The following is a 144,179-nucleotide window of genomic DNA, read 5'->3' as shown; positions in this document are numbered from 1 at the left end:
TACCCGCTGTGCAAATTACTCCTGCCCTGTTGGGCTTCACCTTAATTTACCTAAATCAAAGTTTATCTCTGGTGTCTTTGTATGTTTGTTTATAACTTAAATTTACCCCAAAACAGAGATTATCTTACTTATAAACCTGGGTGGATTTATTGCCCCACCCAGGGGTGGTCCCTGTACTCAAAAATGGTAGTTCTGGCAGGCAGCAGGGGCTCCATACTAGGTAGAAGACTGCCAGACTACACGGGTTTCACCCCAGCTTGATTCAGATTCCTCGTTCATCTGGAGCTGGAGGTACAGCATGTGGGGTGATTTTACACTGCCCCCTCCATTTGAAATTTTCTTTTTTTTTTTTTTTTTTTTGGTTTTTGGGTCACACCCAGCAGTGCTCAGGGATTACTCCTGGCTCTACACTCAGAAATCGCTCCTGGCAGGCTCAGGGGACCATATGGGACACCGGGATTCGAACCCGCCGACCTTCTGCCTGCAAGGCAAACACCTTACCTCCATACTATCTCTCCGGCCTCCCATTTAAAATTTTCTAAAAGAGTACATTTTTATTTTTGTGTGTATATGTTTTTTGTTTGTTTGGGGGCCACACCCAGTGATACTCAGGGGTTACTCCTGGCTATGCACTCTGAAAGTGCTCCTGGCTTGGGGGACCACATGGGACACCAGGGGATGGAACCGTGGTCCATCCTAGGCTAGCGCTGGCAAGGCAGATGCCTTACTGCCTTATGTACCACCACTCCGGCCCCAAGAAAGAGTACATTTTTAAAAATAAAAATTCTCATTTCAGAAAAAACATTTTATAACTATGATAGGGAGATATATTAATTGAATGAATATGAATATTAATGGAATATGCACACTAGCAGAATCTTTATGTGGGACACTAGAAGTGAATATGATGTTAATGGAGAATTAATCGCAACACCCCAACCATAGTCATTAGGTGAAGCTAATGACTCCCTTTCTTTCCTCATGACACTGGGCCTCGAGTGGCCACCAGGACAGACTATAGGAATGAGCAGGAAGACGGGAGAGCTGAGTACCTGGAACTGATCTTGTGTTTTCTGCAGGTGATGGACTTTTACTGCCAGTCTTGCGAGACTGCCATGTGTCGGGAGTGCACCGAGGGGGAGCATGCAGAGCACCCCACAGTGCCTCTCAAGGACGTGGTGGAGCAGCACAAAGCCTCCCTCCAGGTGCAGCTGGACTCTGTCAACAAAAGGTACGCACACCTGCCACAGGCTGCCCCATCACCTGTGGGTGCAATTTTATCCACCTCTTCTCCCCCATGCTCCCCTAGAGGGTGAATAGCCCAAAGCTCAGTCAGGAGTGACCCCAGTAAGCCCATCCTCTGCCCTTGGCTGGAATTCCAAAGTGCTTGGGTACCATCTTGTTTTCAGCATTCTTAGATGATTAGAATAAAAAAATACCCCCTAGAAAAGTACTTGCTGGGGCTGGAAAGATAGCATGAAGGTAGGGCATTTGCCTTGTATGCAAGGACAGTGGTTCGAATCCTGGCATCCTATATGGTCCCCCGAGCTTGCCAGGAGTGATTTCTGAGCGTCGAGCCAGAACCCTGAGCACTGTGTGTGCTCAAAAACCAAAAAAAAAAAAAAGTCTGTTGATGCCACCCCCAGAAACAGTTTGCGAGTCTTTCAAAGCTGTTCTTGACATCAGGCCCTTGTGCCAGTGGGGAGCCCAGAGAAGTGGGGCAGAGCCCTGCTTGCTCAAAGTCATCCCTCAGCCCTTATTCCTGGTTCTTTCTTTGGTCTGGAATTGAAGGACCAGTGCAACTGTGCAATGCATGAGAAAGACCAAAGAGGCGGAAGAAATAGCCAATAAATCTTCCCACCAATAGTCACATTGAAGAGAAGGGTGATTAGTTTAGCCAAAGTAAAAACTTGAGGACTTACAGCTAGTGCCCAGGAAATGAAGTTGGGGCAATTTTTCATGTGAGGGGCTGGGGAGTTGGCTCAACAGTGGAACACTTAGTATTTCACATGTGGAAGACAATGCCCACAAATAAATTTTTCTTATGATTGGGGAGGAGAGATAAAGCTATAAAGCTGCATATGTAGAATATTGATTCTCAGCTGTGGTACAGCCTTTTTTTTTTTTTTTTTTTGGTTGCATCTCTCAGGGTCTGGGCTGCTGCTGTTAGCTGGTGGTAAAGGTCAGGATGCTATTAAAGATCCTATAATGCTCAGGACAGTTCCATGTAACCAGAAATTATGCAGCCCCAGATACTATGGTGTCAAGTTCGAAAATGCCCAATTTAGAATTTGCGTGAGGTGAAGGCACTTCCGGCTTAGGGAGCATCATTTTTTTTTTTTTTTTTTTTTTTTTTAGTTTTTGGGTCACACCCGGCGGTGCTCAGGGGTTACTCCTGGCTGTCTGCTCAGAAATAGCTCCTGGCAGGCACGGGGGACCATATGGGACACCGGGATTCGAACTGCTTGCAGTTCCTGGATCGGCTGCTTGCAAGGCAAACGCCGCTGTGCTATCTCTCCGGGCCCAGGGAGCATCATTTATTCCATTTATTCCATTGAGCTTATTGAGGTAGTATGAACCCAAAATGGACTTTCAGAGTCTAATCTCAAAGGCAATAATTATGTTCTGTCTTATTCACCTGGTTCTTTGGTTCCTTTAAGGATGATGAAAGATGCAGTGGGTTTTTGAGAAACTTGTATTGGGTCACTTTTGCATTCTTTCTAGGCTATACTAAACAATTGTCCTTCCCCTCCCACTCCACATACCCAGGCTCCCTGAAATAGATTCTGCTCTGCAGTTCATCTCAGAGATCATTCATCAGTTAACCAACCAGAAGGCCAGCATAGTGGATGACATCCATTCCACCTTCGATGAGCTACAGAAGACGTTGAATGTGCGCAAGAGTGTACTGCTAATGGAGCTAGAGGTCAACTATGGCCTCAAACACAAAGTAAGGCTCAGCCCTCTGCATAGGCTCTCTGGGCTCTCCAGGCACAGTCAAAGAGCAGCAGAGGACTCAAGTGGGCCCTGGCCTGTCACTGTTAGCCAGTAAACAGTCAAGATCTCTCAGCATAATTAAGTTTCATTTCCCTCCTTCCTGTTTCCAGCAATACTATGATTCTATGGCTCAAGTACCCATAGATAATTGGACACAAGGCAAGGCCATAAATCTAAAGTAATGCTTTCAAGATGTCAGGTTAAACTGGATTGTTTTCCTTCCTTAATTATAATGTCTAATAGTCTCTTAATTATGTTCTCACCCACACCAACCTGTTAGTCAACTTCCCAGCCAACCCTGACTGCAGGCTTTGTTCCATTCAGCGTGTCTCAGCCTCCAGGCCCAGCCTGCAAAACTCTTCTGCTGTGAAGGCGTGGAGCATTCTTTGCTCTGGTTTCTGTTTCTGAGGGTGGTGACAGAGGAGCTTTGGTTCAGATGCCAGGCCTAGCCATCGGCTGGCTCCTGATGCCTTAACTTAGCTTGCATCTGAAACACATGACCCTAGAAATATGTATGTAGGAGAGCATGGGTGGGACGGAAGGGAAAGAGAAGACGAGGGGCGTGCAGTATCGGATTAGGCTGCACAACTGGGTTCATTACGTTAGCTAACCTCGCAGGGAGGGACCCCAACGTTCTCGTGGGTGGGCAGGTGCAAAGCGGCCCCTCGGGGGTGGCGAGGGGGGGGAGAGTGCAGTGCCCAGGAAGGACTCACCCGCCCTCCTGGATCTCCGGTCCCCACTTCAGGTCCTGCAGTCGCAGCTGGACACGCTGCTTGAGGGCCAGGAGAGCATTAAGAGCTGCAGCAACTTCACCGCACAGGCGCTCAACCATGGCACGGAGACGGAGGTGCTGCTAGTGAAGAAGCAGATGAGCGAGAAGCTCAACGAACTGGCTGACCAGGACTTCCCTCTGCACCCACGGGAGAACGACCAGCTGGACTTCATCGTGGAGACGGAAGGGCTCAAGAAGTCCATCCACAACCTGGGCACCATTCTCACCACCAACGCCGTGGCCTCCGAGACGGTGGCCACGGGCGAGGGGCTGCGGCAGACCATCATCGGGCAGCCCATGTCAGTGACCATCACCACCAAGGACAAGGACGGTGAGCTCTGCAAGAGTGGCAACGCCTACATCACGGCCGAGCTGAGCACGCCTGACGGCAGTGTGGCCGACGGTGAGATCCTGGACAACAAGAACGGCACCTACGAGTTTCTCTACACTGTGCAGAAGGAAGGTGACTTCACGCTGTCGCTGAGACTCTATGACCAGCACATCCGCGGCAGCCCCTTCAAGCTGAAGGTCATCCGCTCCGCCGACGTGTCCCCCACCACTGAGGGTGTCAAGAGGCGCGTTAAGTCCCCCGGGAGCGGCCACGTGAAGCAGAAAGCCGTCAAAAGACCCGCCAGCATGTACAGCACCGGCAAGCGAAAAGAGAATCCCATCGAGGACGACCTCATCTTCCGAGTAGGTAAGGAAAGAAAGGATGCGGATGGCAAGAAGTGGCACTCACTCAGGATGCCCGGGGAGAGAATCACTAGCAGGAGACTCTGCAGATGCCAGCCAGTTGCCTACCCCAAGGCAAGGGGAACCGCTTACTGGTCCTTGGCCAAGGTGACCTTTCTCCAGGCTTCTCTAGGGTTTATAGGATTTGTTTCAACTCCCTTTCTCTCCCCTTCCTCCTTCTCCTTATTCCCTCCTTTGTAATACAAGTGCTACATCTGCGGGGTAGAAACAGAAAAGGAAAATGAGGCAAAAGAATGAGAAAAATTCCAGCACCCACGATCTGCACATTTTCTAGGGGCTGTTAGCCATGCCCCTCTGGGAGTTCCCCCACCCCCGTGGGAATGATTTTGGAACCCAGAGGCGAAGATGCGCTCAGATGGGTTCTTGGAGTCCCGCCTGCTCTGCCTGCGAGGACCTGCCTGTCACTGCTTCTCCCCTGGAACAGCTGGGGAACTGGGACTTGGTGTTTGCAAGTTGAGGCACCCCAAGTGTGTGTTGCTGTGGAACAGGCCTCAGGGAGAGAAAGGAGGGTGGAACTTGAGATAATGGAATGGCTGGCATGGGGCAGAGGTTCAGGGTAAGAGATCTGATATTTGGATTCTGATAGGCCTTCCATTGCTTGAATTATTGCGACTGCTTGTGGGCTTTTGAGGTTTTTTTGTTTTTGTTTTTTTGCTGAAGGGTGGAGGGCACACCCAGTAGTGCTCAGGATTTATTGGGTAAGGCTGGTTCTGTGCTCAGAGATCACTTGGGGCAATGCTCGGTAGATCATTAAATGTGCCCAGGATATTGTCTAGGGCTGGCCACTCAATAGGCAAGCACTTCAACCCTCCTCTGTTTTTATTTTCTCAGTAGAGTCCAGATTAAAACAGCAAGTGATTGGATAATTTCTTTGTATAAAGTAACTTGTATACATTGATTTTTTTTTTTTTTTTGGTGAGGTGTCTTTTGGGCCATACCCGGTGGTGCTGAGGGGTTACTCCTGGCTCTTTGCTCAGGAATTACTCCTGACAGTCTCAGAAAACAGTATAGGATGCTGGAGATTGAACCCAAGTCAGTAGCATGCAAGGCATACACCCTACACGCTGTGCTATCACTCTGGGTCCCACATGGATATTTGTGAGTTGTTCTGTCCAGATGACATATTTTTTCTTTTTTTTGGTTTTTGGATCACACCTGGCAGTGCTCAGGGGTTACTCCAGGCTCTATGCTCAGAAATTGCCCCTGGCAGGCACAGGGGACCATATGGGATGCTGGGATTTGAACCACCATCCTTCTGCATGAAAGGCAAACGCCTTACCTCCGTGCTATCTCTCTGGCCCCAGATGAAATAATTTTAAAAAACATGATTTACCCTTGTTTTTCAGATTTATTAAGATTGATGTTTTTTTCCTTTCTTTTCTTTTTCTTTTTCTTTTGGTTTTTGGAGTCAGACTCAGTGATGCTCAGTGGTTACTCCTGGCTTTGCGCTCAGAAATCGCTGCTGGCAGGATTAGGGGATCATATGGGATGCTGGGAATCGAACCGGGGTCTGTCCTGGGTTGATTGCGTGCAAGTGCTATCACTCTGGCCCAAGATTTTTCTTTTCTCTTTTTTTTTTTTTCATGTGTTTGTTTGATTTTGGGCCACACTCAGTGACACTCAGGGGTTACTCTTGAATCTGTGCTCAGAAATCATTCCTGACAGATTTGGGGAACCATATTGATTGCCACAGATTAAACCCTGGGTCAGCCATATGCAAGGCAAACTCCCAACTTGCTGTGCTATTGCTCTGGCCCCTATTAAGATTATTCATAATTGGGGAGGCAATTCATAATTGTCTCCTTTTTTTTGTTCCTGTAGCCAAAATATGTCCCAGCTGCTTCACCAACCATCTCTTGAATCCTACATCCCACTGTCTGCCTAAAAGTCTGCCAGAATACATTTTATTCCTGTACTGGGTTATTAAGTATAGAATAAAAGTTCTTGTAGCTCAAATAGATGGTAGAAATCTTGGTTTCAATGAAACAATTTCCTTTTAATTTCTTTGCAGAGCCTTTAGACTCTGTCCCTTTATGTCTCTGCATAGGGGAGGGATAAATGTCACAATAGAACCATTTGTGACCATAGATAGAATGTTTACAGGGAGAATCTTAGGAAAATTCAGCTCTTAGCAAAAGCTTCTCTTCATTCCTCTTTGTGGCTAGATCTGGGCAGAGCGTGGAATGTGATATGCCTGTCCTGGGTGGCGCCCTTCGTGCGGTGTGAGATGATGTGGCTCCCCGGAGCAGTGTAGGTCAGTGGGGCTGGCCCAGACTAAGGGACATCCAGGAAGCCACTTATCTCAACCTTGGATGGCCTCTGCTTCCTCTTTGTCACCGAAGTACCTACTTCTCAGACTCATGGTATGCAGGAAGAGCAAAATAAATGGCAGCTGTTGAAAGCAGTTATATTTTCCTGACATCTATCTTCTCTAGTCACTAAGAGCAAACTTGGTCTTAAATGTAATTCACATTGCCTCCCCACCCTACCAGCCAGTTAGCAGAGAGGAGTTAAAGGGGAGATCTGATAGTTCTGAAGGCTTTCCTTTTTTTTGTTTGTTTGTTTTGGGGCCATACCGGGTGACGCTCAGAGGTAACTTCTGGCTATGTGCTCAGAAATTGCTCCTGGCTTGGGGGACCATATGGGATACTGGGGAATCAAACTGTGGTCCATCCTAGGTTAGCATGTGCAAGGCAAACACCCTACTGCTGTGCCACTGCTCTGGCCCCATCTAAAGGCTTTCCTATCCATAGATAGAACTAAGCAACTAGCTTCCCCTTTTCCCTCTTCTATTAAATCAAGGGAATGGGGGTCCAGAGTGATGGTAGGGGGAAGGTAAAGGAAGGGGTATGTTGGCCTTGCACACATCTGGGTTTGATTCCCAGCATCCCATATGGTGTCCTGATCCCTCCAGGAGTGATTTCTGAATGTAGAACCAGTGTGTCTCCAAAGTAAAGCAAGCAAACAAAAGTCAAGGGAATGAAATGTGCTAAGTGGGTCAAATGTGCTAAATGAGAGACCCTCATGTGCCACCTTTGACTCATATCTCTAGACACGAAGAACTGAGGACAAAGCAGCATATATGATACTGTGGATCATGCTTTTAGTCATTATATCTCCACCATGAGTCTAGGAAAGATATCTTTTTCCCAGGATGCTCCAGCCTCATACTTGAGCTACGGCCCTAGTGCTCAAGCGGAATGGGGAGTCCTGGGTTAGTGTGAGAGAACAGAGTGATAGTAATTTCTCTAGATTTTCAGAGAACACAGACATACTACAGGGCCTGGATTGCTGTCTTGCTTCAAATGTCTTCCTAAGGGGCCGGGGCGGTGGCGAAAGTGTTAGGATATTTGCCTTGCACACGCTAACCTAGGACGGATTGCAGTTCGATTCCCTGGCGTCCCATTTGGTCCCCCAAGCCAGGAGCGATTTCTGGGCACAGAGCCAGGAGTTACCCCTGAGCATCACCAGGTGTGACTCAAGAAGCAACACCCCAAAAAAAAGCAGTGAATGTTCATCCTTTTGAGAGGATTGATGATTGAAGGTAACTGGCTTTGGAGAACTACCTGGACTGTGTTTTGGGGTTTGATTGGGAGTTTTTGTTCATTTATTTAAAATTTGTATTATAATATGTGATTTACCAACTTGTTCCAAATATAGTTGTTTAAGACAGTAAATATGTTATCACCAATCATACCACCAGTGTGACCTTCCCTCCACCAGTGTCCCCAGTTTCCCAGGTACCACCCTAACCTGCCCATTGTTGACACTAACAAATTCACTTTTATATTGTTTGTTACAACACAAAGGCAAATGTAATAATCAAAACTTAGATCAAGGGGCTAGAGCAATAATCCAGCAGATAAAATGCTTGCCTTACATGCAGCCAACCTGGGTTCAAGACCCAGAGTCCCGGGGCCGGGAAGGTGGCGCTAGAGGTAAGGTGTCTGCCTTACAAGCGCTAGCCAAGGAACGGACCGTGGTTCGATCCCCGGCGTCCCATATGGTCGCCCCAACCCAGGGGCGATTTCTGAGCACATAGCCAGGAGTAACCCCTGAGCGTCAAACAGGTGTGGCCCAAAAACCAAAAAAAAAAAAAAAAAAAGACCCAGAGTCCCATATGGTCAGGAGTAATCCCAGAGCATGGATGGATGTGGCCCCAAAACTAAGAAACAACAACAACAACAAAGAAAACAAAGAAACAAACAAAAAACTCAGATCAGGGCCAGGCGGTGGCGCTAGAGGTAAGGTGCCTGCCTTGCCTGTGCTAGCCTAGGACGGACCGCGGTTCGATCCCCCGGTGTCCCATATGGTCCCCCAAGCCAGGAGCGACTTCTGAGCGCATAGCCAGGAGTAACCCCTGAGTGTTACCGGGTGTGGCCCAAAAAACACAAAAAAAAAAAAAAAAAAAAAAAACTCAGATCAATAAGGATCAATTTGAAATCATTGTTAATATATCTTGTGTCTGATAATTTCCTGGGCGGTGGTTTGTGCTCGTGGAGCCTTCTGTGTTACTATTTTGGCTCACTGAGCATGGTGGTCTTCTCTGAAACTTTCCCATCAAATTTCCTGAAATCCTACTGAGCTTTTTATTTTGGGGGGGGTGGTCTTTGTTTTTTGTTTTTTTGCTTTTTGGGCCACACCCGGTGACACTTGGGTTACTCCTGGCTGTGCAATCAGAAATAGCTCCTGGCTTGAAGGACATATGGGATGCTGGGGGATCGAACTGCAGTTCGTCCTAGGTTAGCACTGCAGGGCAAATGCCCTACCACTTGCGCCACCACTCTGGCTCCCCTACTGAGCTTTGAAATTTTGAGATTTAGGATTTCTAGGTCTGGAACAAATGTGGCTTGGCTTGGCATTTTGATAAGGTGGAGCCGGTCATTTCTGTTAGGTGGCTGCTGTGGCTGAGGCAGAAAGGGGAACATGCCCACCTCCATTCTGAGAAGGGTCTGTTTTTGGACACCCTTCTTCTCCCATGCCTGCTCTAAGCAGCCACCCTGCCCTTATGGCAAGGATAACTATCCTTGTTCGATGGCAGCTCCCAGCCGGGGTGGCCCTGCTGTCTGTGCCCCATAGAGCAACCCTTGCTCTACTTCTTAAATGTCCTTCCCTTCCCTGGTTTTCCAGACTTGAGACACTTGATAGTCCCACCTTGAAAACTTAACTCCATGGCCCCTATTGTCACCCTAATACTGTGCTGGGAAACAGACCTGAATGGCTCTAGGGAAGGCACATCCAGCATCAATGGATGCTGTTTCCTTGAGACTCTTCAATGCTTTTTTCTCACAGCCCAGCTAGAGGCAGCTGCTTAGAAGCTGAGTTGGTTTTGTCAAAGACCCAAAAGAAAGCCACAGAATAAAGGAGAGCCAGAAGATGTGGGAGAGAGTGAAAGAATGAAGAGTTGATTGGTGTCCAAGTCTGTCATTCATACCACATACCTGACTGCGCCCTTGAGAAGAATGGGATGAGGTTCCTCTTTGTTCTTGTGGAACAGCCTGTGTGGTTGTCCTTGAAAGGGCATGTCAAGTGCCTCCCTGTGAGTGTGGGGACTTCACAGAAAGAAGGCATGGGGATCGATGCCTCCTCTTCCCTGGCACACCTTCGACATTTTCTTCCCTCAAATCTTGGAAGAGGGAGAGTTAGCAGGCACTGGGGCTTATTATGGGAACATGCTTCTCACTCCTGCAAAACCTCTACCATAGGAAATCCTGCATTTCAAGAGTAGTGAAGCACTTTTTTTTTTATTTTTATTTTTATTTTTTTTTGGTTTTTGGTTTTTGGGCTACACCCGGCGGTGCTCAGGGGTTACTCCTGGCTGTCTGCTCAGAAATAGCTCCTGGCAGGCACGGTGGACCATATGGGACACCGGGATCGAACCAACCATCTTTGGTCCTGGATCGGCTGCTTGCAAGGCAAACACCGCTGTGCTATCTCTCCAGGCCCGTGAAGCACTCTTAATATTTGCATCGTGTTGGGCCCGGAGAGATAGCACAGTGGTGTTTGCCTTGCAAGCAGCCAATCCAGGACCAAAAGGTGGTTGGTTCGAATCCTGGTGTCCCATATGGTCCCCCGTGCCTGCCAGGAGCTATTTCTGAGCAGACAACCACGAGTAACCCCTGAGTACCGCCAGGTGTGACCCAAAAACAAACAAACAAACAAAAATACAAAAAAACATTTGCATCGTGTTAAGAACTGTGCCAGGGTTCAGAATGTAAGAGCAGGCAGGACCAAAGGAACGCACACAAAAGTGAGTGAAACAATTTTTATGCTATGTGAACTTGAGCTGGAGTTTCCTAAAAGAGTTTATGATGAAAACATGATGCATCTTAGTCCAGAGGGCAATCATCCTTAACTCCCAAAACATTCTCTGTGGTCTGATTTGAAAAGGGCCTTATGAGCACAACATGCATTGCATACAGGAGACCCAAGTTCCATTTGTGGCACTGTTTGGTCCCTACTTATTAGCAGTTGTAGCCCAAAAGACAAAACAGAAGAGATTAAAAAAAAAAGAAAAAACAAGAATGTATATATTAGTAAAAATTATATGAGCCTGAGAGATGGCATAGCAGGTAGGGCACTTTCTATGCACATGGCCGACCAGGTCTATTACCCCATATGGTGTCCTGAGCCTGCCAGGAGTCATTTTTGTTGTTTGTTTTTTTGGTTTTTGGGCCACACCTGGTGATGCTCAGGGGTTACTCCTGGCTGTCTGCTCAGAAATAGCTCCTGGCAGGCACGGAGGACCATATGGGACACCGGGATTTGAACCAACCACCTTAGGTCCTGGATCGGCTGTTTGCAAGGCAAACACCGCTGTGCTATCTCCCCACAGGAGTCATTTCTAAGCACAGAATCAGGAGTAACCCTCTGAGTACTCCTGGGTGTGGCACTCCCACACCTAATAAAAGATCATGTAAATAGGAGCCAGAATTTATTCTTGACTCTCTTATTTTTTACATTTTTAAAATGTTTTTAAAGGGGCTGGAGAAATAGCACAGCAGGGAGGGCATTTGCTGATTCTCAGCATCTCATATGGTCCCCCAAACCTGCCAGGAGTGAATTTAGAGCCAGATCCAGGAGTATCCCCTGAGCACCATTGGATGTGGCCCCAAAACTAACAATAACAACAAAAATGTATTTTAAAAAAATGTATCACATAGATGATTATAATTTGTTTCCAAATAAATGAAAGCAAAGATTTTTGAAAAAAGAAAAAATAAGAAATAAAAAGGAAGCAAAAAGAGAAAAAGGAAATAAAAAGGAAGAGAAGAAAGTTTAAAGAAAAGAAAAAGGAAAAAGTACAGTAGCAAGCACATTATTTTTATTTGTTTTGTTTTGGGGCCACACCCAATGGCTTTCAGGAGTTACTTCTGGCTCTGTGCTCAAAAATTACTCTTGACAGACTTAGGGGACCATATGGGATACCAGGGATTGAACCCAGGTTGGCCACGTGCAAGGCAAACACCCTACCATTGTGCTCTGGCCCCAGTAGCGTGCACATTTGTGAAAATTATCGTATCTCCAATGAAGTAATTAATACAATGGCAGAAGGTTTAGTAAGCTCTTGTTAGCTGAATATTCTGTTAAATTAGTGTGTTCTATAGGAATGACAGCATTAAAAAAATGAAGTTATCCAGAGGTTCACTGCACTACTAGTGATACTATGAATTTTAGGGGCATGCCAGGGCTTCTGAAAGAAGGAAGATAAGGAGTGAGGAGGATCTCTCAAATGCCTTGGTGATATATATCATCCCCAGAACTGGCATATCTGAAATTTGGTCAGATTAGTGTACCATAAGCGAATCGTATTGACTCTCTCTTTTTACTGCCTTTATAAGTGCTTAGCTTCAAATTTTTATCTGTAAAGAGGAATGTTAAAGTTTATCCTAAGAACTTAAGATGTGGCTAGAAGGAGTGTGTAAGAGAGTTTATGCATAAGAGAGAGATGATTTCAGGTGCTGGATCAATAGCTCAGTGGGTAAGGTGCTTACCTTGCATGTAGCTGGCATCCCATACAGTCCCCTGAGCACTGCCAGGAGTAATTTGTGAGTACAGAGCCAAGAGTAACTCCTGAGTACTGCTGGATGTGGCCCCAAACAAAACAAGATCAAAAGAGAGTGATGATTTCATTACCCACTTCAATTTCTCATGAGTCAAACAGACTCTCACTTCCTCAGTCATTATTGCTTTCTTCAGCTTCCCATCCATTAAGCAAACACTTTTTGTTTGTTTTTTGGGGTGCGGGGACATTGCACCTAGCAGTGTTCAGAGCTTACTTTTTCTCAATGCTCAGAGATCATTCCTGGTAGTGCTCAGGGAACATGAGTGGTGCCACTGATTCCATTTGGAGTATTTCCCATGCACAGCAAGTGCCTTACTGCCTGTACTATATTCTTGACCCCTTAGCAAATATTTCTTCCATACCTGCTTTGTTAGACCTTCATATGAATCAGCTTCGGCTTCCTGCATAGCACAGATTTACATAATATTCACTTTTACATTTCACCGTAGTGTAGTGAAAAGGGTTGGAGGAAATTTGCAGTCTTTGGCACTGTGTACACTGTTTCACACTAGGGGCTTTTCCCTGATTCCTGTTCTCCTCTGGAATTTGGGTTAAAATGACTAAGGGGAGATACTGGTGCAATAGCACAGTAGGTAGGGCAAATGTATATGGCTGATCCAGGTTTGATATTCAGCATCCCATATAGTCCTCTGAACCTGCCAGGAGTAACCTCTGAGTGCTGATGGGTGTGGCCCAAAAACCAAAATAAATAAATAAATAAATAAATAAATAAATAAATAAATAAATAAATAAATAAAGACTAAGAGGAGCAAAGATGAAAAGATGAGTTGCTACTAGCTTCAAAATCAATTTTCGGCTTCATAGGTTACTTTAACATCTAGGGAATACAAGTTAATTGTTGCCAAATTGTTTTATCATTTCTTTTGAAAGTGGTGTTACTAATTTTACTAGTCACAATGTAATCATCAAATGAATTCTCTTAATCAAAGTAGATAAGAAAGGTTATATAACTTTCAAATGTTTTATGATATATTTTTGTTTGTTTGTTTTGTTTTGTTTTTGTGGCCACACCGGTGATGTTCAGGGATTACTCCTGGCTATGCACTCAGAAACCGCTTCTGGCTTGGGGGACCATATGGGACACCAGGGGATAGAACCTCGGTCCATCCTAGATTAGGGCATGGCAAGGCAGACGCCCTACCACTGCACCACAACTCCAGCCCCTATGATATGTTGGGGTTTTTTTTGTTGTTGTTGTTTTTTGTTTTGGTTTTTTTGGGCCACACCCGTTTGACGCTCAGGGGTTACTCCTGGCTAAGCGCTCAGAAATTGCCCCTGACTTGGGGGGACCATATGGGATGCTGGGGGATCGAACTGCGGTCCTTCCTTGGCTAGCGCTTGCAAGGCAGACACCTTACCTCTAGTGCCACCTCACCGGCCCCCCTATGATGTTTTTATTTGCTATATAAAATTGGTTGGTGCTCTGTATTTACAATACTTGAATGCTTTTCTATATATTGAATAGGATTTTCTAATACTCTTGCAGAGTAAAACCTGATCCAAAATTATTTTTAGATATTACTTGGGGGAGGGGATGGTCTGGAGAGCACAGATATTATATGCTGTTTGGACTATGGGCATTTCAGCATAATCTATCTAGATATTAAGAAATAATTCAAGTGGTAGAATGCATGTCCAGCATATGCAAGGCCCTGAGTTTGATCACCTTCTATGCAACTGATGCAGGTTTGATTGCCAGCACCATATAAGATTCCTCAAGCTCTGTCAGGAGTGAGCACGCTAATGTGACCTCTAACTAAACTAAACCAAGGAAGGAAAAAGAAACATTAGTTGTCTCCCAAGAAACAAGGTGTAAGTTTTCTTTCTTCTTTCAAAGCAAAACAGCAAATCCTGATATGCTTAAAAGGAATTTTTAGGGGGGGGGGTTGGGGTTTGTTTTATTTTGTTTTTAAAAAAGGTAAAAAGATAAGAAAGTTCTTGAAGAACTACTGGTATATCAGAGATACACTATTTGGAAACTGGGCCAATGTGACTTATAGAGAAATTATTGTTTTCATTGTTAGTTTTGGGGCCACACCTGGTGGTATCCAGGGGTTACTCCTAGGCTCAGGAGTATCTCTATTAAGGATACTCCTGAACCAGGAATCACTCCTGGTGGGATATTGGGGATTGAACCTGTGTCAGCTGCATACAAGACAAGCACCCAAACCAGCTGCACCATCCCTGTTGCTCCAAGAGAAAGATTTTTATAATCAAACAGTATAAAGTTCAAATAACAAGGCTTAATTCTTAAAAGTATGTGTTTCCATTGTTTCGCTGTTGGTTTTGGCTTTAGGGCCACACCGGCACAATTCAGTGCTTCTGACTCTATGCTCAGAGATGACTCCTGGCAGTGCTCAGGAGAACTGACCACATGGGGTGCTGAGGATCAAATCTGGGTCAGTCGTATGCAAGGCAATTGTCCTGTACATCTGTACAGACAGATGTACCTCCTCCTTGGAATTTTTGTTTTTAGCATGATTCATGCTCTAGTTGACTCGAGCCAAGAATAAGAATTTTGATCCAGCTCTGTGGTCTTTTGACTAGAGTTCCCACAACTAGGAAAGAGTGACTCCCACTCATTGAAAACTGGATATATAGGGCTGGAGTGGTGACGCAAGCGGTAGGGCATTTATCTTGCATGCGCTGACCTAGGACGGGACACAGTTTGATCCCCCAGCGTCCGTAGGCCCCCCAAGCCAGGAGCAATTTCTCAATGAAGGCCCAGGAGTAACCCCTGAGTGTCACCAGGTATGCCCCAAAAACCAAAAAGAAATAAAGAAGGAAGGGAGGGAGAGAGGGAGGGTGAGAGAGAAGGAGGGAGGGAGGGAAGAGAAAGAGGGAGGGAGGGAGAGAGAAAGAAGAGAGAGAAAGAAAGAAAGAAAGAAAGAAAGAAAGAAAGAAAGAAAGAAAGAAAGAAAGAAAGAAAGAAAGAAAGAGAGAGAGAGAGAAAGAGAGAAAGAGAGAAAGAGAAAGAAAGAGAGAAAGAAGGAAGAAAGAAAGAAAGAAAGAAAGAGAGAGAGAGAGAAAGAGAGAAAGAGAGAGAAAGAAGAAAGAAAGAAGAAAGAAAGAAAGAAAGAAAGAGAGAGAAAGAAAGAAGAAGGAAAGAGAAAAAAAGAAAAAAAAAAAAAAAAAGAAAGAAAGAAAGAAGAGAGAGAGAGAGAGAAAGAGAGAGAGAAAGAGAGAAAGAAAGAAGAAGAAGAAGAGAGAAAGAAAGAAAGAAAGAAAGAAAGAAGAAAGAGAAAGAAAGAAGAAAAGAAAGAAAGAAAGAAAAGAAAGAAAGAAAAAGAGAAAGAAAGAAAGAAAGAGAAAGAGAGAGAGGAAGGAAGGAAGGAAGGAAGGAAGGAAGGAAGGAAGGAAGGAAGGAAGGAAGGAAGGAAGGAAGGAAGGAAGGAAGAAGAAAACTGAACATATAGCCTTCCTCCCTGTCCAAAGGATATCTATATGGAATCCACCTAAGTGACTTGCTTTTGTCACTTGGGGGTGGGGGGCTTACACCCGGCAGAGCTCAGGGGGGTTACTCCTGGCTCTGTACTCAGAAGTTACTCCTGGCAGGCTCAGGGAACCACATGGGATGTCAGAGATTGAATCCGGGTTGACTGCATGCAAGGTCAGTGCCCTATCCACTATGTTATCGCTCTGATCCCTAAATGACTTTCTGCACCTTAAGTTTATACCCTGAACATGATCCCTTTGCCAGTATTATTGACCACCTGCATTCTTGGGTTGTTAATGGAAGCCTGATTTCTTTTCTTTTTTTTTTTTTTTTGCCTCTAAATGGTGCTCAAAAGTTCTGGGACTCCACAAGTGTTTCTTTCTATGACTTTTTTCAAGGGCCAGAGACTGATCTTCTCTAGCCCTGCAGTCCTGGAGATACTAGGCCATGAGGCCTAGTACAAACACAGCAGTGCTTGAGACAACTTGTGGTACCAGAAATTGAATTTGGGTAGGTCATGTACCAGGCATTTGCCTTAACTACTGTACCATCTCCCAGCTCCTGAGGCATTCTTGTTTTGTTTTGGGGCCATATTTGGCTGTGCTCAGGGCTTACTCCTGTCTGTACACTCAGGAATTACTCTTGGCAGTGCCTGGGGAGACCACAGAGGGTGCCAAAGATTAAACTCAGGTCAGCCACATCAAGGCAAGTGTCCTACACTCTGGCCTACTCTCTGGCCCCCTATGATTCTATGTGTTACTTAGCTTCTGAGATCTTATCTTTTGTTTTGTTTTGTTTTGTTTTTAGGTACCAAAGGCAGAAATAAAGGAGAATTTACAAATCTTCAAGGAGTAGCTGCCTCTACTAGTGGGAAGATATTAATTGCAGACAGTAACAATCAGTGTGTGCAGGTATGGGCCTGTTGGAACATCTTTAACTCCTTAGACTGGGTAGTGATCTAGCTGAACTTCTCCTTGTCAGACTTAAGAGGTGCAGAAAGAGCTCATATAGGACCCACATCTTTTTCCTGATAGAATCTATATGTTCTGGCCTATCTGCCACATAGGCTGGTGTCCTTGATTGTTTCTTCCATCCTGATTTCTTTTCACATTCCAATTCCAATGGATATCATTTGTTTCCCAGATCTTTTCCAACGATGGACAGTTCAAAAGCCGTTTTGGCATTCGAGGACGGTCCCCTGGGCAGCTGCAGCGGCCCACTGGTGTGGCTGTTCACCCCAGCGGAGACATCATCATTGCAGATTATGATAATAAGTGGGTTAGCATCTTCTCTTCAGATGGCAAGTTTAAGGTAAGATGAGCTGCCAGTCCCCACTAAGCAGCAGGGAGAAAATACAAGGTCTTCATCTTTTTCTCTTCTGAGCATCAAGAATAAACACCTGACCAAACTCTGCAAAGACATCTTGACTTTTTTTTCCAGGTTTTATTAAGCGAAAGCAACCATGATATCGTCATAAGTTTCCTTTATATTGTAAAATGATTACTTTGTGTGGGTATTTTTTTCTACTTAAATCAAAGTTTGCTGCTGTTCATAGTCCAATAAAATATCAGCAGGTTTCTGGGGCTGCAGCAGTAGCACAGCAAGTAGGGCGTTTGCAGGTAGGTTCAATCCTCAGCATCCCATATGGTTCCAAACATGCCAGGAGCAATTTCTGAGTGCAGAGCCAGGAGTAACCCCTGATCACTTCTGGATATGGCTCAAAACAAACAAAAAATCTCAGCAGGTTTCTTTTCACCTTGGTGTGTGTGTGTGTGTGTGTGTGTGTGTGTGTGTGTGTGTGTGTGTGAGTATGTGATCACGTGTGTGAGACAACATTCCCTGCCAAAGCTCTGACATTAGAACTGACTAGAACCTAGAGTTCTCAGTTTACCCAAATGTATCCTTCTATCTTTTCCTTCCACCCCTTCCCACTTTCTTCGAAATAGAGTCAGATTTATCTGGAGCCTTTTAGGCTTTAAGTCAATTAAAAATAGCTGCCTTGAGAACGGGATTATTAAGAGGCATTATTTCTATTTCCCAAATAAACTACAAGTTATCAGGAAGTAGTTTTTGCTTATAGAAATGTAAGACCTGGTTTCTAATGTGTGAGAAGATGCAAACTTGGGGCTAAGAGATGGTACAGAGGTTAGGGCACATGCCTAGATTGCACCCATCTGGGATCTATTCCTGGCACTGCACAGTCCCCTGTCCCTGCTGGAGGAAGCAAAGGAGAATCAGGCTGGTTCCAGAGATGGGCAAGTTGGATTCCATTTGTTTTGTTTGGGGGCCACATTTGGAAGTGCTCAGGAGTTATTCCTGTCTCTGTACTCAGGAATCACTTCTGGCAGGCTAAGGGACCATATGGGATGCCAGGGGTCAGCCACGGGTTAGCCATCTGCAAGGAAAAGGACTCTCACACTATACTGTTGCTCTGGCTTCGAGTTGGGCTTACTTTAAAGGAGCCTGTTATCAGATACATTTGCTGCCAGCCCAAAATCATCTTGTAAGTCTCCCACCTACCCGCACTGCTTAGCACCAGTGAACAAATTGGTGCAGGAGAGCTGGCACCAGTACTTGGTTTTACAGGTAGGCACAGCCTAGTATGGGTTGGTGCTGACTGGCATGAGTTGGCACTGGTTGGTGTGGGTTGGCAAGAACTGATACTGTTTGGGACTGATTGGCACAGGTGGGCACCAACTGACAAGTGTTTGGCACTGGTTGGTATTGACTGGTGCAGGTTGGCACCTGTGGCCTCATGTTGGCACAAATTAGCACTGATAGATACCTGTTGACACATCCTTGTACTGGCAAGCACTGGTTGATAGATTGGCACAGATAAGCAGAACTTGGTACTGACTGGTGTGACTTGACATATGGGGGCACTGATTGGCATCAGCTGTCTCATGTTGGCACTTGCTGGTATTGACTAGCACCAGTGGACTTGACCTGACTGGCATTGGTTGAAATAAATTGGCATGGAACGGCACTGACTGGCACATTTTTGGTATAAATTGGTGCTGATGGGCGTGGTCAGATGCTACCATACTGCCTTTTTCTCTCCCTGTTCACACCTGATCTCTAGCTTTCTTGTTTGTTTTTGGTTCGGGTTTGTTTGTTTTTGGTCTCTTGGGTCACACTAGCAGCATTCAGGGGTTACTCCTGGCTCTATGCTCAGAAATCACTCCTGGCAGGCTCAAAGGACCATATGGGATGCCCGGATTTGAACCACCGTCCTTCTTCATGCAAGGCAAATGCCTTATCTCCATGCTATCTCTCCAGTCCCCGATCTCTAGCTTCTTACCTTGAAAATCACTTCTGATGGAATCCTCTCCAGATACTTTCCTTAGCTTACCTTATCTTAAATACATGTTGATGGCCCTGTGCTCACACAATACTGTGGACATCACTTTTAATAGTAAAGGCTCTTTAAAGGGAGTGTGCTGCATCTGGTTACCATCATATCCTCAGAACCTGACAGTCCATAGCATATTGCTGGGAGGGGGGGGCTGGGGTGTGACTTAGCAGCAGAGCATGAGCTTTCCACCTGTGAGGCCCTGGGTTTGGTCCCTAGTTTGGCAGAAATCCAGACCCAAAACACTTGGAGTTAACACTTGGAGTGGACTTCAACGAAGACCAACTTACTAGAATTCCAGCTCATCTCTGACAACTGTTTGGCCTGTCTAACTTCCTTGAACCTCATTTACATGTGTTTGCATTTTAAAACATCCATATGACTGGTTTGGGGTTGGGGTAAGGATTGAATGCAATTTTCTGGATTTTACATGAGCCTTGTTAAAAACAGACAATATCTTTGTTTTCACAAAGAATTCGCTATGTGACATGGCTGAACAGTTATGTTGACAGGTTGAACCTCTCTACTTTGAGTGGAACAGTATTTTAACAGTTCAAGAAAATGCAAAAAACTTTCATCGTTCTTTCACTGTGTTGCAGATGAATTTTCAACTGCCCCTAATATTTTACTCCACTAGAAATTTAATGATTTTATCTCAACGATGTGTACACAGTAAAGAGTCACTTGCTTTACAATGTCTTTCTCTTCCTCTTTTATTATTTTTAAATTTTATTTGCTTTAACACCTCCCCACCTTTAACAAAAAGAGAATAAAAACCTTGAAAATATTCCTCTGGTTTGGAGACAGTTATGTTTTATATTCCATCAAGATGATGACTTGCCTGTTTAATTTCAGGAGCTCTTCCTTAAACAGGTATTGAAACAGAGGACTTATCAAACACAGTGAAACACATGACATCTAATATAAAAAAGATAGAATACCTGGGGCCGGAGAGATAGCATGGAGGTAAGGCATTTGCCTTTCATGCAGGAGGTCATTGGTTCGAATCCCGGCACCCCATATGGTCCCCTGTTCCTGCCAGGAGCAATTTCTGAGCCTGGAGCCAGAAATAACCCCTGAGCACTGCCGGGTGTGACCCAAAAAACACACACACACACAAAAAAAGATAGAATACCTAATGAAACAGGACTTTAAATCAAAGAGAGAAAGGATTCATAAGTTTGGCCTTTTTCATTCTGTTACTCTGTGTTTTTTTTTTTTTATTTTTTTTTTTGGGGGGGGTGGTCACACCCAGCAGTTCTCAGGAATTACTTCTGGCTCTGCGCTCAGAAATGGCTCTTGGCAGGTTAGGGAATCATATGGAATGCTGGGAATCAAACCATCACTGTCTGTCCTGGATCGGCCTTGTGCAAGGCAAACACCGTACCATGGTGCTATCTCTTCAGCCCCTGTTACTGGGTTGTTTTATTTTTTCCTGTTTTCTTAGGAGTAAGGAGGAGGACATGAGGGAGAAGGTGAAGAGGGGGAAGGAGGAAAAAAAGGAGGAAAAAAAGCCTGTTACTGTTTTTTTTTTATATTATTTTTGTTATATTATTAGATACCCTTCATAGGAGAACTGAGTTCTGTTTGGTTTTTTTGTTTCGTTTTGTTTTGGTTTTTGGGTCACACCCGGCAGCGCTCAAGGGTTACTCCTAGCTCTATGCTCAGAAATTGCCCCTAGCAGGCACAGAGGACCATATGTGATGCCAGGATTCGAACCACCGTCCTTCTGCAAGAAAGGCAAATGCCTTACCTCCATGTTATCTCTCCGGGCCCCCTGAGTTCTGTTTTGTTTTGGGGCCACACTCAGGGGTACTCCTGGCTCTTTGCTCAGAAATCACTCCTGTTAGGCTCAGGGGACCATATGGAATGCTGAGAATTGAACCTGGGTCAGCTGCATGCAAGGTAAACTTCCTACTGCACTTGTCCCAAGGAGAACTGAGTTTTTTTGTTTTTGTTTTTGTTTTGTGGTTTTTGGGTCACACCTGGCAGTGCTCAGGGGTTCTTCCTGGCTCCAGGCTCAGAAATTGCTCCTGGCAGGCACGGGGCACCATATGGGACGCAGGGATTCGAACCAATGACCTCCTGCATGAAAGGCAAACGCCTTACCTCCATTCTATCTCTCCACCCCGGAGAACTGAGCTCTAATAATTCTAATTATAATAAAAAATAATTAGAATAAACACTAACGAACACTATGCCCCCTAGTGATTTGGGAGAATGAATATAATATTTCAGTATGCTCCCTGCTCCACTTTGGTTTTTGTTTATTATTTGCTATAGGTGTTTATCAAAACTCAAATCGTAGAAGAACAGCAAATAAAAACACCTTGGTGTATAATGGGAGCTCCTCCAATGTAAGCTCTACCATCAGCAGGGACATTTTTTTCTCTGATGCAATTCAGTAAAACAAATCAGGTTAGCACAAAAATAAACCTGTAATATAAGTTCACCTTGCATTATCCATAATATTTCTATGGATATGTCATATTATCTCTTCATTTTTATTTTTATCACCCAACTTCTTAGCCCTGATTTTTATATTCTCCTGCTTCCTTTAATTCTCCCATCTTCCTTCTGATTTTATATCTTTCCTTGAGGTACTTTATGACCCCAGAACAGAGTTCTCTGACCATCATATTCTAAAACAGCTCATCTCTTCCCTCTTTTAGGCCCGATTTGTTTTTTTGCTTTTTGTTTTTGTTTTTGTTTTTGGGTTACACCTGGCAGCACTCAGGGGTTACTTCTGGCTCCATGCTCAGAAATCGCTCCTGGCAGGCTTGGGGGACCATATGGAATGCCGGGATTCCAACCAATGACCTTCTGCATGAAAGGCAAATGCCTTACCTCCATGCTATTTCTCCGGCTCCAGGCCCTATTTGTTAAGTGCTTTTGTTTAAGTGTTCCAAAGCCAGTGTTAAGGGGCTGGAGAGATAGCATGGAGGTAGGGTGTTTGCCTTGCATGCAGAAGAATGATGGCTCAAATCCTGACATTCCATATGGTCCTCAGAGCCTGCCAGGAGTGATTTCTGAGCATAGAGCTAGGAGGAACCCCTGAGTGCTGCCAGGTCTGACCCAAGAGGGGAAAAAAAGCCAGTGTTTAAATATTTTTGCTTTCTGGGCCAAAGTGATGGTACAGTGGTTAGGGTGTTTGCCTTGCACACAGCTGACCCAGGTTTCATCCCCAGCATCTCATACGGTACTCCAAACACCACCAGGAGTAAGTCCTGAATGCAGAGCTAGGAGTAACACCTAAGCACTGCAGATATAACCCCCCCAAACACACACACACACACACACACACACACACACACACACACACATTTGTTTTCTGTTCTGTTCAAGAAGAGATCAGGCATAATATGACCATTCTGGGGCCAGAGAGATAGCATGGAGGTAAGGCGTTTGCCTTTCATGCAGAAGGACGGTGGTTCGAATCTCAGCATCCTATATGGTCCCTCGAGCCTGCCAGGAGCGATTTCTGAGCATAGAGCCAGGAGTAACCCCTGAGCACTGCTGGGTGTGGCCAAAAAACAAAAACAAAAAAAAAATAGTAATAATAATAATATGACCATTCTTATTTCCCTGGGGAAATTTAGTGGTGCTAAGCCAGAAGTGATGAAAGGAAGTGGATGTAAAGAGATTCTGGGTCAACATTTACGTTTTTTCTTTTAGAACTGCACTACTTCTCACCCTGTGATTTATTTTGTTTATTCTACCTAATTATCATCTACTTGGTATTATCAAACTGAGTCATAAGCAGTGTTTTAATGATAGGTAGTAAATCCTCTTTTAATAGTGAGTGCCCCCTTCCTTCTGATCTCTGCTGATATATTCCCATTCAGACTGCAGAAAGAGTTTCTTTACAAGCTATTGTGTTAGGGTTTCTTTGATCTCTGGGCTACATTGCAGAACTGGACTCAGAACTATACAGCAGAATCCCTTGAATGTGTCCCATTATGTTTGTCCTAATTAAGTCTGTGACTTTGTTCTAAAGAGATCATGCATGACTTTCAGTCATTTATAAACATCTAGGAGTAAGTGGTCATTTCCCATCATGGTAAGGTCCCTGTCTCTTTCTCTGCACATTTCTCATATCCTCTGTAGAAGGAAGTTAATCCTGCATGTCGTGGCTGTCAGGTATATCTGGTGGAAAGAGGACAAGTATCTGTGCCCCTGGGACTGTGCATGGCCTTTGCTTTTATCCATTAGATTCTTCACAACCAAAGAGCTGCTCCAGTTGCCATCATTTTGTAGATGAGAAAACTGAAGTTTAAACTGATGGGGAAAAGGATGAGTTTTGCTCTAAAATTTTGATCTGTGGCAACTATAAGAACTATAGTGTCCTCTAAGGAATCAAGAAACCAGATGGTTATAATTTAGGTTTTTTTCTTTTTTTTTAAATACTAGATAGGAAGATTTATTTGGTTTTATACAGGTTGAGTTCAAGGTGATACAACATGTGAAGCAGTTCTGGTTCAAGATGGGGATTTGAGAATGTATACTTAGAAATCAAAGTCCATGGTGCTCTGAAAACTTAGATTTTAGAAGTTTGTGAAGTTACAAGTTCAGTCTGACAGCTCTGGGCAACATGAGGCTGGAGAGATAGCCCCTCAGGAACATTCTTGGTTCCCTTAAGAAATAAGGTTTTCGAAGCCGGAGCGGTGGCGCAAGCAGTAAGGCATTTGCCTTGTTCATGCTAGCCTAGGATGGACTGTGGTTCGATCCTCCTGCATCCCATATGGTACCCCAAGCCAGGAGCGATTTCTGAGCGCATAGCCAGGAGTAGTCCCTGAACATCACAGGGTGTGGCTCAAATAAAAAATAATAAAGTTTTCGGGGCCCAAGAGATAGCACAGCGGTAGGGTGTTTGCCTTGCATTCGGCAGAGCCAGGACAGACCTGAGTTCTATTCCCAGCATCCATATGGTGTCCCCCACCCCCCCAATCTGCCAGGAGTAACTAACACCTGAGTACCGCCTGATGTGGCCCCAAAACAAAAGAAAATAAAGTTTTCCTATAAATTGCAGGGAATAGCAGTGGTAAAAAAAAAAAAAAAAAAAAAAAAAAAAAAAAAAAAAAAACAATGTTCCAAGACTCAGAATCCTTGTGGCATCTAAGGAACTGTGCTTCTGCTGGGATATTCAAGTGCAACCTCATCTAGGAAATGGGTGCAAGTCTTGTCTAAATATTCAGTCTTTTATGTTTCTTTCTTTCTTGTGCTTTTTTCCCATTAACAGACAAAAATTGGATCTGGAAAACTGATGGGTCCCAAAGGAGTGTCTGTGGACCGCAACGGGCACATTATTGTGGTGGATAATAAGGCGTGCTGCGTGTTTATCTTCCAACCCAATGGGAAGATAGTCACCAGGTTTGGTAGCCGAGGAAATGGGGACAGGCAGTTTGCAGGTACACTTGATGGTAATACGTAAACCCCCTTTTCTATGCCTCTTCTGCTCACATATGCATGAAGTCGGAGCATGCTGCAGACGCCTCCTCCCCAGTGTGTTTGCTGGCTCCGGGAAAGATACTGGGGAAGGGCTCTATGCTAAAGCATGGTCGGTGCTGTGGGTAACTGCCCCCTCTCTGGAAGTGGGTCTATGGGCCTGGGTGGGTTTTATTGGGGCAACTTAAAGCCCCAAAGTCCAGTCTCTCTATGTTAAGATCAGATAAGAGAGGTATTTTAAAATATTCTTTTAAACAAAATATAGAATCATGGAGTGACTCCTGCTCCCCCTCCTGAGCTAACTTCTGAGCACTTCCATGGGATAATCATTTTTACTTTGCCAGGTGACTGTACTAGTTTAGGTATTTGCTGAGCACAGGAAGGAAGGAAAGTGTCCTTGACTTTTCTTTCCAGTGCACCGTTTTGCAGCCGCAGCTTCTTTTGTTTTTACATCTGCAAATAGAGGCTGAAAACCATTGATTATATTTTCTTTTTGAAAAGATGCTTTGGGCCCTTAGTTTGCATCATCTTTTTGCTTTGTCTCCTGTTCTGCCAGGTTCTGAAGGTCACCCCAAATTATAAAGTGGGTGTTTTCTGCTAATTAAAAAAAAATAGATGACATCCCGGAGTCTTTTTTCCCCAGTGCTAAGAATTCCCATGCTTTTCCTGGAAGGAAGCAGAGGTCATTACAAAGATGAGCACTGGGGGAAGCTGGCAGATGTGACCTATAGATGGTGGCGCGGAGAATGAATTCTGATGCTTCTAGCTCATTCCACCTCATCTGGGCTGCCAAGCTCTTTGCCATACCTGGAGGGACTTGGAGTAACAGGTCACAGTGTAGAACTGTTGAGAACATCAGTGGAGCCCACATCGACCTGTGGGGCTCTCAGGGAGACTGAATTGTATTCTTTGTTCTTGCTTCAAAGACTAGGCTAATCTATTAAGTTTTATAATTGCTATGCTCTCATTTTTGTTGCTGTGGTTTTTACTTTTTCCCTCTTCCCCGTCTTTATTGCAGGTCCCCATTTTGCAGCTGTAAATAGCAATAATGAGATTATTATTACAGATTTCCATAATCATTCTGTCAAGGTACTCTCAATTATTAATTGTGAATGAATTTTTTCATGGAAGTAACAGTGGTTAATAAGAGTATAAATGATTGAGTTTCTGGGATATGATTATACTAGACCATATCCACCACCAAAGTGCTAATATCCCTCCACCATTGTCCCCATTCTCTCTTTCTCTCTCTCATTCTCTCTCTCCTTCTCTTTCTCTCTCCCTCTCGCACTCTCACTCTCTCACTCTCTTGCTCTCTCTCCATTTCTGGTAACTCAATTCTTTTGTCAAATTCTAAGGCATCACATATGAATAAAATCACGCAGTATTTAGAAACAACCCAAATGCCCAGTGACTGTGAGTAGATAAAGAAGTTGTAACTGTTTTATTTATTTGAACTCAGTTTTCCTATTCAAGAAGACCAATTCTTTGGGGGTTTTCTCTTTCCTCTGTGGTCACCAGAAAATACTCATGGTCTAACTGGGTTCTGGTTTTCTGTGTAATGAGGCTGACAACCTGTTCTAGATCCAAGTCACTTCTTTTAGTAAATATTAATTCCTTAGCTCCTTCAGACTATATTTTCTTTTCATTATAAAGGTGAGATTAAACTTGGCAATCTCCTTATTCCAAAATGAAGTGGAAATCCTTGAGCCACTAGGATTGTGCCAAGAAAAATTGACTGACTTGGAGAGAAACACAAACTAAAAGGTTATTCACAGGCCTAGAAAAGAGAAAGATCAGAGAGTAATAGACAAATATTCCCATGGGTCTTTAAACCTAGAATAATTTGGGCTAAGTGATAATACAGCAAGCAGTGTGCTTGCCTTGTAAGCAGCTGGCCCAGGTTTGATTCTTGGCACCTCCATGTGATCCCCCACGACCTTCTACTAGTGACTCCTTTATACAGGTATGTCATGAACTCAGGAAGTGACCATAACTCCTCACTGTCAAGTAAGATTAACTATAACAAAAAGATGTGCCTCATTTTCTTCTTGTACTTACAAGAGACATTTTAATATTTTGTAAGTAGAAATGGCAATAAAGGGGGCTGGGCGGTGGCACAAGAGGTAAGGTGCCTGCCTTGCCTGCACTAGCCTTGGACGGACCACAGTTCGATCCCCCGGCGTCCCATATGGTCCCCCAAGCCAGGAGCAACTTCTGAGCGCATAGCCAGCAGTAACCCCTGAGCGTTACTGGGTGTGGCCCAAAAACCAAAAAAAAAAAAAAAAGAAAAGAAAAGAAATGGCAATAAAGTAGTCTGAGAGTCGATACTTTTTGTTTGTTTTTGTTTGTTTTTGTGTCACACCCAGCATCGCTCAGGGGTTACTCCTAGCTCTGTGCTCAGAAATCACTCCTGGCAGGCACGGGGGGGGGGGGGGGGGGGGGGGGGACCACATGAAATGCCGAGATTCAAATCACTTTCGAACCTGGATAGGCTGCTTGCAAGGCAAACGCCTTACCGCTGTGCTATTTCTCCGGCCCCCTCAGAAGCAATTCTTAAAATTGGATCTGGGGGGCCCGGAGAGATAGCACAGTGGCGTTTGCCTTCAAAGCAGCCGATCCAGGACCAAAGGTGGTTGGTTCGAATCCCGGTGTCTCATATGGTCCCCCGTGCCTGCCAGGAGCTATTTCTGAGCAGACAGCCAGGAGTAACCCCTGAGCAATGCCAGGTGTGGCCCAAAAACCAAAAAAAAAAAAAAAAAAAAATTTTATCTGGGCTATTTAAATTTAATACACCCTCTTTTTGCCCCCTGCACTTCACACAGTCTATCTCTAGTTTGTTAACTGTTTGACCTAAAATACATTTACATCAGTCTATAAGCCACTTTCTCATTCCTCACCCCCTTGTCTAGCCTAACAAAAAACTGATTCAACTTTGATTGATCACCTATTCTGTAAGAAACCCAACATCTGAGGCCTGAAAGATATTAAAGTGATAGGACATTTATCTTGAATATGACTGACCCTTCTTAGATCCCAGGTTTCCCAAGCTCATCAGGAGTGATCCTTGAGCATGGAACCTGGTTTAAGCCCTGAGCACCACTGAGTATGGTCAAAAAAAAACAAAAAAAAAAACAAAACAAAAAGCCAGGAAATGCAGTGTCCATTCTTGAAACTTAGCTATTTAAAAGCAGAAAGAATATTCCTGAAAATTCTAGCTGTTTACTCATACTACCTTATATTTGTTTATATGTCATCACTTATAAGGAGTATATTTTATATAAGTATTTAATAACCAGATATGCACCAGAAAGACCTGATAAATCTTGTATATACAGTAGATTGGGAAACCATAGTAACATAGAAGTCTAGATTGTACTTTTTTTTTTGGGGGGGGGGGGCCTCATCCAGCGGTGCTCAGGGGTTACTCCTGGCTGTCTGCTCAGAAATAGCTCCTGGCAGGCACGGGGGACCATATGGGACACCGGGATTTGAACCAACCACCTTTGGTCCTGGATTGGCCGCTTGCAAGGCAAACGCTGCTGTGCTATCTCTCCGGGCCCTAGATTGTACTTTTTTTAAAGAATGTCTATATCCTGGGTGTTATGCTAGGGAAATATTTTTTTTAATTCATAATGTTGCACCATTGTTTAAAGCTTAAGCAATATTAAAATCTTCCATACAGGTATTTAACCAGGAAGGAGAATTCATGTTGAAGTTTGGCTCAAATGGAGAAGGGAATGGACAGTTCAACGCACCCACTGGGGTTGCTGTGGACTCAAATGGAAACATCATTGTAGCTGACTGGGGGAACAGCAGGATCCAGGTTAGTGCAAATGCTGATTTTTTACTTGGAGTTGATTGGGTTTGGTTGAAGGTAACTCTGGGCCATATCCTAAACAAGTGCTTTCCAAACTTTGTTGGTTAAGTCATAAAACCATAAATAATATCAGCAGAAATATCAGACTAAGGAAGCTGGAGTAGAAAAACCTCAACACGTGGGTAGAAGACATATGTCACATGTGTGAGGCCCTGAGTTTAAAAAACAGAAGAGATGTTGATACTGGAAGGAGTGGAATACTTACAAATACTAGTCATTTATTTTTATTTATTTATTTATTTATTTGGTTTTGGGGCTCAGGGGTTACTCCTGGCTCAGAAATAGCTCCTGGCAGGCACAGGGAACCATATGGGACACCGGGATTCGAACCAACCACCTTTGGTCCTGGATCGGCTGCTTGCAAGGCAAATGCCGCTGTGCTATCTCTCTGGGCCCTAGTCATTTATTTTTCAAGCACCATCAAGGAAGGTCATTCCTATTAAACATAACCATATGATATATGACTCTGGGGCATAGAGAAAGGGAAGAGAAAAAGTTAAGTAATGGAGAAAAGGCTTTGGTATGTATGCACAGGATAGTGGCCTATGTGAATCTTGGGATAACATCCTGATTTTATATCAAACACTAGCTTGGGTTTTCTGATTGGGGCTATTCCTGCAGCAATTTGTTGTTTTTCACAGGTCTTTGATGGAAGCGGATCATTCCTGTCCTACATCAACACGTCGGCTGATCCACTTTATGGCCCCCAAGGCCTTGCTTTGACTTCAGATGGCCATGTGGTCGTGGCTGACTCTGGAAATCACTGTTTCAAGGTTTACCGGTACTTACAGTAAATTGGGAACCAGGCAACTTTTGGCACAGGTCTTGCACTATAACTGGAATGGATTTCTCCACGCGGGACCAGATGATACTAGACTTTCCATGCTAGAAGGAAATATCAGTAAACTTTCCAAGATTATTTCTGAATGTAACATCTTCCAAAATGGAGTATCTCAATATCCTAAAGGTTATATACCTTTAGAGTTTAAAGCAAAAAATAAAATCCTTCTGCTGATTCTATGGAAACCACTGTTGTACCCCTGTGAACTATGGCTGGTACAGGGTTTTATGTAGTTTAATTAATTTTGCAAATTGAGCAGGCATTAAAGAAAAAACAAACAGAATATTTCAAGGTATTTGTTCATCCTGTGAACAATAGCTTTTGCGCAGAGCTTCCAGAAGATAAAACGAAAACAATATCTCTTCTAGTTCTGTACTTGATTGATCTGCATCACAAGACCCATGGGATGGTCTAGCCTCACTTTTCTAGTAGGTATTATTCTCGTGACATTTTTTGGTTATCAGTAACTACTCTAAATGACTTTAGGGGAAAAACAGACTGGCAAAATCCTCCCAGCTCTGATTAACAGGCCTTTTGAGTTTCACCCTTAAGAATCAATGCAAAAATTTCCATCCTTTCTGGATTAGAGCATAAATCGTTTTTGTCAGTTCTTTGTACCTTCTTTTTCCTGTTCACCTGCTATCCGCTTTCCAAAAAAGGGAAAACGTACATATTCAGGGAAACCTGAAATTCTTAAAGCTTTGAAAAGCATATTGCAATCCTAACTTACCTTTTGGTCCACAAACAGCACCATTGGCTCTGAATGTAATCCAGAAAAAAACTAGTCATGTTTTCTGTGCTATGTTCTCATCTGTGTCTCTCTTCTTCCACTTCATGAAAGCGAAAGCTTTACCTCCTGTAAAATGTCAGCACATGGATTAGGACACCGAATCGTAGGACAGAGCCAGATGGCACTCTTTGGAGGACGGATTGGTGTCAACCAAAGGCTTGTGATTAATGGTTTCCCCTTAAAAAACAAATGTTACCAAAGTTGTGTTAACTCGAAAATGTTACAGATAAGGGCATGTTATGGTTATTTATCATTGTTTAATGAATAATAGAGGCATTAGAGGATTATGCATACATGATTAGGGTAAGGTAGGATGTATTATATATATAAACAGATATATATAGCTGAACCTTTGGTGTATTGAACTAGGCAGCACTCTGAAAGACAGAAGCATGGTCCAGCCTTTCTCAGCACAGACTTTACTGTGTGGTAAAGCTGTCCCAATACAAGCCCGAAAACAAATTTTACGGTCGCCACTTTCCAGAAATAATGGCCACAGTTGACTTTTACTCAGAAAACAGCCTTCTTTGCTTCCAAAATATTCACAACAAAAAAACCAAAACAGGCCAAAAGAAAAGGCTGAACTCAAGTTACACTTTATCTGCGCTAAATAGAAATGCATTTAGCCAATGTCATTGATACTGTATAATAAAATGTGGTTTAATTCCACTTTAATTTTCTACTCAGTTCTACCAAATAGGATGTCATGTTTGGCATTTTCGATAATGACTTTCAAATCTTCTTCACTGAAAGCACCTTAGAACTGTTCTATTAGGAAATGTTTCTTCATCTGTAGAATGATAATGAATACCGGGTATATTGCTTATCATTTATAATTCGGTCACTCTTGCACAGGACTATTTAAAATTTAGAGGGGAAATCTGGCTTCTTCTAGTTGTCTGTTAAATTGCCCACCTGTGGGGGGAAAAATAACATTTTTCAGGAAGACATACATATAAGTTAAGTAAATTTTTAGGTCTTATTTTCAAAACAGTTAAAAGCATTCAATAACATTTTCAGAATGTTAAGCTAAAACACTCTTTTCTAATGTCAGTGAAATGACTCTGAATTTACTCATTCATATTTAGTGAGTGCCCTCTAGGTGCCAGATAAAAAGACAGAAATTCTGTTCCTGGCTAACTTTCTGCCTAAGAGATAAACTAACATTTTATTATTTTCTGCTTTGGTGGCCAGGCCTGGTAGTTTGTGGATTTCTTTCCTGCCAGTGTTCAGGGCTCTCTGCAGTGACGGCTTTGAACCAAGGCTCCTGCATGTGAAGCATGCGCTCTACCTGGTCAGCTACTTCCCTGACCCTAAACTAGACTCTTGATCACTCCTAGACTGTTTCAGAGAAAACTTTTTAAATGGTTTCATTAAAGGCTTTTTTTTTTTCCACATGTAAAAAAAATGACTTCCTATTTGGATTCCTTTACAGACTACTAATCTTTTGATTATGTAAAGGGGATTTTTAGCACAGTGTTTAAATTGTGTTTTGTAAATGGAAAAAAGTAACGAACCATCATAACATCTTAGGCTGAATATCTCTAGACACTGGAATGAAACTAGATACTTGGATTGTAGTACCAACTTGCTCTGGTTACTCAACCCAATCCTATAATCCCTCCCCTCAAATATATAATTATATGTGTTTAAAGTATAGATGATATTTGGGTACATAAGTATATTTACTGTATATCTTGGTAAGTATATTTGGGGGAAGGGAAAGTGCTGCTGTTAGGCTAGACAAGATTTAAAGGAAAATTGGTCCATTCTGTGGAAAATGGTTTCCGGTCAACTGAGAAGGGTATGAAAATAAGTGACTTTTGTTTTTCTGGGCTCCCATTATTGTTTGCATTCTCTTTGTCAAGTGTACAGAATCTGTCAGACATTCATGATAAGTAGCACTGAAAAATTACCCATTCAAATTCCCTGTGGGCACTTCTGGCAAAATATTGCCAGTTAGAATGTAAAGGTCAGTGACTGCGTTCTCTCCTCAGAAGACCTCCCCTGCTGGACACGGGGAGGTGGCTGGTCACTTGACCATCCAGAAATACAAACTAAAAAAGCCTTTATGACTGCTCATCTTTTTTCTTTTAATGGTATCTAGTATTTTTTTAAATCAAATTCTAGTCTCCAGTAACGATACAAGTCCCCAAATTTCCTGATTTTAATATTTGGCTTGATTTAAAACAAATATTACAAGTCCATGCAACTGGAATACACTTGCTTCTGCTACTAAGTATACAGGGTATTTCGTATCACGAAGCTAACTGGAACTGCAGCACACTAGCAGGCATCTCTGGGTGGTGCGTTGATGTTTTGGTCATACATACGCATTGAGTTCTTTGGAAGAAACAGCAACTGAATGGCAGATAACCTGCGAAGTACTTCCACTGGGAAAATCTTGCTGAACACGTGGATCTCTGTAGCCTCTCTGCTCAACCACTTCTGAAAAGGGAGGACTCTTTAGTTTAACCATTTAAAAACAAGGCATTACCAGGTAGAACAAAATCAGTGTTGCGGCAAATGCTTCAGACTCATAAAACTCGAAAGTTGGAATACGGTCGCAGGCTGTAAATGTTGCAGGGTTTTAAACTTTACAATTATTTTACTATTTTTGATAACTAGGAATCTAGTATTGCCATAAAGGAAACTAAGTGCCCATTAAAGATTTGTTTGGTATAAATGAATAATTTTTTTATTTTGTTTTAAAAGACAGTAAGCTACAAATCATGATGTTAATCTTAAATTTCCTGAAGGTGAATCGTGTGGCAGTGATCGTGTGATATGTTTGTGGAGAATGTGTGAAAGCTATAACTGTTCTAAAATAAAGACATTGGCTATGTTGTTCTAATGAATGTACAGCACCTCCATTAAGTTTCGAAAGCAACACAGCCTTAACCTCAATGCGTTTGCTTTATGACATGGGAATGTTTCATCATCAATAGAGTGTATTCTTGTAATGGAATTCTTTATATCATTCTCAATTCTCTAGCCTTTCAGGCTTAGGTATGAAAATGAAGGGGTTTGCTTCCTTTTCTTTCCTTTTTAGATTTTGTACATTCCATCTTTATAGATCTGATCTGTTTCATACTTTTTGTGTATAGAATACTAAGTCTCATGCTGACACTGGTACTTATATATTCTCATCATGTGTTCTTTTATGAATCAAACTGCTGACTGCTTATTTAAAGAAAAGAATGAATGCTGTGCATCAAAGTGTTTGTACGTTCGTAGCTACATACGTATCACAGTATTTTGGATGCTTTAGTCTACAATAAAAATTTAAATTAATTCTGTCTTGAAGGAGGAGAAACAAGACTCATGTGTATATCTTTATCATGCACAAAAATCCCAAATCATTATAATAAAGCTTGTTTTCTCCATTTCCAGGGTGAATGCTTATTTATGTAGTGGATTTTTCTTTTTTCCTTGAAAAGGAAAATGAGGGCTGAGAGATAGCATGGAGGTAGGACATTTGCCTTGCATGCAGAAGGACGTTGGTTCAAATCCCAGCATCCCATATGGTCCCTAGAGCCTGTCAGGAGCAATTTCTGAGGATAGAGCCAGGAATAATCCCTGAGCGCTGCCGGGTGTGACCCAAAAACCAAACCAAAAAAAGAAAGGAAAATGAGGGAATGTTATGGGGAAGCCAATTAAACCTCAACTGAGTTGTTTATTCTAGTGAGAAAACAAACAATAAAATATTTTTTTTTTTTTTTTTGGTTTTTGGGCCACACCCATTTGACGCTCAGGGGTTACTCCTGGCTATGCGCTCAGAAATCGCCCCTGGCTTGGGGGGACCGTATGGGACGCCGGGGGATCGAACCGCGGTCCTTCCTTGGCTAGCGCTCGCAAGGCAGACACCTTACCTCCAGCGCCACCTACCCGGCCCAATTTTTTTGTTTTGATGCTAATAATAATTATTTAAAAGTCTCAAACAGAAATTTAAAAAAAATAATGTTTATGTACAACACATGCATTTGGATAATCAAGTGGAGTCTAATCACTATCCTCCTAGTCCTTTAAGAATCACAAACCATGGGGCCAAGTGATAACAAAGCAGGTAGAGAGTTTTATCTTGCATAAGGTCGACCTAGATTCAGTGAAGCCATCCATTGGATTCACATCCAGGCATCCCATATGGTTCCCTGAGTTGGCCCATAGTGATTCCAGAGTGCAGAGCCAGGAGTAACCCCTTACCACCACTGGGTGTCACCCAAAAACCAAACAAAAATCTCAAGCTAAGGAGACATTCTAATCGTCATGACCAATACAATTCTAATGGGTGACGCCCTAGAGAGGAATCTTCCTTTAAACATTACCTTTAGGGCTCATAATCAAGTTATAAAGAAATGTATTATAACAAAAATATTTATATTACATTATGTATATTAAGCAGCACCCAAATCATCTAGTGAACAAACCTTGCACAGTTCCCTGGAGTTTGCTTTGTGTGTGTGTGTGTGTGTGTGTGTGTGTGTGTGTGTGTGTGTGTGTGTGTGTGTGTGTGAAGCAGGATAGTTTTTTAATTAAATGAAAGTTTCTTAGAAACATGTGAGAGGGGGGCCCGGAGAGATAGCACAGCGGCGTTTGCCTTGCAAGCAGCCGATCCAGGACCAAAGGTGGTTGGTTCGAATCCCGGTGTCCCATATGGTCCCCCGTGCCTGCCAGGAGCTATTTCTGAGCAGACAGCCAGGAGTGACCCCTGAGCACCGCTGGGTGTGGCCCAAAAACCAAAAAAAAAAAAAAGAAATGTGAGAGGATTGGCTGGAGAAATATAGTGGGTAAAGGCCTTGCTTTGTACATACCCAACTCAAGTTTCAATCCCTGACAACCTATATGGTCCCCCATACACTATCCTGAATGAAGAACCATTTTTGTGCGCCCCCCCCCAAAAAAAAAAGGAGAGATAGAGGGGAAATGTGTATTCAGTATGGAACATGGGCTTTTCCAGAGTGGAAAAAGCAAGGGAAGAAAATTAGAGACAAGCAAGTAAGATATGTGTTCTAGGGGAAACACAAGATTGAAGAGCAAGCCGGGAAGTTGTATTTTAAAGGAATTTGTCAGTGAATGTATGAATCATAGGTTATTACTACATTGTATTCTTCCAAAGAAGCTAATTTCCATTGCCTTAAGTAAAACTTTGCTGTTGTTTTGGGAGTATGCTCTTGGCTAATTATTCCTGGTAATCCTGGGGGCCACATGTAGTGCTGGGATTCAAACCAGGGTTAGCTGCATGCAATGCAAATGCCCATTCTGTAATTTCTCTCCAGCTGTGAGACAATTCTTAAACATTGATCTCAGAGGCTGGAGAGATAGGCGAGCGGTAGGGTGTTTGCCTTGTATGCAGCCTATCCAAGACAGATTGGTTTGAATCCCAGCATCCTTTATGGTCTCCAGTGTCTGCCAGGAGAAACCCCTGAGTGCTACCAGATGTGACCCAAGGGGAAAAAAAACATCGATCTCAATGCCTGATATCCAAGCTTTCTTTGGATGGCACTTACCTGCAGGCCAGCATTTGCCCCACAGGATTCGAGGATAGTTGCATCTCTGTTTCAGTGAACTTGGTGCTTGAGCATTTGTTTTCCTTCTCTTTTCTCTACTTTGCAGGCTTCCTCCTTTTTCAAATAATTTTATTTTATTTTCCTTCTTCCTTACTAAAGAAGCATCTTCTACAGCATGTTTCTGAGAATTTAAGAGGCACAGTAATAAGGTTATCTTTAGTTTGGGGTGTGTTGCCTGAGAATAGAAGGGAAGTAGAAGCAGTAGAATGTGCCTCTTCTCTGTGACTGTGGCTGTCCCAAGTTCCAAGGTATCCCAAGACAGGCTGCAGACTGGAACTTCAGACAACTTTTTTTGTTTGTTTTGTTTTGTTTTGGGGCCACACCCGGCGGTGCTCAGGGGCTACTCCTGGCTGTCTGCTCAGAAATAGCTCCTGGCAGGCACGGGGGACCATATGGGACACTGGGATTCGAGCCAAGACAACTTTAACAATCATTTAAAATACAGCTGTAGGGGGCTGGAGAGATAGCATGAAAGTAAGGCATTTGCCTTGCATGCAGAAGGTCATCGGTTCGAATTCTGGCATCCCATATGGTCCCCCGTGCCAGGAGCGATTTCTGAGCATAGAGCCAGGTGTAACCCCTGAGCACTCCCGGGTGTGACTCAAAAACCAATAAATAAATAAATAAATAAATAATACAGCTGTAAAAAAAAAAAAGGAAAGAAAATACTGCTGTGCACTTCGTATTCACTTTTCCCAAGAGAACCTACGAGGCCTGTTGTGTTGGCCCCAGGTCACTAAGCAGCAAGCATCCTGCTTTTTGTTCATCTTCTCCATACTACCTTTGGCTTGAGTGTCTAACCTTGGGGTAACCAGCAGTTTATTGGATGGACTGGACAAGAACCACAACTCTATGCAGAAGAAATGCTGGAGTGTAGAGTAGAGATACAAAGTGTAGCATCTGGGGCCGCGATCCAGGACCTGAGGTGGTTGGTTCGAATCCCAGAGTCCCATATGGTCCCCCGTGCCTGCCAGGAGCTATTTCTGAGCAGATAGCCAGGAGTAACCCCTGAGCGCCGCCGGGTATCCCCCCCCCCCCATAGAAAAAGAAAAAGAAAAAAAAAGTGCAGCATCTTCTCCAGTGAAGTTCTGTCCCCTCTTCTCTGCCCAAACTTTCTTCCTTTTTTCTGTTTTTGAGCCACACCAAGTGATGCTCAGGGGTTAGTTACTTTTGGCTCTGTGCTCAGGGATCACTCCTGGTGGGCACAGAGGACCCTATAAGATTCCAGTGGTTGAACTCTGGCCAAGTTCAAGGTGAGAACCCTACCTGCTGTACTGTATCTCTGGTCCCTCTTTCATTCTTTTGGACAAAGAAATAAGTGTAAATAATTCTAGCCATCAACAGATGTTTGTATATTCTGATTAAGCTGGGATCCAGAGAGTGGGATGTTAATAACATTGAGGATCAGTTTAGTAATCTGATCTGGCAATGCAGACTATCATTGCAAAGACGGCTATATCCTAGGACAGATTTATAGGCCAGCTTAACATTTTAGATGTATTCAATCAGCTGGAGATTGGACAGACCGAGGTGATCTCAGCACATTTTCTTTCTTCCAACCCACATTGTTAGAATGTACATTAAATTGTGACCACAAATTAGATGGGGATCATTAGAAGCATGTAATGAGCTAGAAAGTATTATTTCGGGCCCGGAGAGATAGCACAGTGGCGTTTGCCTTGCAAGCAGCCGATCCAGGACCAAAGGTGGTTGGTTCGAATCCCGGGGGACCATATGGGACTGCCATAGCCTGCCAGGAGCTATTTCTGAGCAGACAGCCAGGAGGAACCCCTGAGCACCGACGAGTGTGACCCAAAAAAAACAAAAAAAAAAAAAAAAAGAAAGTATTATTTCATTTGTCAAATGTTCATTTTGTTCTTTCATTATCAAATTTTGGGGAGAAGGGAATAAAAATTCAGACTATCTCAATAATAATAATAACAATAGTAATAATAATGGCTGGAGTGGTCCCCTGAGCTTGCCAGGAGTCATTTCTAGGTGCAAAGCCAAGAGTAACTCCTGAGTGCCACCGGATGTGTGGATCAAAAACAAAAATAATAATAATAATTCCAATGTCTTAGTTGAGAAGAGCACATGTCTTTAATAGCTTTCTCTACACTTTGCTGTTTCCTTGCTCCCTAATCAATTCCCAGCATATCCATGTTGCAGGTTCTACTTAAGGTGAAATATGTGGTTGTTGAGGCCAGCGTGAGCCTCTACTGACTAGAGGGGAGATCAAAGAGCACCAGTGGGTACAGCCTTGGGCTGGTCTCCAAAAGCAAGGACAGGGGCCAAAGCAATAGCACAACGGGTAGGGTGTTTGCCTTGCATTCAGCCAACTAGGGTTCAGTACTTAGGCATCCCATATGGCCCCCTGAGTCTACCAGGAGTGATTTCTGAGCACAGAACCAATGAGTAGCTCCTGATCACCCCTGGTTGTGGCCCAAAAACAAAAGCAAAGGCAGAGGTGAGGCTAAGGTTGGTCTGGCTCAACTCTCACACTTTGCAGGCAGCAGTTAACCATAGGGAAAAGAATAAATCACTGAAATGCTTAAGGGTTTGGCAAAGCATACATGTTCAATAAACAAATGCCACTTTGAATACCATAACAAATGCCGGATCTTGGATAATACAAGATTCAATTCCACAAGTATTTCTCAGCTGTCTTCATACTTAAAAACAGACACCAGGTTGGGAATGTGGTTTGAATGATAGAGAGCATATGCCCTGCACAGTGCTGGGTTTAATCCCTGGCACCACATTCTCCACCACCCGCTCCCACTCAGCACTGCTGAGTATTTGGCAAACCCCCCAACAATAACAGCAACAAAGCCCTCAAATACTGCATTCACGTGTTTCTCAATATTGCAAAACTTAGGGACTTCAGTTAGAAGATAATAGGGAAATCCATAGAGCCTAAGGATTTCAATTAGAAGGTAGATAGTACATTGGGAGCCAGAATGACAGCACAATGGCATGGTGTTTGCCTTGCACGCGGCTGACCCGGGACAGACCGTGGTTCGATCCCCAGGCGTCCCATATGGTCCCCCAAGCCAGGGACAATTTCTGAGCACAGAGTCAGGAGTAAACCCTGAGTATCATCGGGTGTGGCCTCAAAGCAAACAAAAAAAGAGTGAGCGAAAATGTGTTCTAATCAGGTGGGGACAAAGTGGAAAGACTTAGGTGACATGCAGGAGTAAAGATATGTCATTTAGCTTTCAGCCTAGGCTGCTGGTAAGTAGTTTTCCTCAACATTCTGACTTTCATATCTTTGGTGGGGGTGGGGGTGGGGCGGAGGGTTTGGGCCACACCTAGCAGTGCTCAAGGATTACTCCTGGCTCTTCACTCAGAAATTGCTTCTGGCAGGCTCAGGAGACCATATGGGATACCAGGGATATAACCTGGGTTGGCTATGTGCAAGGCAAAAGCCCTACCCATTATGCTACATTCCAGCCCTGATTTCCAGGGCTTGAGATTTACACAGGCTTAGATTTCAATTTGTTTATAGAAGCTGCCACAGCATCAGAGCCATCTCTAATGACCTTCCAGCTTCTTTGAACATGTGGGTTTTGGCTCCAATCAGTGCAGAATTCTATTACTGGGCTTCCTGGATAGGACAGTATTACTTTAATGCACATGATTTAAGGTTTTCATATAACCTATTTTTCCGCTAAAAACCATCTGTCAAGGAGACAGTGTTCTTGAACAGTTGGAACATTCTCTGAACATATTTATTGTGTGTCATGTGGCAGGCATGGTGCGGTGCTAGACCCAGGTGATACCAAAATGGTTGGCTTAGTGCCTGCTGCAGAAAGAAGTTCCTTGTCACAGGGAGGCTTCCAAGATAGCAATTACAGGCAAATGTGTCACTATGTCTCGAAGCTCCAGCATTCTTTATGAATACACTCGTGACTCCTGCCAAGTGCTTTTTCATGGTATGTGAACACTTCAGAGTGAGTACAGCAGACGGGACCCCATCTGTTTGCTCAGTGGGGTGGGGAGACAGAAAAGAAAATATTTTCTGAAGGTTATAGCTGAGCTTCCCACACTGCCACCTTTTAGATTTTTGTTAAAATTGTGTTTGGTCGACACAGTTAATATTTTTCATATTGCCTCCAATTTTTGCTTCTGCTGTAGCTTGAACAAAATATAATGTGCTAATTACACTTTCTCCAATACATATTAGAACATCAAATGGCTATTTTAAAAATAGCTCCTGTATCAAATGTAACCACCAAAAAGAAAGTAAGTCAATGGGGCTCAATCACAATCTCCTTTCATTTGCTTCTAAAAGAAGAAACGGTAGACCTTGGTTCGATCCTTTGGCATCCCATATGGTCCCCCAAGCCAGGAGTGATTTCTGAGCACATAGCCAGGTGTAACCCTGAGCATCACCGGGTATAGCCCAAAAACAAAAAACAAAAAAGGGGCCGAAGTGGTGGTACGAGTGGTAAGGCATCTGGCACAGCAGTATGATGTTTGCCTTGCACGCACCTGACTCAGGACAGACCTGGGACTATATTAAGCTGAGAAGCTTCTGCACCTCAAAGGAAATAGTGCCTAGGACACAAAAGCCACCCACAGAATGGGAGAAACTATTCACTCAATACCCATCAGATAAAGGGCTAATATCGAAGATCTACAAAATACTGACAGAACTCAACAAGGAAAAAACAACTAACCCCATCAAAAAATGGGGAGAAGAAATGAACACTTTCTTGAAGAAATGGCCAAAAGGCACATGAAAAAATGCTCCACAACACTAATCATCAGGGAGATAAAAATCAAAACAACAATGTGGTACCATCTCAGGTCACAGAGACTGGCACACATCACAAATAACAATAACAATAAGTGCTGGCAAAGATGTGGGGAGAAAGGAATTGTCATTCACTGCTGGTGGGAATGTCATCTAGTCCAGCCTTTATGGAAAACAATATGGAGAGTCCTCAAAAAACTGGTAATTGGGGCCGGAAGGATGACATGGAGGTAGGGTGTTTGCCTTGCATGCAGAAGGATGGTGGTTCGAATCCTGGCATCCCATGTGGTCCCGCGAGCCTGCCAGGAGCGATTTCTGAGCATAGAGCCAGGAGTAACCCCTGAGCGTAGCCAGTTGTGACCCAAAAACAAACAAACAAACAAACAACCTGGTAATTGAGCTTCCATATGATTCATTTATATCACTCTTAGGCAGGGGTCTCAAACTCGCGGCCTGTGGGCTGTTTGCGGCCCTCCGTACAACATTTTGTGGCCCTGCCCTAGAGGAATCTTTTTTTGTTTTGTTTTGTTTTAGTTGTTTGGGTCACACACCCCAATGTTCAAGGCTTACTACTGACTTTGCACTCAAGGATCACTCCGACTTTGTCTCCTGCGGCCCCCAGGTAAATTGAGTTTGAGACCCTTGCTCTTAGGGATGTAGCCTAAGAACACAAAAATACAATTTAAAAATCCCTTCCTCACACCTATATTCATTGCAATGCTATTTACAATAGCCAGACTCTGGAAACAACCAAGATGCCCTTCAACCGATGAATAAAGAAACTGTGATACATGTACACAATGGAATATTATGCAGCCATCAGGAGAGATGAAGTCATGAAATTTTCCTATACATGGAATCTATTATGCTGAGTAAAATAAGTCATAGGGAGAGAGATAGACACACAATAGTCTCACTCATCTATTGGGTTTAAGGGAGGAGGAAGACATTATAGTAATAATGCCCAGAGACAACAGAGATGAGGGCTGGAAGGACCAGCTCTCGATGTGAAGCTCACCATAGAATGGCTAGTGTAGTTAGAGAGATGATTACACTATCATGACAATGCTAAAGAGTGAGAAAAGGATGATGTGGGCCTGAGAGATAGCATGGAGGTAGGGCATTTGCCTTGCATGCAGAATTCTGGACAGTGGTTTGAATCCCGGCATCCCATATGGTCCCCCGAGCCTGCCAGGAGCAATTCCTGAGCATAGAGCCAGGAGTAACCCCTGAACCCTGCTGGGTGTGAACCAAAAATCAAAAAAAGAAAAAAAGAAAAGAAAAGAATATGATGATGCCTGTTGAATACAGGCGGGGGTGGGGAAAGAGGGAGATGGGAGGCAATGGTGGTGGGAATGTTGTACTGGTGAAGGAGGTGTTCTTTTTATGACTGAAACCCAACTACAATCTTTATGTAGTCATGGTGCTTAAATAATGAAAAATAAAACAATGAAAATAAATAAAATAATAAAGAAATCTACCAAGCACAGGGCTGGAGTGATAGCACAGCAGTAGTGTGTTTGTCTTGCATGTGGCTGACCAGGGCTGGACCCAGGTTTGATCCCCAGCATCTCGTATGGTCCTCTGAGCCTGCCGGGAGCGATTTCTGAGCACAGAGCCTGGAGTAACCCCTGAGCGCAGCAGACAGGTGTGTCCCCCTTCAAAAAAGAAATCTACCAAGCTCAACACAGAAGGTTCAACTAGCACCAAACCCTACAAATCTTTAGACACTGACTTTAGTAACACCGTGGAGAGCTCAAACTATTGACCTTTGTTGATCTATGTTTTGATAATTCCATTTGTCTTTGCATTGTAACGATGTAAATTTGTGCCTGCAAGAAAGAAAGCTGTGATGATAGGTGGGAAATTGGGAGCAATGATGAAGGGAAGGTCACACTGGTAATGGGGTTGCTGTTGGAACATTTAAGGATTAAAACTGTAAATTGCGGTGTTACAATAAAATATTTTGTAATAGTTGAAAGACTAATTTTGGGGCCAGAGCAGTGGTGCAAGCAATTAGGCGTCTGCCTTGCCTGCGTTAGCCAAGGATGGACCAGGGTTCGACCCCTGGTGTCCCATATGATCTCCCAAGCCAGGAATGATTTCTGAGCGCATTGCCAGGAGTAACCCCTGAGCGTCACCGGTGTGGCCCAAAAACCAAAAAAAAAAAAAAAAAAAAAAAGACTAATTTTTACAATGAATTAGAAAATCTGAATTAGTTGTTTTCATTGCTTTTGCTTTTGTGCCATATCCAGTGATCACTCTTGCCAGACCTCAGGGGACCATGTGGGGTGGCGGGATCTGAACCTGGCTGTGGACAAAGGGCCCTGGCCTAGCCGCTGTGCTGTCTCTGGCTCTTGAATTCATCTTGCCGCACCTACAGGCAATGGAAGCCAAGTTTCCATCCACATCCTGAGGTCGCACATTGCATTCGTTTTGACTTGAAATTCAGTTTCGTTAGTTAAAAAAAAGAAAGAAAGAAAGATAATAGAAAAGGAACGGTGAGGATAATACTGCCTGTAAGATGCCTGCTTTGCCCTCAGCCAACTATAGGGGTAAGACTCTATCCCCAGCACCCTGTATGTCTCCCTGGAGTCCATGGAGTGATCCCTGAGAGTCCAGAACCTGCAATAAGTACTGGGCAAGGACAGGGTGAGGCCCGAAAGTGGGGTGGGAGTGAAGCATACAAACCAAGAGCTTAAAAAAAAAAACAACAACGGGCCCGGAGAGATAGCACAGCGGTGTTTGCCTTGCAAGCAGCTGATCCAGGACCAAAGGTGGTTGGTTCGAATCCCGGTGTCCCGTATGGTCCCCTGTGCCTGCCAGGAGCTATTTCTGAGCAGACAGCCAGGAGTAACCCCTGAGCAATGCCGGGTGTGGCCCAAAAACCAAAAAAAAAAAAAAAAACAAAAAAACTGGGGTTAAAAAATTTTAAATAAGTGCTTGCTTTGGCAGCACATATGCTAAAATGGGAACGATACAGAGAAGATTAGCATGGCCCCTGCGCAAGGATGACACGCAAATTTGTGAAGCGTTCCATTAGAGATAGCATGGAGTAAGGCGTTTGCCTTGCATGTAGAAGGTCGGTGGTCCCCCGAGCCTGCCAGGAGCGATTTCTGAGTATAGAGCCAGGAGTAAGCCCTGAGCGCTGCCGGGTGTGACTCAAAAAAAAAAAAGAAAGAAAGAAAAGGAAAAGAAAAAAGTCGCATTTAGCACGTCAGATGGAAGTGGCTGCATTGTAGCTCGGACTGCCGCTGGTGGCCCCAACAACGCCACGCAGCTCCCAGGGCAGGCCCCGCCCCCAGCACGGCCCCTCCCCGCCGACCCTACAACCATGGCAACCCGCTAGCCCCGCCCACTTAGTTTAGCCCCGCCTCAGCACGAACCCTCAGCTCTGCCCCGCCCACTCAGTCCAGCTAAGCTCCGCCCCCACTGCAGACCCCGTCTCCGCGGCAGGCGCCTTCCCTCCCACCTGGCGCCGCCAGGTGTCGCTGCGCGCCGCCGTGAGGCAGAGGCGCGGCCTCTCTACTCCCATCCCGGCTTCCTCCTCCGATGCTCCGCCCCCGGGGAAGGATTTGGCGCCAAAACCAAAGAAGCTCCCGGGCCCGCCCGGCCACCGGAAGCGCGCGCCATGGTAAGCCCTTTGAGGCAGCGCTCTGTGGGGGCCCCTCGATCTTGGGGGTCGGGGCGCCCACCTCACCCCACTGCGTTTCTCCACCTCCCCCGGCTCGGGCCGCGGCCAGGACGTTCTAGAACGCGACTCGGGCCCCCGCGATCCAATCGGACAAACGCGCGAACCTTGGAAGGGGCTTCCGCCGAGGACGCGGGGCCGGGGTCTCCGGGCCGTCGGGCTTCTTGCAGCCGCTGCCTGGGGACGTCCCGGGGGCGTGCAACGACGCCCCGAGTTCGCGTCCTGACCCGCCGGGGTGGAGGGGTGCGAGGGCGGGTCCTGGGCAGCCTTCCAGACGGGCTCTAGGCGCTGCGAGTTTGCAGGCTCTTCCTGCTGCTGCTGCTGCTGCTGCTCGGGTGGTTTGCGCAAAATCATCAAAGGGCTCCTGCAATTTCTTCTCTTCTTCTCTCTCTCTTTCCTGCTGCTGTTGGCAGAGAATTCCTGCTCATTAAGGGGTTTCTTATGTTTCATCTTGCAATTGAGCTAAGTGGCCGTTATTTCAGTCCCGCTGATGGTGGGGACTACGTGAGGCTGTGAGCTCGGTGCATTTCTTTGCCAAAGAGACCCGGCCCGCGATCCCGAGGCCGATAACGGCTGCTCTGTGGTTCGTCCCACCTGGGCCGAGACAGGCAATGATCTTGGAAGCCAAACCGAGCCTTCGCCGCTGCCAGTCCCCCCCCACCCCGGCCTCCCTCCGTGGTATCGGATTTCTCTCTGTCCAGGCTTACTGGCTTAATCCACCTGGCCCTCCAGAGCCACACACGCTTGCACACACGCATCAACGGGCCTTTCCTTTGCCATCAGTGTCTCGGGGCTCCCTCTCCCCCCACACCCCAGGTGGTTCCACCTCTTTTCAGATGCCACCCCTGCTCGCTGTTACTGGAGGAAGATGCATTCAGAATAGGGCCCGGAGAGACAGAACAGCAGGGAGGGCTCTCGGCCTTCCTCAACCCCATCCTGAACCCCTCCAGTAGTGACCCCTGAGCTCAGAGCCTGGAATCAGCCAAAAGCACCGGTGATGTGGTCCAACCCCTCTCCCCACCGGTGATAATAAAGCTTTTTTTTTTTTTTTGGTTTTTGGTTTTTGGGTCACACCCAGCAGCGCTCAGGGGTTACTCCTGGCTCTACGCTCAGAAATCACTCCTGGCAGGCTCAGGAGACCACATGGGATGCCGAGATTCGAACCACCGTCCTTCTGCATGCAAGCCAAACGCCCACCTCCATGCTATCTCTCTGACCCCCAATAAAGCTTTTTTTTTTTTTAGGAGATGCAAACTTTCTCTTTTTCAGTGTATGGTTGAGCGGAGAGAAACTTTCGTTCTTTCCTGATGGAGAGTTCACAGCTGTGTGTTTTGACTTGGTTGGGTTGGCTTTGCTGGATGGCTCGTTTGAGTCAAAGTCCTGGAATATTTTTTACTTGTAGTCATGTACAAGCAGCTGTAGTCTGCCATTTCTGAGGGCCGTAGATTAAATTTCTCCCCCCAAACTGTTTGCAATGGATTAACCTACAGTTTTTGTAATTCTGTAACTCGGAATTGGGAAATGTTTTAGGTATATGATTTCTTTGTTTTGAGGTCACTCCCAGTGACACTCGGTTTTTTCTGGGCTTCTGCACTTAGGAATCATTCCTGCATTTGGGGACCATATGGACGAATCAGATCGGGTAGAATGTGTACGAGGTAAATGCCCTATACCATCTGTACTATAGTTCTGACCCGGTGTGTAATTTCTTAAGTGATTCTAAGCATTGTTCAGGCTGGTTAGAGTGCTCTGTGCTAGAACACATGACTCCAAATATGTGAGGCCCCAGGTGCTTCATTCCTGGTCCCACATATAAAATGATAAGAGTTGGGGGCCAGAGAGATAACATGGAGGTAGGATGTTTGCCTTGCATGCAGAAGGATGGTGGTTCGAATCCCGGCATCCCATATGGGCTCCCGAGCCTACCAGGAGCGATTTCTTTCTTTTTTTTCTTTTTTTCTTTTCTTTTTTTTTCTTTTTTTTTTTTTTTTTGTGGTTTTTGGGTCACACCCGGCAGTGCTAGGGGTTACTTCTGGCTCCATGCTCAGAAATTGCTCCTGGCAGGCACGGGGAACCATATGGGACACCGGGATTCGAACCGATGACCTTCTGCATGAAAGGCAAACGCCTTACCTCCATGCTATCTCTCCGGCCCCCAGGAGCGATTTCTGAGCATAGAGCCTGGACGAACCCTTGAGTGATGCAAGTCTTGAACTCCCTTAGTAACTTGCCTGCACCTTTAATGTTCTGTGCTAATATATTCTCAAGAGAAATCTTTAATCTTAAGTAGAAATTGAATTCCTGTTGGTTTGGGGAGGAAAAATTCTTTTTTTTTTTTTTTTTTTTTTTTTTTTTTGGTTTTTGGGTCACACCCGGCGGTGCTCAATGGTTACTCCACGCTCAGAAATCGCTCCTGGCAGGCTCGAGGGACCATATGGGACACCAAGATTCGAACCAAGGACCTTCTGCATAAAAGGCAAACGCCTTACCTCCATGCTATCTCTCCAGCCCCAAGGAAAAATTCTTAAAAGACTGCATCTTTAAAGTTGTTTTTTTTTATTCTAGCCTATGAAAGCTAGTACTGTGGGTAGGATGCTTTCTGGCATGCTGCCAACCTAGTTCAATCATGTGGTTCCTCCAGGTTCCTACAGGAGTGATTCCCCAAGCACTGTATTACCCGAGAACAAAACAAGGGGCCGGAAAGCTAGTACGGCATGCAACTGACCTGGGTTCCTTGGCATCCCATATGGTCCCCACCAGGTGGGCCCACCCGGTGTGTGATTCCTGAGTACAAATCCTGGAGTAACTTCTGAGTGCCACCCGATGTGGCCCAAAAACAAACATAGTTGCCACCCAGTGAGCCTGGTTGGATCTCCTCCAACACTTAGGGTTTCCTGAGTATTACCAAGGATCACTGGTTGATCACAGAGCAGAAGAGCCCCTGAGCATCAGAAGCCGCCACCAAAGGAACTTGTCACTGCCTGCAGTTTCTCTGGTATAGTGTCAGAATCTAGGCTGAAAATAGAGTTCTCGGTCCAGGGCACAAGGAGAACCTATGGAGAGAAATCTGAAATGTTTGCCCAGACTGAAGCCATGTTTCAGAGCTTGGATTCAGTTCATATAGGAGGTGCCTGTGCATCAGTATTTTTTAGACACTCCCAAAGTGATTCAAAATATGAGACCTAGAGACCCATTGGGCCAGAGAACTGAGCTGAAGGGGCCCCTGACTTGATGGGAGATTCCTATGGTTTTGTTCAGCTTGCAAGGGGCAGTGTCTAGGCTCCTAGTCACTGTGTGAAACTCCAGGCTTGGGGTGATCCGTCTCTGGTTTCTAGGGCTTGCCTACCTGAACTTGCATTAATTTCTCCAGGAAGGAAGTAAATAATTGTCACAGAATTTGTTTCTATGAATCCACCTGGTGTCATCTACGTGGAAGTGCAGTGGGCTTGTCAGCTGTGGAACCTGACTAGTTAGGGCTAAGGCTCTGGAATGGCCTTGCAATTAAGAGCCGCTTCTGCCCTGTGTGAGTTGGCACTGATCACTGGAAGTTAGAGGCATCTGTACTATGTCTTTCAAAGAGAGACAAACATCTTTTCAGTATATGTGATTTGATTAAGTGTGCTCTGGGGACACAAGGATGACAGTCAACTCAATCCCTGAATTCAAGAGGGAATGTCTAAACAAAGCCTTAGAATACTAAGCCTTGGGCCCAGAGAGATAGCACAGCAGTGTTTGCCTTGCAAGCAGCCGATCCAGGACTAAAGGTGGTTGGTTTGAATCCTGGTGTCCCATATGATCCTCCGTGCCTGCCAGGAGCTATTTCTGAGCAGATAGCCAGGAGTAACCCCTGAGCACTGCCGGTTGTGGCCCAGAAATCAAAAAAAGAAAAAAAAAAAAAAAAGAATACTAAGCCTTAAGAACTTTTTTGAATCGGCAAGGTATTTTAGGTAGCAAGAATGACATTTGCAGGGCCAGAGCAACAGTACGTCTGGTTGAGCACTTGCCCTACATTTAACTGATCTACATGTTACTGCCCTACATGTAACAGCATCCCATATGAACCTCCAAGCACCACCAATTCCTGAGTGCAGAGCCAGCAGAAACACCTGAGCATTGCCAGATGTGGCCCCAGAACAAAAAAAGATCCATTTGCCAGGTTTACAGGATGTGGGTCACACCTGGTGATGCTTAGGGGTTATTCCTGACTATTTGCTCTGGAGTGACCTTGGCAGTACTCAGGAGGTCCGTGGGATACAAAGCCCCTTAACCTTGTAGTTAGTACTATTGTAGTAAGCACTATTGCTCCGACCCTGTAAAACATTTTAATTTTTATGGGGGGACTTTTTGGGGGTCCCTCTTAATGTGCTCTGAGTTTACTCTTGACTATGCTCAGGGGTCACTATTGGGCAGTGCCTGGGGACCATATGTGTTGCCAGTAATTTAACTCAATATAACCACATGGAAGGCAGTACCTTAACCCCTGTTCTATTTCTCTGGCCCCAACAACATATTAAAAGACATACTGGGGGAAAAACATACCACAATGGAAAATTACAAGTAGATTTTGTGAGGGCATAGAGTTACAGTACGGTGAGTAGGGTGTTTGCCTTGCACTTGTCCAACCTGAGTTCAATCCCTGGTACCCTGTATAGTTCCTAGAGCCTACCAGTAGTAATTCCTGAGTACAGAGCCAGGAGTAATCCGCAAACACCACTGGGTGTGACCCAAAAAAATGTATCTGATTACAGCTTGCATTGCATAGTTCTTCATGTTGTCAGGGTAAAATTTATAGCAAATTGGGCCTATGAGAGGGTACTGGGGTTCAGCTATTAGAGGAGGGCTTGGAAAATAAATCCAAAGGAGAGGCACAATTGGATTCACTTCTTTGTGTGGAATGCAGACTTTGAGAAGAGAAGTGTGGTCAGGTTGCATTGCTGGGGACAGGTAAGGAGGACTGAATCAAGGTGGGATGGAGGTGGGGTACCTGGTAGAAAAAAAACAAGGATGGTTGCTAGGCCTCTAGGTTGGATAATATGGTGGTACCTTGAGTTCAGGTTAAAGACTAATAGGTTGGGGAGTGGTTGTGGGAGAGCCCAGTTTGGTTACGACCTTCTGGTTTTGCGGATAGTCCAGTAACAGGTAGGTAGGTACACATGGTGGGAGCTGTGAGTGCCCTGGGACCTGGAGTAGAGTGTGAGGTGCATGTTCATTAAACCATTAAAGCACATGGAGGCAAAGGAAAGGAGTAAGATGATGGAGGGCACCAGAGAGCTTGGGCACCTGCAGCCTCTCGCTGCACAGAGGAGACAGAAGTGGAAGCTCAGCTACTTATTTCATCTTCATCTTCTCAAAAGACATTATGTCTGGGGCCGGGCGGTGGCGCTGGAGGTAAGGTGCCTGCCTTGCCTGCGCTAGCCTAGGACGGACCGCGGTTCGATCCCCCGGCGTCCCATATGGTCCCCCAAGCCAGGAGCAACTTCTGAGCGCATAGCCAGGAGTAACCCCTGAGCGTCACAGGGTGTGGCCCAAAAACCAAAAAAAAAAAAAAAAAGACATTATGTCTGTTGTTTAATTGATCTGAAGTGTTTTAAAATCTTTTTTTTTTGTTGTTGTTTTTGTTTGTTTTGGGGCCATACTCAACACTGCTTAGGGTTTACTGCCCATTCTGTACCTAGAAATTTACTCCTGGTGATGCTTGGGGGAGCCCATGGGGAGCTGGATTGATTGTGTCCAAGGAAATCACCGTACTCGCCATTCTATCTGTTCAGCCCCCAAAGTGTTTTACAATTCTTATTAGATGGTTTATTTTCCCTTTGGTTCCATGCAGCTTTAGTGGAAGAAGGTCACAAAAAAAAATGTTTTTGTTGTACAGAAAAGTTTTCTTTTTTTCTTTTTTTCTTTAGTGAAGGAGAGGGAGAGAGTGGAGAGAGGGAGGGAAGGAGGGAGAGGAAGAGGGAGAAGGGGAAAGAAGAAAGGAGTAAGGGAGGAAGAGGGAGGAGAGAGGAAAGAAGAGAAAGAGAGGGAGAAGGAGGGAGAGGGAGAGAGAGAAGAATGACAGGGAGAGAGAGAGAGGGAAGAAGAGAAGAGGAGAGGGACAGGGAGGGAGAAAGGGAAAGAGAAAGGAATGACAGGGAGAGGGAGAAGGGGAGGGAGAGGGAGGGAGAAAGAGAGGAAGAGAAGGATAGGGAGGGGGAGAGAAGGAGAGGAAGAGAGGGAAAGGAGAGAGGAAGGAGAAAGGGAGGTAGAGAGGGAGAGGGAGTTTTTCCAGCAGAAAAGTTTTCTTTTTTTGTTTGTTTGTTTTTTGGGCCACACCTGGCAGTGCTCAGGGGTTACTCCTGGCTGTCTGCTCAGAAATAGCTCCTGGCAGGCACGGGGGACCATATGGGACATCGGGATTCGAACCAACCACTTTTGGTCCTGGATCGGCTGCTTGCAAGGCAAACGCCGCTGTGCTATCTCTCTGGGCCCAGAAAAGTTTTCTAAACTCACATGTTACCTGATTTATTTCTCCAATAGAGCCTATATCTTTTTCTTTTCTTTTCTTTTCTTTCTTTTTATTTATTTATTTTTTGTTTTGTTTTGTTTTTTGGGTCACACCCTGCAGTGCTCAGGGGATACTCCTGGCTCCATGCTCAGAAATTGCTCCTGGGGCCGGCGATGTGGCGCTAGAGGTAAGGTGTCTGCCTTGCAAGCACTAGCCAAGGAAGGACTGTGGTTCGATCCCCTGGCGTCCCATATGGTCCCCCCAAGCCAGGGGCAATTTCTGAGTGCTTAATCAGGAGTAATCCCTGAGCATCTAATGGGTGTGGACCGAAAAAAAAAAAAAAAAAAAGGAAATTGCTCCTGGCAGGCACCGGGGACCATATGGGATGCTGGGATTCGAACTAATGACCTTCTGCATGAAAATGACCTTACCTCCATGCTCTCTCTCCAGCCCCAGAGCCTATATCTTATATCAATAAATTGGGCAGGTCATTTTTTTTCCCCTTTGGCTGTGAATCTGAGGAAACAGCACTTTTTTTTTTTCTTTCAGTTTTTGAGTCACACCGAAAGCGCTCAGGGGGGTACTCCTGGCTCTATGCTCAGAAATTGCTCCTGGCAGGCTCAGGAGACCATATGGGATGCCGGGATTTGAACCACCGACCTTCTGCATGCAAGGCAAACACCTTATCTCCATGCTATCTCTCTGGCCCCAGGAAGCGGCACTTTTTACAAATTTGGAGTTTAGTTTTAGATCTATACTCCACATGCGATATCAAGTAAAATTTATTAACATCATACATTTCAGTATATATTTATTTCAAGTTGATTTGAGGATAGTTCCAGAATAATAGGAATCTGAAGGAGGTACTGATTTACATTTGGCAGATTTTCCTTTTGCCACCTGCTGTGTATTGTTACTATCTGTGTCTTAGTAAGTTAGTATGCCAGTTTTCTCAGTCCCACACTTTCTACAGTGTTTCTTGCTGTGCAGGGCCCCTCATTCTTCAGTTGGACTGTCCCTACTCCAGTGCCTTGGACACCCACCTTTTCTTTCTCTCTGAGCCCTCTCCAGTGACCATCCCAGCAACAAGTCCTTCTGGAGTGTTCCAGGCGCTTTACTAACACTGAGCACTTGGCCTCCTAACTGTTTCTCAGTTTGCCAAAATCCTTTTTATCTTTGTTTCCTAGATAATTCAATTCCCTTTACAAGTGAGAATTGCCACTATTCCTGGTTGGTAATTCATTCTGCTCTGGGTAGTTTTTTGTGGATGTACTTGTTATTAATTCCAAGTAGTTACTTTTTTGTTTTTGTTTTTGTTTTTGGGCCACACCTGGTGGCACTCAGGAGTTACTCCTGGCTGGAAATCGAATCCAGGTCCATCCTGGGTAGGCCGTGCGCAAAGCAAATGCTCTACAGCCCCTACATTTTTATTTTTTAAGATATTTTTGTATTTTGTTTTTGAGGTAAATTAGTTAAATTAGACTGTTAAATCAAACTGATAAATACAGTTAAATTAGACTGATAGTACTTAGCACTCAGTTTGGCACATAGAGTAGTAAAATAGTTAACTGTTGAGTGGCTGAAAGAGTTAGGAACATGCATAAGATTTCTGATAAGGTATTAGACCAAGTAAGGTTTTTTGGGATGATGGTGGTATTGGGATCTGGGCCACATCTGGCTGTGTGTTTGGGAGAAGGGATTATATGCAAAGTTAGTGATTATGAATTAATAATAGATATTGATAAGGATACTTTAGTAGGATCAGGCTTACTCCTGGATCTGTGCTCAGAGATCACTTCTGATGGGCTTAGGAACCATATGAAATACCCATATTGAACCTGGGTCAGCTGTGTGCAAACTTTATCTGTTGTTCTCTCTGGCCCCTAAACCCAGTAGTTTTTGGTTGGTTGGTTGGTTGGTTGTTTGGTTTTGGTTTTGGTTTTGATTTTGGGCCTCATCTGGTGGCACTCTGATTATTCCTGGCTCTGTGTTCAGGAATCACTCCTGGCCATCTCCAGGGACAAATGAGAAGCTGGGATCAAACCCAGGTCATCGGTGTGCAGGGCAATCCTACCCGCTGTGCTATTTATTGCTCTGGCCCCTAAACCAAGTAGTTTTAAGTGCAGTGTTTTATTTTGAAGTATAGCATTTATTTTTTAATTTTTGTGCTTTTAGTCAAAGAAAAAAGGACTGAGTGTGGAGGAGAAGAGAACTCGCATGATGGAGATTTTTTTTGAGACGGTAAGTCATGTTCACTAAGATTTGAACATTTTACATAATTTTCTTCTTAAGTATGTATTATCCAGTGGTCGTAGTACTTTTTCAGTAGAGATCAACATTGGCCAGTTTCCTGAGAATGGATAAAATTCTGCCAGGATGTGAGGCTCTTCTGAGGAAATGGGGTGTGCTAGAGGCCTGTGCCAGCACATGGCGTCACTGCCATCCCTCACTCTGGATCCACAGATAGGGTATGCTGCTGGATTTGCTGGTGTCCGCTTTCTGGAAAGAATGATAATGGCTCACAGCAGCTGAATGGTGCTGTGATGAGAATGGCTCACAACAGCTGTTTCATTGCTTAGAACATGCTCTGGATAGTCTAAGCAGTTGGTGTAGGTCACTGATTTTTAGTTGCCGGGTTGCAGACATTTTCGGCCAGTGCATGAAATCATTATTGCTGCTTAACACTTGGAACGCCCGGATCACTTTTTAGTGGTACTATAAAAGACCATATATAATTATTATTATAAATACTGTTTTTTGTTTCTGTTTTCTCAACCATGAAATATTTATTTTATTTTTACCAGTCTGCAGACAGATAACATGTGGAAAAAAATCATCTAGCATAGGTGATCTGGCTTTATTTTTTAATTACTTTGTGGAGTTAGTACTGTTGGTATTCATATTCTTCTACAAATAAATACATCTGACACAGCCTAAGATCTGAACCCAAACATAACATAAACATGTATGCATTGAATTCAAACACAAGGGAATGACCTGAGCTGCAGGTAGGAGCATGTTTATAAGTGTCTTTAGTGAAAGGCATAGATAGGTGCTGGTGTATAGGCTTCTAATTCAATCCAGATGCTTGTGGCTGCCACTAATGATATGTTGAAGCCATGACTCCTAAGTGACAGTCCAGGTTCCTGGCTCTGGACTTATTTTCCTCACCATCTTGATATATGGTGGTTTTTTCTCCCCTGCCCCCCTCTCTCTCTCTCTCTCTCTCTCTCTCTCTCTCTCTCTCTCTCTCTCTCTCTCTCTCTCTCTCTCTCTCTTTCTCTTTCTCTCTCTCTCTCTTTCTCTTTCTCTCTCTCTCTCTCTCTCTCATAAATAAAGTTATAGCAGGGAAATACTTCTCAAAAATACTTACAGGCTGATGTAGGTTTGGGGGAAGAGATTATATACCAAATTAGTGATTATGAATGAATAGCAGCTAGTGATAAATAAGTGTTCCTTAGAATTTAGTATACGATATATTCTTTCTGCTTTGGGAGTCTTGAAGAATTTTCATGTTACTTAAAACAAATTAAAATAAAAATTAAGTTACCAATTTCTAACCTTAGCCCTGTCAATTAGGTCATTACTGTGGGCTAACCATTCCTCTTCTGGGCTTTGTATTTTAGGGTGTTTTTTGTTGGTTGGTTGGTTTGTCTTTGTATTTGTTTGTTGATTTGGCACCAATCCCTGTAGTGCTCAGGTCTTACTCTTTCTTTTTTTTTTTTTTTTGGTTTTTGGGCCACACCCAGCATTGCTCAGGGGTTACTCCTGGCTGTCTGCTCAGAAATAGCTCCTGGCAGGCACGGGGGACCATATGGGACACCGGGATTCGAACCAACCACCTTTGGTCCTGGATCGGCTGCTTGCAAGGCAAACGCCGCTGTGCTATCTCTCCGGGCCCAGGTCTTACTCTTTATTGAATTCAGGGATCACTTCTGATGGACTCAGAGACCTTAGGGGATGCTGAGGATCAACTCCAAGTTGGCTGTGTGCAAATCAAACACCCTGCCTGCTCTGCTATCGCTCCAGTCCCTCTCCTATGTTCACCACTTACTTAATGCTTATCATTTATTTAAACTCATTTTTGGGAAAACAAAATACAGCAGATTTGCTCAAACCATATCTTCATCATATAATGCCTTTTCTTTGTTTCCAGGTTAAAGACCAAACCTTTGACTTAAAAATCTTTAGCTTCATTTTAAATGTTACTTGTTACCTTCAAAGTCTAGCTTGTTTCCAACCTACTGACTATTTACATCAAATAAAATTTTAAGAAGCTAGTAAAATGGTAGAATAGTTTATAAAGTTAATAAGATAGCAATGATATTACTTGATACCTCAATTTTATAACCTTGATTTTTAGTAAAACAAGTAAAATTCTTGGATATTTTTACATTTTACCCTCTCTGTGTAATTAATCTCACAAAGATTCACTAAACTTCCTTGGTAATGAAGATTGGACTATCAGATTGGTGCTAATATGACTAGGAAGATAGCTTGATGAAGTTTGCATGTGAAGATAATGTTTACTCTGCTGGACTGAAATATTTCTCCTGTGTCAGGCTGTAGGAAGTTGGGCAAAATAGTGAGACGTACATTTTGTTCTCTTTTAGCTTGTTTGTTTATTTGTTTCTGGGTCATGCCCAGTAATGCTCAGGGGTTACTCCTGGCTTTGCTCTCAGAAATTACTCCTAGCAGTGCTTAGGGAACCATATGGGATGCCCAGGATTGAACCCAAGTCACCTGCATACAAAACACATACCCTACCCACTGTACTCTCTTTCTGACCTTTTTATGATATAGATATTATAGATATCAAAATAAACTTAACTGAGATTTTTTTTGTTGTTGTTGTTGTTTTTGGGTCACATCCGGCAGTGCTCAGGGGTTATTACTGGCTCCAGGCTCAGAAATTGCTCCTGGCAGGCACGGGGGACCATATGGGGCACCGGGATTCGAACAGATGACCTCCTGCATGAAAGGCAAATGCCCCACCTCCATGCTATCTCTCCGGCCCCCATATTTTTGTTTTTTTATTGATTTTTTGTTTTTATTGTTTTGTTTTGTTTTTGGGTCACACCCGGCAGCATACAAGAGTTACTCCTGGCTCTACCCTCAGAAATTGCTCCTGGCAGGCTCGGGGGACCATATGGGATGCCGGGATTCAAACCACTGTCCTTCTGCATGCAAGGCAAACGTCCTACCTTCATGCTACCTCTCCAGCCCCATGATTGATTGTTTTTTGGGCCACACCCAGCAGCACTCAGGGGTTACTTCTGGCTCTGCACTCAGAAATCACCCCTGGCAGGCTGGGGGGTCGGCCGCATGCAAGGCAAACACTCTATCACTGTGCTATAGCTCCCCTTACTGAGCTTTTTTGTTTTGTTTTGTTTTGGTTTTTGGGCCACACCTGGTAATGCTCAGGGGTTACTCCTGGCTATGCATTTAGAAATCGCTCCTGGCTTGGGGGACCATATGGTACTCTGGGGGATCAAACCGAGGTCGATCGTAGGCTAGCGCAGGCAAGGCAGATGCCTGGCTATGTGCTCAGAAGTCGCTCCTGGCTTGGGGGACCATATGGGACGCCGGGGGATCGAACCGCGGTCCTGTCCAAGGCTAGCGCAGGTAAGGCAGGCACCTTACCTCTTGCGCCACCGCCCGGCCCCGCAGATGCCTTAAACCCCTTGCGCCACCGCTCTGGCCCCTTACTGAGATTTTTGAATTGTCTCAAATAATATTAACAACTAGTGATCGAAATCAATGTTAGAAGCTTAAAGAAGTTCAATAGTAAATTTTTATATAAAGCTACTAATTGTATTAATTTTACTTCATATATTCATTCCTTTGTATACACAGAGATAATTTAAATTTACTTATGTAATAGGAAACAAATTCCTTACCGATGACATTTAGTAAGGACCTGAGAGCAATGATGCTTGATGTTACAGAACTAACACCTGAAATTTGGTTCTATTTTGGGGCTACACCTATGTTGCGTAGGGGTATTTCTGACCCAGTTTTAGGCATCACAGCCAGGAGTGATGGTTCCTGGGTTCTTTAGCTTCCTATATACAAATCATGAAGCTGGCCCTGTGAGCTCTCTCCCAGGCTCCTAATGTCTGTGTTGCCTGGCAGCTTTGTGACCTTACCCCAGTTATTTCCCGTTTCTTTTTCTTCATTTGTTAAGAAAGAGGAAAATAATAAGACTATGGGTTCTAAGATTAAACAGGAGAATCCAAGTAAATCATTACAATGCGTAGTCATAAGTGCTTATTTAAAAGTTGTTATTTCTGTGTGTCTACCATGGAGTCACACCCAGCATTTTGGTTTTTGTAAGAGCAAAAGCCAGGTGTGTTCATTGCTCTCTTATTATTTTTGTTTAATATTGGCATAATACTTGAGATCATTTTCTCTTTCACTTAAATTTAAGACTGTGCTTAAGTTGAGACAAGTTCCCTGCCCATCATTAACACAGCCTTGCCACTGAGGCCATCACTCTCAGATTTTTCTTGAATAAGCATGTACAGGTGTTTGTCTCCATGTATACATAGTCATTGTCAAAAGAATTTAAAGTTTGCAAATAGTCTGATTAGTTGATTTTTTTATATCAAATACATAGAAGCTTAAAATCAGTACTTTATTGCATGATTTTGGAGACTTTAAAATATTCTTATACATTCTATGACTAAAACCCAACTCTGAGCAATTCTGTAACCATGGTGCTTAAATAAAACAATAAAAAAAATTCTCCTTAGACAGTTTATATACAGCTGTGCAAAAACTGACTCACAGTCAAGCCTGATGTGTCGGTATAGTGCTGAGCACAGCTGCTCTCTGTCCTCCGAGGTACTGTCTTATCTTCCTTAATTTATTAATCAGTTATAGAGGGGAGCAGCCCCCTGAGCAGTGCTGAGACCACCTCTGTGGTGATTTGCCCAGTGCTGCTCTTCACAGGCAGTGCTAGGGCCCAGGCAGTGCTAGGGCCCAGTGGTGTGATGCTGCTCAGGCACCAGGGATGTAGGGGGCCACCAGGATAATGAGGAATACCCCCCCCCGCAGTGCTAGGACTTGAAATCTCGATGTGTGTTGCACCCCTAGAGCTCGAGCCACCATACCCCAGTTGGCTAAATCTTAAGTAGTGAGATGAAGCCAGTACTTTGTCATGAAAGATGAAAGAGTTCTGTGGGGGCGAGTGCCCAGGACTGAGAGTCTTTCCATAGCATTCGGTCCTGCTTGCTTTAGCCCACCTGTATCCATCCAGCCATCCTTGCTCCACCAGCTCATCTTTTTCTCTTTTCTTTTTTGAAAGGGAGTTTATTTCAAAGGAATTCTTTCATTTCTGTAATACCTGTCTTTTGTCAGGTATAAGTTTTATGAATACCATATTTTAGTATTTATTTTCAATTTCTTTTTTTTTTTTTTTTTTTTTTTTGGTTTTTGGGCCACACCCGGTGACGCTCAAGGGTTACTCCTGGCTATGCGCTCAGAAGTCGCTCCTGGCTTGGGGAACCATATGGGATGCCGGGGGATCGAACCGAGGTCCGTCCTAGGCTAGCGCAGGCAAGGCAGGCACCTTACCTCTAGCACCACCGCGCCGGCCCCTATTTTCAATTTCTTAATAGTACCCTTAGATGAGCAGAAGTTATAAATTTTATGAAGTCTCATTTCTATCCCATTGAAGTTTCCCTTTAAAGTGTTTTTTTTTGAAGAAATAGATCCCAGATTTTCATAACAAAAATTAGAATAATTTTGTTGTAATCCCTGAATAATAAATCTTTTCAGTTATTTCACTTTTGGGAGGAGGTGGGGATACTGTACTCAGCAGTGCTCAGGAACCACACCTGATACTCCGCTCCAAGGATCACAAATACTCAGTGCTGGCATGGGAACCGAGATCATGGCTTGAAGCTACATGCAAGGCGAGCATCTTTTTTTTTTTTCTTTCGTTTTTGGGCCACACCCAGCAGTGCTCAGGGGTTACTCCTGGCTGTCTGCTCAGAAATAGCTCCTGGCAGGAACGGGGGACCATATGGGACACTGGGATTCGAACCAACCACCTTAGGTCCTGAATCGGCTACTTGCAAGGCAAAAGCCACTGTGCTATCTCTCCCAGCCCAAGGCTAGCATCTTACTTACCTCTACTCTCTCTAGCTCAGGTAGCTCACTCATTTACGAGGCAGGGTACCCTACATACTTGTGCTCGGGGCTTACTCCTGTTCTTGCTCAGAGATTACTTTTGGCAGGACCCTAGGACCATATAGTGTGGTGGGGTTCAAACTCAGGTCAGCCATGTGCAAGATAAGTGCCCTACCTGCTATACCCTCTCCAGCCCTGTACAAGTTCTTTTCATGACTTAATTTGAGACTTAATTACATGAAGGGGGAGTTTTCAAAAGGAGTGTTTTCCTTTTTAAAATTTTCTTTTCTTTTGGGGCCAGAGTGATGGTGCAACAGTAGGGTGTTTGCATCGCATATGGCTGACCCAGGACAGACTTCGGTCCAATCTCCTAGCATCCTATATGGTCCCCCAAACTAGGAGCAATTTCTGAGCACATAGCCAAAAGTAGTAACCCCTGAGCATACCGGGTGTGGCCCCCCCCCCCAATTTTTTTTATTGAAACCATTATTTTTTACAAAGTCCTTCATAGTTGGGTTTCAGACAATAGTGAATCAGGGCCAAACTCACCACCAGTGTTCACCCCCCTCCACCAATGTTCCCAGAGAGTATCCCCTCAGCAGGCTCATTTAAAGTTCAGATAGTTTGAGTCTCTTGATTCCATTGTTGTTGACTTTGGCTTGGATATTTAGATATGTTCTTTTTAAAAACCACCAATGCATATGAGACCACTTGGCCTCTGGCCCCCATCCTTTCATATTAGTGTTTCTCTGCTTCCACTCAATTTCTTTCCTTCTCCTCAGTATACTCTGGGGCCTACTTTTTTTTGGTTTGTTTGTTTGTTTTTATGACCATAAGATTAGTTGTTTAGTATTTCTATCTGTGATATTTTACTTTGTATTTGGTGGATAGGCAACCTGTAAAATGATTGATAGGCAATCACTAATTTTATAATTTTCCTGTTACGATCACAGTGTCAGGAATGAAGAAATAGGTCAATAAGCTAAGCACGTTTTGTTTGAGAAAGGGATGAGTTCCCTTACCAGCACTGCATGGTCCCCTGAGCACACCAAGAGCAGCCACTAGCCTAGAACTGGGAGTAGCCTCAAGCACTTCTGGGTGTGCCCCACACTAAACTAAAAATTCCGATCACACCAAAATGTGAAAGGAGCTCAATATTTTCAAGTTGATAGTTGATTCATCATAATTAGATTTTATATTCATCACTAGGAAGTTTTATGTCTGTTCTTTAAAAGTATTATGTGTTTGCATAAAATCTATTCATTTTAAATTTTACAGAGGATATTGGGCCAGATTATTGCAAAGTTTCCTCTAGGTTTCAAATGCTTGCTGCTGGGGAGATATAGATAAATAATACAATGTAGAAATAGGCTGGAGAGATAGCATGGAGGTAAGGCATTTGCCTTGCATGCAGAAGGAGGGTGCTTCGAATCCCAGCATCCCATATGGTCCCCTGAGCCTGCCAGGAGCAACCCCTGAGCGCTGTCAGGTGTGACCCAAAAACCAAAAAAAAAAAAAAAAAAAAAAAAAAGAATTAATGCATGTAGGCCTGGGTTTGATTCTTTGCACACTGCTGGAAGCAACCCCTAAACTAGGTATCATCAGGTGCTCCAGAGTACCACAAGGAGTAGCCCCCAAACAAAAACATTCTCTTTTAAGTGATAAAAAATGCTTGATTTTAGGGGCCGGAGAGATAGCATGGAGGTAGGGCATTTGCCTTGCATGCAGAAGGTTGATGGTTTGAGTCCTGGCATCCCATATGGTCCTTTGAGCCTGTCAGGAGCGATTTCTGAGTAGAGCCAGGAGTAACCCCTGCGCACTGCTGGGTGTAACCCCAAAAAAAAACAAAAAAAAATTGATTCTAGGGGTTATTAAGTAGTAGAGCAATTAAGGCATTCGCCTAGCATGTGTCTGACCTGGGTTTGAGTCCTGGTGCCACCAAGCATTGGTCCTCCAAGTTGCTGAGTAGAGCCCTGGAGGCCCCCAGCACCATCAGGATGGCCTGGGCATCTCTGGCACTGCAGGATGAACAGCATTGCATCCTCTGGTTTTTGTAGCCAACTGACAACCTGGCCAGGAATTGCCTATGGGACCCCTAGACCTCCTGAACTTCTTGGGATCCATCCCAAAGGCTTTATTCTTTTGCATTGTTGATTTTTGAGCATAGATTTTTACTGGTGTTTTATGAAATTTATTATAAATACAAATAGTAAATAATAAATGCATCCCTTTTGAAACTCTTTATACAGAAAGATGTATTTCAATTAAAAGACATGGAGAAGATTGCTCCCAAAGAAAAAGGCATTAGTAAGTATCAAAGATGTGCTGGGATATATTGGGCAATAACGTAATCTTTTCTGTAATCATTTTTTACTTTATGGAAACAAAAGATTTTTAGAAATGAAGAATGCTTTCTTGTAAAGTTTCCACGTGCTCTTTGAGCCATGGCCATGTTTTTGACAATTGGAGTATTCTGGGAATAGAAGTATTTTTTAGTTTTGGGGGGTGATTATACCTATTGGTGCTCAGGGCTTACTCCTGCATCTACACACATGGGTCATTCCTGGTGAGGCTTGTGGGGTCAGATGTGGTGCCGCAGATTAAACCCAGGTTGGCTTCATGCAAGGAAGCTGTACCATCACTCTAGCCTGACATTATTTTAAAACCTTTCAATTATTATTACCAAGTCTTGATATATGTGTATGTTACAAGTACCCCCCCCCCCCGCTAAAGTATCTTAATGTAGATCTTTAAAAATCATCTCTTGTAGCTGCTATGTCAGTCAAAGAAGTCCTTCAGAGCTTGGTTGACGATGGTATGGTTGACTGTGAGCGGATTGGAACATCCAATTATTACTGGGCTTTCCCAAGTAAAGCTCTTCATGCAAGGAAACGGAAGTTGGAAGTTCTGGAATCTCAGGTAAAAATACACCACAGTTAAAAAATAAAAGATTTACTTTATAAGAATCAAGTTCTGGGCCCGGAGAGATAGCACAGCAGTGTTTGCCTTGCAAGCAGCCGATCCAGGATCAAAGGTGGTTGGTTCAAATCCCGGTGTCCCATATGGTCCCCCGTGCCTGCCAGGAGCTATTTCTGAGCAGACAGCCAGGAGTAGCCCCTGAGCACCGCCGGGTGTGACCAAAAAACCAAAAAAAAGAATCAAGTTCTACTTGATCCTCTTTTTACTTAGTTGTCTATTGATGATCTTTTTTCTGTGCCAGGGACTGTACACAGGGACCCATATTTGCAAAGGATATACATAGAACTTCATGCCTATACTTACCTGGCAGGGGAGATACCATGATCACGAAGGTGGTTTTCCCACTGTGAGGCTTATCCATTGCACTCTGGATGTGCTGACCCCTGTGATTACCCCAAATGTGGGAAACTCGGCTGCATAATTTGTGGTAGTGGGGAACAGCGTTCATGCTCTTTCCTGGAAAAAAAAAAAAAAAAAACTTCATGCCTGGCCATCCATTAAATTTTCATGTCTTTTTTTTTTTTATTATTATTTTTGGATCACATCTGGCAGCTCTTGGGTTACTCCTGGCACACAAGAATCGCTCTTTGCAGGCTTGGGGGACCTATGGGATGCCAGGATTTGAACCACCATCCTTTGGCATGCAAGGCAAATGCCCTACCTCCATGCTATCTCTCTGGCCCCAAATTTTCACATGTCTTATTTCAAACAAAGTCCAAAGATAATCTCTCTTTCTCCCAAAGAGTGCAAGAACATTACATGTTTTTACTTGGCATCTTCTTCAATATTCCATCTTATTATTTTCTAGCATGTTAATTTATTTCCTTCTTAACTTTTTTCTGAGAGTTTTACATGTGCTTACAGAAAAATTGATGGGAAATGCAGAACATTAGTAAACATTCCCCTTTATTATTTACATCTATTATTTGTGTGGTTTGTTATTATAAATTTACTTTTTTGGGCCACACCCGTTGACACTCAGGGGTTACTCCTGGCTATGTGCTCAGAAATCTCTTCTGCCTTTGGGGGACCATATGGGATGCCAGGGATTGAATCCAGGTTCGTCCTGGGTCAGCTACATGCAAGGCAAATGCCCTACGACTGTGCTATCATTCCAGCCCCTAAATTTACATATTTTAATGTTAAATAAAGTCTATGGTTTAGATTAGGATTCACTTTTTGGGGGGGAAGGGTTGGGTTTTGGGTCACACCCAGCAGCACTCAGGGGTTACTTCTGGCTCTATGCTCAGAAATTGTTCCTGGCAGGTTCTGGGGACCATATGGTAAGCCAAGATTTCAACCACAATCCTTCTGCATGCAAGGCAAATGCCTTACCTCCATGCTATCTGTCTGGCCCCTAGCATTCACTTTTTGTGTTATACTTCTGTGGGCTCTGAAAAAAAGCAAAATGTCATGTATTCAGCATTTGAGTCATACTTAACTACTTATATTTTTACTATGGTCATAATTTTTTCTTTTCTACAATAGTCTATGGTTGGGATTTTACAATATATACCTAGCCTTTTATTTTGTTGTTGTTGTTGTTTTGTTTTGTTTTGTTTTTGGGTTACACCCAACAGTGCTCAGGTGTTGGCTCAACACTCAGAAATTGCTCCTGGCAGGCTCGGGGGACCATATGGGATGCCTGGATTCGAACCACCGTCTTTTGCATGCAAGGCAAGCGCCTTACCTCCATGCTATCTCTCTGGCCCCAATATATAGCCTTTTGTTTTGGTTTTTTTTTTTTGGGGGGGGGGTTGTTTGTTTTTGGGCCACACCCGGTGACGCTCAGGGGTTACTCCTGGCTATGCACTCAGAAGTCGCTCCTGGCTTGGGGGACCATATGGGACACGGGGGATCGAACCGCGATCCATCCAAGGTTAGCGCAGGCAAGGCAGGCACCTTACCTCTAGCGCCACTGCCCTGCCCCTATATAGCCTTTTAAACTTAATCTCTTTTTATTTTTCCATGTCTTTTCATGACTTTATCTTTTTTCCCCTGAATAATATTTTATTGTTTGGATGTATCAGTTTATATATTTGGTCACTGAAGAAAATCTTGATTGCTTCCAAGAATATTTCATCTGCATTGTAAAGCTCATCATTTTTAATCAGCTCTTTATTGTTCTTGTATAAGATTGATGAATAAATTTTTATGACACAATAGTCAAGAAATGGAACTTAAGCTTTTGTTTATTAACTTATTTAGGGGAGGAATTCTTGAGAACATCATAGGAACATATTCCTCAGAATTCTTCTTAAGCTCTCAGAGCCCTGTAATAGATTGGGTTGTACATAAACAGGATGCTTTGCTGAGTGCACTTTCCTGAGTGTACTTTTTCAAATAGCCATATCTAATAAGCATTGCCTCCTTTGTTATTAATAAGGCACTTTGTTTTTTGTTTGTTTGTTTGTTTGTTTGTTTGGGGGCCACACCCGGTGACACTCAGGGATTACTCCTGCTCTGAAATTACTCCTCGCTTAGGGGACCATATGGGATGCCAGGGGATCAATTGAACCTCAGTCTGTCCTAGGCTAGCACGTACAAGGCAGACAGCCTACTGCTTGCGCCACCACTCTGGTCCCAACTTTGTTGAGCACTTTGTTGAATTATTGGTGTGATTGACTGGGAAAGACTCCTCTTCTTGCAACTAGGAGGTACAGGGGGAATCAATTCTGATGAATGATGTGTAAGTAGAAAACTAGTATAGCATCAGGAGATTGGAGGAAGTTGACACTTTCCTGAAAAACAAAGCCACTGCCTTCTTTTCTGTGACATGGAGATGAGATAATATTGTGACCTTAAGGGCCGGGCGGTGGCGCTGGAGGTAAGGTGCCTGCCTTGCCTGCGCTAGCCTAAGACGGACTGCGGTTCGATCCCCCGGCATCCCATATGGTCCCCCAAGAAGCCAGGAGCAACTTCTGAGCGCATAGCCAGGAGTAACCCCTGAGCGTCACAGGGTGTGGCCCAAAAACAAAAACAAAAAAAAAATATTGTGACCTTAAGGTTTCAATTGCTGAAAGATCTGATTGTAAATAATAGTAAGTCTAGGGGCTAGAGAGATAGAACAGCAGATAAGTCACTTGCCTTGCATGTGGCCAACTCAGGTTCAATTCCAAGCATTCCATAATTATTACCAGGAGTGATTCTTGAGCACAAAGCCTGGAGTAACTCTTCCACATCTCCAGATGTGGTCCCCAAACCAAAAAAAAAAGGGTGAGACTGGGTACCATGAGATTGACTCACTGTGCTAACCTTGGTCTGCCTCTTTCTGGACTTCATGTGTGTAAGAAAATTAAGCCCTGGGATACTGCAGTTTTAATCAAGTATTTAGTACTTCTGGGTGTATTCTAAGTAGGTAAAATTATTTTGGTAATTTTGGGTAATAGTAGATAAAAGAAAAAAGTTTATGTAAGTAAAAGTTAGATTTTTTTGTTTGCTTGTTTTTGGTTTTTGGGCCACACCCAACAGCACTCTGGGGTTACTCCTGGCTCTGCACTCAGAAATCATTCCTAGTAGGCTTGGGGAGCAATATGGAATGCTGGGAATCGAACTTGGGTTTGTCCCAGGTCGGCCGCATCCAAGGCAAATGCCCTACCACTGTGCTATCTCTCCAACCCCAGTAAAAGTTAGATTTTGTATTATCTGTGCTGTGTAACAAAGCTGAATGCCCCAAACATCATGGCATAAAGACATCCATGTTACTGTCTCATTTTCCGTGTATCAGGTACCCATCCTTGCTTAATTTGCTTACTTCTGGCTCAAAGTCCTCCATGAGATTGTAGCCAAACTGTTTGCCAGGGCTCCACTCTCATTCATAGACTCTTCTCTCTTTTTGCTTGCTTTGTTTGATTTTGGGTCACTCCTCGTGGAGCTCTGCATTCAAGAATTACTCTTGGCTGGCTCAAGGGACCATATGGGATGCCAGGTGCCAGGGATTAAACCTGGATTGGCTGTGCTATCGCTCTAGCGGCTCCAATGTGGTATGATATTTCTCTCTCTCTACTTCTCCCTCTCCCCACCTCTCTTGTTTTGTTTTTGAGCCACACTCAGTGGTGCTCAGGGGTTATTCCTGGTGGCCTTGGGGAGGGACCTTATAGGGTACAGGGGTTCAAACCCATGTGGGCCACATTTGCAAGGCAAATGTCCTACCTATGTACTATCTCTCTGACCACAAGATAGTTTTCTTCTGTTTTCTCAGTTTTTTTCCATTGGCATATGGATCCTTTGTTTCAGTGTAAGATAATTAGAAATAAAAGTGCTGTGAATATTCATCTACAAATCTTTGTAGAAACATATGCTTTCATTTATATTGAGTAAATACTTCAGAATGGAATGACTGGATCTATGGTAAAAGTATGTTTCTTAACTTTTTTTAGAGATTGTCAGTTGTTTTCCTCAGGGCTGCTGCCAGTTTCCAGCTCCAGCAGCAGTGTAGGAGAGCTCCAGTCCCTCCGCAGTCTTAGGAGAGTACTGCTCTGCTGTCCTTTCTGGTTATGGGGTTTGTGGGGGACACTTCCCCTGGGCCATTACATCCAGTAGTGTTTGTTATACGCATGTGGTATCAAGAGTCAAACCTGGCTTCCCATGCATGCCAGGCTTGTAGGCCAGTCCTTTGCACTGTCTACCCTGTCCCTCAGTAGAATTTAGTTTTTATCCTCAACTAATAACATTGAGCATCATTACATATGTTTATTTGTCATCATCTATTTTCATTGCTAAAGTGTCTATGCAGAGCTGTCTTTGTTAAGATGAGGTTATTTGTAGAAGGGGCTCATTCAGAAGGGCCTGATGGTTTGATGGCAGGCATGTTCTCAAAGAAAACCACTTAAACTTTCTCCCTTACCCCATTGTTTTGATTTTTTAATTTATTCTCTATATCTTCTAAATATTCTTCCATTCTCAGATCAGAATATGATTTTATATCTTTTTTTTTTTTTTTTTTTCAGTTTTTGGGCCACACCCGGCATTGCTCAGGTGTCACTCCTGGCTGTCTGCTCAGAAACAGCTCCTGGCAGGCACGGGGGACCATATGGGACACCGGAATTTGAACCAACCACCTTTGGTCCTGGATCGGCTGCTTGCAAGGCAAATGCCGCTGTGCTATCTCTCCGGGCCCTATATTGGTTATTTTTTATTTGTTTTGGGGGACCACATCCAGCTGTACTCAGGGCTTACTCTTGGCAGGCTCCAGGGACCATATGGTATGTCAGGAATTGAATCCATGTCAGCCATGTGCAAGGCAAGAGCCCTTGCTTGCTGAACTTTCTCTCTGACTCCAAGTATAAGACTTTTAGATGTCATTTGTAAAAGATTGATGGCTCTTAGCATTTGCTATAAAAATTTTTAATTCAGGGCTGGAGAGATAGCATGGAGGTAGGGCGTTTGCCTTGCATTCAGAAGGATGGTGGTTCAAATCCCAGCATCCCAAATGGTCCCCTAAGCCTGACAGGAGCGATTTCTGAGCGTAGAGCCAGGAGTAACCCCTGAGCGCTGCCGGGTGGGACCCAAAAACAAAACAAAAAAAAATTTTTTTTTAATTCAATTAAAAACAAAACAACCACATTGCTACATCACTGATTTAAACCTATTTTATTCTTTCACTGAAATTTGAGAAGGCATATCCTATCATATATGGTTCTAAAAATCACATATCTGGGGCCAGAGTGATAGCACAGTGGGAAGGTCTTTTTCCTTTCACAGAGCTGACATGGTTTTGATTCCCTGCATCTCATATGGTCCCCCAAGCCTGCCAAGAGCCTTTTCTGAGTGCAGAGCCAGGAGTAACCCTGAGCACTGTCGGGTGTGGCCCCCCACCCAAACAAAAAACAAAAAAAAAGTTAAGGAAAAATAAAAATCACGTATCTGTCTGAAGAAGTAAAAAAATCTTAAAAGAAATAGAAGTAGTTAGAAATTAGATATGAGGGGCCGGGCGGTGGCGCAAGAGGTAAGGTGCCTGCCTTACCTGCGCTAGCCTTGGACAGGACCGCGGTTCGATCCCCCGGCGTCCCATATGGTCCCCCAAGCCAGGAGCGACTTCTGAGCACATAGCCAGGAGTAACCCCTGAGCGTCACCGGGTGTGGCCCAAAAACCAAAAAAAAAAAAAAAAAAAAAGAAATTAGATATGAATCGTGCTAAACCTGGTAGGCCCTGTCTCTGGGCCCTAATTACTGGAGTCTTCTCAGCGTAGGGTAGTATGATTCACAGTACTGACAGTCTAGTCAGAACATGGATGAGAAGAAAGTTGTGTAGAAGCCCACTAAGACCTTTGGAGCCAGAGAGATAGCATGGAGGTAGTACATTTGCCTTGCATGCAAAAGAACAGTGGTTCAAATCCTGGCACCCCATATGGTTCCCCAAGCCTGCCAGGAACAATTTCTGAGCGTAGAGCCAGGAGTAACCCTTGAGCACTGCCAGGTGTGACCCAAAAATTCAAAAACCAAAATAAATAAATAAATAAAATAAAGCCCACTAAGACCAGTTAGCAAAAATAGTTGCACAGAAGTTGCACAGAAGTCCTAACTAGAACCTAACAGCAAATCTTCAGACAACAACTTCAGTAACTCTATTATGAGGTACATGATGTAAGAAATAATATATAAATGATTTTGTGCCTGCTAAAGGGATGGGGGTGGTATTTGAGACATTGGTGGAGGGAAGGTAACACTGATGTAGGATAGGTGTTAGAATATTGAATACCTAAAATGATTGTATTATAAACAACTTTGTAAATCATTGTGTTTAAATAAAGTTCCCCAAAAAAAATAATCAGAAGTGGGCCACTATCACAGCTTTACTTTTTACTAACTGTAGGGTTGGGGGGACTTTAATTCTTTAAGAGGAAACTAAAGACTCTATTTCTCAATTTGTGAAGGGCATCTCATTCCTAATTTAGAACTGTGATGTGTGAGGCATGTCACTGCATAGGCACTCACTGTGGTGGCCACAGATTTAGCCAAGTTAGGATTCATCCAGTTGTATAGACTATATGTTTAATTGTTTAGTTAGGAAAAGTATTTGAGTTTTCTCTGTCAAAACATTACTAAATACTGGAAGTAATTATGTTTTGTTTTGTTTTGTTTTTTCAGCCACACCCAGTAATGCTCAGGGGTTACTCCTGGCTATGCGCTCAGAAATCACTCCTAGCTTAGGGTACCATATGCCATATGGGATGCTGGGGGACTCGAACTGCAGTCAATTCTAGGCTAGAGCACACAATGCAGATGCCTTACAACTTGCACCACCACTCTGGCCCCTGGAAGTAATTTTTTTGTTTTTGTTTTTTTGTTTTTGTTTTGATTTTTGGGTCACACCGGCAGCACTCGGATTACTCCTAGCTCTACGCTCAGAAATCGCTGCTGGCAGGCTTGGGGGACCATATGGGATGCCAGGATTCAAATTACCATCCTTCTGCATACAAGGCAAATGCCCTACCTCCATACTAGCTCTCCAGCCCCTGGAAGTAATTCTTAAAAGGTAGAATTCAAGATTTGTGCTTGGGGCTGGAGAGGTGGCGCTAGAGGTAAGGCATCTGCCTTGCAAGCTCTAGCCTAGGACAGACCACGGTTCGATCCCACCCCCGGCGTCCCATATGGTTCACCCCAAGACAGGAGCAATTTCTAAGTGCACAGCCAGGAGTAACCCCTGAGCGTCAAACCAGTGTGGCCAAAAAACAACAACAACAAACCTAAGATCTGTGCTTTGTAAGAAAGAACTGGTGGGAACTAGAGGGATAGGACAGAAGGAAGTGAAGCATTTGCTTGGCATTTTCCACCCTGGTTTGATCCCTGGTACCCCATATGGTCTCCAAACAGTGCAAGGGTCACTCATGAGCACAGAGACTGGAATAACCCCTGAGCATCAATAGTGTCTGAAAACAAAGAAGGAAGGAAGGAAGAAAATTGTGTTGAAAATTAAATGCAAATATGTAAAAAAAAAATGAGGGAAGAGTGATGGAGAATAAAAATATTGCAAGACATGGCAAGATTTATGGAAAAGTTACTCAGTTCATGTTGAATTGAACCAGATTCCGAATTCAAGGTTATACTGAAGGATCAGTTATTCATCATATTGCCAAAGTAAAATGTTGACTTCCTTTGAGGTTCTTGTTAATTACTTCCAGATTAGACAGAGGGAGAACTCTTAATTTTCTTGTTTTTTCATCATTCTGTTCTGTTTTGTTTCTGCCAGTGATTCCAATTATGTATAGGAATGTCCAGTCTCTTGAGACTAGACATTCCTATAGTAGATCTGAAAATTAACTCAGGAAACGTTTTCTTCCCTCCCTTGCCTTTAGGTTCTATGTGGTGATCATTATTAAAGACAGTCAAAGCCTCATGCTTAAATTTATGTTTCTCTTTAATATTTTCTAAGATAGCAAACATGTCTTCAGCTCGGAGTAATAGTAATAGCTGCTTCTACAGATATTTTCAGTGTGCCTGCAAATCATGCATTATGCTAACTTTGGGAACAATATAAAAAATATGTAGTATTTCAAGTTGAGACAATTTATACTTTATTTTTATTTTATTTGGTAAATCAAGGTAAGTACCTTGACTTTTTTTTTTTAAGTTAACTAACCAGGAATCAAGTAATAGCACAGTGAGAGGGTGTTTGCCTTGTATTCTGCTGACCCAGGATAGACCTAGGTTTGATCCCTGGCATCCCATATGGTCCCCCGAGCTTGCCAGGAGCGACTTTTGAGCACAGAGCCAGGAGTAACTCCTGAGTGCTGCCAGGTGTGCCCCCCCAAATTTTAATAAATAAATAAATAAATAAAATTTTAAAGTTAATTAACTAATATTTATTTTTCTAAGATCAGTGCCAGATAGTCTTGGCAATGGATATTGAGTGTAGTCAGTGTGTAGGCCAAAGGTTCCCAAGTCATTTGGCATCATACTGCTTCCTTTAAAAAAAATTAGTCAGCATTCCCTGACAATTAACCTTCTTGGGGCCAGAGTGATGGTGCAGCAGTAGGGCATATGCCTTGCATGTGGCTGACCCAGTATGGACTTGGGTTCGATCCCTTGGCGTCCCATATGGTCCCAAAGCCAGGAGTGATTTCTGAGTGTATAGCCAAGAGTAACCCCTGAGCGCCACCAGGTGTGGCCCAAAATAAAACAAACAAACAAAGAAAATTAGCCTTCTTTACTAGAACAAGCAGAGTCTCCCTGGGACCTCATATTGTCTACTTTGGGAAGATGGCAGAGGTTTTTGTTGTTGTTTTAATTTTTGTTTGTATGTTTTGGATTCACATCCATCTGTGCTCTCATTACTCCTGGCTCCACACTCAGGAATTATTCCTCCAGTGCTTGAGGACCATATGGGATGCGGTGATCAAGCCCAGGTGTAGCCACAAGTTAGGCAGGCTTCCTACCTGCTTTACTATCTTCCCACCCCCAGATGGCAAGTTTTGGACACATCTATATGCTTAAGGGAGAAAGAAGTCTTGTTAGAAACAACTTAGGGTTATTCCTGGCTCTGCACTCAGGGATCACTGATGTATGTATCAGGGGACCATGTGGGATGCTGAGGATTGAATCCAGGTCAGCCATATACAAACAAGTGTCCTACCTGCTATTGCTATTGCTCTGACCTCAAGAAACAATTTTTCTTTGTGTGTGATTTTTGGGCCACATTCAGCAGCACTCCGTGGTTACTACTGGCTCTGTGCTTAGGAATCACTCCTGGTGGGCTTGGGAGACCATTATGGGATACTGGGCAATTGAACCTGGGTCAGCCGCATGCAAGAAAAATGCCCTACCCACTGTGCTATCACTCTGGCCATTCCCCAGAAACAGTTCTTTTTTTTTGTTTGTTTGTTTTTTGTTTTTTGGCCACACCCGTTTGATGCTCAGGGGTTACTCCTGGCTTGGGGGGACTATATGGGACGCTGGGGAATCGAACCGCGGTCCTGATCCTTGGCTAGCAAGGCAGACACCTTACCTCTAGCGCCACCTCGCCATAGTCATTCTAGTCATTGATTCTCACAAATGTGTGGAGAATAGGTATTGATAACTCCACAGTACAGGAAATGGTTAAGTAACTTGACCAAGGTAAATGGTAGAGGAAGATGCAGATGCAGGCTTGATGTTGTTATGGCCCTCGGTCTTGAGAACAGGTCAGCAACACTGGAGAGCAAATGCCTTCAGCACCTCATTGATCACCAGCCTGGGGAGATGGTGCTGTGCTTTGTTGAATGATAATGGGGAAGTAAGGTTGCAGCCATGTCCTGAGGTAGCATAATGTTTGATTGAACTTTATCAGAATCTATCATATCATAACCAACCAGCAGACAGTTGAAATTTTTCCTTGAAAATATTTTTAGGGCCCAGAGAGATAGCACAGCGGTGTTCGCCTTGCAAGCAGCCGATCCAGGACCAAAGGTGGTTGGTTCAAATCCCGGTATCCCATATGGTCTCCCGTGCCTGCCAGGAGCTATTTCTGAGCAGCCAGGAGTAACCCCTGAGCACTGCCGGGTGTGGCCCAAAAAGCAGGAAAAAAAAAAAAAAAGAAAATATTTTTAATATTTTTGTTGAGGAATGAGGGTGGGTTTTTTTTTGTTTGTGTGTTTCCTTATTTAATTGTTTTAAAAATTAGATTGTATATTTTAATGTTATTATGTTCTGAGATTAAGCAAAAACTTCTTCACCCCTCTTGTATATGAGTAAGATGCTATTAACGTTGCTGAGAATAATTTATGGTGCAGTAATATATTTCTGAAAGACTCATAATTATGTTGGGTAGGAGAAATGGTTGTTAAACTCGTTCTAATCTAAATAGCTGTCACAGGTGCGTTTCTGAAGCCTTTTCACATAAATTCATAACATTAATGGGCACGAAGAACTTCATGGAAGATGATGAAAGTGGCTGGGCATGTTTCAATCTGCTAGTCCTGAAACCCGCAGGGAATCCCATGGCATGCGTGATAGCAGGAGTAGCTTTTGTGTCTCAACAGGAAGTAGAGGCAGCACTATCCTCTGGGAAGTCTGTCATTTTATTGTGAGATTATTTTCTTTCATGTATCTTAAAGTTTAATCACATTGTGGCATCTCCCAAGTTAAATGGTATTTCTCTAAATCCTGAAGAATGTATAGACCTTAATAAGTTAGATTTTTCTGTCTTTTTCTTCGTATCTGTTTCAAGAGTATAGGCTGAAATTTATTGTTTTTCCCCCTTGTGGTGATGTGTGTAATGAAGGGTGATGAACAAAGACAGAAAGGAAAAGTCTTTGATCTTTCTGATTTTTTTGGTTAAAAAAAGAAAGAAAAGGGGCCGGACAGATAGCATGGAGGTAAGGCGTTTGCCTTTCATGCAGGAGGTCACTGGTTGGAATCCCAACGTCCCATATGGTCCCCCCTGCCTGCCAGGAGCAATTTCTGAGCCTGGAGCAAGGAATAACCCCTGAGCACTGCCGGTATGACCCAAAAACCAAAAAAAAAAAAAAAGAAAAAAAAGAAAAAGAAAAATATATGTAGGCTAATTTTTTTTTCTGTGTGAGGGATTAAATGCATAGCACTCTCCGAGTACCTGCCTGACACCAGGATAAGTTATTCTTTGTATCATCCAGGATAAATTATTCTTTTTTTTTTTTTTTTTTTTTTTTGGTTTTTGGGCCACACCCAGTAACACTCAGGGGTTACTCCTAGCTATGTGCTCAGAAGTTGCTCCTGGCTCGGGGGACCATATGGGACACCGGGGGATCGAACCGCGGTCCGTCCAAGGCTAGCGCAGGCAAGGCAGGCACCTTACCTTTAGCGCCACCGCCCGGCCCCGATAAATTATTCTTATCCTCTCTGGTTCTTGTCATTTTTTTTTGCTCCTTTCAAATAGCTTTTTCTGAAAAATGAAAGAACACTGCAGCCAGAAGGGAATGGCTTCTCCCTTTCACCTTGGCTTGTCTTGGCTACAGGCTGTTGTCTGGTGGTAGAGCAGATATCTTTTGTTTTTGTTTTGGGGTCACACCCGGCTGCACAGGGGTTACTCCTGGCTCTATGTTCAGAAATCTCTCCTGGCAGGCTTGGGGGGACCATATGGGATGCCGGGATTTGAACCATCTTCCTTCAGTATGCAAGGGAAACGCCCTGCCACCATGTTCTCTCTCCAGCCCAGAGCAGATGTCTTAAATGTATGAGTTGTGTGACTCAGTCCAGCACTAAGGGTGTTCTGCATTATACCCCTGCTGCCCCGTGCTAGGCTTGGATGAGAGTAGAATAACCATGCTGGACCCAGCACCGCTGCAAGCACTATTGGCCATTCTGATTTGAAGTGTTGCTTGAAGACCTATTTGTTTGGTTGGTTTTTGGGTCACACTTGGCAATACTCCTGGGTCTGCACTCAGGAATCTCTCCTGGTGGGACTCAGGTTACCTGTGGTGTGCTTGGGATCAAGCTTAGGGTGGCCTCTTATAAGGCAAGGCAAATACCCTACCTGCCTGCCTATCACTCCAGCCCCTTTTTAGCCTTTTTATCCAGAAAGAATAAGTACTTCCCAAAAAGTATTCCAATATATTTCTCTTTGTGTTTGTGTCCCTGTTCATCCTTTTATTCTTCTCCATCTAATTTGGATATTCCCTTTCTTTGCCCTGAGCTAAGGCCACTCAGCTACACGGTACTAGTCTTGAGTTTACTCATTGTTGGCTTGTATCCTCATGGCCAGTATATTTATTGAAGGATGGTGGACATTTGACAAGTTAGTCTTAATGATCACCGTTAATGAATTCAGTGAATTTTATTTCTGCTGCAGCAAGTCTGTGTAGCAATTTAGTCAAAGGGTCAACATGAATCGAAATCACACTTGCTCTTTTGTTTTATTCTACTGAGAATGCCCATAGTTGTTCTTTCAAGTTCTACATGCAGCCCATTTAATAAAGGAAGTTTTTCAGGATTTGTTTTATGATGAAATTTATTTTATTTTACTTGGGTTTTGGGGCTTTACTCCGTGGTGCTCAGGACTTCTAGACTTTCATTCAAGGATCACTCTTGGTGGAGTCCAAGGGACCATACATGGTTCCGGAGATCGAAGCCAGGTCATCTTCATGCATGCAAGTGCCTTATCTTCTGTACTTTTTACTTCTACCCAAGCATTACCTTATTAAATGAGCGTAAGCCATATTCAGAAGCAGTGCATTAGGATTGAAACACTAATAGGTTCTTTTAATATAATTTTTTGGGGGGTGCACACACCTGGCAATGCTCAGGAGTTACTCCTAGCTCTGTATTCAGAAATTACTCCTAGAGCCAGGTGTGGTGGTGCACACCTGTGGTACCAGCTACTCAGGAGGCTGAGGCCAGAGGATCACTTGAGTCCAGGAGTTCTGGGCTGTAGTACGCTATGCTGATCGGGTTTCCGCACTAAGTTCGGCATCTGTATGGTGACCCCGGGAGCGGGAGAACAGCAGGTTGCCTAAGGAGGGGCGAACCAGCCCAGATCAGAAACAGAGCAGGTCAAAGCTCCCATGCTGATTAGTTGTGGGATCATGCCTATGAATAGCCACTGCACTCCAGCCTGAGCAACATAGCAAGACCCTGTCTCTTAAAAAAAAAAAAAAATGAAAGAAAGAAATTACTCCTAGAGGTGCACAGGGGACCATATTGAAATGTAGGGGATCAAACTGGGATCAACCCCATGCAAGGCAAGAGCACTACCCACTGCACTATATCTCCAGCTCAATGTCTTAGAATAATTTAAATATTTAAATGTTACCTTATTTCCTCCCTCCCCAGGAGATAGTGCATACCTAGTGGAATTTGGGGGACCATTCAGTGCCAAGGATTGAATTGAGGGCTTTCACATGCAAAGCTTACCTCCTAGCCTTTGAGTCATCTTCCCTGCCCCAGCTTTAGAAGTGAATTTATGGGCCCGGAGAGATAGCACAGTGGCATTTGCCTTGCAAGCAGCCCATCCAGGACCAAAGGTGTTTGGTTCAAATCCTGGTGTCCCGTATGGTCCCCCGTGCCTGCCAGGAGCTATTTCTGAGCAGACAGCCAGGAGTGACCCCTGAGCACTGCCAGGTATGGCCCAAAAACCAAAAAATAAATAAATAAATAAATAAATAAATAAATAAATAAATAAATAAAGTGAATTTATAGGGGACTGGAGAGATAGCATGAAGGTAAGGCATTTGCCTTTCATGCAGAAAGTCGGTGGTTCGAATTCCAGCATCCCATGTGGTCCCCTGTGCCTGCCAGGGGTGATTTCTGAGCATAGAGCCAGGAATAACACCTGAGCACTGCCAGGCGTGACCCCACACACATAAAAAAAAGTGACTATAGAATTTATTTTTGTCAAAATTGATGAGATAGCATAGGAGTTATGCTTTTTGGCTTGCCAAATTAATATATATATATATATATATATATATATATATATATATATATATAAAACCCAAACACCACCACAAATAACTCCTAAACACAGAGCCAGGTATATCCTGGGTGTAACCTCCTCCAAAATATCTAAAAGGTCCTGATTTCTATTTCTGGGGACCTAATATATTTTCTCTCTCGCATTTCCTAATACTATTTACTATAGTGTATCTACTCTGAAGACTTGTGAGCAGAGGAGTGAAACAGGCAGTCCTGTTTCAGGAAGATGGTGCTGTTGGCCATGTGGGGGATATAGTACTCAGGACACATACTCTAGAACTGGCCAGGCAAGGAATTGCATGCAGCTGACCTGGCTCGATCCCCGACCCCCCATATGGTTTCCCAAGCCCAGAGGACTAATTGATCCTTGAGTGCAGAGCCAGGAATATCTGATTCAGGAGAGCATCTGATTTGGGCGTCTAATTCAGGAGTAGTTCTGGCAGAGGAGGCTGAGGCTAGTCACCCCTCTGGCGGCTTCCATTGATCTGCCTGTCCTCCAGCTACCCTGTAGCTGGAGTGCCCTTCCTGTGGCCTTCAGCTGATGTACCAGAGCCTACTGGGTCCTCAGACTTGTACATCTCTCTCATTTTCTGGTGCCTGGAATGGGCCCATAGAAGGGGATAGACAGAGTGGACACCTATAAGACCAAAGTTGCAGGAGTCACTGGATCAGCTATCACTTCGCTCCTGAACATGAGTTTTTTATTTCAGGAATTTTGATTTCTGCATTGCAAGGTGTGTGTGTGTGTGTGTGTGTGTGTGTGTGTGTGTGTGTGTGTGTATGTGTGTGTGAGATTTTGATTTTTGCATTTGTAAGCTGTGTGTGTATGTATGTGTGTCCTGTGTTGGCCACGTGCAAGGCAAATACCTTACCGATGTGCTTTCACTCCAGCCCCAAACATGAGTTTTTTTATTTCAGGAATGTTGATTTCTGTATTGCAAGCTGTGTGTGTGTGTGTGTGTGTATGTGTGTGTGTGTTTCACACCTAGTGGTAGTCAAGGCTTAGTCTGCATTGCAAGGTGTGTGTGTGTGTGTTTCACACCTAGTGGTACTCAGGGCTTAGTCTGCATTGCAAGGTGTGTGTGTGTGTGTGTGTATGTGTGTGTGTGTGTGAGTGTTTCACACCTAGTGGTACTCAGGGCTTAGTCCTGGCTCTACTCAAGGACTACTGTATTTTCCGGCGTATAATACGACTTTTGAAACAAAAAAAAATCAACCGAAAAAAATATCGGGGGTGTTGTCTTATACGCCGACTATATCCCGAAAAATGTTTCAGTATGCCGCTAAACAAAAATTGTCTGAATATTGCCACAAAACGGATTTTCTGACTCGATCCTGCACCAATCACTGCAAGGCTGCTCGGACCGCCTCTCTAACTCAGCCAATCCAAGCAGGCTTTTTATGCATGCAAATTAGACAATGTTCTGGACCCGAATCTACAATGTAAAAAGCCTGCTCAGATTGGCCAGAGTCAGAGAGGAAGTCTATTACAGTATAAGCTTTGAACCTTTGCTTGTTGTGATTGGCTCACTGTGGTACATACAGTTGCATCACAGGAACTTTCTGTCTCATACAGTGAATATAGCCCTAAACCTATGTTTTAACTGCAAAATTAGGGGGTCGTCTTATATGCCCGGTCGTCTTATACGCTGGAAAATACAGTACTCCTAGCAGGGCTTGGGAACCCTATGCAGTGTTGGGATTGAACTCGGCTCACATCGTGCAGAGCCAGCGCCCTAACCTCTGTACTATCTCTTTGGCCAGGTACATCTATTTGTGTGTTCATAATGGCAGCCCCAGTGACATTCTTTTTCAGCTGTATTCGCATATATACTCATCAGTAGATCCCCTTTTTCAGTGTGTGTGGGCACACTCTGGATGTAGTGTTCACCAGGGGTCTCCTGGTTGAAGTGCTCACACATTTTAGTTGTGTGTGGTGAGTAGAAGGTACCATACTAGTATAGTACAAAGGTTTTCCCTGAGACTGTGCTTAGATCATGTGGGTGTCACAAGGGATCGCATTCATGGTCTCAGGCTTACATGGCAGACACTTGCCAATGGGCCGTGCCCTGGCCCTACTGTCCTGCTATCTCTCAATAACCTTTTTTCCCTGCCAGTTTTGAGAACTGTCTCTTGGAGCTCTTGACTCTTGAACTTTTTTTTTTTTATGTACTGTTTCCTTCTTGAAGGTTTATGCCCTTCAAGATTCTAGAGGTCAGAGCAGTAGTACAGTGAGTGAGGAGGGCATTTGCCTTGTATGTAACAGAACTGAGTTCTATTATGACCTCCCAGTTGGTCCTCTGATCATTGTCAGGAGTGGTCTCTAAGCACAGAGTCAGGAATAAGTCATTAGCACCACCAGGTGAGGACAAAAGGACAAGAACAAAATAGTAATTCTAATTGTTTTACAAGTCAGCTAGTGAGACACTTCCTTATATATGGCCAGCCCAAGGTCCTATTTCTAGAGCCACATCTTGTTCCCTGAGCACTGCCAGGAGTCATTCTTAAGTACAGTGAGCCAGGTATAGACCCTGAGTACTGCTAATTATGGTCCCCAAACCAAAAATAAATAAATAAATAAATAAATAAATAAAGGTTTTACTGGAAAGATAATACAGTGGGTAAATGTTTGCCTTCCATGTAATCAATCTCAATTAGATTAGTACCACCTAAGGTCCCCCAAACACCTCCAGGAGTAACTCCTGAGCACAGAGCCAGGAGTAAGCTCTCAGCACCACTGTGTGTGTTTGAAACCCATCATACCTCCTGTCCCCCCAAAAATAATGCTTTCTTGGGTCTGAAGAGAGATATGGGGGTTAAGACAAGACACTTGCCTTGCATGTGGACACACACACACACACACACACACACACACACACACGTTCCATTTTTCCTCAGTTTTGTGCCTTTCTTTTGCATTCAAACTAAAATGCAAGCCATGCTTAGAAATCCAGTGGTTCTTAGCCAACCAGATCAGTGGTTTAAACCTCTATTGATGGTGCTATTGATATCTCTTCAATCTCCCTTCCTCACCTCCACTGCTATGCTCTTGACTAGGACTTTCAATAGCTCTGCCCCAGAGTTTTGAATTGTTGACTTCACTAGTCTGTCTCCACCTCCTCCCATCTGCTGGAGGAGTCACCTTTAATGCACTTTGGATTGTTTCCAGTCCTCAGTAATAAAGTCCAGATTCCTTCGCCTGACTGAAGACTGTAATAGAGCCCCTGCCGCTGGGTAGCCTCATAACCTGCTGTTACCCGCCTCCAACCCTGCACACCAGCTCCCCTGAATAGTTAACAGCTTCCTGGATGCCATTCATTTTATATCGTGTGTCTTTATATGCTACGCCTGTCTGGATCTTTTTACTTTTCTTACAAACTCCAACTTGTCCATTAACCAGAACATATCGCACTCACCTTAAAAACCTTTTCTTCTGGGCCCGAAGAGATAGCACAGCGGTGTTTGCCTTGCAAGCAGCCGATCCATGACCAAAGGTGGTTGGTTCGAATCCCGGTGTCCCATATGGTCCCTCGTGCCTGCCAGGAGCTATTTCTGAGCAGACAGCCAGGAGTAACCCCTGAGCATCGCCGGGTGTGGCCCAAAAACAAACAAACAAACAAAACCTTTTCTTCTAGGAAGATTTTATCTTAGTAGAATTTAGTACTCTTTTGTATTATGACTATCTTAAATTTACTTGATAGAAAAAAAATTTACTTGATAGAGTGAATTCTTTATGTGCCTCATTTCTAGGGCAACATTATTGAGGTCAGGGTTATCTCAATCATGTTTTATCTCCAGTGGGAGTACAATTGTTGAGACACAGAGATATAATGAATATTGTTGAATATTTTTGGACGTATAAATTAACAACACTGCCTGTTTCTGTCCCTTTGAGTGTGTCTTCTTGGTCTAGAGTCCTTCCCTTGCTTCTACTTTTTCTTTTAACCTCAGCATATAAAGATGATTTCCATTAAGTGGTTATGTTCATAGTAATCTTTATTTTTTTAAAAAAAAGCCTCTGCCTCAGAAATAGCATATGAGGAATAATTAAGCATGAATTTTATTGAGGCTTTGTTTTGGGAGACCACACCTGGTTATGCTCAAAGTTTACTCCTGGCTCTGTGCAGGAATTATTCCTGGCTTGCTCAGATGACCTTATTGGATTCCCAGGTTCAAACCCAGGTCATGTATATGCAAGAAAAGCACCTACCTGCTGTATACTATTGCTCCAGCCCCTACATTAGGTTTTTATCACCAATATAACCAGATAGGAACTTTTGGGGGCATACCTGGCTCTATATTCAAGGATCATTCCTGGTAGGCTCAGGGTAGCATATGTGGTATTAGAGATTGAACTCAGGTCAGCCATGTATAGGGCAAGCATCTTACCTGCTGTATTGTCTCTAGTCTCAAAATTTTATTTAACTTTTTAGTTTCGTTTGGTTTGGGGGCCACATCCAACAGTGCTCATGGCTTACTCCTGTCTCTACTCAGAGATCACTTCTGGCAGTTCTTGGAGGATAATGTGGGGATCTAGGAACCAAACCCAGAATGACCGCATATAACCAAGAGCCTCCCTTGCTGTTTGGGGTTATTGTTGTTGTTATTGCTGTTGTTGTTGTTATTGTTATTGTTGTTTTAGGGTGGGTTTGGGACCCACCTAGCAGCATTTGAGTTATTTCTGGCACTCAGGAATCATTCCTGGCATCGTTGGGGGACTATATAGGATGCCGGAGATCAAATGAACTTGGGTCAGCAGTGCTCAAGGCAAGTGCCCTACCCTCTTTACTGTTGTTCTGGCTCCCATATTGTTATAATATTAAAACTTAACAGGGAGGGCTGGACCGGAGTGTTAGCACAGCTGTTTGCCTTGCTTGCAGCCAACCCGGGACAGACCGGGTTCAATTCCTGGCGTCCCATATGGTCCTCCGAGCCTACCAGGAGCAATTTCTGAGTGCAGAACCAGGAGTACCCCTGAGCACCACCAGGTGTAGTTCCCAAACTGAAAAAAGAGCCAGGGAGGACAGGTAGCTCAAAGAACTGGAGATTTGCATGTATGAACCTAGGGTTTGAAGCCCCGCACTGTAATATTCAATGAATACTGTCCAGAGTAGCCCCCAAGCATGGCCAGTTGTGGCCCCAAAACAAGCAACAGGAGTTACTCAGTGTAGATCAAAAGAATAAAGAAGAAAATTAGGTTTCCTGGAATTCATTCAGTAACTAATGGCTGATCACCTTTAGATCTGGATCCTTTTAAGGGCATAATCCTGGATTAGGAGATTTTCAGCCTGAAATAACAGAAAAATAGTTTTCTAGTGGTTTGAGCAGTTAGTGGTCATTAGCCTCCATAAGAAGCTCTTGACTCTGTCAGGGTCAGTGAATTCCACCACTTGGCACCACATCGTAGTCACCACATTGACTCAGTGAGATTAGGACCTCAACTGGTATTTGTGACTTTTTTGGGTTTTTACTTTCAGCTCCATTATTTCTTTTTACCGCAAGTAGCTACTATACATAGTTGCTGAATCTACACAGCCAGAAGAATGAGGAACTTGATTCTCAGCATCTCTTTCTCAGGCAAACTTCCTTGTATGTCTCATTCCCTGCCCTCACTGAAAGAATTGCACTGTGGGTCATTGGTGGAAGCAGGAGAGGATCCGCTAATCAGAATGGAATTGGAGATCAGTTTACAAAGCTTTGCAAGGCTATTACAGTCACCGCAGTGCTATGCCTACAGGCACTTAGAAAAAGCCCTAGTTATAAAGTGAGACGTGGTTTGGGTTTGTACTGAGGGGCTTCCTTACTAGTCATCAAGAGGACCTGCAACTATGACTGGTGATACTTGACTGAGTGAGCTGGATGGTTCTATGCTCTGGAGTGGGGAAGGTCTCATCCCGGTGTCAGGAGGGCCAGCAGGCTATGAGAGCTGGGAATTAAAGTTGGGTCCCTACCATGCAAGGCCTTGCACCCCAACTCTCAGATCTCTCTCCCCTGAAGTGGAATATTTGTGTCTCTTTATCATATCAAATAACCTAGAAGAATTAATTATATATTTGTTGATATTGAGTGACTCAAAATTGGGGCAAATGGTGAATGAGAGAGCATATTAACTTTTTTTTTTTTTTTTTTTTTTTTGGTTTTTGGGCCACACCCGGTAACGCTCAGGGGTTACTCCTGGCTATGCGCTCAGAAGTCGCTCCTGGCTTGGGGGACCATATGGGACGCCGGGGGATCGAACCGCTGTCCGTCCTAGGCTAGCGCAGGCAAGGCAGGCACCTTACCTCTAGCGCCACCACCCGGCCCCGCATATTAACTTTTTATTGCTCAATAATTTTGAGTGGTTATAATTGATATGACTGAATATTCCATGAGTCTTTTGTTTGGACTTTGACTTTTGAGATTGGTTTTGCCTTTATGCTAAATAGATAGCTTTGCAGGAGGCAGATTCTTTCTCCAGGAATTATTTCCCTTTACTATGGAATTGTGGTTTTGTGAGTGAGTCTGAGTTACTTGACTTTGAGGCCTGAACTTCAGAACAAACGCTCCCAAACTTCTTTGGTGGCTGCCCTTTTGCCAGAAAAGATTACTCAGCACCTCCCTAAAATCTGCCTTGTCTAGGTTATTTCTTTTCATGTCCCTCATATTTTGGTGGGCCTCTGCAAACAACAATTGCCACTCTAACACCATTTTTACTGTGCTCCTTTGACTCTAATCCTTAAAAAGAACTCACTTAAAATTTGAGGTTAACTTAAGCTAATATGCATGTATATGGAAATGTAAGAAAATACTATGCCTGTAATGTTTAAGGAGTTACGTAAGTTTTATGGCTTTAGATTGCCTTGTGTACTGTTAAGAAATATTATAATGTGTTACAATCTGGGGACTTGAGGGACAAAGTAATTGTACATGGATTCTGTCTTATTTATCTTAATGTTCTTTGGCTGAAATTTCAAAGTTAAGATATCAGCAAGGGTTTGGGGCCGGACGGTGGCGCTGGAGGTAAGGTGCCTGCCTTGCCTGCGCTAGCCTAGGACGGACCACGGTTCGATCCCCCGGCGTCCCATATGGTCCCCCAAGAAGCCAGGAGCAACTTTTGAGCGCATAGCCAGGAGTAACCCCTGAGCGTCACAGGGTGTGACCCAAAAACCAAAAAAAACAAACAAACAAACAAAAAAAAGATATCAGCAAGGGGACTTCTGAGAATTATGTTATGGGTGATTGTCCTTCCACTGTAACTTTACCTTGTCCTCTTTCTTTGCACCCCTGTTCTCATAATTAAAAATAAAAATTAAAAAAAAAATCTGCCTTGTCTGAATGAGCGAACAGAAAGTGTTCCTCACTTGCATCTGGGGCTATTACTAGTGCCCCCAGTTGTTTCAGCACCCTTGAGGGGTGGAACAGTATTAGGGCAGGGAGTATCACCCATTTGGGAAGAACACATACACAAGTGTCCCCTAGTACTTGCGAGATCCAGCCCTATGACAGCCATTCTTCACAATTGTTGTCTCCTTAAATCAGCCAGCATGGAAAAGGTTTACTATAAAGACACTGGGCTAGGGCCAGAGAGATAGCATGGAGGTAAGGCATTTGCCTTGCATGCAGAAGGATGGTGGTTCAAATCCCGGCATCCCCTATGGTCCACCGAGCCTGCCAGGAGTGATTTCTGAGTGTAGAGCCAGGAGTAACCCCTGAGCGCGGCCAGGTGTGACCCAAAAACCAAAAAGGAAACAAAGTCATTTTTTCAAATTTGAGATTGATGGCTTCCAAGGAAATTAATTAAACTGATTAGTAGATCAAATGTTTTGAGCAGTGTTTAAGAGAATTTTTATTAGAAATTGCAGCCTTTTGAGACAGTATACCAGGTAAGGCACTTGACTTGATCCTTGGCACCACATATAGTCCCCTAATCTGTACAAAAAAATTATTGCTTAAGCAAGCACAGAGGTGGGAGGAAGCCCTGAACAACACCCAAAAAACCAAGAAAGGGGAAAAATGAGAAGAAAAAGGAAATTGCAGCCTTGGTAGACATGTGAAAGAAAATAAAGTCCTCATGTAAAATAGTATCGCTGTTTGCAGCATCTTGATGGAGCTGATGGTAGATCCTGGCAGCTGCCGGAGCCAGAGCCAGAGCTTACTCACTGCCTGGTCCCTCCCGCCTCATGCTCCTCTTCGGTCATGATACTTCTGCACTCAGACTATGGGGTGCACCCACCAGTGCTCAAGGACCACTTAACTCACATTCCGTGGTATTCAAGGGACCATATTTTTCTGGGAATTGAACCCAGGTTTCCTCTGAGCCGTCTCCCTGGTCTAGGAGCACACTCTGAGTTAGGGCCATACCAGGCAGCAGTGTGGCTAGGATTCAACAGCAGAACTGCTGGCTCAGGCCCCATGCCTGCAGCAATAGGGGTGTTGAGCTTTCACCTTCTGCTTGGAGACTAAGTCTGAGCTACAAAGCCGGCTGTTCCTAGGGCGCTAGTAGTGTTATCTTCCATAATATTCCGTAGCTTTCATTGCTGGCCCAGGCTGTATGAAATAAACTACTGCTAAAACTTTCTCCTTTTAACAGTTTAAATGTTTACTGTGGTGATGCAGAAAACCCAAGTTTATTTGGCTTAATAATAAAGGGAAGATCGATTTAATGGTTCATTCAAATTACAATTTTTCAAAAAGTGAAGCATATTGTAGGAATTATTTAATCAAAATCCTGACTATGTTTCTCTGCAGTTTTCTTGATTTTTGCCTTTACAGCGATATTCTCAAGTTGACTTTCCTTCATGGTTATATTATGACTGCCAGCAGTAATTTGGGCTGTGCTTTCTTGTTATTGAGTGGTTTAGCCTCCAAGGGGGAGGGGGAAAAGAGAGGGAAGGAGGGAGGGAGGGAGATAGAAAGAGAGAAAATTGAAGTAAATTTTTATTCTTTTTTTTTGGGGGGGGTCACACCCGTTTGACACTCAGGGGTTACTCCTGGCTGTGCGCTCAGAAATAGCCCCTGGCTTGGGGGGACCTTATGGGACGCCGGGGGATTGAACCGCTGTCCATCCTACGCTAGCGCTTGCAAGGCAGACACCTTACCTCTAGTGCCACCTTCCCAGCCCCAACTTTTATTCTTATTATTAAAATTGGTCTCTGTAGAAAAGAATTCTCTGTGGTAGTAGATTAAGGCTTGGGTCAGTGTCTACAGTGGACTCAGTAGCTCCAAAACTAGTATTAAACCCCAATAAGAAATGGGACAACTATATATGAAGAAGACTGGAAAACGTAAAGAACATTAAGAGGTCTGAAGCAGGGGCCAGAGAAATAGCACAGCGGTAGGGCATCCATATGGTCGCCCGAGCCTGCCAGGAGAAATCCCGAGCACTGCCATGTGTGACTCAAAAACAAAAAAAAGAGATCTGAAGCACTTTGCATGGCAGCTGACCTCAGTTCCATCCCTGGTACTCCATGGTTGCACTCCCCTGCCCCAGAGCAGAACCAGTATGGCCCCGCATCCTCCTACACCCGATATATAAATTCCAGTGGGTAGGCACTTGCCTTCATACAACTGATCCAGGTTTGTTTTGTTTTATGTTGTTTTGTTTTTGGGTCACACCAAGCAGCACTCAGGGGTTACTCCTGCGCTCTTCGCTCAGAAATCACTCCTGGCAGGCTCAGAGGATCATACGGGATGTCGGGATTCGAACCACCGTCCTTCTGCATGCAAGGCAAATGCCCTACCTCCATGCTATCTCTGGCCCATGACCCTGCATCCACGTGGCCCCTTGAGCCTGCCAAGAGTGATTTCTGAGTTTAGCTAAGAGTAATCCCTGAGTGCCACTGGGTGTGACCGAAACACAAAACAAACAAATAAAATTAGTCAAAACATGAAAGATTTCTTTGATGACTGAGAAATGAATGAAAAGATTTAACAATAAAAATGTCATTGTGGGGGCCTGGAGAGATAGCACAGCGGTGTTTGCCTTGCAAGCAGCCGATCCAGGACCAAAGGTGGTTGGTTCGAATCCCGGTGTCCTATATGGTCCCCCGTGCCTGCCAGGAGCTATTTGTGAGCAGACAGCCGGGAGTAACCCCTGAGCACCGCCGGGTGTGGCCCAAACCCCCCCCCCAAAATGTCATTGTGGGGCCTGAGTGGTAGCGCTAGAGGTAAGGCTTCTGCCTTGCAAGCAGTTCGATCCACCAACATCCCAATGATCCCCCAAGCCAGGAGTGATTTTTGAGCGCATTGCCAGGAATAACCCCTGAGTGTCACCAGATGTGGTCCCCCAAAACAAAGTCATTGTCTATATAACTAATGCAAATATAACTAAAATCCTCTGGAGTTTTACATATATCTCTCAATTATATATGGTGGAGAATTGCAAGAAGGACCAAATATTTTCAAAGGAGTAACAGTGGAGTGGAATTTTCTCTATCAGATATCAAGTCAGATATGTTTAAATGTAAAAATAGACAGTTCTCCAAGAATCTCCAGGAGTGATCCCTGATCACAAAGCCAAGCAGGAGACTTGAATATTGCTGGGTGTAGCCCCAGAACCAAAGCAAAACAAAATAAAACAAAGAAACAAAGAGCATAGAAGGAAACAGATTTTGTTGTTGTTTTGGGCCACCCCCAGAGGAGCTCGGGGGTTACTCCTGGCTCTGTGATCTGAAATAGCTCCTGGGATGCTCGGGGAGGGGCGGGGACCATATGGGATGCCAGAAATCGAACACGGATCCATCCCAGGTTGGGTCGGCTGCTTGCAAGGACAATACCTTACTGCTGTGCTATGGATCTGGCCCAGGAAACAGACTTTTTTGTTGTTGTTCTTTGTTTTTTGAGCCACACCCAGCAGTGCTCAGAGATTACTCCTGGCTCTGTGCTCAGGAATCACTCCTGGCATTTCTGGGTGATTATTTGAGATGCCAGGGATCAAACCCAGGTTAGCCACGTGCAAGCAAACTCCCTACCCTTTGTACTATCACTCCAGCCCCTGAAACAGAGATTTTTGAGTTTTGTTGTTCATTTATTTGATTTTTTTTTTTACCACAGCTTGTGATGCTCAGAGGCTACTGCTGGTTCTGTGCCTCAGGGTCACTCCCAGCATTACTTATGGGGCGGACCATTAATGCTGGGGATGAGACCTTCTATGGTGAGCAAACATGCACTCAGGCCCTAGACATTTTAAATTAAAAACATGGGGGGTTGGATGGGCCTTTGAAAGCTGAGCTCAGGGGGCCTGGGACCCATTCCTGGCGTTACCATGCCAGGCTGTACAGGACCACATTACAGTGCTGCTTGGGAGCCAGGCCACACAGGGAACCAGGGCTACAGTGCAGGTATTCAACTGTGGACTCAGAGTGTGCTTGACTTGTGCTCCAGCCCTTTGAGCTTCCTCTTCTGCCCAAGAAGTAGACTTTTTAACTGAACAGAAATTTAGAATATGCTGTGGTCCCTACTTTTAAAGAACAAATAGGAGACACAGAACCTATTTTTGGTAAGGGTTTGTAAAGCTAGAGTGAGCTAGTTGGTCTCACAGTCACATATGTTTCTTGATCTTCTCTTTCACCAGTGAAAATTGTGGTATCCTTCTCCTAATTGTTGAAAATTGTTGGGTTTTTTTGTTTTGTTTTGTTTGTTTTGTTTCTAAAAAGAAAATCAGAATTCCAGTGCCTTCAGCTTGAATCAATCTTTCTGTTCTTTTTATGAATAGGCAGTTCCTCCAGGCAATGAATTAGTCCTTTGGAAAACACTGGCATTATGTTTCCGATTCTCAGTGTCTGTATAGGTAGCCTGGAACGCATTAAAGAGCAGCTTTGTGGCAAAGCCTCTTGAGAAGGCGAATGCTGTTCTTACCAATTATAGTGCTTGGAGCTGCTGCTGCTGCTGCTGCTGTTCCACTCTGAGATATTTTCTTTTGAATTTTCATTTGCTTTAGTGAAAGTTGGAAATAGATTTGTAACAGTTTTTGTTGTTGGTTCCTGTTTTTAGTGTAGGTATGTGTCAGGCTTGTTCTTGAAAGGACATCTATAGAGAATGCCCTTTCTTTTCTTTTTTGTTTTGTTTTGTTTTGTTTTTTGTTCTTTGGGTCACACCCAGCAGTGGTCAGGGGTAACGGTACTCCTGACTCTGCACTCAGAAATTGCTCCTGACTGGCTCATGGGACTATATGGGATATTGAGAACAAATCTAGGACATCTATGTGCAAAGCAAGAGCCTTACTTACTTTACTATCTCTCTTATCCCAAATTATGAAAGATTTTTTTTTTGGAGGGGGCCACACCCGGCAGCACTCACCCTCAGCCACATCCTGGCTCTGTACTTAGAAATCGCTCCTGGCAGGCTCAGGGGACCTTTTTTGATGCCAGGGATCGAGCCCAGGTCAGTGTATGCAAGGCAAACACATTCTCACTGTGCTTTCGCTTCAGCTCCACTATGATTATTTAGTCATGGACCTAGGAGAATAAATGAAAAAGGAAATCAATATTCTGAATTTAATCAGTTTTGGTTTTTTTTGTTTTTTGTTTGTTTGTTTGTTTGTTTGTTTTGGTGTGGGCCTAACCACATACTAATGAATATTATGTATGTATTTTTTTGCCACAGCCACATGTTCAGGGGTTACTCCTGGCTATGCATTCAGAAATCGCTCCTGGCTCAGGGATGCTGGGATGCTGGGATAGAACTGCGGTTTTTTCCTAGGTCAGCCGTGTGCACAGCAAACACCCTACTGCTACACCACTGCTCCGACCCCTCTCATTTTTTGTTTTCTTTTGTTTGTTTTTTTTTGTTTTTGAACCACACCCGGTGACGCTCAGGGGTTACTCCTGGCTATGTGCTCAGAAATTGCTCCTGGTTTGGGAGACCATATAGGACGTAAGGCATCGAACCGAGGTCCATTCTAGGCTAGTGCACGCAAGGCAGACACCTTACTGCTTGCGCAACCGTTCCGGCCCCTTTATGTATTATTTTTAAATCTGGTATTATTTGATTCTCTTTCTCATGTAGTTTCTCTACTTTGCAAGCTTGATAGATACTTACATTGACCTTTTTTTTTTTTTTTTTTTTTTTTTGATTTTTGGGCCACACCCAGTAATGCTCAGGGTTTACTCCTGGCTATGTGCTCAGAAGTTGCTCCTGGCTTGGGGGACACCGGGGGATCGAACCGCGGTCCAAGGCTAGCGCAGGCAAGGCAGGCACCTTACCTTTAGCGCCACCGCCCGGCCCCTACATTGACCATTTTTAAGGTTGGAAAAATGTACATGAAGTTGGCAATAGTATATTAGATTTTTTTTCTGTAAGCTCTAGTAATAAATTAGGCAGTTCCTCAGTAAGTACCTAAGTTAAAAAAAAAAGAGTTTTCCTTCTGTTAGTGGAATAGGCCCCAACCCTGCAGTCTAAAAAATTATCTAGGATGTTTTGAAAAGACATCAGTCAGTAATGAGATGAAACTTGATGAAAATTTATCTAAAACAATTTTTTTTTTTTTTTTGCTTTTTGTTTTTTGGTTTTTAGGTCATACCCGGCAGTGCTCAGGGGTTACTCCTGGCTCTATGTTCAGAAATCGCTTCTGGCAGGCTTGGGGGACCTTATGGGATGCCGGGATTCGAACCATCGCCCTTCTGCATGCAAGGCAAATGCCTTACCTCCATGCCATCTCTCCGGCCCCAATCTTTCAATTTTTTTTTTTGTTTGTTTTTGTTTTTTGGGCCACACCCGGCGATGTTCAGGAGACACACCTGGCTGTCTGCTCAGAAATAGCTCCTGGCAGGCACGGGGGACCATATGGGACACCGGGATTCGAACCAACCACCTTTGGTCCTGGATCAGCTGCTTGCAAGGCAAACGCTGCTGTGCTGTCTCTTCGGGCCCGCTGATTTTTATTTTTAGGTTAGCTATTTTTATTTAATTTTTTGTACCACACCCTGAAAATATTTGAGACTCACTCCATGCCTTTTTTTTATTTTTGGGGTGGGCCACACCTGGTGATGCTCAGGGATTACTCCTGGCTATGTGCTCAGAAGTTGCTCCTGGCTTGGGGGACCATATGGGACGCCAGGGGATAGAACTGCGGTCCGTCCTAGGCTAGCGCTCACAAGGCAGACACCTTACCTCTAGTGCCACCACACCGGCCCATACTTGAGACTCACTCTTAACAGTGATCATTGGACCATGTAGTACAAGAGATCGAACCCAGACCTTCCTCCATGCAAATCATGTACTCAGCCCTTAAAGCTATTCTTCTAGCTTCCTAAAATAGTACTTTTAAACTATTTATTTTGGCCTACGCTCTAGTGATTTATGGTAATTTCTTCAAATTAGAGAAGTTAATTCCCAGTGGTCGTTTTTGACTTGTTAATTTGACTAGAATTGAAAACTATTTTTTATCTTATTGATCCATAAGCATTGTGATAAGCAAGTTTATCTTAGCAAGTCATTTTATTTGCTTTTCATTCCTTAGTTATCTGAGGGAAACCAAAAGCATGCAAATCTACAAAAAAGCATCGAGAAGGCTAAAATTGGTCGACATGATACGGTAAGTTTGTTTGTAGCTTTCTTAACAAGGCTATTTTAAATAGAGGTTATAATAAGGCACAGCACTTCTGTGAGAGGAAGATGCCATTTCTACAGAAAAGAAATGAGCCACAGCAAAGTGCATGAACATTTGCCCTGGTGGGATTCAGTAATTGTGAATCTAGAAGTATCATGATTTAATTATATATGGCAGCAAAATAGGAATCAGAAACCCTGGAGCCATACTACCTGGGTTTGAAAAGTCTCCTAACCTCCTTGTTCTATCTACACTTGCTTGTTTGTAAAATGAAGAATATGAAATCTGCCTCATGGATTATTCAGAGAATTAAACTAACCACTGTTGTGACTAGGGATGTAAACTTAGTTGCAGGACACATACTTCACTTTTTCTTTTTTTTTTTTTTTTTTTTTTTTTTTTGGTTTTTCGGGCCACACCCGTTTGATGCTCAGGGGTTACTCCTGGCTAAGCGCTCAGAAATTGCCCCTGGCTTGGGGGACCATATGGGACGCCGGGGGATCGAACCGTGGTCCTTCCTTGGCTAGCGCTTGCAAGGCAGACACTTTTCCTCTAGCGCCACCTCGCCGGCCCCCACATGCTTCACTTTTGTGAGGAAGGACCTGAGGCTGTTCCCCAGCCCCCAAATCTTTAGATAATTGATTTTAAAATAAACTAAACGCCCCACAGTTCCCATGCAAGACATACAAATAGCCCAGTTTTACTCTTCACTGCTTGTCTCTGCAGAGATACTCGCTGATGAAACCATTTGGGTACACTAGTTTTCAGGCTGAGAGCTCAGGCCTTCTTGGAGTGGGAGCAGAGGCAGCCTTCCTCTGGTCCCCTGTACTGCCAGTAACCCCGGCAGCCATATCCATGTTTTCCAGTCACTGTCATATAAATAATGGTCCAGCTTCAATGCTTCACCACTAATCTCTAAAGAACTGCAAGCCAAGCCAAGACAAGCCAAGACAAGCCAAGCTGAACCAAGTGGCTGCGACTCACAACTTGGTTCTCTAGATCCTAGAGTTTTGATGCTCACAGCCACATATATGACCACCAAACACCTCCAAAATCCAGTAGGAGCAAAGCAAATTAGATGGGGAAGTAGCAAAGAAGCCAATGAAGCTCAATAAGCAAAAATAATAACACGAGCTCAACAGCAGCAAATAGCTGATAAATGATCCCATTGTGAGATAGAGCAATTTTCACAATTTTCCTTTTACTGAAGGGTATTTTTTTTGTTTGTTTTTGTTTTTTGTTTTAGGGTCACACCTGGCAGCGCTCAGGGGTTACTCCTGGCTCTATGCTCAGAAGTCGTTCCTGACAGGCTGGGGGACCAACCATATGGGATGCTGGGATTCAAACCACTGTCCTTCTGCATGCAAGGCAAATGCCCTACCTTCATGCTATCTCTCTGGCCCCTACAGAAGTATTTGTTTGATAATGCTATTAACCATTTAGTTGTAAAAAACAATATAAATTAAATTGTTTGTGCCTGCTAAGGGGCATGCTTGAGGGGTCATGGGGAGCTGGGGACAGTTGAGGAGGGAAGGTCCAGAATGGTGGATGGGATTGATGTTGGTAATTGAATACTAGGAACAACTGTATTATGAACAACTATGTTAGCTGATGTTTAAAATTCAGAGGGGCCGGAGCGATAGCGCAGTAGGGCATTTGCCTTTCACACAGCTGATCCAGGACAAACCTCGGTTCTATCCACGATGTCCTGTACGGTCCCCCAAGTGAGGAGCAATTTCTGAGCACATAGCCAGGAGTAACCCCTGAGCGTCACTGGTGTGGCCCAAAAACCAATAAATAAATAAATAAAGTTCAAAAAAAATTAGTGTTGGAGCTGGAGAAATAGTACAGCAGTAGGGTGTTTGCCTTGCAAGCAGCTGAATAGTGGTTCAAATCCTGGCATCTCTTATGATCCCCCGAGCCTGCCAGAAGCGATTTCTGAGTGCAAAGCTAGGAATAACCCCAGAGCACTACCATGTGTGGCCCAAAAACCAAAACTAAATAAATAAGTAAAATATAGCAGATTAGTTACCGTCGGTAGAGCATTTAGAGGCTGACCTGGTACAAGAAGCCTTGTTATGGCTGTTCATTTTTAGTTACCACAGAGCAAGTGAAAGTATCAACACAGCATCCTCAATACCTTGTTTCTAACTTTCTAAAGTTTTTGTTTTTGTTTTTGTTTTTTGGCCACACCTGGTGATGCTCAGTGGTTACTCCTAACTATGCGCTCTAAAATTGTTCCTGACTCAAGGGACCATATGGGACTCTGGGGAACGAACCTAGGTCCATCCAGGATCAGCCACGTGCAAGGCAAATGCCATACTACTATAATATTACTCCTGCCCATAACTTCCTAAAGTTATTGACTTCTTTCACTTATAATTAGGCAGTCGACATAGGTTCCATCCCTGGCATCCCATATGTTCCTCAAGCTACACCAGGAGTGCTCCTTGAGTGCAGAGCCAGGAATAAACTCAGCGCACCACTAGACCCAAAAACTGAATGAATGAATGAATGAATGAATGAATATAATTAGAACTAGAGCCATAGTATAACAAACAGGTAGGGCTTTTGCCTTGATCCCTGGCAATCCATATGATCTCCCGAGTCCACCAGGAATGCTCCCTAAGCACAGAGCCAGGAATAAGCACCAAGCACTGCCAGTTAGAGCCTAAAAACCAAAAAAAAAAAAATTTTTTTTTTTTTTTTGGTTTTTGGGCCACACCCGTTTGACGCTCAGGGGTTACTCCTGGCTATGTGCTCAGAAATCACCCCTGGCTTGGGAGGACCATATGGGACACCGGGGGATCGAACCGCGGTCCATCCGCTTGCAAGGCAGACACCTAACCTGTAGCGCCACCTTCCCGGCCCCAAATTTTTTTTAATGGAACTTTTTCTGTTTTTGTTTTTGTGTCACACCCACCAGCACTCAGGGGTTTATTCCTGGCTCTGTGCTCAGAAATTGTTCCTGGCAGGCTCGGGGGACCATATGGGATGCTGGGAATTGAATGCCGGTTCATCCCAGTCAGCTGCATGCAAAGCAAATGCCTTACTGCTGTTCTATCACTCCAGCCCCTAAATGTAATTTTTTTTCTTTTTTAGTTTTTGGGCCACACCTGGTGATACTCAGGGTTTACAGCTGGCTATGCGCTCAGAAATCACTCCTGGCTTGGGGATCATATGGAACGCCAGGGACGGAACCACAGTCTGTCCTAGGTTAGCACATCCAAGGCAGATGCGCCACTGCTCTGGCCCCAAATGTAATTATTTTTTTAAATATTATGTTAGGATTTATATTTGTGAGGGAGCGGTTTGAACCACATCCAGCTGTGCTCAGGGTTTGCTCCTGATAGAATTTGGGTGCAGTATGGGGTGTCAGGGATCAAACCCATGTTGGCTTTAGGCAAGTCCAGTGCCCTCCTAGCTTTAGTCTCTCTCTGGCTCCATGTTAGAATCTTTAAAAAGGTCATTTTACGGGCCCGGAGAGATAGCACAGCGGCGTTTGCCTTGCAAGCAGCTGATCCAGGACCAAAGGTGGTTGGTTCGAATCCTGGTGTCCCATATGGTGCCCCGTGCCTGCCAGGAGCTATTTCTGAGCAGACAGCCAGGAGTAACCCCTGAGCAGCACTGGGTATGGCCCAAAAACCCAAAAAAAAAAAAAAAAAAAGTCATTTTACTTTCTATTTTCATTATTTTCTTTTAGCATAATAACATTATCACATTATCACAGAGAGATAGCACAAAAGAATATGTGTTAGTTTTACAGTGGTTTTATACATATCAAAGTGATTTTATATACCTTCTTTGATATGAATAGTCCACAGAGTTGTAGATAGAAATTGGAGAGTACTCATTTCTGAAGAATATTCAAGGGAAGGTAAAGTTCTGGGCTTAATCTCAGACTATTGTAACACTCTCTCTCATCTCTCTCTCTTGTCTCTCTCTCTCTCCTCCCTCTCTTTCTCTCTCCTTTCTCATCCTTCTCTCTCCTCTCTCTTCCCCTCCTCTCTCTTGTTCTCTCTCTTTCTCTCTCATTGGTTTAGGCAAGTGGTTTTCAGGGCTTACTCTTGGCTCTGTGCTTTGAGATAACACCTGGTGGTGCTTGGGGGACCATATGCAGTGCCAGGTATCAAACCAAGGTTGGCCACGTGCAAGGAAGGTGCCTTTATTACCCCTGCTACCATATTCTCCTTTGACTAAGAGTAATCATTATCATGTCTATATTTGACAACCTTTATTTCCTTTAAGTTGGCAATAACTTGTAGAAACACCTTTGGGTAGTTTTGATGTACCCATACCCCAAAGTTGTTAGCCAGTCTTCAGAATGTTACCGAGTTCTCTGGAACCATTGAAGTTCTGGAGAAAAATAAGTAACGAACCACTAGGCCGGAGAGATAGCATGGAGGTGGGGCGTTTGCCTTGCATGCAGAAGGATGGTGGTTCGAATCCTGGCATCCCATATGGTCCCCCAAGCCTGCCAGGAGCGATTTCTGAGCCTAGAGCCAGGAGTAATCCCTGAGTGCTGCCAGGTGTGACCCAAAAAAAACAAAAAACAAAAAAAGAATACAATCTTCTCCACGGTGGAAATTGGTAGTCAAAGAAACATGGAGACAAACAGATGAGGTCCATGTTCAGGAGAGAAGATGGCTGAGGAGCAGCCTAAAATGCAGATTAAAGCAGCTAATGTACATTCTGCCTGCTGTGAGCAGGGTAGTTCTGTTCCAGAAATATTGTGCATATTCATCCAATCCACCAGTAATGCAGGGAGGTAGCTCTCATTATTATCCCTCTCTTTTCATTCCAGGGCACAAGGCAGGTGAGCTTAGCAGAGACCTGCTGACTTCCACACAGTGCCCCGAGAGCTCTCTGTGGTCACCTATGTCCAGCACTCTGCCACTCTACTAGCTGCTTCTCTTCTCCTTGTTCATGTACATTAGGGTGTAGATGGCAAATAATGGCCTAAATTTAGGTTTATCTTTCCCAAGCTGGGCTAACTCTGCACTTACGATGATCATATGTAGTTATTTACATTTAAATTAAAAGTAAATGCGGTTGATTATTATTTCTTAGTAATAATAACCACATTCTCTTGGTTCAATAAGCACCTCTAGGTGGGCCAATAAGATAGTTCAGTGGGGTTAGGCGTTGCTTTGCATGCAGCTGACCCTAGTTAGATCCCCAATCCCACAATGAGTTCCTTGAACCCTGCATGGAGTAATCCTTGAGCAAAGAGCCTGGAGTAAAGATCCTGAGCACAGCCACTTGTGGCCAAAACCCCACTGACAAACAGGCATCTCTGCTAATATCTCCTGCACCAGGAAACAGAGATCTGGAGCATTTTGTATCACAGTTGTCCATGGAACAACGCTGCTCGCCTTCCGCTCATGTGCTCTTTCCTGCAAATTCTGGCTCCCTTTCTTCAGCATGAGACTGGAGAGTAGCCAAAGGTTGAAGTCAAAAATCCAATGCTGAAGGCTGGAGCAATAGAACAGGGCAATACAGCACTTGCCTTGCACATGGCTGACCCAGGAGTGATTCCTGAGCACAGGAATAACCCCTGAGACAGCAAGGTGTGACCCCAAAACAAAACAAAACAAAAAACTTAACTACAGAATCTGTGATAAATATCATAAAATGAAAGTGGTTATATAGTATATAGCCTTAAGGAAAAAAAGCAGAGAGAGAAAAATGTCTCCCACAGAGGCAAGCAGGGCAGAGGGCAGGGCTGAGAGGGCAAAATGGGGACATTGGTGGCAGAAAATGTACATTGGTGAAGGGTATAGTACAACATGTGACTGAAATTCAGTCACAGACAACAAAAAGGCTCCTGCTTTGTCTTCATTGTGATTAAAATGGTTTTGCATGCAGGAAGAAAGAGCAGTTCTGGCAGAAGAACTTTCTTCACTTCGCAACCAAAAGGAACAGCTAAAGGCCGAAGTAGAGAAATACAGAGAATGTGACCCACAAGTTGTGGAAGAAATACGTAAGTTTGGGGCTGGAGAGATGGCACAGCGGTAGGAAGTTTGCCTTGCCCGCTTCTAACCCAAGACAGACACTGATTTGATTCCCGGTATCCCATATGGTCCCCCGAGCCTGCCAGAAGCGGTTTCTGAGCATAGAGCTAGGAGTAACCTCTGAGTACTGCCGGATCTGACCACTGGGAGTCTCAGCTTTGCCAGCGGAAGAGGTGGTTGTATTTCTAGTTGCCTACTAATCATTCTCTTTTGTGGGAGAAAATAAGGCCTAACAATTAATATTGTCTAAATTGAACCTCAGGGCCCGGAGAAATAGCACAGCGGTGTTTGCCTTGCAAGCAGCTGATCCAGGACCTAAGGTGGTTAGTTCGAATCCTGGTGTCCCATATGGTCCCCCGTGCCTGCCAGGAGCTATTTCTGAGCAGACAGCCAGGAGTAACCCCTGAGCACTGCTGGGTGTGGCCCAAAAACCAAAAAAAAAAAAAAAATGAAGCTCAATAGCGCAGCAGTAGGTAGGGCGTTTGCCTTGCACACAGCTGACCCAGGACGGACCTGGGTTCAATCCCCGGAGTCCCATATTGTCTGTCCCCCGAACTAGGAGCAATCGATTTCTGAGCACATAGCCAGGAGTAACCCCTGAACATCACCGGTGTGGCCCAAAAACTAAAATAAATAAGTAAAATGAACCTCAGAGGAAAAAAATGTGTTGCTTATTGGCTGGAAAGATAGTACAGTGGGTAGAATTTTTGCCTTGCATGCAGCCAGCTTGGAACCACCTCATATGTTCCCTGAGCACTGCCAGAAGTAATGAGTGCAGAGCCAGGAAAAAAAAAGCCTTGAGCACTGCCACGGGGTATAGCTCAGTGCCCCCCTCAGTCCCCAAAAGATCTGATGAAGATATAAATTGCACACAATACAAAAACCCCTTCTTCACACCTATATTTATTGCAGCACTATTCACAATAGCCAACCTCTGAAAACAACCAAGATGCCTTTCAATAGACTAAAGAAACTATGGTACATATACACAATGGAATATTATGCAGCCGTCAGCAGAGATGAAGTCATGAAATTTTCCTATACATGGATGTACATGAAATCTATCATGCTGAGTGAAATAAGTCAGAGGGGGAGAGAGAGAGAGAGACGCAGAATAGTCTCACTCATCTATGGGTTTTAAGAAAAATAAAAGTCGGGCCCGGAGAGATAGCAGAGCGGCATTTGCCTTGCAAGCAGCCGATCAAGGACCAAAGGTGGTTGGTTCGAATCCCGGTGTCCCATATGGTCCCCCGTGCCTGCCAGGAGCTATTTCTGAGCAGACAGCCAGGAGTAACCCCTGAGCACTGCCGGGTGTGGCCCCAAAACCAAAAACCAAAAAAAAAAAAGAAAGGAATAAAAAGAAAAAACAGATGGGAAAGGGGCTGGAGAGATAGCATGGAGGTAAGGTGTTTGCCTTTCATGCAGGAGGTCATTGGTTCGAATCACAGTGTCCCATATGGTCCCCCGTGCCTGCCAGGAGCAGTTTCTGAGCCTGAAGCCAGGAATAACCCCTGAGCACTGCTGGGTGTGACCCAAAAAAAAAAAAAAAGAATTACTGATGTCATGAAATTGGTAGCAGTTATTAAACTTTTTTAATAAAGACAATATTTTATTTTAAAATTATAATAATCCACATATCTTAAATTTTATTTTATTTATTTATTTATTTTTTTTTTTTTGGTTTTTGGTTTTTGGGCCACACCCGGCAGTGCTCAGGGGTTACTCCTGGCTGTCTGCTCAGAAATAGCTCCTGGCAGGCACGGGGGACCATATGGGACACCGGGATTCGAACCAACCACCTTAGGTCCTGGATCGGCTGCTTGCAAGGCAAACACCGCTGTGCTATCTCTCCGGGCCCATATCTTAAATAATTTAATAATAAATTACATTGGTATTATTGGGCCCAGAGAAATAATACAATAGAAAAGGTGCTTGCTTTGCACATTACTGACCTAGGTTTAATTCCCAGCACTATATATAGTCCCCTGAGTCTCTCCAAGAATGATCCTTGAACACAGAGCTGGAATAAATTCTGAGCACAGGCCCCCAAATCCCAAAGAATAAAATTTTAAACTAAGTAAAATAATAATGGACATTTAGGGAAAATTATTTACACAGCTTTCTATTAATGATCAATATAACTGCAACAATCTAAAATTTTTTTGAAAGAAATAAATAAAATTTTCTTGAAAAGTTTAGTACAATATTATTTCATTATTTGAGGTTTTTTCCCATAGCCATTGTACTTTTTAGTTTGTTTGTTTGTTTTGTGGACACATCGAGCATTGCTCAGGTCTCACTCCCAGACCTTGCTCAGGGCTCACTCTTGGAGGTCTTCTCTGGGGCCCATATGCAGTTTTTGGAGATTGAACCCACAGCAGTCGTATGGTGAATGATGTACACTTATTGGGGGGGGGGGGTTGGGTCACACCCAGCATCGATCAGAGGTTATTCCTGGCTCTACACTCAGAAATTGCTCCTGGCAGGCTCAGGGAACCATATGGGATGCCGGGATTCGAACCACCGTCCTGCATGCAAGGCAAACACCTTACCTCCATGCTATTTCTCCGGCCCCTGATGTACACTCTTATTATCTCTCCAGCCATTGTACTTTGAATTTTATCTATTTATTGAGTGTTTTGAGCCACATTCAGCTGCACTCAGTGCTTACTCTGGCTCTACACTCAGATCATTCCTAGCAGACTTGGGACATGATGAATGCCGAGGACTGAACCTGGGTTGGCTGTGTGCAGGGCAGGCGCTCAGCCAATTACACTACTTTTCCAGACATTGTACTTTTTAAATCTGTTCATATGAAAGGATAAGATTTGGGTCAGGGATACAGATCAATGCTAGATCACATGTCTCACCTAGCTGACGCCCTGACTTTATTACTTGGTACCAGAGGAAAAACTGACTCAATAAATAGATGAAGATGATAATGTCTTTTTTTTCCAGGTCAAGCAAATGAAGTAGCAAAAGATGCTGCCAACAGATGGACTGGTATGTATGATAATAGTACAGGTCACATTCATCATCCAACTGTTTCCACACTAGGACAGTGCAGTGCTCTGTGTCTGATTTTGTCTTCAAAATTGGGGTGTTGGGGAAACGCAGGAGGTAAGGCTCCTACTTGCATGCAGCCAACCCTGGCTCAGCCCCTGGCATCACAATGTTCCCTGAGCACCACTAAATTCAGCTCTGACCTCCACATCTCAGGCTGTCACCTTGAATTGGTCCAGTTAGTTGATAATTTCCAGAAAGGTCCCCAGACCTCAGGAAGCTCCTTCCCTCCACCCAAACAAACACACAAAAAATATTTCTAGACATATACATATTATCCACTTATTTTTTTATTAATTAATCCACTTTTTTTTTTGGTTTTGGATCACACACAGCAGCTTTCAGGGGTTACTCCTGGCTCTACGCTCAGAAATTGCTCCTGGCAGGCTCGGGGGACCATATGGGATGCCGGGATTTGAACCTTCTGCATGCAAGGCAAACGCTTTAACTCCATGCTATCTCTCCGGCCCCAATTAATCCACTTTTTAAATTTTATATTTATGTTGTGTTTTTGGGCCACACCTGGCAGTGCTCAGAGCTTACTTCTGGCTCTGTGCTCAGGGATCACTCCCAGCAGGTTTCGGAAGTCAAACCTGAGTCAGGGCCCGGAGAGATAGCACAGCGGTGTTTGCCTTGCAAGCAGCCAACCCAGGATCAAAGGTGGTTATGGTCCCCCGTGCCTGCCAGGAGCTATTTCTGAGCAGACAGCCAGGAGTAACCCCTGAGCAACGCTGGGTGTGGCCCAAAAAAAAATCAAAAAAAAAAAAAAAAAACCTGAGTCAGCTATGTGCAAGGCAACCTCCTCACTGTCCTATGGGACGCTGGGATTCAAACCAACTACCTTAGGTCCTGGATCGGCTTCTTGCAGGGCAAACGCTGCTGTGCTATCTCTCTGACCCCAACTTTTGAAATTTTTAAATCACTTCGGTTACCCAAAGTTTTCTATGTCTAATGAGTCATTTTATAAAGTACAATTTTTTTTATAAAGTATAATTTGATGTTTGAACAGTGAATGACTTAGAGATGGCCACTGCCCTGTACAGTTTAAAATCTGCATATAACTTTGGACACCCCAAAACATAATGACTAATAGTCTACTGTTGATCAGAAACCTTTCCAAACCTTACAAAACAACCAGTCATACATATGTTAGATGTATGTGCACTGTATTCTTGTAATAAATTAATGTGTGAACTAATCTATATTTTGCAGTGCTATGCCATGTTTACAGAGACCATCTGTTTATGTTGTATATTTCCAAGATGAGTCATTTGCCAGCAGCCACATCAATATTTTCCTAAATGTTACCAAACATTGTAGATGTTTTCAGTATCACCAACACCAGACACCAGCAGTGAAAGAGAGGCAGGGATGTGGCTCATGGGTAGAGAATCTGCCTTGTATGCTGGAGTCTGAGAAACTAGTGGCTGGTCACACCCACATCACTAAGTGGGATCCCCAGCAGTGCTGGTGTGACCCCCTGGTGTGCCCAGCACTGTGTGTGTGAGCATCACAGAGATGTGTGACCCATTGATACCACAGCATTTGGCCACAGTGCAGGGAAGAGGGTTATGTGAACTTTAAAGATTAAAAGCATAACTGAGAAGGTCTATTTTAAAACCTCTAAGGATAAACTGGAGAGATTATATAGCAGTTGCCTTGCATGTGACCAACCTGGTTTGATTCTCTGCACTGCCTGATCCCCTACAGATGCCTGGAGCAACTCCCAGACCTCAAAATAAGTACTTAATTTGAAAATGAAAATTCAGATATATATAAAATCATTTATGCCTTGAAAATATTTGAAGCAAATCTGTATTCAAGTGGACTACACAATTCATGTTATTTGGTTTGAGGACTAATTGTGAAAGATATTGTTACAAAACCTTCTACATAGTACAGTGGGTAGAACATTTGCCTTGCATGGAATTGTCCCTGGATAATTCTTCAGCATCCCATCTCATCCTCGAGACCCAGCAGGAGTGGTCCATGAGCACTGCGCCAGGAATACATCAGAAATAATGCATCATCTCACAGTGTCAGATGTAATTGATCTTTTGTTTGTCTTTGGTGCCTGGGCTCAGACTCATGGCTTCACATGGAAATCACTGCTGCCATACGCCTGCCCTGTAGTCACCTCCTCCAAGACCAGACACACACAGTCACATTCTAAGGAACTAGGGTTTTCAACTACAGTGTACAAATGGGGCCATACTTCAACCCATGAGCTCCCAAAGAGCCTTTCATGTCATGACCACTGCTTAATCTAGTGCTCAATAGTTAAAATAAATATCTAATAGCACAGTGGTAGGGCATTTGCCTTGTGTGCGGCCGACCTGGGACAAACACAGTTCAATTCCTGGCATCCCATATGGTCCCCAGCCTACCAGGGGTGATTTCTGAGTGCAGAGCCAGATGTAACCCCTGAGCACCTCTGGATATAGCCCAACAACCAGCCAACCAATCAATCAATCAATAAGTAGTTTAAAATATATATAAAAAAAATCTGAACCAAAAGGCTTTATATCACTTATTATGTCACCATTTTTCTTTATGAATGCATATTCCCTTTAAAGGTGATATGTTTTCACTAAAAACTCATTATTTGGGGCTGGAGAGATAGCATGGAGGTAGGGTGTTTGCCTTGCATGCAGAAGGACAGTGTTTCAAATCCTGGCATCCCATATGGTCCCCCGAGCCTGCCAGGAGCGATTTCTGAGCATAGAGCCAGGAGTAACCAGAATGCTGCCGGGTGTGACCCAAAAACAAAACAAACAAAAAAAAAAAAACTTCATAATTTGAGGGGCTGGAATTAAAGCACAGCAAGTAGGGCATTTGTCTTGCACTTGCCTTGCACTATTTTCAATCCTTAGCATCCCATATGGTCCCCTGAGCCTACCAGGAGTGATTTCTGAGTGCAGAGCCAGGGTGTGGCTAAAGATGAGCAATGTTGGTGTCCCCACCTCCAAAAAAAAAAAAAAAAAACTTCATAATTTGGGACCAGAGAGATAGTAAAGCAAGTAACGTCCTTGCCTTGTTCATGGCTGTCCTGGATTCCCAATTGGTCTCCTGACCACTGCCAGGATTGATCCCTGAGTGCAGAACTATAAATAAAGCTAAGCATTGCCAGGTGTGACCAAAAACAAAAAATTAATAAAAAAAAAAAAAACATTGGGGCTGGAGAGATAGCACAGCGGTGGGGCGTTTGCCTTATATGCAGTTGACCTGGGAGGGACCCAGTTTGATTCCTGGCATCCCATATGGTCTGCCAGCCTGCCAGAGGCAATTTCTGATGACAGCCAGGAGCAACCCCTGAGCAAGGCTGGGTGTGGCCCAGAAACCAATCAATCAATAAATAGTTTTTAAAAAAAACTTTTGTTTTGGGGAGACACCCGGTGACGCTCAGGGGTTACTCCTGGCTATGCGCTCAGAAGTCGCTCCTTGCTTGGGGGACCATATGGGATGCCAGGGATCGAAACGCGGTCCGTCCTAGGCTAGCGCAGGCAAGGCAGGCACCTTACCTCTAGCGCCACTGCCCGGCCCCTAAAAAAACTTTTTTTTTTTTTGGTTTTTGGGCCACACCCGTTTGACGCTCAGGGGTTATTCCTGGCTATGTGCTCAGAAATCGCCCCTGGCTTGGGGGGACCATATGGGACGCCGGGGGATCGAACCTCGGTCCGTTCCTTGGCTAGCGCTTGTAAGGCAGTCACCTTACCTCTAGCGCCACCTTCCCGGCCCCCTCCTAAAAAAACTTTTAATTGTATTTTAGTTTGGGGAACACAGCTAGCAATGTTCAGAGATTGTTTCTGGCTTTGAGTTTAGGGATCACTCCTGGCAGTCCTCAGGGAACCATATGGGATACTGAGGGTCAAACCCAGGTCAGCCATGTTCAAGGCAAATGCTCTCTCAGCATCACTATTACTCTGGCCTTTCAGATCTTCCTGGAAGGGGATATAGTCCTTGTTCCCAGGTGCCAGTCTGAGCATGTTTGCATAGCTCCAGCCTTCTCCCCCTCTCCTGGATACCCATTAAATGGATTGACTGCTCTTGTGGGCACTGCCACCAGCTATTGAATTTCAGCCTCGTTCCTGCCCATCATGTGGCTGCCCTTGAGCCTCATTTCTGACCCTGTTGGATTTAATTACACTAGGATCAAGATTCTTGGCCACAAATCTTTGGGGTTTTTTTTTTTTTTGTTTTGTTTTTTTTTTGTTTTTTTTTGGTTTTTGGTTTTTGGGCCAAACCCAGTGATGCTCAGGGGTTACTCCTGGCAACGTACTCAAAATCGTTCCTGGCTCAGGGAACGATATGGGACTCCAGGAATCAAACCCAGGTTTGTCCTGGATAAGCCACTTTCAAGGCAAATGCCCTACCACTATGCTATCACTCTGGCCCCAAATCTTAGTGTTGTTGTCTTTTTTAAGTTTTTTGGGAGGCCAGAGTAATAGCATAGCGGTAGGGTATTTGCCTTACATGTGGCCAACCATGACAGACCTGGGTTTAATCCTGGCATCCCATATGGTCCCCCAAGCTTACCAAGTGCGCTTTCTGAGCACAGAGCCAGGAGTAACTCCTGAATGCCGCCAGGTGTGATCCAAAAACAAAAAGGTTTTTTTGGGTTGGAGCAATAGATTCTGGTATGGCATTTGCCTTGCACGTGGCCAATCAGGGCTCGATCCCCAGCATCCCATATGGTCCCTGAGCCTGCCAGGAGTGATTTCTGAGTGTAGAGCCAGGAGCAACCCCTGAGCGCTGCCCTGTGTGATACAAAAACAAAAACAAAACAATAATAAGTTCTCATCTTGGGCATAGACCAATGGATAGCATAGCACAATGGATAAGGCATTTGCCTTGCACTTGGCTGACCTGGGTTCCATCCCAGGCATCTCATATGGTACCCTGAGCCTGCCAGGAGTGATTTCTGAGTGTGGATCTAGGAGTAACCCCTGAGCACTGCCGGTGTGGCCCCCCAAATAAGATCTTTTTGTTTGACCATAAATCTTTGTATCAAACATAATTTTGGGGGGGGGTTTGGGTGACCCCACCCCCAATTTTTTTCCCTTATTTTATTTATTTATTTTATTTTATTTTTTGGTTTTGGGTCACAACCGGAAGCACTCAGGGGTCCTGGCTCTATACTCAGAAATCGCTCCTGGCAGGCTCAGGGGACCATATGGGATGCAGGGATTCAAACCACCATCCTTCTGCATGAAAGGCAAACGACTTACCTCCATGCTATCTCTCCAGCCCTGATTTTATTTCTTTTAAGTAAGTGAATGGGCCACACTCTGCACTGCTCAAGGGCTTCTCCTGACTTAGGGCTGAGCCCTGGCAGTGCTTGCAAGGCCATATGCAATACTGGTGTCAAACGTGATTTGACTTCTGCGGGGCAAGTGCTTTCACCCTGGTACTGTCTGATCATCTGATTATTACATTTTAAGCCTCAAAATTTTTTCTTTTTTTCTTTATAGATAATATATTTGCAATAAAATCTTGGGCTAAAAGAAAATTTGGACTCGAAGAGAATAAAATCGATAAGAATTTTGGAATTCCAGAAGACTTTGACTATGTAGACTAAATGTCCCATGTTGGTAAAGCCTGTATTTGCTTGTGAATTTTCCCTTCTCCAGTGAGATGTACTGGTTACCATTTACCTCTGTCTGTGCTGATCATTTTACAAATTGTAAATAAAGTTCTGTGTGCTTCCCAGTTTGAATGGGTGAAAAGCAGGAGGGTGGTCTGTTAAAGGACAGTCTAGGTACAACTAACTATGAAGAGCGGTTCTTGTTTTCCCCCCTCCCCCATTTTGGGTTAAGTTGAAACTCGGTGGCTTTGCTCCTGGGGCCACCAGGGCCACCCACAGTGATGGGGGAAGGGCACAGGGTTTGTCAGACAAGGAGCTGACCCAGGGCCTCACCAGCCAGGCCTGTGCTCTGCTGTAGAGCTGCTTCCCCAGCCTCCAGGTTTTTGGCTTTCAGACTGTAAAGTCCTACAACAGCATTTTCCGTTTCCTTAAAGTATTGAGTGCCAGGGTGCTAGACAGCGGGCCTGGAGAGATGGGAGAGTGGGTCAGTTTATACCCTTGCATGTGGTGGTGCAGCAACCTGGGTTCGATCCCATAGCAGCACTACCTGGTTCCCTAAGCAGCAGCCCCCAAACAGAAAAAATAACTTAAAGAATCTCCAGGGAGCCAGAGAGATAGCATGGAGATAAAGTGTTTGCCTTGCTTGCAGAAGGGCGGTGGTTCGAATCCCGGCATCCCATATGGTCCCCCGAGCCTGTCAGGAGCAATTTCTTTCTTTCTTTCTTTCTGTTGTTTTTTTTTTTTGTTTTTTTTTTTGGTTTTTGGGCCACACCCGGTGGTGCTCAGGGGTTACTCCTGGCTGTCTGCTCAGAAATAGCTCCTGGCAGGCTTTGGTCCTGGATTGGCTGCTTGCAAGGCAAACGCCACTGTGCTATCTCTCCGGGCCCATCCCAGGAACAATTTCTGAGCATAGAGCCAGGAGTAATCCTTGAACGATGTCGAGTGTGACCCAAAAACCAAAAAAAAAAAAATCTTCAGATTAGTGCCTTAAATAAACTTGGAGTATATTAATGACCCTAAACATATATAACCCCAAACATAACATTTATATATATATATAACCCCATCTTCCTTTTTTTGTTAAATCTTTCTTTTGATAGGTAAAAGCCCACCTGAGTTACTGGATACTGAATTGTTAATGTGTTGTTAGAATATGTGCTCACATCTTATTTAGAATTATTGCATCAATATTTATGAGCTAAAGTTTATGTGTTCTTTTCATAGATTGAGTTTCAATGTTATACTTGTTTCTTTTTCTTTGGTGGGGGGCCATACCCGGCAGTGCTGAGGTTAGTCATGACTGCACTCAAGAATCACTCCTGGCAGGCTCGGAACCAAATGGGATGCCGGGGATCGAACCCAGATTGGCCATGTGCAAACTAAGTGCCCTACTCACTGTGTTATCGCTCCAGCCCATACTTGCTTCTTTTAAAAAGGCTTACAGGTGGAAATAAAAAATGATCAGACTTGAACACAAAATCCAAAGTCAACGACAACAGAAATGATACCCATTCTACATCAAGCTGTACGTGGGGGGGAACAGCTGCACTAGCATTACAGGGGGTAGAGGAGGGGGAAGAGGGATGCATGCTGGGAACAGGAGTGGAGGGAGGACAACACTGGTGATGGGAATGCCCTTCATTCATTACTACTATGTGCCTTAAATATTACTGTGAAAGATTTGTGATTCACTTTGCCCACAATTAAAAAAAAAAAAGGTTTAGAGGGGCCAGAAAGCTCGCACAGTGGTAGGGCATTTGCCTTGCTTGCAGCCAACCCAGGAAGGATGGTAGCTCGATTCCTGACATCTCATATTGTCCCCGAGCCTAGCAGGAGCGATTTCTAAGCACAGAGCAAGGAATAACCCCTGATCGCCTCTGGGTATAACCCCAAAACCAAAGATAAATAAAAATAGATTTAGAGGTTTTCCTGTATTTCATTTGCTCTGAGACAGTTTTTGTAACACTAAGATTTTCTGGTCTCTAAAGATACTCAACTATAATTTTATTTAATTATTCTTTTAGGCTAGGGGAAGTTGGGCCATACCCCATGATACTCAGGCTATTCCTGATGGTACTTCAAGATCTATATGTTAGCAGGATTATAAGGGAGTTGACCATGTGCAACCCTCAACCCTGTACTCTCCATCCTCTCAACTGTAATTTTATTTATTTATTTATTTATTTTTTTTTGGTGGAGGAAGCACTTATTTATTTATTTTTTTTGGTTCATACCTGGCAGTGCTCAGGGGTTATTCCTGGCTCTACGCTCAGAAATCGCTCCTGGCAGGCTCGGGGAACCATATGGGATTCCGGAATTCGAACCACCGACCTTCTGCATGCAAGGCAAATGCCTTACCTCCATACTATCTCTCCGGCCCCTATCATTATTTTTTTACTTATTTTTGTTTTTATGTATTTATTGGAAGGGATCATACCTGCCAGTGCTTAGGGCTAACTTCTGGCTCTTTGCTCAAGGGATCATTCTGAGTGGTGCACAGTGAATCCAATCTGGTGCTGGGGACAACCCAGGTTCCACACCCACCATACTCTCTCCAGCCCTCAGCTATAATTTAAGCAAGAACTCAAAAGTTAGGTCATTCTGTACATATGGATAAACAGTATCTAAAAGTTTGAGTGTTTTTTCCTCCTAAAAGCTTATTTTACTTGCTTTGCAGTATTTCTTCATAAAGATTTCCTTGAGTTTATTTGAGCAAGTTAGATAAGCATTTGATTTGTTTTTAGTTTCATGCTCTTTTAGACAATTTTTTCAAGGAACATTTCCAAACATATCTGTTTGCACATTTGTGGGAGTTCTGAGAAAACTTGATCAAAGGAGTTGAGTTCCTACTAATGAAGAAATGAGCCTCTAAAAAATTAGGAAAAATATAAGAAACAGCTGACTTTTTTTTTTTTTTTTGCTTTTTGGGCCACACCCTGTGATGCTCAGGGGTTACTCCTGGCTATGTGCCCAGAAATCGCTCCTGGTTTAGGGGACCATATGGAATGCCGGGGATAGAACCATGGTCCATCCTGGGTCAGTTGCATGAAAGGCAAACACCCTACCACTGCGCCACTGCTCCGGTCCCGAGAAACAGCTGATTTTTAAAGAAGAGGAAGAGAGTAATGACTTTGAAGACTTTTAAAAAATTTTTTTTACCAGGGCCTGAGTGGTGACGCAAGTGATAAGGCATCTGCCTTGTGCGCACTAGCCTAGGACAGACCACGGTTCGATCCCCTGGCATCCCATATGATCCCCCAAGCCAGGAGCGATTTCTGAGCACACAGCCAGGAGTAACACAAGAGTGTCACCGGGTCTGGCCCAAAAAAAAACAAAAGTTTTTTTCCATGGGTTTTTAGAGAAGAACTTGCCTTTTTTTTTTTTTTTTTTTTTTAATTTATAGAGCTGGAAAGAGTACAGTGGGCAGGTAGTCCACGTGCACATGGCTAACCTTGGTTCCATCCCCTGCAACACATAAGGTCTCCTGAGTCCAGGAATGATCCCTGAGAACAGAGCCAGGAGTAAGCCTTGGGCATTGCCATGTGTGGCCCCAAAATAGAAAACTAAATATATTTATATACAACGAGCTGGAATTCGGGGCCAGAGAGATAGCATGGAGGTAAGGCATTTGCCTTTCAGGCAGAAGGACGGTGGTTTGAATCCTGGCATCCCATTTGGTCCCCTGTGCCTGCCAGGAGCGATGTCTGAGCATAGAGCCAGAAGTAACTGCTGAGTGCCGCCGGGTGTATCCCAAAAACCAAAAAAAAAAAAAAAAAAAAAAAAAAAAGCTGGAATTTTATTTGTAAAAATGTCGGGGCCGGCGAGGTGGCTTTATTTGTAAAAATGTCAGGGCCAGCGAGGTGGCACTAGAGGCAAGGTGTCTGCCTTGCAAGCGCTAGCCGAGGAAGGACCGTGGTTCGATCCCCCAGCGTCCCATAAGGTCCCCCCAAGCTAGGGGCAATTTCTGAGCGCTTAGCCAGGAGTAACCCCTGAGCATCAAACGGTTGTGGCCCGGAAAAAAAAAAATTCAGCTTTTTAGTTAGAATTAATTGAAGATAAATTTTTAAAAACGTAATTAATATTTACATGTCTTATAGTCTTTGTCTTTATGGAAGTAAAACCCCAACTACACTACACCGTATCGACATGAATGAGGAAAGGGTGAGAGCCTGAGAGCCTTTGCAAGCCTTAACTTTGACGTCTTCCTGTTTCTCATAACATTTTGAAAAGTAACTATGGGAACTTTTCACACGTCTAAAATGAGCAAATGTGTGACTTTTTCTGTCCAGTTGTGGTTGTTACCAAGTTTCAGAAAATGGACTTCTTACATGTGTTTCCTGTGTTGGTTGAACTTGGGGGACCCACACATGAGTGAATTTAACTTGCTTATTAGCAAGTTTCCGTTCCGATTTTATTTGATGCTTTAGCTCAACTTAAGCAAATATTCTCTTTAAATGCTCTCAGAAAAGCAGTTTCATGGGCTTAAAATGCCCTAATTTATGGTAACAGATAAAAGTATATATAGCAAGTGCCCTGATGGAGACAGAAAGAATCGTTTATTTCTATTTTTTTTTGGGGGGGGCACACCTGGCAGCGCTCAGGGGTTACTCCTGGCTCTCTGCTCAGAAATCGCTCCTGGCAAGCACAGGGGACTCAGCCGCTTGCGAGGCAACCACCCTACCGCTGTACTATCTCTTTGCCCCAAGATAATCTTTTTAGCACATCGTAGGACTTAAGGTTTGCCTTGCATGAGGCCTACCCGGGACAGACTCGGGTTCAATTCCCTGCATTTCATATGGTCCCTGAGCCTTCTAGGAGTGATTTCTGAGCTCAGAGCCAGGAGTAACCCCCAAGCTCTGCTGGGTGTGGCCCAAATACCAAAAACTAAAAGATAATCTTCTATTTTTTTAATTTTTTATTTTTTTATTTTTTTTTTGGTTTTTGGGCCACACCTGGTGATGCTCAGGGGTTACTCCTGGCTGTCTGCTCAGAAATAACTCCTGGCAGGCACAGAGGACCATGTGGGACACCAGGATTCGAACCAACCACCTTTGGTCCTGGATCAGCTGCTTGCAAGGCAAACGCTGCTGTGCTATCTCTCCGGGCCCAATCTTCTATTTTTCTTGAATGCAGTCAGCTTTGGATATAGCAGGGCTTTAGGGGATAAAGTACCTGGTTTAAACTTAAAGTATCTAAGTTATTGTGTGTAACTGTCTTAAAGAAGATACTTTCTCATATCTGGACAGACTATTTGAAGCAGTGTCTGCCATTTATGTTCCAGCATTAGCTATGTTATAATGAGATCATTTTGGAGTAAGGTGGCAATTGAAAACAAAGACATTTTGTTTTGGTTTTGCCTCAATTGGGGCCATACCTGTCAGTAGTGCTCTGGGGCCACTCCTGACTCTGTGCTAGGAGACTCACTGGTGCTCAGGCATTGTCTGAATTGAACGTGGGGTTTCCTGCATGCGCAAAGCATGAGCGCAACGCTTTGAGCCTCCTCTCGACCCCTGAAAGCACAGGTTTTGAAGGCTCAGGTGACTGTCTAGGAGACAGAAGCTCCTAAGAGCATGCTGGCTTTATACCTCGTGTAGTATCCATCACTGGAGAATTGTAGCTTCATATTCTCCTGCCTGTCTCTGGCTTGTTTATTAGCATATTCATCTAGATCCATCAGCAGCCTTAGTCCTGGCAGCTATGATTTTCAGTCTGCTTTTCCTCAAGGTGTCTACATTTCTGACATTTACCATCTCTAGACCTCTTCCTTCACCCTGTTTTGTTTTGTTTTGTTTTGTTTGGGTAGGAAGTATGGGGCAAGATATTAGGAGGGGGTTGGACCACAACCAATGGTGCTCAGGGCTCACTGCTGGTTCAGTGCTCAGGAGTCACCATATGAGGTGCCGGATATGGAATCCAGATCAGCTGTATTTAAGCTAAGCACCCTATTTGCTGTACTTTGCTCCAGCCCCAAAAAGCAATTTTTAAAAATACGAGCCCGTGAGAATGACTGGAGTTGGATAGACTGGTATGCCTGGAACCCAGAGTCTGTCTTATGCCAATAAACTTCTGGGGTGAGGCCTTTTGGTAATCAGGTCAAGGATTTTTTCTCCCATTTTCTCCATTTTTCTGGACCTATGCAAACATTGGCGATTGCCACTATCACACCTTTACTATATTTTTTTACTTTTATCCTTTAAGGAAAAAAAAATACAACTTACTGAACTTAAAAACAAACTACTGGGGGCCGGGTAGGTGGCGCTGGAGGTAAGGTGTCTGCCTTGCAAGCGCTAGCCAAGGAAGGACCGGGTTCGATCCCCCGGCGTCCCATATGGTCCCCCCAAGCCAGGGGCGATTTCTGAGCACATAGCCAGGAGTAACCCCTGAGCGTCAAACGGGTGTGGCCCAAAAACAAAAACAAAAAACAAAAAAACAAACTACTGTAGTAGAATGCCTGTCTCGAAAACAGGCAGGGGATGGGAATGGGGGAGGGAGTAATGTTGCACTGGTGAAGGGGGGTGTTCTGGTTATGACTGTAACCCAAATATGATCATGTTACTTAAATAAAAAATATATTTAGGGCCCAGAGAGATAGCACAGCGGTGTTTGCCTTGCAAGCAGCCGATCCAGGACCAAAAGTAGTTGGTTCAAATCCCGGTGTCCCACATGGTCCCCCGTGCCTGCCAAGAGCTATCCTGAGCACAGCCAGGTGTGACCCAAAAACCAAACAAATATATATATATATAAAGCTATAAAAAAAATACGAGCCTTTGTGATAGGGCATTTGCCTGGTATGTGGCCATCCCATTTTGGCCTGCATGGCACAGCTAACACCATGTACAAAGGTAAAATCCAAATGGATTAAAGACCTTGATATCAGAACTGAAACTATAAGGTATATAGAACAACATGTAGGTGAAACACTCCAGGACATTGAGACTAAAGGCATCTTTAAGGAGGAGACAGCACTTTCCAAGCAAGTGGAAGCAGAGATAAACAGATGGGACTATATTAAGCTGAGAAGCTTCTGCATCTCAAAGGAAATAGTGCCCAGAATACAAAGGCCACCCACTGAGTGGGAGAAATTATTCACCCAATACTCATCAGATAAAGGACTAATATCCAAAATTTACAAGGTACTGACAGAACTATACAAGAAAAAAACAACTAACCCCATCAAAAAATGGGGAGAAGAAATGAACAGACACTTTGAAAAAGAAGAAAGGCAAATGGCCAAAAGGCACATGAAAAGATGTTCAACATCACTAATCGTCAGGGAGATGCAAATCAAAACTACTATGAGGTACTACCTCACGCCACTGAGATTGGCACACATCACAAAAAAGGAAAACAAGCAGTGCTGGCAGGGATGTGGAGAGAAAGGAACTCTTTTTCACTGCTGGTGGGAATGCCGTCTAGTACAACCTTTATGGAAAGCGATATGGAGATTCCTTCACAAACTGGAAATTGAGCTTCCATACGATCCAGCTATACCACTCCTAGGAATATACCCAAGGAGCACAAAAATACAATACAAAAATCCCTTCCTTACTCCTATATTCATTGCAGCGCTATTTACAATAGCCAGACTCTGGAAACAACCAAGATGCCCTTCAACAGATGAGTGGCTGAAGAAACTGTGGTACATATACACAATGGAATACTATGCAGCCATCAGGAGAGATGAAGTCATGAAATTTTCCTATACATGATGTACATAGAATCTATTATGCTGAGTGAAGTAAGTCAGAGGGAGAGAGAAAGACGCAGAATGGTTTCACTCATCTATGGGCTTTAAGAAAAATGAAGGACATTTTTAACAGTATCTCAGAGACAAGAGAGATGAGGGCTGGTAGGTGCAGCTCAGGACATGCAACTCATCACATAGAGTGATGAGTGCAGTTGCAGAGATGACTACACTGAAAACTATCATAACAATGTGAATGAATGAGGGAAGTAGAAAGCCTGTCTCGAGTACAGGTGTAGGGGGGTGGGGAGGAGGGAGATCTGGGAAATTGGTGGTGGGAATGTTGCACCGGTGAAGGGGGGTGTTCTTTACATGACTGTAATCATACAACTATAATCATGTTTGTAATCACGGTGTTTAAATAAAAATCGAAAAAAAAAAAACTGTGTTATGAACAACCTTGTAACCATGGTGTTTAAATGAAGTAATTTTTTTTTTTTTATGGCATTTGGGTCACACCCAGCAGCGCTCAGGGGTCCTGGCTCTATGCTCAAAAATCGCTCCTGGGGCCCGGAGAGATAGCACAGAGGTGTTTGCCTTGCAAGCAGCCGATCCAGGACCAAAGGTGGTTGGTTCAAATCCCGGTGTCCCATATGGTCCCCCGTGCCTGCCAGGAGCTATTTCTGAGCAGACAGCCAGGAGTAACCCCTGAGCACAGCCGGGTGTGACCCAAAAACCAAAAAAAAGAAAAAAAGAAAAAAAAAAAAAGAAAAAAAAATCGCTCCTGGCAGGTTCTGGGTGCATGCAAAGCAAGCGCCCTACCTCCATTCTATCTCTGGCCCTAAATGAACTAATTTTTAAAAATTAAGAAAAAGGGCCCTTGGCCGGAGAGATAGATAGGAGAGCGGTAAGGCGTTTGCTTTAGATACAGAAGGACTGTGGTTCGAATCCTGGCTTCCCATATGATCCTCTGAGCCTGCCAGGAGTGATTTCTGAGCATAGAGCCAGGACTAACCCCTGAGCGCTGCTGGATGTGACCCAAAAATAGCCAAAAAAGAAAAGAAAAAAGGGCCTAGGGGCTGGAGAGATAGCATAGCAGTAAGGCATTTGCCTTAGATGCAGAAGGACAGTAGTACGAATCCCATATGGTCCCCCGAAGGCTTGCCAGGAGCAATTTCTGAGCATAGAGCCAGGAGTAACCCCTGAGTGCTGGGTGTGACCCAAAGACAGAAGAAAAAGAAAAAAAAAAGGAGCCCGGAGAGATAGCACAGCAGCGTTTGCCTTGCAAGCAGCTGATCCAGGACCAAAGGTGGTTGGTTCGAATCCCGGTGTCCCATATGGTCCCCCGTGCCTGCCAGGAGTAACCCCTGAGCACTGCCAGGTGTGGCCCAAAAACCAAAAAAAAAAGAAAAAGGGCCCAGAATGACAGCAGGTAGTGCATTTGCCTTGTGTGTAGCCAACACAGGTTCTGTCCCCAGCATCCCATATGGTCTCCCAATCCTGCCAGGAGTAATTTCTGAGCACAGAGCCAGAATAATCCCTGAGCACCACTGGGGGTGGCCCCCCCCAAAAAAAAATCAAAAATAAAATTAAGAATAAAATGAATATAGATGGCCAAAGATAATATAGTATTACTGCCTTTTATGCAGCCGACCCATTTTTGATTCCTGGTACCACACATAGTACCAAGTACCGACCAACAGTAATCTCTGAGCAAGACTGAGTGTGGTCTGAAATTGAGGAGGAAGGAAATATGTATGTATGTATGTATGTATGTATGTATGTATGTATGTATGTATGTATATGTATAAGTGTTTATATATGTATATTATAGTTGCTTGTACATATACAAAATTTCCCTGAAAGAAGTTACAAGAAAATTCATAATAATGACTAGACTGAGTAGGTGGCTTAAAGAACTGAAGCATGGGCCCGGAGAGATAGCACAGCGGCGTTTGCCTTGCAAGCAGCTGATCCAGGACCAAAGGGGGTTGGTTCGAATCCCGGTGTCCCATATGGTCACCCGTGCCTGCCAGGAGCTATTTCTGAGCAGACAGCCAGGAGTAACCCCTGAGCACCGCCGGGTGTGGCCCAAAAACCAAAAAAAAAAAAAACAAACAAAAACTGAAGCACATGTGTGTTTGTTTGTTTGCTTGTCTTTGGCTTTCTTTTGGGGCCATAGCTGGTGGTGCTCAGGGGTTACTCCTGGCTTTGCACATAGGAATTACCCCTGATGGTACTCAGAGGACCATGTGGGATGCCACGGATGGAACCCAGGTCTGCTGAGTACACGGCGATTGCTTTACCCACTGTACTATCTCTCCAGCCCCTAATTTTGATTGTTTTGGAGATCACACCCAGTCCCACTCATACCAAGGTATGGTATGAGATTACAGAGATCAAATCCAAGTTGACTGAGTGCAGGGTAAATGCCCTACGTATTGTGCTATCTCTAGGGCCCCTACTTTTTGTTTATTTGGGGCCACATCTGGTGGTGCCTAGGAGGTAATTTCAAGGGTTGCCCCTGAAATAGTGGGGGCATGCTGTGTTGGGCGTCCCACCTGCAAAGCACATGCTCTAATCCTTTGTGCCACCTCCGAGCCTGGAGCACATGTTCTATTCTGGGAGGCCTGGGTTTGACCCCCAGCACTGCATGGTCACTGAGCACCATGAGGGAGTTCTTATACCACCTCCCAAAACAGTAACTATGACTCATGTAAGGAGGAGTTTTTCAGTTGTCCATTTTATAAATTCTGGTTGTGTTTTGTTTTTGGGTTTTTTTTGTTTGTTTGGTTTGGTTTTTGGTTTTTGGGGGTCACACCCAGCGGCGCTCAGGGGATACTCTTTTTTTTTTTTTTTTTTTTTTTTTTTTTTTGGTTTTTGGGCCACACCCGTTTGACGCTCAGGGGTTACTCCTGGCTATGTGCTCAGAAATCGCCCCTGGCTTGGGTGGACCATATGGGACGCCGGGGGATCGAACCGAGGTCCTTCCTTGGCTAGCGCTTGCAAGGCAGACACCTTACCTCCAGCGCCACCTACCCGGCCCCTCAGGGGATACTCTTGACTCTGCTCAGAAATCTCTCCTGGCAGGCATAGGGGACTAGATGGGATGCTGGGATTTGAACCACCTTCTGTCCTGGATCGGCTGAGTGCAAGGAAAGCACCCTACTGCTGTGCTATCTCTCTGGCCCAAATTCTGTTTATTTTAGTGATTTTTCTCCTCCTCTTCCTCCTTCTTTTGGGCCATACCTAGCAGTGTTCAGTGTTTCTGTGCTTAAGGATCATGCCTAGGTGTGGCTCAATGGACCATATGTGGTGCTGGAGATTGAACTGGAGATTGGAGTCAGCCACAGACAAGGAGAGCACCTTTTTTTTTTTTTTTTTTTTTTTTTTTGGTTCTTGGGCCACACCCGGTGGTGCTAAGGGGTTACTCCTGGCTGTCTGCTCAGAAATAGCTCCTGGCAGGCACGGGGGACCATATGGGACACTGGGATTCAAACCAACCACCTTTGGTCCTGGATCGGCTGCTTGCAAGGCAAAGGCCACTGTGCTATCTCTCCGGGCACCTTAACCTTAACCCCTTTGCTGTCTCTCTAGCCCCTAAGTTTGATTTTTTTTAATTATATATTTATATGACTTGGTCAGAAAGTTAATTTGGGGGGGGGTTATTGTCCATACTCCTATATCTGCATTCAGGGATTACTCCTAGCAGGCACAGGGGACCATATAGGTACCAAGGACTAAGCCCAGATTGGCCACATTGCAAGGCAAGCGCCTTGTCCAATGTTACGATAGCTCCTGACCCAGAGAATTAAATTATTTAAAAAAGAAAAAAATCCGGGGCCAGTGTGGTGGTGCTAGAGGTAAGGTGCCTGCCTTGCCTGCACTAGCCTAGGACAGACCACAGTTCGATCCCCGGGTGTCCCATATGGTCCCCCAAGCCAGGAGCGATTTCTGAGCGCATAGCCAGGAGTAATCCCTGAGCATTACCGGGTGTGGCCCAAAAACCAAAAAGAAAAAAGAAAAAAATCCAAAAGATCTCTGCTCCTTCTGGCCCCAACTTTTTCAATCCTTTTTTTGTTTGTTTTGGGCCACACTTGGCAATACTCAAGGCATACTCTGGCTCTTAGTCCTGGTGAAGCTCAGGGTACCCTATGTGGTACTAGTGTCAAGTTAGGTTGGCTATGTGAGTGCCCTGCCTGCTATATACTATTTGCTCTGCTCCTCTTTTTGTTGTTGTTTTGTTTTGGGGCCATACCTAGCAATGCTCAGGTCTTTTTTTCTGACTCTGTGCTCAGGGATCACTCCTGCGGGCTCAGGAGACCATATAGCAGGTGTGTCTTTTCATGAAAGCATCATTACATAACGATTTGATTCTCTGAGGCCCACAGACAGACTCTAATTTGGCTCCCTTCTCAGACCTCATCCAGTGCTGCCCTCAGTTAACCCATGTAGCAGTCAGTTTAAGTTCCTGAGGGGCTGGTCAGACCTGGTTTTAGGGGACCTGGGAACTCCTGTGGGGGAGGGGGGGCAGGGGTCTTCTGTGAGCTCTGTATTTCCAACACAGTCTTTTCTGCACCAGCCACACTGATGTCCCCTGCCATCCTTCAATCAATTCATCTCATCCTGGAGGACAATCATTCCAGCCTTCACTAAAACTGTTGAATAGAGTTTGGAGCAACAGCACAGTGGGGAGGGTATTTGCCTTGCATGCGGCCCTCTCGGGTTCAATCCTTGGCATTTCATATGGTCCCCTGAGCACATCAGAAGTGATTCCTGGGGTCACAGTGGGTAGGGTATTTGCCTTCCATGTGGTCAACCTGAGTTCAATCTCTGGGCATCCAGAGGGTTCCCCAAGCCTACCAGGAGTGCCTTCTGAACACAGAGCCAGGAGTAACCCCTGAGTACCTCCAAGTGTGGCCCAAGAACCAAAACAACCAGGAGTGATGCCTGAGTATAGAGCCAAGAGTAGCCCTTGATCATTACCAGGTATGGCCCCCAAAACAAAACAAAACAAAAAATGGAATAATGGGCTGGAGCAACAATACAAAGGGTAGGGCATTTGCCTTGTAAGCAGCCATCTCAGATTCTATTCCTGACAGCCCGTATGGTCTCCCAGGCCCCAGCGGGCCAGGAGTGAGCCTTAATCACAGAGCTGGAGTAAACATATTTATACACTACTGGTATGAATGGCCCTAAATAAACAAATAAATAAATAAATAACAAAACAGTTGAATGGAAAACTTAATGTTATCAGATTTGTTCTCTAAACTTAGAAAACGGTATAGAATTGTGAGTGAGGTGAAAACAGGCTGGAGTTCTTTTTTCTTTTCTTTTTTTTTTTTTTTTTGGGAGGGGTTCACACCCAATGGCATTCAGGGGTTACCTCTGGTTCTATGCTCAGAAATTATTCCTGGCAGGTTCGGGGAACCATATGGGATGCTAGGGATCAAACCCTGGTCAGCCACACACAAGGCAAACACCCTACCTACTGTGCTATCGCTCAGGCCCCACAGGCTAGAGTTCTAACATTAGCTATAACTACATCACTTCACTCAAGCTCTTAGTTCTTAGCTGATCTTGCTTTCTTTTTAATTTTCATCACACTTAACCATGCTCTGGCCTACCAAGGTCACTGGGTGCAGGGGTCACTCCTGAAATGCTCAGGGGACTATGTGAAACTGGAGAGTTGAATTGTGGTTAACACACACAAGACAAGGCCTTTTATTTTGTATTTTTTCTCTGACCTCTTGCCTTCTTTCTTAAATACACGGGTTTTTGCTTTTGTGGGGAGGGCAGTGGAGAAGGAACCACACTCAGTAGTACTCAAGTTACTCCTTGCCCTGTGCTCAAGGACCATATCAAATCTGGGTCTATTAAGGCAGGTACCTCCACCCCTGTCCATCTCTACCCCCAAGCCACTGACTGCATGGAAGTTGCATTTGTCAGGAGAAAGGCATGGAGTCACATAAACAGAATACCCTGTGCCGTGGCCTCCCACCCAAGGGCCTCACAGTAGGTGACTACATCATGGTGCAGATCCCACGAGCTTGCCCAGAGAAACAGCAGCCTCTGCTGTGTTGACCTCTCAGGGATGGCCTGACCCTCAGTCCAGTCTAACCCCAGAACTCACTGTTGCACCTGAGGTGCCCTGCCCCTGTCACCAGCCCCTTTCATCTTGGCCTCCTGCTGGGTCCAACTTTCAGGCACTCAAGGTCCTTCAAGAAGGAAGGGTCTCAAGGACCCTAGTTAAAAAGCCAGGATACATTGTCTGGCATCTTGGCCTCCTGCTGGGTCCAACTTTCAGGCACTCAAGGTTCTTCAAGAAGGAAGGGTCTCAAAGACCCTAGTTAAAAAGCCAGGATACATTGTCTGGCTACAACAAAGGAATGTTATTTTAGAGGGGCCAGAGCAATAGCACAGCAGGTAGGGCATTTGTCTTGTACATAGCTGACCTGGGTTCAATCCCCGCCATCCCATATGATCCCCAATGACCAGGAGTGATTTCTGAGTGCAGAGCCAGGAGTAACCTTTGAATGCGCTGGGTGTCCAAAACCAAAAATAAAAAATAAACTAAAATACTTAGGAAGATGAGAGTAGAGAAAAAGAGAAGTACATGTTCAAGAGTGAAAACAAATTTCTCCAGGGTGGGGAAGGGGGGAGAGATTGAAGGGATAGAATAGGCCAAGAGTGTAGGTCAGTATAGATAAGAGATCTAGAGGCATGCAAGCAGGTCGGTGTTGAGAGAGAGCATGGGCCAGGAGAGCAGAGACAGAGTTTCATGTTTGTAGGGAATGGGGCAAGAATGGGCAGACTGTTAGTTTTATTTTTTAGATAAAAATGCATTCTAGGGGCTGAAGAGATAGCATGGAGGTAGGGCATTTGTCTTGCATGCAGAAGGACGGTGGTTCAAATCCCAGCATCCCATATGATCCCCCGAGCCTGCTAGGAGCAATTTCTGAGCATCGAACCAGGAGTAACCCCTGAGCGCTGCCGGGTGTGACCCAAAAACAAAAACAAAAAAACGCGTTCTACCTGGGGATGAGGGCATCAGTGAAATGACAGTGGCTAAAAATGGGCTCTTTTGGCCATATCTGGAAATCCAAGCCACCATGTCTAAAATAGTTTCTATGGGAAACTATGTTCTAAGTTCTCAGCAACTAGCTCAAAATGAATTATTGGAATGCAGTGTGTGAGGGACTCTGGAGGTTACATTCATAACTCATAGTCAAGGAAAGGAGAAGTGATGTTTAGTCGGTGTTGACGGAAACATACTGTGTATCTATTTCTATTTCTATAACTTATTTTTTGAGGCTAATAAGTAGCTACAGTTATGTAAAATAACAGACCCAGAAGCTTATCAGCTCTAAATTGCTATGTGGGGTCTGATTAGATCTGAGAGATTAACTCCAATGGGCTTTTTTTTTTTTTTTTTTTTTTGGTGTTTGGGTCGCAGCTCAGGGGTTACTCCGGGCTCCAGGCTCAGAAATTGCTCCTGGCAGGCTCAGGGGACCAAATGGGATGCTGGGATTCGAACCAATGACCTTCTGCATGAAAGGCAAATGCCTTACCTCTATGCTATCTCTCCAGCCCCGTCTTTAGATTTTCTTAGACTTTAATATTCTGGGGCCAAAGAGATAGCACAGCAGTGTTTGCCTTGCAAGCAGCCAACCTAAGGTGATTGGTTCAAATTCTGACATCCCATATGGTCCCCTGTGCCCGCCAGGAGCTATTTCTGAGCAGATAGCCAGGAGTAACCCCTGAGCGCCACCGGGTGTGGCCCTAAAACAAACAAACAAAAAAAATTTAATATTCTTATTTGTTTGCTTGTTTGTTTTTGGGCCACACCCAGAGGCAATCAGGGTTTACTCCTAGTTCTACACTCAGAAATTAATCCTGCCGGGCGGTGGCGCTGGAGGTAAGGTGCCTGCCTTACCTGCGCTAGCCTAGGAGACGGACCGCGGTTCGATCCCCCGGCGTCCCATATGGTCCCCCAAGCCAGGAGCGACTTCTGAGCGCATAGCCAGGAGTAACCCCTGAGCGTTACCGGGTGTGGCCCAAAAAAAAAAAAAAAAAAAAAAAAAAAAAAAAAAGAAATTAATCCTGACAAAAAAAAAAAAAAGAAAGAAAGAAAGAAAGGAAATTAATCCTGGCAAGGTGGGGGACCATAAGGGATGCCATGCCATGGATCAAAACCGGGTGGGGGGCTGGAGAGATAGCATGGTGGTAGGGTGTTTGCCTTGCAAGCGACCCACCCAGGATCAACGGTGGTCTGAATCCCAGCATCCCATATGGTCCCCTGTGCCTGCCAGGAGCGATTTCTGAGCAGAGAGCCCGGAGTAACCCCTGAGCGAAGCCAGGTATGGCCCCAAAACAAAACAAAAAAAAGAAACAAAAAACAGTTGGCCACGTGCAAGGCAAACGCCCTACCTACTATGCTATCACTCCAGCCCCAAATCTAATATTCTTTTTTTTTTTTTTTTTGGTTTTTGGGTCACACCCGGCAGCACTCAGGAGTTACTCATGGCTCTCTGCTCAGAAATCACTCCTGGCAGGCTCGGGGGACCATATGGGATGCCGGGATTTGAACCACCATTCTTCTGCATCTAAAGCAAACACCTTACCACTGTGCTATGTCTCCAGCCCCCTAAAGTGGTTTTAAGGAAGGCAGAAAAGCCTTTCTCTTCAAGGTCCTTATGGCTACGCAGCTGCTGCTCTGATCTCCCCCTTTCCCTCACACTTCTCTGCCCCTGTATGGAAATGTTTCCACCATGAATTCTTCCTCCTAGTGTGTCAGTTGAACCCTTATTAGGATTCCAGACTACATGCTCAGAGAAAGCACATCCAGAGATTCTGGTCTAAAGCCCTGTCACACTGGGTCTGAAATAGTCTTCATGGATGAAGTAGACCTTGAAGACATCTCTCGGGTGCTGTCCTGACACAGAACCTCTAACTTGCTCTTTTACATCTGTTCTCTAAGTCCTGAGCAGTTTAGTTTCAACCTCACTTGGCTTCCAAGTGTATGTATTTTGTGCTTTTGTCTACATATCACGAACAGCACCAAGTGTGTCTCTTCTTCCTTTTCTTCCCCTTCTCAAGCGCTGCTGTGCCTTCCAGATGGAACCCCTTTTCCCGAGTTCCTCACCTTCTCTTTGAAATTAGTTCCTCCGAAAGGGCCAAACAGGCAAAGTATTGGTGCTGTTTCTAGTCCTTGATGAAGCTGACTTCTGAGACTGCTGAGTGCAGTCTGCACGGGTATTCCAGAGGTGAATGACAGACTTCTCAGCCAAGGTGTCTGCCTTGGACAAGGCTAGGGTAGTTGTAACTGCAGGGAAAGCTATAGAAATTAAACAAGCTGATATTTCTTCTCCATAAAAGAAATTCTTGAATCTCTAGAGATACCCCGTCCAGTGAAAGGGAGTCAGTTCCTTTTTTCCCCTCGGTTCTCATTTAAGACTACCTGTCTCCATTCTTTGATATAGAGGCATTCATACTCATTGGTATGAGGTGATATGTCATCTTTTTGATACACATTTTTTAATAACAATGATGATAAACACTCTTTCATATGCCTTCTGGCCATCTGTCCTTATGCCTACAAGGCAAATGCTCTACTCCATGCTATCTCTTCGCCCATCTCCCCATTTTTTTTTTTTTGATGAAGTGGCTTTTTTTTTTTTTTTTGGTTTTTGAGTCACACCCGGCAGCGCTCAGGGGTTACTCCTGGCTCTATGCTCAGAAATCACTCCTGGCAGGCTCAGGGGACCATATGGGATGCTGGGATTCAAACCAATGACCTTCTGTATGACCTCCATGCTATCTCTCTGGCCAATGGAGTGGCTTTTATGCCATTAAGATGTTTGAGTGTTTTATGCATCTTGGAAATTAGGCCTTTTCTGATGTCTGATGAGAGCTTTCTCCCATTCAGTAGGATGTTGCTTTTGTTTGGTGCATAATTCTAACACCAAGAACTCTATGACCATCCATGAGGTAGGTGGTGAAGAGAGATAGCACTGCAGGTAGAGCACTTGCCTTGCATGCTGATTACCAGGGTTGTTTGATCCCCAGCATCCTATATGGTCCCTACCCACCAGAAATAATTCCTGAGTTCAGAGCCAGGAATAACCCCAGAGCGCTACCAGGTGTGGACACACTCTCCACATCCCTGGTCAAAAAAATCCCAATTATCTGTAGGGATTGATGAATGTCTGTGTTTGTCACAATGCTATTCACAAAGGTCTAGAAATATCCTAATTTCTCAACAACAGATGGGTGAATAAAGAAATTGTGGTTGGAGTCCGGAGAGATAGCATGAAGGTAGCATGTTTGCCTTGCAAATCCCGGCATCCCATATGGTCCTCTGAGCCTGCCAGGAGTAACCCCTGAGCGCTGCTGGATGTGACCCAAAAACAAAAACAAAAACAAAAAATTGTGGTTGAGGGACGGAGAGATAGCATGGAGGTAAGGCGTTTGCTTGCATGCAGAAGGACAGTGGTTCAAACCCCACATCCCATATGGTCCCCCGAGCCTGCCAGGGGCTATTTCTAAGTGTAGAGTCAGGAGTAACCCTTGGGTGCTGCCCGGTGTGACCCAAAAACCAAATAAAAAAAAAGAGAGAGAGAAAGAGAAAGAAAGAAAGAAAGAAAGAAAGAAAGAAAGAAAGAAAGAAAGAAAGAAAGAAAGAAAGAAAGAAAGAAAGAAAGAAAGAAAGAAAGAAAGAAAGAAAGAAAGAAAGAAGAGAAAGGAAGGAAGGAAGAAAGAAGAGAAAGGAAGGAAGGAAGGAAGGAAGGAAGGAAAGAAAGAAAGAAAGAAAGAAAGAAAGAAAGAAAGAAAGAAAGAAAGAAACAAAGAAAGAAAGAAACAAAGAAAGAAAGAAAGAAAGAAACAAAGAAAGAAAGAAAGGAAGGAAGGAAGGAAGGAAGGAAGGAAGGAAGGAAGGAAGGAAGGAAGGAAGGAAGGAAAGAAAGGAAGGAAGGGAAGAAGAAAGAAAGAAAGAAAGAAAGAAAGAAAGAAAGAAAGAAAGAAAGAAAGAAAGGAAGGAAGGAAGGAAGGAAGGAAGGAAGGAAGGAAGGAAGGAAGGAAGGAAGGAAGGAAGGAAGGAAGGAAGGAAGGAAGGAAGGAAGGAAGGAAAGGAAGAAAGAGAGAGAGAGAGAAAGAAAGAGAGAGAGAAAGAAATTGTGGTAAGCAGAAGCCAGAATGATATCATAGTGGGCAGGGTGTTTGCCTTGCATACAGCTGACCCAGGTTTGATATCTGACATCCCATATGGTCCCTTGAGTATGCCAGGAGCAATTTCTGAGCACAGAGACAAGAGTAATCCTGAGTGCACCTGGTGTGGCCCAAAAAACAAACAAAAAAAATTGTAAATGTATGCAACTTCCGTGGGAGTCCCCCGACCCGCGGGGGTGTGGAGATGAAAGTTGCTAGTTATTAGTGGGTTCACTCGAGCAGAACCGACCTGTAAAGAAGAACTAGAGAAATTAGTAACAGAAGCCTTCAAGACAACGCATGCTGTTCAAAAAGGAAAGTTTATTGTTGGGGGATCAGCTTTTAAGGGCTGAAACACGTCAGGGGTGTTACAAATTTTACACCAATCACAGTTACAAGCATTCATTAGCATAAACTGGGGCAGGTAATAGGGAGGGGCAAAAAGATAGACCTGAGCACGTTTTACTAAAAGGCATAAGATTCAAACAGAGTTCTTAATAATGTTTGCTAACACAAAGGCAAACTCTATATTTTTCTTTCTGGCTGGATATATTGGGCTGCTCTGAATTACTTTATTTTTGTCTATTTCCTTTGTTCTCAAGGCATGGGCCTTTTGGTCACGTGGGTGACCAGATTAGGAATTACTGAGGTGTCCTATGTCCCAGGTTTCATCAGCTAGGCTCCCCACAAATGTACACAATGGAATAGTACTCAGTTATAAGAAAAGGTGAGCCTTGGCTCCAACTTGAATGGAATCAGAGGAAGTTATGCTAAGGGAATAAATGGGGAAAAGAAAAATAAAAACCAGGGGCTGGAGAGATAGCACAGTGGCATTTGCCTTGCAAGACCCAAGACCTAAGGTGGTTGGTTCGAATCCCTGTGTCCCATATGGTCCCCCGTGCCTGCCAGGAGCTATTTCTGAGCAGATAGCCAGGAGTAACCCCTGAGCACTGCGGGGTGTGCCCCCCCAAAAAAAAAACAAATAAAAATAAAAATAAATAAATACCAGATGATCTTATTCACCTGGATATTACAGTGAGGAAGGGGTTAAGACATTTGTTTTATACCCAGCTGTTGCTACTGACAACTCACTTTCTACTTTAAGCCTCTCTTCTAAGGATGGGGATTAAACCTCAGTCCTTTGGCAGTTTTATCCTTGCTGGGGGCCACACCTGCAGTGCTCAGGAGCTACTCAGAGCTCTGTGCCTGGGGGTGCTTCTTCTGGTTCTCAAATTGCAAACCTGTGCCTGACACTGACTGGAATCCCCGTGCCACAGATGGTTCCCCCAGGCAGTGTCAGACATGACGCCTGAGCACTAATAGGCATGTGATATTCCACCAAATAATATCAAACAGTGAAACAGAGCTGGGAACAAGCCCAGGAAAGGTTACAGGAAGCCAAGAAAGGTGAGATGATGAAAAATGGCTGAGCCTCACATGGGGATTTCTGGGGGCAAGACTCGGGGCGCAGGAGAAGTGAAAACTATAGAAATAGAAAGAGGAACTTGGGGGACCAGAGGTCTTTATTTCCCAGCGTACTCCCCAATTCTCTTCCCCCCTAAAGAAGCAATTGTATTAGGGGAGAAATAGAAAGAGGGTCCCTGGTGCATCTTAGACACTGTTTCAGTGACTGGGTCAGATCCAACTTTTGGGGGACCACACTTGGCTGTGCTCAGGGCCCAATCTTGCTGGGAAGGGGACCACATGCAATGTGGAATGAACCAGAGTCCATGCATACAAGGCAAGAACCTTATCCTCTCTACTGGTTCCATTTGTTTTTACTTAATTTTGTTTGTTTGTTTTTGGGTCACATAGGCGGTGATCAGGGGTTACTCCTGGCTCTGCACTCAGGAATCACTCCTAGCTGGCTCGGGACCATATGGGATGTATTTTGTAAAAATTTGTAAAATCATCAATGTTTCCACAGGAGGGTTACTGCAGTAATCTACAAGGTTGCCAGGTTTCTGCAGGTTACTGAAGTAAACTGCAAGTCCACCTGCTGCTCGACTGCTGCAAGACTGCAGAGGCCCAAGGCTGCTAGAGCCTGGTGCTACAAGGTTTAAAGGGGCCTGTGGGGCCCAGCCTCTAGGTGGGAGCATATGCCCACCATGGGACACCAACATGTAATGACAACCTACCTGGGACTGAGAAAGAGAGAAAGAAAATTCAATTATTTCTCTTGGAGTCTGAGGTCTGCCACTGCGTGGGGGGTGGATGAGAGGGAAGGGAGCAATTCATCAGCCAGAGGTGGTTAGGGGAAGCCGAGAGAAAGTGAGAGAGAGACAGACAGACAGACAGACAGACAGACAGCTGGACGGACAGCCGGACAGATGGACAGACAGACAGACAGACAGAAGAGGGAAGGGAGCAATTCACCAGTCAGAGGTGGCTAGGGGAAGCCAAGGAAAAAAGAAAAAGGAATGGATACTAAGCAGGCAGCATCTCTTTGATGCTTTATTTCTGGTCCCCCAGCAGGCACTGCTCTGGTCACTATTCTGGACCCCCCTCAAACTGTACAAGTTTTTCTTTTTATATTTGGCATGACAGGGAGCATGTCCAAGGGGCGTGTCCAGGGCGTGTCCAAGTTCAGCTGCCAAGTGGGGGTATCCAAGGGCATATCCAAGTCCAACTGCCATTATATCAACAATATGGGATGCTGGGGTTGAACTCCTGTTGGTCCTGGGTCAGCCACATGCAAGGCAAGTGCCCTACCCACTGTTCTATTGCTCTGGCCTTCACTTAATTTTTTTTTTCACTTAATTTATTTAATTATTATTTTTGGGTCACACCTGGCTCTGTTCTCATTGTACTCCCAGCTCAATGCTTAGAGGCCATTCCCAGTGTTACTCAGGGGGTCAAGCCTGGGCTGAGGCCTCCTGTGCCAGCTCCCTAAACTCTTCCTGAGCCCGAGATGGCCAGCAGTTGTTTTAAAGGGGACCTGTGTCTGCTGTGTGCTGAGAGATGTTCCCAGGGCATGCTGGAGCCCATTGGCTTTCAGATGATGAAGCTAATTTCCAGCAACTTTGATACTAATATCGAAAAGAAAAAGTGACAGTTTGTCATTTTTTTGTGTTCTTTCTGAAAGGGGGACAGGCAGGAGAAGGAGGGCATGTCTCCTAAGTTCTTTTATCAAGACTTTCATCCATCCTGGTTCCAGGCAAGTTGTGAGAAGTGAGCTTGTAGCTTGCACACTTGCACTTAGGTGGACTGGGAAAGTGCCTGTCTCACCCCTGTGGCTGTTTCCCAGGTACCTACTGCAGCTAAATCCTATCCCTGTGTGCTGGGGGCATCACTCTGGGCATCTGAAAGAAGCCAAAGGTGAACCCAGCCTCAAAACCTATGGTGCTGCTTTTGAAAGCTCTGTTCTCCTTGTTTGGTTAGTGTTAGGCCTCTCCAGGGTGCTCAGCTCTATTGATCAGGGTCTCTCCCTGTGGTACTTGGGGACCAGGTGTAAGCGGGTCAGACATGGGCCTCCTGCCTGCAGAGCAAATGTTCTGGTCCACTGAGCCATGTCTCCAGCCCAACAGAAGGTTTGAAATTGTGGTTAAAGAGACACGATGTCCCTTTTCACCCTTCTAGGAGCTCAATGATGGGGGTGATGCCTTGACTGGGCCTCTTGCCTTTGTTAGCAGCCTCCCCTCATCCTTTCCAGAATTTTGTCTGTCTTCCCAAACTGAGGCTCTGCACCCCTGATACCTTCGCTTCAGGTCCCTGCCTATTCCCAGGACCCTGATCCACACCCTTCTGGCTAGTGCAGTTCCCTGACCAAGAGCCAATGTCCCGAAAGCAGGCTTATTACTGTGGCTGAGTGTTCTCTGGGCCAATTCTTTTTCTTTCCTTTCTTTTTCTGTTAGTTATTATTTATTTATTTTTGGGTTTTGGGCCAAATCCAAAGGCCCCAAAACTTAGGGGTTACTCCTGGCTCTGTGCTCAAGAATTGCTCCTGGCAGGTTCAGGAGACCTTATGGGATGCCAAGGATCGAACCTGGGTTGACTACATGCAAGGCAAATGCCCTACCAGTTTTTGGGGCTCAGGGGACCATAACGAGGTTCCGGATCAACCCTGGGTTGATTCCAGAGAAGACAAGCACCTTAGTCCCTCTACTATCTCTCTGGCCCTCTTATTTATTTTGGTGGGGAGGCCTACCTAAGGGTGCTCAATTCCCCAGGTCTGTGGCTTTTTCTGAAACAGCACTGAAGTAGCTTCAGTGAGGCTCTCCTAGGAGCATGGAAATGAATGTGGTGGAGGCCTTGACCTTCGTCCTTTTGCCTTTCCTTAGCTCTCGGTGTCTGCTCTGTACTGTATCGGGTGGGAAGGCCTGATCCTCCATTTTGCTGCGACCTGAAAAGAAACTCCAAAATGCTTTCAGTTCTGACCTGTCTGCTGGGGAACACAGAGTGCAGCAGCACAAGGACTGATTCCTGGGGCCAGAGTGATAGTACAGTGGCAGGGCGTTTGCCTTGCAAGCAGGCAAACCGTTCAACCCAGGACAAACAGTAGTTTGATTCCCAGCATCCCATATGGTCACCCGAACCTGCCAGGAGCAATTGCTTTTCTTTTCTTTTTTTTTCTTTTTTTCTTTTTTTTTTTTTTTTTTTGCATTTACTATTGCACTCCTCAGGACTGTCTCTGTGTCAGATGTGTGGGTGACACCATGACTGTCCCCTTGCCTCTCATCAGAGCCTCTACAAGGCTGGGGGAGATCAAACAACGAATATTTCTAGACCCTATTCTTTTTTTGGGCCCACATCTGCTGACGCTTGGAGGTTACTCCTGGCTATAAGTTCAGAAATCGCTCCTGGCTTGGGAAACCATATAGGACACCAGGGATTAAACCCAGGTCACCCACATTCAGGGCAAGGACCCTACTATCACTTCGGCCCCTCTAAATTCTATATTTTTGTTTGTTTGTTTTGGGGCCACACCCGGCAGTGCTCAGGGGTTACTTCTGGTTCTGTGCTCAGAAATCACTCCCGGCACGCTTAGAGGACCATATGGGATGTTGGGGATTGAACCCAGGTCAGTCACATGCAAGGCAAATGCCCTACACACTGTGCTATTGCTCCAGCCCCCTCTAGATTCTGTTTTGTTTTTGTTGTTCTGGGGCCACATCTGGTGGCACTCAGGGGTCACCCTACTGTCGCCCAGCCCCAAGACTCTGTTCTTTGGGTTATTTATTCCTGATGTCTGAAACAGGTCCCCACTTCTGTACAACGCCCCCCAGCTGACAGAAATGCCTTGATTTAGGAGGCCATGTATGGCACCTGGCACTGTTTTTTGGGAGGAGGTGAGGCTATTTCAATGATCTCAGGGTACCCATATGGGGTGCCAGCAATGGAACCAGGATCAACTATATACAAAGTGCCTGAGCCCCTGTACTAGCTCTGTAGGACCCCAGTTTCTCCCTTTAAGAGACTGGTTTGTGAGGCCAGAGTGATAATATAGCAGTAGAGCATTTATTTGCCTTGCACCCGGCCAACCCAGGACAGACCCCCGCTTGATTTCTGGCATCCCATATGGTCCCCCGAGCCTGTCAAGAGTGATTTTCAAGCCCAGAGCCAGGAGTAACCCCTGAGCTCAGCCAGGTGTGGCTCAAAAAACAAACAAAAAAAATAAGTATCCTAATTTCATTTCGACTCTTTTCTTTTTTTTTTTTTGGTTTTTGGGCCACACCCGTTTGACGCTCAGGGGTTACTCCTGGCTATGTGCTCAGAAATCGCCCCTGGCTTGGGGGGACCATATGGGACGCCGGGGGATCGAACCGCGGTCCTTCCTTGGCTAGCGCTTGCAAGGCAGACACCTTACCTCCAGCGCCACCTACCCGGCCCCCATTTCGACTCTTTTCAGGCACATTAATGTACATTTTATGAATGGTCTTGCACCTCTTATCTTACTCAGTGCATGGTTCCTTCTTAGAAACCAGCCATTTTGGGCCCGGAGAGATAGCACAGCGGCGTTTGCCTTGCAAGCAGCCGATCCAGGACCAAAGGTGGTTGGTTCGAATCCCGGTGTCCCATATGGTCCCCCGTGCCTGCCAGGAGCTATTTCTGAGCAGACAGCCAGGAGTAACCCCTGAGCACTGCTGGGTGTGGCCCAAATACCAAAAAAAAGAAACCAGCCATTTTTCAGCTTCATTTGAACAAAATTATGTTTTAGTTTGGGAGGCATACTTGTCAGTGCTCAGAGCTTTTTCTTGGCTCCCAGTCCCCACTTGACCAAAATTAGAAATGTTCCTACCACCCCAACCCCTGTATTTATTTATTTATTTATTTATTTTTGCTATAGTGCTCAGTGCTCTTGACTCCATGCACAGAGGTCAATCCTGGCAGTGCTCAGAGGCTCAAACTGGGGTCAGCCACATTTAAGTCAAGTGATCATCTGCTTTCCTATTTTGTGGGTCCTCTGCCACACCCTCCATCTTCATGGTAGTTTATTTCATTTTCAGAAAAGTATACTAGCTTTAGTGAAAGAAATTTCCTTAAGAGGGGTCAGAGCAATAGCACAGTGACAGGGGCTTTTGCCTTGCATGCAGCCAACCCAGGATGGACCTGGGTTTGATCCCCAACATCCCTTATGGTTCCCTGAGCCTACCAGGAGTGATTTCTGAGCTCAGAATGAGGAGTTGCCTTGAGTAGTGCCAAGTGTGGCCCAAAAAAAACAAACAAAAAACCCCCAAAATTTCCTTAGAGAAATGTGAGGGGAGAGAAAGAGCAAGAGAAACAACCTGAGTAGGTACACAGGCTTTTCCAGAGGGGAGAAGGCCCCACCCTTCTGGAAGAACACTGATAGTCTGTGACTCAGAGACTGATTGTGTGTTTTCCCTCTTGGGTCTGTTCACAGCCTTTCATCTCCACAGATCTGTTAGGTAGGCGGGAAGCCTGCCCAGGGTCAACCCTATCAGTGTCTGAGTCTGTGCCTTACTCCTTGCTAGGCCCATCAGGCCCTGAGGCACTCACACAGGATTTTCTCTGAACCCCGTCCAGGATTATTTCCATCACTCATGGCTGACAGCTCCCAGCATATTTTCAGGTTCTTTTTTTTTTTTTTTTTTTTTTTTTTGGTTTTTGGGCCACACCCGGTAACGCTCAGGGGTTACTCCTGGCTATGTGCTCAGAAGTTGCTCCTGGCTTGGGGGACCATATGGGACATCGGGGGATCGAACCGCTGTCTGTCCAAGGCTAGCGCAGGCAAGGCAGGCACCTTACCTTTAGCGCCACCGCCCGGCCCATATTTTCAGGTTCTTATTCTTTTTTTTTTTTTTTTTTTCATGCTACATCCAGTGGTGCTCAGGGATCACTTCTGACAGTGCCTGGAGGACTGGATGAGATACAGGGGATGGAACCCAGGTCAGCCACATGTCAGGCAATAGTCCAATCTGCTCCAGCCCCTATATCTATACATTTACTTGAACTGACACCTCACAGAGCTCACACAGATGCCACACAGAGTTCCTTGTAGACTCCTGGTGAGAATCACTGGTAGGAGAAGTATTCCAGGGGTCACTGTCTCCTACTGAACATGGCAGTCAGGTCTGGTGACCTCCTCAGTCACACCCCAAACTACTGCCCAGGTGGAGAAAGACGTATGTCCTTCCTTCTCTCCTGGGCACAGACAGTTCTGAGCAGGCCTAGGATTACTGATTGACACTCCAGAGGAACCCTATTTCTATGAGGAGCCACGGTCCTTTCTATTTTTTCTTTGTTTTGGGGCCACACCTGGCACTCAGAAATTACAACTGGTGGGCTTGGGACCACATTTGATGCCAGAGGTCAAACCTAGGTTGGCCATGTGCAAGGCAAATGCCCTCCGCATTGTGCTATCACTCTGGCCCCTATGGTCCTCTGTCGAGGCAGGAGGCTCAATTGTGAGAAAGTGTGGACTCATGTGCTCCTGGACCAGGAAAAGAGAAAAAGGCATCCATGGGAAATAAGCAGTGGGTCCATGCAAGTGGTCTTCACAGCCAGGCCGAGTGACTGGACAGGTGACACCCAAGAAAGCAGGAAAAGCCAACAGTGGAAGAAGAGGCAGGTGGGACCAATTGGCAAGAGATGAGCCTCTGTCCTGAGTGATGGTGTCACCCCATAGGAAAACTGGAAGTCCCACAGATTTGAATCAGAACATCTGGATAAGCCCTGATGGCCCAGCAGGACAGTCTCAGTGTCCCCTCGGAATCTTCAGCACAAACTCCTTCAGGTGCCAGAGCAATAGTATGTGGGGAAGGCATTTGCCTTGTAGCAGAACCAGGGTTGATCCCTGTCACTATGTATAGACACATGAAAATCAATGCTTGTTCCTGATTTCCAGGGAAAACAAAGCAAAACAATCCTGCAATAATCATCTCACTTCAGTGAGATTCAAAAAGTTTAGAAAAGGGGGCCAGTGAGGTGGTGCTAGAGGTAAGAAGGTGTCTGCCTTGCTAGCGCCAGCCAAGGAAGGACCTCGGTTTGATCCCCCAGTGTCCCATATGGTCCCCCCAACCCTGAGCGCTTAGCCAGGAGTAACCCCTGAGCATCAAATGGTGTGGCCCCCCCCCCCAAAAAAAAAAAAAAGAGTTGCAAAAAGTTTAGAAAAGACCAGAGCAGGGAGGTCTAGTGGGGAGGGTTTTGGCCTTGCATGTGGCCGACCTATGTTTGATCTCTGCCATCCCATGTGGTCCCTCAAGCACCTCCAGGAATGATTCCTGAGTGTAGAGCCTGGAGTAATCCCTGAGCGTCACTGGGTGTAGACACTCCCCAACTTCAAAAAAAAAAAAAAAAACAGGTTCAGAAATACCAGCACTAGAGAGAGTAAACAGGGTCTTCCTTGCATGTATCAACTAGATCTGACTCCCAACACCACAGAGTGTTCCAAGCATCATCACATGCTACACTGGAGCCTTCTGAGCACCACAGGGAGTGACCTGGGTAATCCCCGGCATCACTTGCCCAAGCAGCACCACATCAGTGAGACCTGGTGTTGAAATGCCAGTCTGGCTGACTCTCAAGCTCCTGAGTATCATTTGGGAGTCCCCCTAAAAAATAGTTGTCAGATGGGGACCGGAGAGATAGCACAGCAGTGGGGCGTTTGCCTTGCAAGCAGCCGAACAAGTATGGACTGTGGTTCAAATCCCGGCATCCCATATGGTCCCCCGTGCCTGCCAGGAACTATTTCTGAGCGCAGAGCCAGGAGTAACCCCTGAGTGCCACCGGGTATGACCCAAAACTAAATAAAACAAAACAAACAAAAAAAATAGTTGTCGTATGATCCATTAATTCCACTCCTTCATATTTAGCCCAAGAAAGCAACTAATTAAAAAAAATATGCACTTACGAACATAAATTCATATCATATTATTTTGGGGGTGGGATTTTGGGGGTTTTTGGCATTGCTCAAAAAGTTACTCTGGCAGACTTAGGGGACTACGTGGGATACCAGGGATCAAACTCAGATCGGCCATGTGTGAGTCAAACACCCTACCTGCTGTGCTATATCTAGGGATCCAGCCTTTTATTTTGTATTTTGCTATATCTAGTGATTCTCAGGGCTTACTCCTAATTCTGTGCTCAGTGCTCTCTCCTAATAATGCTCTGTATATGATGTCTGGAAGTGAATCGAGATTGGCCACATACTCTCCAAAAACAGTCCGGCATTATTTAAAATATACAAGAACAGGGCCCGGAGAGATAGCATAGCGGCGTTTGCCTTGCAAGCAGCCGATCCAGGACCAAAGGTGGTTGGTTCGAATCCTGGTGTCCCATATGGTCCCCCGTGCCTGCCAGGAGCTATTTCTGAGCAGACAGCCGGGAGTAACCCCTGAGCAGCACCAGGTGTGGCCCAAAAACCATAAAAAATTTAAAAAAAATAAAAAATAAAAAAAGTAAAATATACAAGAACAGATAATTACACAAATGTGTAAAAAAATAGACAATGTATATATGTATGTATATATATATACACTTATCCAGTATATATATGCAATGGAATACTACTAAGTCATAAGAAAGAGTGAAATCTTGCATTTTATTTTATTTATCTATTTATTTTTGTTTTTGGGTCACACCTGGCAGCGCTCAGGAGTAACTCCTGGTTCTATGCTCAGAAGTCGCTCCTGGTGGGCTCAGGACACCATATGGGATACCGGGATTCGAACTACCGTCCTTCTGCATGCAAGGCAAACGCTCTACCCCCATGCTATCTCTCTGGCCCCTTGCATTTTATTTTTACAACTTGGATCAATTAGAAGGGTCTGTGCTAACTGAAGTGAGTTAGAAAGAGAAAGACGAGGCTGGAGCAGTGGCACAAGCAGTAGGGCATTTGCCTTGCATGCGCTGACCTAGGTCAGACCGTGGTTCAATCCCGCAGCGTTCCATATGGTCCCCCAATCCAGGAGTGATTTCTTAGCACATAACCAGGAGTAACCCCTGATCACCACTGGGTGTGGCCCAAAAAATGGAAAAAAAAAAAAAAGAAAGAAAGACTAATACCAAATTACCTTGCCCATATGTGAAGTGTCAAGACACAGTGTAGGGAGAGGCAGCATTCAACAAAAACAAACCCTGAAATGCTGCCAACAGAAGTGAGTCTGCCAAGAAGCTAGGACAACAGCAAAATTTATGGAGGTGGTGATGAGAGTGGGAACAAGAAGAGACCTAGGGGCAAGAGTGTGGGGCTATTGGCATTTGGGGGGTTGGTGTGGTAACATTGGAAGCCTCAAACATAAATATTAATGCTACTGTAAATCCTGATACTTTAATGAAAGAAGAAAAGCAATTTTCAGTTCAATTTTTTTATTGCAAAGATAAAAGGACTGATCAGGAAAAAAGTCAATGGATTTGAGCTCTAGAAACTTGAGGGTACAACTTCAACATTCCCATTTGACTGCTTGACACTGGGAAGTGGCTAATGTTGAATTGCTAACTTTTGGGCATACAGACTATGAGCTGGACCTGCAGCCAGACCTCCTGATGGCAAGTCCAATACTTCCCTGAGACTACTTGGTAATAATTTTGGGGGCTAATTGTACTTTCCAGGGCTCAGGAGATAGTACGGGGCAAGGAGCTTGCCTTGCATGCAGTCAACCCTTTTGACAGCCAGCACTGCATATGGACCCCTGAGCACCACCAGGGGTCACTCTTGAGCACTGGGCCTAATCACAGCTGGATGTGACCCAACCTATCCCCTCACACAGACTTAACTTGCCACTTCTGATTTCCAGAGTAACTGTAAATAATACACTTGAGGAAACCCAGAGCAGGTACCCTTAAAACTCCCCCATGTTGAAGGACAGGTTATTGAAGAGGATATAGAATTGTCTTCTGTACTTTTTTGTTTACTTGTTTTATTTGTGTTGGGGCAGTGCTCAGAGGTTACTCCTGGCTCTGCATTCAAAATTTGATGTGGGGAGGGCTGGAGTAATAGGACAGTGGGTAAGGCATTTGCCTTGCACGTGACTGACCCGTGTCTGATTTCCAGCATCCCGTAGGGAAAGGGTCTCAAACTCGCGGCCCGTGGGCTGTTTGTGGCCCTCCATACATTTTGTGGCCCGAGGCCGGCCTTCAAATATGGCAGTATTCGCGATTATTCGCTTACCGAATAATCGCAATAAAAATCGCATTAGTAAGAAAAAAATCGCATTAAACATTCACATACCCTGAGCAGTTCCGTTCAGGGTATGCAAATGTTTAATGTGATTTTTTGCGATTTTTTTTCTTACTAATGTGATTTTTGTTGTTGTTGCTTTTGGGCCACACCCATTTGACGCTCAGGGGTTACTCCTGGCTATGCACTCAGAAATCACCCCTGGCTTGGGGGACCATATGGGACGGCGGGGGATAGAACCGCTGTTCGTCCTACGCTAGCGCTTGCAAGGCAGACACCTTACCTCTAGCTCCACCTTTCCAGCCCCACTAATGAGATTTTTTATTGCGAATATTCGGTTAAGCGAATAATTGCGAATACTTTGTGCCTAGCGCAGACGTCATTTCCGCTGCTCCTGCCCACTGTCCCTTGCATTATTGGAGGCCTAAGGGAGAGAAGTTTATTACAGAATTAGATTTTGTCATACCTTCTTCATGACTTCATCAAAGTCTTCAGTGAAGAGAAAGATTGATGACTAGCACAGACAATTTCAGGAAAAGTGGGCAACACAGTATTTCTTTGTTGAGCAGAGGGACATCTCCACATGTCTTATTTGCTCAGAGAAAGTTGCAGTGCACAAGGAATACAACTTGAAACGCAATTATTCAACTAAACATGCTGAGGAATGTGCAAAATATCAAGGAAATGAGAGAGCCAAGCGGGTTGCCAGTCTTAAAGCATGTCTAATGAGGCAATGCTGTTTCTGAGTTGAGTGATCACAAATGGCTCATGGACTTAACTTTTCTTGTTGACATCACACATAAGCTGAATGTACTACACAAGATGTTACAAGGCCCGGGGCAGCTTATCAGTGCTGCCTATGACAACATGAGAGCATTCTCCACAAAACTTGTGTTATGGAAATCCCAGCATCACCATTCAGTGGTGAGAAATATGTTGATGCTATTTTTAAGCTAGAGAAGGAATTTGATCACAGATTTGCAGACTTCAAAAAGCACAGAGCCACTTTCCAAATTTTTGGGGACCCCTTTTCCTTTGATGTGCAAGATGCCCCTCCTGTGCTTCAAATGGAGCTCATTGACCTGCAATGCAACTCTGATCTCAAAGCCAAGTTCAGGGAGATTAGTGGAAAAGCAGACATGCATGGGCAATTTTTGAGAGAATTGGCCCCCAGCTTCCCTGAGCTTTCTCGAATGTTCAAGCGCACCATGTGCTTTTTGGGAGCACATATTTGTGTGAAAAGTTATTCTCCACATTGAACTTTAATAAGTCAAAGTACAGGTCTAGACTTAATGATGATCATCTTCAAGCCATACTGAGGATCTCAACTGCTTCCTCTCTAAAGCCAAATGTGGTTCAGATTTGTGAGAAGAAGCGCTATCAAGTCTCTGGCAGCAAGGAATAGGCAAAAGACGCCATGTTCAGAAGAACTGTCCATGATCTTCACTCAACATTCTATTCATGTTCAGAAGAAATAATTAAAACTGTTAATAATGGTATTTGAGGACTTTTTTTTTTTTTTTGGGTTTTTGGGCCAAATCCAGTAACGCTCAGGGGTTACTCCTGGCTATGTGCTCAGAAGTTGCTCCTGGCTTGGGGGACCATATGGGACACCGGGGGATCGAACCGCGGTCCGTCCAAGGCTAGCGCAGGCAAGGCAGGTACCTTACCTTTAGCGCCACCGCCCGGGCCCATTTGAGGACTTTTTTTGGTGAAATCCCTTATGCGGCCCTGCCTCACCCCGACTTTGCCTCCTGCGGCCCCCCAGGTAAATTGAGTTTGAGACCCCTGTCGTAGGCTCCTCTGAGCTTGCTAGGAGCGATTTCTGATTACATGATTACAGAGCCAGGAGTAATTCCTGAGCACTACCAGTTGTGACTCCCAAAAAGAAATTGCTCTGGCAGGCTTGGGGGACCATATAAAATGTCCAGGATTAGGGGCCAAAGAGATAGCATAGAGGTAAGACGTTTGCCTTGCATGCAGAAGGATGGTGGTTCGAATCCCGACATCCCATATGATCCCCAAGCCTATCGGGGGCTATTTCTGAGCATAGAGCCAGGAGTAGTACTTGAGCGCTGTCGGGTAGGTCATACAAAACAAAAACAAAACAAAAACAAAACAAAACAAAACAAAAAAGTCCAGGATTAGAGTCAGAGCAATAGCGCATGCAGCCAACCTGGGACAGATCCGGATTCAATCCCCGGCATCCTATATGGTCCCCGAGCCTGCCAGAAATGATTTCTGAACACAGAGCCAGGAGTAACCCCTGAGCGCTGCCAGGTGTGGCCCAAGAAAAGAAAAAAAAATGTCCGGGATTGAACCTGGGTCACTCCTGGGTCCGTCACAGGTTGGCCATGTGCAAACCACTGTGCTCTACCCACTGTGCTATTGCTCTGGCCTTCTCCTGTATATTTTGAGTGTTTGCTCTGCCCAGGGATTAACCCTTGGCCATAAACACCCTTGTCACAAAGTATTAACTCTGTCCTTCCATGTGCCAGCAGAAGTGTTGTTTCATGGTGGATGAAGAGGAGCTGGGTTGAAGATGATTGCAAAGGGTTGGCATCACCTTGGGAACAAAAGAGGGCTCTTCACACAGATCCTGGAGCTCCAAGATAATCCCAGTGCCAGTTTGCTAATAGTGTCCCCTTCTGTGCTACTCTGTTACAGAGACAAAGGGTCAGAGCCATGTCCTTCAGGCTCTACACTCACTTGCAGCCTAAACCACAGCAGTGCGCATGGGACTCAGACTAGAGATCCTTGCTCTCATCATCGTCATTGCTCGAGTCTTTCCAGCCTCATTGCCGAGACTGCTTCCATTCACACAGCACTAGAAACCCTAGACTGCTCGTCCTGCTGACGACCCTGGTCAGACTGTTTATGTCTCTCATTAGTACTTAATTATCTTTCCTCTGAGCACCCCCTGTGTCCTGTCCAGCTTCCTGGTAACCAAACATTCACCAAGAGATTGAAAGTGACAACAAAGTGGCCTGGGACTCTTCAAGATAGTCTGTGGGGCTGGAGCAACAGTAGGATAGTAGTTTTTTTTTTTTTTTGGGGGGGGGTGGTTTGGATTTTGGATCACACCCGGCAGGACTCGGGTTACTCCAGGCTCTACGCTCAGAAATCGCTCCTGGCAGGCTCGGGGGGCTATATGCGATGCCGGGATTTGAACCACCGACCTTCTGGAAGGCAAATGCCTTACCTCCATGCTATCTCTTCGGCCCCAGCAGTAGGATTGTAGTAAGGCACATGCCTTGCATGTGAGATCTGAGTTCAGTTCTCATCCTCAGCACCCCATATGGTTCCCAGTATCCCCAAGAGTTATCCCAGAGCACAGAACCAGGGGTAAACCCTGAGCACCCATTGGGTGTAACCAAAAACAAAACCAAACCAAAGGGAGATAGCACAGTGGTAGGCCATGTATTTGCCTTGTACGAGGCCAACACAGGACGAACCTAGGTTTGATTCCCTGCATCCTATATAGTCCCCCAGCCTGCCAGGAGCGATTTTCTGAGTGCAGATCGAGGAGTAACCCCTAAACACTGCCAGATATGGCACAAACAAACAAACAAAAACAAAAAACAAGATCAAGTCTGCGATTACTTAGTATTGAGATAATGAAGGCTGTTTGATGTCTTCACGCACGCACACGTGTGCGCACACACGCACACATGCTCCAAATCCTGAGAATTCAAATTGTTGAACAGATTCACTCATGATTGCCGCAAACTAAAGGGGATGCAGGGTGTGTTTCTAGTTTCCGATGCCCCAGTCCAGAGTCTTAGAGATTTGGCATCAGTAGCCCGTGTCTGATACAGGGACACCCGCTCTTGCTCAGCGGCAGGGAGTGTTTACAGCTGGAATTCTGGCTCCCCATTAGCAGGAAGCTGTGCTAACCTCACAGCTGGAAAGGTGCCTGAACTCAGTACTCTGTGTGTGTGTGTGTGTGTGTGTGTGTGTGTGTGTGTGTGTGTGTGTGTGTGTGTGCTCATGAGCACGTGTGTCTTAGTCTATTCAACCTAAACTCCATCCCCACGAATAAACAGTAAAGTAAAGCCATCCAACATGAAACAGTCCTTGTCTCCCTTTCTCAACTGTTTCTGCCCCGGCACATCTGGGCTTAATGACACAGGTGCTGCCTCACTCCTGGGGAGAAAGGAAACAATGTTGGGCTCGGTGGTGGAAAGTCGAAAATCAAATGGAAAGGGCTGATTTTAATAAGGCACCAGGGGAGGTGCGGGGAGGCCAAGAGTGGGAGCTGAAACCCGAGAGGCCCGAGGCGGGAGAGAAGCTGACTCTTGGCCGGGTTCCGCGGACGCAAACATTAGGGAACATGTAAGCGCATGTGAGTGCAAGCGTGGAGCCAGCATAATGCCGCTGGCTTCCTACAGCTGAAGGCTCTGCTTAGGCAAGAAAGTGCAAATGTTGTTCTTTGAGAAGGTGTCAGTTAATTGCTCAGAGGAATCAGCAGAAAGACTGGTTTAGATGGCAGAGCCTGACTTTTCTGTTTCTCTTGCTCTCGTCTCTAGTGCCCTATGCCTGTAGGTTCACTGTTGGCTTGGCATTGTTAAGCCTCTTCCGAGGACACAGGGCTTCTCTGGAGAGTACTCTGAAAGAGTAAGTGAGTGCGAGAAGAAAGGAACAGCTGTGTGATCTATGCTCAGATGACAAAAGTCATCACGAATTCACAGGGTCAGTTTAATTGTGACTCTCTTATGGGTCAACACACACACACACACACACACACACACACACACACACACACACACACACACACACGTACGTCTGCTACAGGGTCCAGGAGATAGTATGGGGTTTGAGGTGCTTGTCTTGCATTCCACTAATCTGGGTTCAAATCCCCATCATCACGTCTGGTCCCTTGGCACCACCAGAGGTCACTCCTGAGCAGAGAACCAGGATTCTCCCTGAGAGTACCGAATGTGACATAAAAGTGCCACCTTTGCCCCAAAATTTGCCTAAAAGGTTAGTTAATCCAGCTAAAAGGCCAAGTAAAATCTTTTTTTAACTATTATTATTTTTATTTTTCACAGCATTATTTATGGTACATAGTGACAACAAATGAGGGGCACTCCCACCCCAATGCTGTCCTCCCTCCACCCCCGTTTCCAGCATGCATCTCATATCTCCCTCCCTTTCCCCCCAAAATACTAGTGCAACTGGTCTCCACTTTATAGCTTGTTGTAGATTGTCTATTCTCTCTTTTATTTTTATTTTTATTTTTTTTTGGTTTTTGGGCCACACCAGCGTTGCTCAGAGGTTACTCCTGGCTGTCTGCTCAGAAATAGCTCCTGGCAGGCACGGGGGACCATATGGGATACCGGGATTCGAACCAACCACCTTTGGTCCTGGATCGGCTGCTTGCAAGGCAAACACAGCTGTGCTATCTCTCCAGGCCCGTAGATTGTCTATTCTGTTGTCGTTTGCGATAAAAAGGATAAGAAGAAGAAAGAAAAAAGAAAGAAAAAAAAAGAAAAAAAAGGAAGAGAGAAAAAAAATTGGCTGCAACTACCAAAAAAAAGAAAGAAAAAGAAGGAAAAAAAATGCACCCAGCTAATGAGAAAAGAAAAATAAATCACCAAATAATAATCACAGGAGTGAAAAGGGAAGAGAAAAGTGGAGGAAAGAAGGAAAATAAAATAAAAAACTAACAAATCAAAACAAAACAAGAAAAAGAAGGGGTGCTGCAGTGGTAGGGTTTGGCGTTCCCTCCACTTTTTTTTTTTGTATAGGCACAGTAAGCATTGGGGGAGAATGGGAATTCTCGTGGCCTAGGACATTCAGGGCTTCTCCATAGGCCAAGTAAAATCTTGATAAAAATCATCATTTCCAGGGCCTGGAGCTGTGGCGAAGGCCATAAGGCATCTTCCTTGCACGTGCTAGCCTGACCACAGTTCGATCCCCTTGCGTCCAATATGGTCCCACAAAGCCAGGGGCGATTTCTGAGTGCATAGCCAGGAGTATTCCTGAGCCTCACCAGGTGTGGCCCCAAAACAAAAACAAAACAAAACCATCATTTCCAATAGGAAAAAACTTTGAATTTGCCATCATGTGTTCAGATTTAGAACTATAAAAACTTACAGAGTTGCAGGCCGGAGTGATAGCGCAGTGGTAGGGTGTCTGCCTTACATGTGGCTGACTCAGGACAAACCTGGGTTCAATCCCCGGCATCCCATATGGTCCCCCCAAGCCAGGAGCGATTTCTGAGCTCATAGCCAGGAGTAACTCCTGAGTGTTACCAGGTGTGGCCCAAAAACCAAAAATAAAAAAACAATAAACTTACAGAATTGGGGGCTAGAGTGATAGCACAGCAAGGTGGGCAGCATCCCATAGGGTTCCTGAGCTTTCCATGAGTGATTTCCAAGCACAGAGCACAGAGCGTTGTTGGATGTGACCCCAAAACCAATAATAAATACATAAATAAAAACTTACAGTTATCCTGATTTAGTTTCCAGAATCTTTCTTAGGGTCTTCCTAGCAGAGCTCAGAGGACCATGAGTGCAGGATGGATCCTGGGAACCCGCAGATACATCGGTTCTTGAACCATCCTGTGGTGTTCCTAGTACTGATCTTTTATTAGTCTACTTAAAAATTATTTTGTTGGGGCTGGAGAGATAGCACAGAGCTAAGGCATTTGCCGTTCATTCAGGAGGTCATTGGTTTGAATCCCGGCATCCCATGTGGTCCCCTGAGCCTGCCAGGGACAACTTCTGAGAGTACAGCCAGGAGTAAACCCTGAGCGCTGCCGGTGTGACCCAAAAAGCCAAAAAAAAAAAAAATTATTTTGTTGGGGCTAGAGAGATAGCATGGAGGTAGAATGTTTGCCTTGCATGTAGAAAGATGGTGATTCAAATCCCGGCATCCCATATGGTCCCCTGAGCCTGCCAGGAGCGATTTCTGAGCGTAGAGCCAGGAGTAACCCCTGAACGCTGCTGGGTGTGCCCCCCCCAGGAAAAAAAAAATATTTTTTTAGGCAACTGCTGCCTAATGACACTGCTGTTATTTCCTATATTAGAAAAAGGGGCCGGGCGGTGGCGCTAAAGGTAAGGTGCCTGCCTTGCCTTCGCTAGCCTTGGACGGACCGCGGTTCGATCCCCCGGCGTCCCATATGGTCCCCCAAGCCAGGAGCAACTTCTGAGCGCATAGCCAGGAGTAACCCCTGAGCGTTACCGGGTGTGGCCCAAAAACCAAAAAAAATAAATAAATAAAAAATAAAAAGAAAAACATGGGGCCGGAGAGATAGCACAGTGGTGTTTGCCTTGCATTCAACTGATCCAGGACGGATGATTTGAATCCCAGCATCCCATATGATCCCCCGTGCTTGCCAGTAGCGATTTATAAGCACTGAACCAGGAGTAACCCCTGAGCATGGCCGAGTGTGACCAAAAAAACAAAAAAAAATTATTTTGTTTTGTTTTGTCTTGGGGGTCCCACCATGCAGTGCTCAGAATTTATTGATGACTCTTCATTCAGTGATCACTCGTAGCAGAGCTCTGGGGACAATATGTGGTGCTGGGGATCGAATCTGGGTCAGCTGCATGAGAACAAGCATCTTAAATCCAGTGCCCTCTCTCTGGCACTACTGTTGTCCTTTCTATATATATATATATATTTTTTTTTTTTTTTGGTTTTTGGGCCACACCCATTTGACGCTCAGGGGTTACTCCTGGCTATATGCTCAGAAATTGCCCCTGGTTTGGGGGGACCATATGGGACGCCAGGGGATCGAACTGCTGTCCGTCCTATGGTAGCGCTTGCAAGGCAGACACCTTACCTCTAGCGCCACCTTCCCGGCCCCGTCCTTTCTATATTATTATTACATTTTTTTTTTAGTTTGGGGGCCACACTCAGCTATGCTCTGAATTTTACTCCTGGTGCTATGCCCAGGGATCACTCCTGGTGGGCACAGAGGACCATACATGGTGACAGATATTGAACCAGGGAAGGCCACATACAAGTCCAGTGCCTTAAACCCCTGTACTACCACTTTAGCTTCACATGTTTTTCTTTTGTTTTTTTTTTTTTTTTTTTGTTTTGGGCCACACCTGCCGGTGCTCAGGGGTTACTCCTGGCTATCTGCTCAGAAATAGCTCCTATCAGGCACAGGGGACCATATGGGACGCCGGGATTTGAACCAACCACCTTGGGTCCTGGATCGGCTGCTTGCA

At 44.6% G+C, this 144,179-nt stretch overlaps 2 protein-coding genes and 2 non-coding genes across 13 annotated transcripts in view; all 4 read left to right on the top strand.

Annotated features, from left to right (window-relative positions):
• TRIM2 (tripartite motif containing 2) overlaps positions 1-31,038 on the top strand; it is a 168,041-nt gene extending 137,003 nt beyond the window's left edge. For 9 of the 10 annotated variants that reach the window (XM_049769600.1, XM_049769598.1, XM_049769605.1 and 6 more), the window contains exons 4-12: positions 1,080-1,231; positions 2,770-2,950; positions 3,743-4,466; positions 16,852-16,955; positions 17,188-17,355; positions 24,636-24,816; positions 25,860-25,930; positions 28,527-28,667; positions 29,363-31,038. In XM_049769600.1, the coding sequence (XP_049625557.1) occupies positions 1,080-1,231; positions 2,770-2,950; positions 3,743-4,466; positions 16,852-16,955; positions 17,188-17,355; positions 24,636-24,816; positions 25,860-25,930; positions 28,527-28,667; positions 29,363-29,515 (1,875 nt within the window). In that variant the 3' untranslated portion in view covers positions 29,516-31,038. The remainder of the gene's footprint in view (positions 1-1,079; positions 1,232-2,769; positions 2,951-3,742; positions 4,467-16,851; positions 16,956-17,187; positions 17,356-24,635; positions 24,817-25,859; positions 25,931-28,526; positions 28,668-29,362) is intronic. The other variant, XM_049769602.1, reaches the window with a different exon arrangement.
• A 12,579-nt stretch (positions 31,039-43,617) lies between these two features.
• Positions 43,618-43,724, top strand: LOC126004624 (U6 spliceosomal RNA). The gene has a single exon (XR_007493892.1). It is a non-coding gene; the product is annotated as a U6 spliceosomal RNA (small nuclear RNA).
• Positions 43,725-52,449: 8,725 nt separating this feature from the next.
• MND1 (meiotic nuclear divisions 1) lies at positions 52,450-105,517 on the top strand. Its single transcript, XM_049770865.1, has 8 exons — positions 52,450-52,482; positions 53,029-53,094; positions 61,239-61,296; positions 61,760-61,908; positions 90,773-90,847; positions 96,731-96,845; positions 99,835-99,879; positions 105,411-105,517. Exons 1-8 carry the CDS (start codon positions 52,450-52,452, stop codon positions 105,515-105,517), a joined length of 648 nt encoding a protein of 215 aa, XP_049626822.1.
• On the top strand, positions 62,264-62,427 carry LOC126004845 (U1 spliceosomal RNA). The gene has a single exon (XR_007494085.1). It is a non-coding gene; the product is annotated as a U1 spliceosomal RNA (small nuclear RNA).
• Positions 105,518-144,179: the final 38,662 nt, after the last annotated feature.

The sequence above is a fragment of the Suncus etruscus genome, chromosome 3, assembly GCF_024139225.1.
Source record: "Suncus etruscus isolate mSunEtr1 chromosome 3, mSunEtr1.pri.cur, whole genome shotgun sequence".
Taxonomy (NCBI): Eukaryota; Metazoa; Chordata; class Mammalia; order Eulipotyphla; family Soricidae; genus Suncus; species Suncus etruscus.
This window is presented reverse-complemented; position numbering and strand designations above follow the sequence as displayed.

Excerpts from the sequence above, each read along its gene's own strand:
- MND1 (XM_049770865.1), top strand. The coding sequence starts at position 52,450 with ATGCATAAGATTTCTGATAAGGTATTAGACCAA. Across the intron at positions 61,297-61,759 it reads TCCCAAAGAAAAAGGCATTA|CTGCTATGTCAGTCAAAGAA; the intron begins GTAAGTATCAAA and ends CATCTCTTGTAG. Across the intron at positions 99,880-105,410 it reads TGCTGCCAACAGATGGACTG|ATAATATATTTGCAATAAAA; the intron begins GTATGTATGATA and ends TTTTCTTTATAG.